Genomic DNA, 141,363 nt, shown 5'->3' with positions numbered 1-141,363 from the left:
GCACCAGCATTTCTGCAGGGCCATATTGTATTTGTGGGGACCCTCGTGGCAGGGAGGAATGATGAATCTGACTCCATGTTCTCAGAAGGCTAATTTGTTATTTTATTATACTATATTGTGTTAAAGAATACTATACTGAACTATACTAAAGAATACAGAAAGGATACTTACTCAATGCTCAAAAGATAATAATGAAACTCGTGACTCTCTCCAGAGCCCTGACACAGCTTGGCACTGATCAGCCAAAGAGCCAAAACAACTCACAGCAGAACCCAATGAAACAATCACCTGTGGGTGAACAATCTCCAAACACATTCCACAGGTGAGCACAACACAGGAGAAGCAAATGAGATAAGAATTGTTTTCCTTTTTCTCTGAGGCTTCTCAGCTTCCCAGGATTAAAATCCTGGGCGAAGGGATTTTTCAGAGAGTGTGAATGTGACAGGGCCAAGCATCACTGCTGGTTTTCCAGCAGCAGAGCAAAATTACTTGAAAGAACATGAAGAGCTAATCCACAAACTGAAATTAGAAACAGAGCCCAGGTGAAACCAAGGCAGTGCAGCAAGTATGAGGAGAAAGCAAAAGCTCAGTGATTCCACACAAAACAAAAGTGCTTTCATAAAAGTGAAGGCATGATTTGGGAGATCCCATCCTGGAGGCAGTTAGTGGAAAGGACATCCTTTTTAAGGTTCTGCTATGGTTTATGTGGCTGTCTGAGATGAATATTACAGTGAGTAATGCTAGAGCTCTAGCCAGAAGAAAACAATTTTTCACTTCTCTAATTAAGGAAAAGGAAAATATACAAAGTAGGCCTTGGCCTTGGTGAGCTGCTAAATCCTGATTATATTTTTGTAAGTATTGCATATTGTGATATTGCATATCAGTGATATTGAGATTATTACATTATATCAATACAGTTTGTGACTGTTACCCAGGGCTGGTACATAGGATGAGATTCTAAAGCTCAGAACTCCAAGAGCAAAATCATTTTTATTGAGAAGAAAGATGCAGATAAATAGCTTAATCTGAGGTTTCTTCAGGCCTTAGAAGGTTTTACCATCTTCTTGTAAGACCAGTTTTGTCCTTCACCAAATTCACTGCAAAATTCAGCCTTTAACTGGGTGGCAGCCTTCCTCCCATGGACTTTTCAAAGTATGCAATAGTTCAGTGTCAGTAATGTAGGAATTAATCTAACAGATTTTGTCTTTCTAAAAGACTGCTTCAAAACCATGGGAATCAGTAAATTCCCCTTTCTGGGCATAAGCACCTATTTGGAAACAGCAAGGAGGTAACAGGCATCTACACTGCTGAATTCTGTTCCGAGGTCTAGGAGAGAAATATTGGTTTACGTGGGGAAGAAACTGTCATGTAACTGGGCGTGATATTGCACTGGGGAAGAATGTTTGCTTTTGGAGGGTTGCTAAATGTTTTGTTACAGCTGAGCCTGGTCTGAGAACTGTGATCATCTCAAAAAACTTCAGTGTTCTTTACAGCCTCTGAATTAAATTATTTCCATTTTCCTTGGGGTGTTCTTGGTCTGTGTATTTCAGTGTGAAACATGATCCTGGAACTTTTGGGTGTGTTATTATTCCAATATTTTCAGGCAGTGAACTGAGGTAACAAGATCATTTACTAGTCTTTTTTTTTTGGTCTTAACACATGCTGCTTATTTGAGTTTCTTGGTCTCTCTGGATGCCACTTCCCCCATCTGAAGAAAAGAAATAATGATAGCTACTTACAGATGAGTCATCAAGAATAGTTATGCTCATGTTGGTAAAATTCTTTACAGATGCTGAGTGTCTTGGCTTATAAAACCCTTTCCTATTATTAGATGTTCTGCTATCCTTTTTTCCAGAAATACACATGAACATTTTAAAACAAAGAGGGCGAGCTGCTACTCATTTTTAAAACATAATGTATGTACATAATGTGCTAGATTCCTCATTTCTCAGCTGATTTATCCACTTTCTTATACTCCTACCAATCCCAAAAATGGCACAGTGAGGGATTTTCAATTGTATCTTTACTCAGGGGGAAATTTTAAATGAGAATATCCCTGGAAACAAGGGGGCACGAAGTAGAGTGGAAAGACAGAAAAATAATTATATTTTTCAGTCCTAACTCACCAGCACTTGTTACCTATCAGGTGTTTTTAAACATGGAATAGCTGGGAGGAGCAGGCTGCTGGGGATTTTGGAAGTGTTATTACTGCTTTTATGCAAAGCTGTGTAAACAGAAGCAATCTAAGATTTCAGATTAAATTATGCATGTTCCTGTGTTTTCCCCCAGAACCTACAGTAGGTGTGTGGTCTCTCACAGCTCACCAGAGAGCAGGAGACTCCTGGCTGGAAGCATGATAGCTGTGGTCCCAGAGGAGACAACAGTTCCTGCTATTTATTGTTACAGACTGCTGCATTGCCACGGGGATTTGAGGACATTTAGCACAACACATGCACTCCATAACTGAGTGAAGAGGCCCTTTGCAAGCACATCCTCCCCTCTCAGCTCTGCCTGCAGCGCTGAAACTCTCAGCATTTCCTCCTCTGCAGCTGTTCCAGGGGAGCAGGACTCCCAGAGACCTGTCATTCCCTTCTCCTGCTGCCATCTCCCCTCCCAGCCTCCTAAGGGCCCTGTCACCCTTAATCACAGCTTTCTCTCTGATGGAAACCACAGGTGAAGAGCCAGACGGGTCCCAGACCTGCCCACAGCAGAATTCTTTCACTTTATTCCCTGGGAAAAGCATGGGGGAAAGTGGGGAGACAAGGGCAAAAATGCAGATGTGCTGCAGTAGACAGCTACAGCAAAAGCAAGTGAGCATGAGTAACTCTCCTGTTGGACTTCGTTCCTCATTAATTCCTTTCTCCACGTGGAGCTCAGGTATTCTCACACTCCAAGCAAGAATCGTGGTGTCATAAGGGTTGGGCTGAATTAAATACTTGACTTTGCAAAGACTGAGAAATGGATTTTCATTCAGGGACCTCCAAACATCCGTATGCCAGTTCCATTCAGGCCAGCAACAGCAAAACTCTGATTTACCTTTGTGGAGCCTGAATTCCCATTTATTCCTCAGGTTTTCAGGTGCTCACCCTACATTAAAACTTTTCTTCCATGTAGGTATCTCCATAGAAACAAAAACAAATCCAGAAGCCAGTGTTAGGACAGTGCTGGCCAGACTCTTCCATATACATCCAATACATTAAATATTTGGCAAATATGGCTGTGCTGATGATATTACAACCTTTAGTGGAATCTAGGCTTCAATAATAATTCATTACTTCTAAATTAGGACAAGCTAATGTACAGATTTTGGGACAGTTACATGCCTCTGAGAAGATAAAATAAGATTTTGTAGAGACAAGGGTCAGTGAGATAAAGAATTCCCTCAAATTTGGCAGAGTGGAGCTTGGACTGGCTAGAAGTTCCATTAATCATTTTTCAGGTTCACAGTTTCGGCATCACAACTCAAATGTTTTACTTTGGTCAGATCCAGCATTCAGTGAAGGACTCTGCAGACACAGCAAACTTCACCCAATTGCTGTGCAAAATGACACTCAGCCCAGGCCTGCTCAGACTCAGAGCTCAGCCCCACGCAATGATTCGTGCTGGGAGATGAATACTGTTTGCAGGGTCCAACCTTACAGCAGGAAAAGCTAAAGCAGAGAGTGATACCCTTCTCTGAATGTCACTCTAAATAATTTTTTCCTGCTGTTACATTAAAAAAAAATTGAAAAAAAAAGGTACATTCTGGAGAATATTTTGCCTAATTTAATAAAAACAGTAAGAGAATGCTCCCGCCCCAGGATTATGTGAGTCTGCTGAAGCTACACCGTGCTTGTGAACGACTTGGTAAAAACTCCTGTTACCTTCAGTGGCCTTTGGATCTGATGCTAAGTGAGGCAGCATAAATAGATCAGTATTTGGAGGAAGGTTTAACTGTGCACCATCAATTTCATAGCACCTTTAAACCAATATTTACAATAGCTAGCATCAAGTGATTCACTACTTAAAAGGCTCCCAACCACACTATTGACAAACTTGCAATTTGCTTTCCATTTCCAAACTCTGGATGGGTATTTTTGGCACCTCTCCCCCCCTTTTCTTTTTAAATATATATTGACACTTAACTTTTTCAGCACAGAATGTATATTGACGGAGCCATCAAGACAGCAAACACATTAAACATAAAACAACAAGAAAATAAATAATACAAAGCTCTAAATAATACAAAGCTGGACCTACAGCATGCATGCTGAAGAGCTTTAGGTAACTGAGTCTGCAAAGAGACCCTCAAGATTCCATTTGGGCTTTTATAGCAAACAAAACAAAAATAAATCTTGCAATTATACAAACAACAATAATTTATGGTGCCAGGTAAAGACCAGACTTGGCTTCTCTGGCTCAGCCACCCAGGAGGTTGGTAGCCACACACAGAACTTGAAGCTGCTCAGAGCTGCTAAAAACTTCACCAGCAAAGCCCTGCAAAGATTCTTGTCCTGTAAAGTCAGGTGTTCCTGGTTTAAATGCTCATTCCCAGCTCAGCCAATGGACAAGGCAAAGCACAGCTCTTCCCTTGCCCAGGGTGGAGCTGCAGTCAGCCAGGCTCAGGAGCCAGAGGCCATCAGGACTTTATGATGCAGCATCTGTGGCTCCCCAAGGCCCCACTTTCTCTGCCAAGAGAGGAGAATCTGGCCCGTGGATTTTGTCTGATTTCTTTCATCTGTTATTTGTGGGGAAGGAAACAGCAGCAGGTCAGGAGCACCTGGGCAGTGCAGCAGCAGGGATCACCCTGGAGATGCTGAGGGGGAAGAGCAGGACAGGACAGGACAGGACAGGACACCTCCCTGGGCAGCCCAGGAGCAGCACACCACAGAGAACAAACCATGCAGGCACGGGTAAAGCTGTTTTCTCACAATGCCTGGAGAAGGAGGGACATTTTCAATCCTCTGCCTTCATTTCTGGCCTTTGATTCACTTCTGTGTCTTTTCAATCCTTCACTCAGCTCGGCAATCTTGAGGCAAGCGTTTTGATTGCCGAGCCGTGTGTGTTTTCTCCTTTACAGATCATCCCTGTCTCAGTAGGATGCAGTGTTACAGCCCAGCCATTTGCTTCAGGAAAGGGCTTCCTTCCCTCTGGCAGTATGATCTCCTCTCATGTTTGTGGATCTGGGCTCATGAAATAAACATTGCTTTTGTAACCTCAGAAACAAAACTCCCTGTTCTTGTGCTGCATGAGCAATTCTGGACTGATTTTAGGCTTCTCAAAGGATTAAGATTATGGCTGGAGGTTGCAGGGTATTTTCTTTTGGGAATTTTCTTCATTTCTGTGACACAGGATCTACAGGTTGAGCGTGCAGAGGCTTGGCTTCTTCATACAGCCAGGGAGGTGCAGGTATTTGTGTCAGTGCAGGCATTCCCAGGATGGGAATTGCCAGGGCTCAACATTACAAAGTTGGCATCTGAGTCCTACTGCCTTTAGTGGGGCCCTAGGGAAGGAGAGCAGAATGATTTTCTCAGATTTTATCTCTTCTGCAGACTGGAGATGCGGGAAAGCATCTGTGAAATAACTGTAATCACCACAAATCAGGGCAGCAATATCAGGGAAAACACAGTGGCCTGGGAGTCATCATGCACCACACAAACCTGGCAGGAACACAGCTGCTCCACACTGGAATGTGTCCCTCAGCTGGGGGCTGGAACTGCAGGTAGATGAGTAAAGCTGGCTTGGGAATGTACACACAGCACCTGGGTGTCGCCTGCAGATGAAGTGTGGCTTCCTCCTCACGACCCCAGGTCCAAGGACTGCCAGCCATGTGATGAATTACCCTTCCAGGAGCACCCAGCCTGTGCAGCAGGAGGGTCTGCTCAGAGCAGCAGGTTCTAGTGGGCTGGAAGCACAGTAGGAAGAGCCATGGATGGGGAACTGTTGTTTTTAGAGTGCTGAGTGCCACAGAAGGTCTGCACTTGATAAGTAATTTTCAGACAATGTGGGAATTGCTGAAAACTTGGGGAAAAGTTGTGAAGAAGTGGAAATGTGTCTGTACTTTTAGTGGCAGGTACTGGGAGGGGGTGCTCTTTGCGACACAGCTTTTGTGACCTGACATAGCTGATGGAGTGTCGTGTTTCTAGAAAAACACCTTTCAACCTTCTGTCTCTACAGTTACACCAAACTTGCAAGGTCTTCATTTCTAAAATCACAACATAACACTCCAAAATCTCCCCTTTTCCTGAAAGGAATAAATGCTCCAAGTCTGAGAAGAACACGATGTTGCTTTTGCAGTTACATCTGAGCATCTCGTGATTTTGGCGTCAGCCCCCACGGCAGCACCATGAGCAGGGCACGGTGCCATTGCTGCAGGACCTGGCCATCAAGTGCCCTGCCACATTTCTCATGGAGAGCTGGCATTCCCACAGGGTCTGTGATCCCTGGCTAATGACCATTCTCTTTTTATACCTTTAAGAAATATAAAAAAAGATGAATGGGGTTTTTTCTGCACAGGCAAAGGAAAAAACAGAAAGAGCAACATGTATGGCTGGCCTCTGGTCTGGGGGACAAAAAACTCCCCCTTGGCTTGCAGCACATTTTCTTCCCTCCACTGAAAAGGCAAAGAGACTCTCCCAGTCCTGCTGCCTCTCCCAGGCTCTTTGGGCTCTCTTGTGTGGAACAACAGTGACGTGCAGTGGCTGCTCGGGCAAAGCACAGCAGAGCAGGGCTGTAATTCATCACTGGGGCTGCTTCTCTGGAAAATTACATTCCCACAGAACAGCTACCAGGAAGCTGGGTTCCCCACGCCGTGATAACAGCTCACAAATGAGTTTGGTGGAATGCCAAGTTATGATTATGTGTGTTGCAAACCCCATTTCGAGCACTAATTTATACTGTGTGCTTCTCTCTCATGTAACAGTGCTATTTAGAGGGTAATCACGTTTTAACCTAATTTCCAAATTAGTAGAAAATATTTGTATTGACTTGCAGTATATGTATGGGTTGTAGCTGACAGTGCAGGCTGAATTCTGAACATAGAATGAAAGAAATCTGATGAAATGAAATCTCTAAATGAGTGAGCCATGGAGGGGTTTAGTAAAGTCAGTTATTGAGCTTGAGGCAGTTGAGTAGGAACACTGCAATTAGAGAGGGTGAAGCACAGAAACGGATTCTGTTAGTCCTGTGTCAAAAAGATAGGAGCTAAGTAAGATTTTGGGGTAGCACTTGTCATTTTGGAGAGACATGCTGCTTTCTAAGAGTCTTTAGTGTTTTAATGCTTGTCGTGTCACCTAGATTCCAAGGAATCTGCTGTTACAAGGGGATTTACTGTGTGAGAGGTTTGCCCTCTGTGGAGTTATTTTCTGGACTCCTTGGGGCACTGCTCCCCCAGGCAAACCCAAGAGGACAGGGTTAATCACAGGCTGAGCTGGGCTTTGAAAAGACTGAGGCTTTCCTGTACCCAATTCAATTCTCTTTCCAAATGGGTGAGTAAATGGTTCATCAGGCTTTGGAGATAAAATGGCAGAGGCAGCTTTAGGAGTGGGTGTGGGAGTTACTAGTCCAATAAAGAATGTAGAATTGCTCAGGGAAGGATTGATGGGCTCTGGATGGTGTGTAGGAAGAGGCCCTTGAAGTTAGAGAGCAGTTTGAATGATAAGACAAAGAGCCCAGTTGTTATGGTGACAGAGGGTCCCCATGCACTGCCATCATTGCCAAGGAGGAGGGAAAGGACTTTCTGGTGAGCAGGAAAGCAGGAAAGGGAGCCCCAGAGATTCTGAAGGACAGATCTGTGTCCAGGAGAGGCTTGTAAGCAGGAGAGTGGTTTTCCTACTGGATAGCTGTATGGGAAGTGGATTTTTTTTCATATTTATGTTGCTAATTTTCCTGCCTACCCACACAGGGAATAAAAAATCCTGTTTTCAGGGAAGCCAGCCCAGCAGGGCTCCCTGCACAGGCTTGCAGTCCTGTGTCTCTGCACACTCATGTGACAAGCAAGTGGTCACTAAAGTAGGGCCCTAAAGACTCTGCACTGTGCCCTTTTTGTTAGTCAGCCCATCCAGCAGAGGTGTGGATCAGCTGGATCAGTGGCAGCACCTTCCACGGACAGGTTCATCCAAGGAAAGGCACAGCAGTCAGGCAGAGCAGCTCTCCTGGGATGGGATCCAGTGATGGAGGTCCCTCCACAGCTGTTTGCAGCTGCTCCTGCAGGGTGCCCAGGACAGCTGCTCCAAACCCTCCCTGCCACGAGCTGCGGGGGGATGTGTGTGGCCAGGGGCTGGATGGCTGAAGGAAAGAGCTGCCACCTGCTCAGCAAAATGAAACTGACTGCTGTGAGTGCTGTCACTTGGGTGTTTGCATAAGTTCTAGTAGGAGCTCAAAGAATAGCTGAGTTTGAATCAAAAAGACAAGATTGGGAATATTGTGATTTCCATTGGCTGAGAAAGCACTCATCTCTTTCTTCATGTTCGTTAAATGTTGCATTATTCTTGAGCTCTGAAAAAAATAAATATTTACACTTTTTCACTGCACACTGTATTAAATAGGTGTCTTATCTCTCTGACACTGAAGTAAACAGACCTGGGCTTCTCAGTAACTTATGTAGAACTTCTCCATTTTGTCAGAAGAGCCTTGGAACTAATAAAGGTCTCGTCATCCATTAATTTTGCCACAGATAAGAAGGAGATACAGCTGCCAAGTGCCATGTTTGGAAGGTAATGTTCGTAAAAACAGAAAGACAGACAACTCAAAAGACTTGTTATTGCAAGTCCTAAAAACTTTGTTCCATCTATGGATGTTCCTTGACAGTTATAAAACTCTTTTTTATGGTGGGTGCTTTTGTTTGGCTTTTTGGTGGGATTTTTTTGCATAATTAAATGTTTCACTGTGTGATACTACTCAAGTGGGAACCGTGGCAATAAAAGGTTTATGACGCCAAAGGATTTTCACAGCACTGATGCAGTCAGTTCCAAAAGGCTGTGAAAACAGAGACTCCTCCACAGTGCAATTCAGTTCAGCCTCTCTGTATGCTACAGGCATTACATAGAACATTAGCTTATAAATATTTGAGAAGGCCAGGCTGGATGGAGAAATATGTTGGCCCCACAGCAGCCAGATGTGTTGTCCAGAAGCACAAGCCATTAGCAAATGCTCTTCAGCTGTTGGCACAGAGATTCCTTTCCACACCTAGGGAGCATTACACTGAGAGGATCCCAGCCTTCCATAACAAGTGTTTGCTTTGTCCTTGGCAAAAATGAAAATGGTAACATTATGAGCCAAAAGCTCTTCAGGGAGCTGCCTCCCATCCCTTCAACCCCAACCAAGGTGTCTTTCAGCTGCCTTTGAAGTGATTTGATTTGATTTGATTACCACCAAAGTGCTACTTTTTAATACTTCACTGCTCATCAGCTCTGGGCTGCTCCAAATGAAATATTAAACCCAATGGCTTAAACCATTGTCTGAACAGGACCAGGCTGGAGAGATGCTATGCTGAAAAAATGCATTTCAACATCCAAGAGTGATGGGAGCATAAATATGTTTGATTGTGACAGCTTGGCTGATGAGCATTAACTCATTAACTGATGGAAACTTGCCTTTCTAAAGCCCCATATCCCTTTCTTTCTGGCAGTTTTACAAGTGCTAATTTCAGTGCCTTGTCCTCAATGTTGATGGAACCTGAAGGGTTCCTGTAAGATCACAAGGATGTGTTTCCTTCACCAGTAGGCTGAGAAACCTGGTCACACAGAACAAGAGATTTCACTCTGTCACTGCCACTGCAGTTACAGTGGGGCATGGCATTGCTTCCCTCCTCCTTTCCCTCTAATACCTGCAGATCCCAAACCAGCTGCTGTTCATCTGCCTGGGGACCACAGTCCAGGGATGAAGGAATTATCCCCAAATACTGCTCATCCAACAAGGAAGCCTAGCAAGTCAATGCTGCACCACAGCTAAGAATATTTTTTTTTTTTTAAGGAGATGCTGTATCCTAGTCATTGGGCTTGGGAGAATTACAGCTGTGTCTGAAAAGCCTGTGCAGAGATATATTCATAGCTCTGGAGTGGATAATGCTGCCACAGTTACTGGGAAAGGAAGACTGAATCTCATAAATGTGAGAGGCTAGATTTGGTCTCCCCTGCTTTGATAGTTTCAAAATTCAGTAGTGCTGGGAGATTATTCAGTCAAAATTCAGTCATACTGGGAGCACAGCTTCCTGACTTTCTTTAAAAAAAATAATTATGGAGAGAGAGTAAAAATTAAGAGCCACAATATAATGTAGCATGTTGTTTCCTCCAGAACTTCTCTTAGATTGTCTGGACCAATCCTCAAGTCAGGTTCAATTGTTCAGTTCTTAGACAGTCTGTCATACCATGGAAATAAGCCATGGGTTTTTGGGGTTTTTTTTAGTTTTTTGGTTGTGTTTTTTGTTTGTTTTTTTAGTTTTTTGGTTTTTTATTGTTTGCATCCTCAGATATCCAGCTAATAATTTCAACATTTATGCCACAAATGTATTAAAAAACCATGCTGGTTGATCTAAATCAAAACATAACCATCATTTGAATGGCTATATCTCCTAAGAACAGCAGCATAAAAACCTTTAAGAATGTTTTGTTTTGTTTTAAAAAGATGATGGCTATCAGCACATTTTCCAACACCTGACATTTTACCTGCAGGTGGCAAGGAGCAACTTTAACTCCAGCAACAAGGCTGTAGTGAGCATGACAGCCTGCCCTGCTCTTCCAACCATATAAAAATTAGTACAGAATTACAGAATAGGTTGGAGAAGACGTTTAAGATCTTGAAGCCCCAGAGCCTTTCACAGCCCACGGGCCCTTCTGGCAGCACAGCAGTGAACGGGTTCTTCCCAAACACAGCCGAGTTCCCAGAGCAGCCATGAGATGTCAGCACAGACCGCTGCTTCTGTGCAAACTTCCCGGAGAGAAAAGCTCTCTCAGCTGAGAGCATCCCCGGTGCTCGGTGCCAGCACAACGTGGGATTGACCCCGCGGGATAAACTGTGAGCATCCCAAACCGGGTATGACAGGGACAGGGCTGCTGCAAATGCTGGCAAAGAGGGAGGGCATGGTTTGAGGGTTTATTTAGGGTTAAAGCTGATGTGTAAAACAGAGGAAGCTACTGCAGTAAAACAGCGCTACAACGCTTTAGTAACAGGAAAAAGAGTAATTTTTGCAATTTAACTAGAACAGCAATCCAGTAATTAAAGACCGGTGACCTAAACCAGGGATAGCTCAAACTCTGGGCAGAACCCAGCCTTCCAAGTAGTTTTAGCTGGCCTTTAAGAACACTTGACCAAATTCCTGTGTGCTCATTGTTTCTGGGCCAACAGCTGTGCCCACTTAGAAGCACCAGGGAATCTCTCATAACCACGGTTATATCAAATTTGGGGGGAGTTTGACTCTCTAACACAAAGCCAGGGCATTTATTCTAACCTTTTCCATCCTGAGATAGGGCAATTAAGTCTGTTAATTTGGGATTGACAGTTAGGAGGCACGGGGATATGGGTTTTTTAATCAATATATCTTGGTTAACTAGGCAGTGCTTCACTGCAAGGAATTTACAAGAGGAACCAGAGAAAAGGACATCTTTATTTAGAAAGCAGGCTCAAATGTCTTCAGGTTTTGTTTTTCCACTTTAATAGCTGAGACCATTGAATTTCATTTGCAAAAATGTTAATTAATTAAACTAATTTCCTCAAGCTGAGTCTGTTCGGCCATGACAGTAATTGGCAAGTGACCTCTCCCTGCCCTTTTCTTGTCCCAAACTGGGCAGGTTTTGTGTCCCCTGTCCAGCTGAGCAGGGTGTGACAGAGTGACTGTGACAGGCACCTGCCATCCCCACAGGAGCCATTGGCTGTGGATGACAAATGCCTGGGGCTCCTCTGCCTGACGCTGTGTCCAAAGCAGTGCTGTCCCCCTGGCCATCAGAGGTGGGGACACAGACTGCTCTGCAGGAGCAGCACAGACACACACCGAATCCTTGTGGTGCCACTCACCGGCATGGCCTCTAAACATCTTGCATATTTCCATGTTTTTCACATTCAAGGATTCTTCTGGCCTCCCTGTCCCTCTGTGGCAGCTCTCAAGTAGTCCTGAAAGGGGTGCCTGTGCTGTGGGCACTCTCGGGCAGGGCTGCTCTGCTCTGTGCACCTGCTTCTCTTCACTTTCGATGTGGCGAATTACCAACGAGTACCAACTCACCAGAAAGCAATGGGAGCTCTCTCTCCTCATCTCAGTAAAGGATTTTGGGGAAAACACAGCAAAGGACATGGTATTAAATAAACATTAATTTCAGTAAGAGGAAGAAGCTGATAAGGTCATTTCTTTCAAATTACATAAAGTCCTTTCTAGAATGTTTCCTCTTCCCCGTATAATTTTTCAAAATGTTCAATGCTAATTTGACTATTCCAAGCCATCTTTTGTTCTTTGTATTCAGAAGGAATTTCAGAGAAATTCAGTGGTTATGCAAACATTCAGGAGCAGAAGATACTCTTTATTACCATTGTGCCAGATATTGCAGGAAGCCAGAATGAGAAATTTAGGAGAGCCATGGAAATGAGAATTGCTCTAATTCAATAAGAGATTCATTGGCTTGCTAATTAGATTTGATCACTTGAGTATTTTATATTGTAGCTGTGTAAATATCTTTTAAATACCTACCACATCTGACACAGGAACTTCAAAAGCATTATAAAAACAGTAGAATAAATCTGCAGAAAAAGTTAAAGAAAAATAAATATCTTAGTTCTTTCTTGTCTTGGCAAATAATTCCCACTCTGAGATGTCATTTTATTTAATTTTACAACACTCAAAGCCACTTTAAAATAACATCTGTAATAAATATTCAAAAAATAACTCAGATGATATTTTATTGTTACAGCTTGCAGTAATGTCTCAGTAACATCATACAAATTGCATTATAAATAGTTTCACCAGCACCAAAACATTTTACATAATTCACTTAAGCACATGGAATTTTTACTACAAAGGACTTTTTTCTTACATTTCTTATAGAGCTGATTTGGTATGCTTTAAGTTGTAAAATGACTCAATTACATGGTCCCAACGTAAGGCAACATGAAAAATACCTGAAACCAATGTGGGAGCAACTAAGAATTACAAAATTATACAAATTATACTAGGTAGTCACAGGATTTCTACTGCTCAGTCTATTCAGGATTTTGAGCCTTATTCAATTCTGGTAACAAGCAAGATCTGACAAGTTAGGTCTTAGTCCAGGATTCAGAAACTCTGGTTTTGTGTGACCTTGGACAAGTTTCCTGGCTCAGTTCTCCATTCACAACAAGGCATTAAAATGCTCCTTTCTATCTCCAAAATTTGTCAGCTCTCAGGAGGTCTCTGCCACTATTTTTTCATAAAACAATTGGTACTTTGGGACTAAGAGCTGAGCTTGGTCAGGGTGAATGTGCAATCTTAAACACAGGACAGACTGATAAAATTGTTCTGGTGTCTAACAGAGGTAGGTGAACGATGCCCTTTGTGCTGTTGGAGAATGTACAAGGGACTTGCCCAGCGACAGAGGGTGCCTGACACAGCTCCTGAGTCACAGTCCTGAACTGCAGAGTGCTGAGGCCTCCAGAAATACATGATCTAACAGATATGGAGTGGAGCTCTCATCACATTCAAGACTCTATTCAGCACAACAGTCAGGGGAAAATTTCTTCAGTAACCTCAGTGGGCACTGAAGAGGAAAAACTAGATTGTTTGGCACCCAAAATGAAATTCATGTGTCCTGCACGTTCAATTTACTCAGCAGTTTCAGCACAAGATAAACATTCTAGCACAAAGCATGTGCACAAACTTCATGAAAAAGAAGCATCATCAAAACTGCAAAGTAAAAACTGAAAAATACATCAGATACATCTCCTGCATTGCAGAACTGGAAAAGCAGCTAGTAGTAAGCTGAAGGAGAGAAGTATGTAGGCTGTCATTAAGAAATTGGGGCTGTCTCCAGCAGTTAGAACATCTGGAAAACAGCTGTGTCTTTCTCTTGCAGTGCACTCACCACTGCACTCCCTGGAGACCTTCAGCATCACACCACTACCATCTGCTGGATTGCAGGACCCTGGGATGGTTTGCCTTGGAAAGGATGTGAAATGTCATTAGTTCCAACCCCCAGGGCCCTGCCCAAAGTCCCTCTCCAGCTCTCCTGGAGCCCCTTTGGGTGCTGGGAGGGGCTTTAAGGTCTCCCCAGAGCCTTTTCTTCTCCAGGCTGAACAGCCCCAGCTCTCTCAGTCCATCTCCAGAGCAGAGGGGCTGAGTCCTCTGAGAATCTCCACAGCCTCCTCTGCACTCACTCCAACAGGTCCACATCCTTCTAAGAGCTCTCAGGAGAAACCAAAATCTGGCCTGCAAGGTACTCTGAGGCACTTTGCTGAGACAGCAGAAAAGAGAAAAGAAAGCAAGAAATCTGCCTTGTTCTAAGCAACAAATGGACATGTCTGATGAGCTGCCAGCTGAAATTATTCTGGAAATACAAACACTGCAATGCACTCTCTTCTAAGGACACAAGGGTTTCCTAATTGACAACACCTGGAATGTTTCACTGATTTACCAGAGTCTTTGTGTTTTACAGCCACCTGTGAGGAAAAAGGCTTACAGCAGCTGACAAGATACTCGGCCTTGCACTCTTATTGCCCCTAGTGACCAGATGGACCAAGTAATGCAAATTGTCAGGCTCTGCAGGGCTCTGTAGCTGCAAAGGCACCTGTTGCTCACAGAGCCTGCTCACGCTGCCGTTTCAGACCCACCACTCTTGCTGCCAGGAGGAACACGGCCCCAGTGAGCACTTCTGCCACAAAGGAGATCCAGACCAGTGCCAGGGACCAGCCAAACCTGATATCGATTTCCACCAGGAGGTCCTTGCTCCTCAGGAGGCAAACAGCTTCTTGGAAGGCAGCAGCTGAATATGCAATATAGACACTGATTCCTGTAAGGGTAACGAGAGCTGAAAAGAGAAACATGTTCAGCTACTTAGCAGCCACTGAAGAAATTACAAACAATCAATTGGATATGTCTTGGGGCCTCTTTCCCACTCCTTCCTATTCTAGCCAGGCCAGATTTACAGATTATCTTTGAAATCTAGCTGAGGTTGGTTTCTTGGGCAATGAGGGTGAGAGGGAAGTAAAGGCAGGGTTATTTGTGTCCGCTGAGAATAATGTGTTCTCACTGTTAAAGACTGAATCACAACATCTGGCAGCAAGCCTCCCTCAATAAACATCCAGTCCTGTATTTTACAGATATCTAATGCATGTGCATCTCTATTTTCAGGGCTGCATTGTAATGTATCCTGATTCCTCACTGCTGAGCACCACGGACAGTTGTCTCCCTGTATGCAAGAAAGCCCACAGAGACCCAGATTCTTGATTTTCAGGTCACTGAATTGAGGCTGTTCCCTGACTATTGTCAGTTCTGAGTGTTTAATGTAAATTTGTTTTGTCACTATCATCTCCCACCAAGTGTTGTGCTGCCATGACTATCCGTCACTTCCAATACCTGAGTCAAAGACATCTTTGGGACAGACTAAAAATAAATTAATAATGGCACTCAAACAAGGAGCCAGATGTTTTCAGAAGGAAAAGACTGTTCAAAAGGTGGCAAGTGCAGGGAATGGTACATCTGGAACAGGTACACACTGCATCCTGAGCCTGGCATCCCTGTCAGTCAAAGAAGGAATGATGGAAATCACCCTTTACTAGATCAGCAGCAGAAAAGAGGCAGTAACAAGGCCCTGGATAAAAAGACTGCAGCCCAGGGAACGTAAATACTGAAACACTTTTAGGACAAAATAGTGGATTTGATTCTGAGAGAGAAAATTTTGGCATAGCTTTCTGTTAAATTACAATAAGTCCTGATGAGCTGCCTTTTTGCCAGAAATATATGTTTGATTAGAGGCAAACCAAGACAGAAGAGCATGGGGTTATCAGTCCAAATGCTTACTCATATTCCTGATTTTAACTATCATCTGATGCCTGTACCTTATTCTAGTCCTCTGCAAGGAGGGGGTAAAAATTGCTTCATACCTTTTGTCAACAGAAATGGAAAAGACTGATTTGTTTACATTTGCAACAAGGTGCACTGAATGCAATCTCCCTTGCCAAAAAAAAAAAAAAAAAAAAGGAAATCTATAGGATGTCCTGACATGTGGAGCATATAAGTCCTGAGGGTTTAAAAAACTCCCACATTTCTGCAATGGCATCTCCAAATATCTCTTTCTGCTGAGAGAGAGTGACCTAACTAACACTCAACTTTGTGCATTTGAGTGTCCTCCAAACTGTTCTGTGCATCTAGCCAGAGCAGGGTGGGGGGCTGGTGTGAGCCAAAGGCACCCCACAGTCTGCTGCTGTTCTCCTGGGTCACTGCACCAGCTGCATGCCCAGACCCTCCTCAGGCACCCCTCTCCTGACTTACAGAAGCCTCTGTGCTTCCTTTCCCTCCTCGCAGCCCCAAAGAGCTGAGAAAGAACCCTGCTCCACTCCCCAGTGGGATAATCATGCTTGGCACTTGACAGCCTTTCATCTTTCACTGACTGTCTGGAGCAGTTTTCCAGCAGCCTTTTCAGTGAACACAGCTTTCTGCTGCTCGGATAACTAGAACTTGCTCTTCTTTTTAGGAGACAATCATAATGGGGGATGGTTGGTCGGTGTTAGAGCATTTCAGACTGAAAAGCTCAGTCAAGGCTTTGAGACAGCAGCATTTGCGTCCAGCAATCTCTTAGCATTTTCTTCTTAAAAATAGGACTTTATGAGCAGTTGATGAGAGGCAATTCTGAGGATCCCCTTTTCTGTTGGGAAAAATTTCTGTTTTAGGTTACATTGTGAAACAGCACTGAAAATCTGTTTGAAACAGAAGATGCAGATTTAAACAAGTTTTTCCTACTTTGACAGAATGTTTTTTAATTCATAAATTACTTTCTAAAACACAGTGGGTTTGGATACAGCAGCAAAGAAAAAAATAAAAAGAAGTGTAAAAGCATTTTACTAGCTTCAAATTGAAATGTCACACTCCAACTAAAATAACTTTTAGGGGTTTCCTTTTGTGACCCACAGTTTGGGGGCACCACTCTAGATCAAAACTAGCAGTGAGGCTAAGCCAGGAATGCCTAAAAAGTCCCTTTTCAGGAACTCAATGCAAATGCCTTTTAAAAACATCAGTTTTCTGAATAGCTGCAAAATCTGTGCAACCCTACGATTTACTAATTCCATGGTCACTTTTCCGTCACCCCGTTAGCCTGTCTGTAAAGAATTTGTGCACCGTGCTGAGAAGTTATTGAATCTGTAGTGTCAATGGGCACAGCACACACAGACTGTTCAAAGGGTGGCTCGCTCCCCAAGAGGGATATTTGCCTTTCCTCAGTAGCTCTGTTCCAGAACCAGGACCCCAGCAGGCACCAGGTGAATGAACACCAGCACTATTCTGAAAGCAAATTCCTGCTTTTAATCCCTGGGAAACAAAGTGATGTTTCCCAGGTACAGCCTCTGGTTGTCTAAAACAGTTAGGCCAGGAGTTTGATTTAGTACCTCCAAAAAGGAAAAGCAGTCCAGTCATTAGGAGCAGTAGGTAGGCCCTGGCAAGGATACTGATGAATCCAGTCATTCCTCCAAAAATCATCAGTATCAGGCTGAGGGGCATCAGGATGACAAATGTTCCATGCATGTCTGAAGAAAAATGAAGAGTGTTAATATTGTAATATTTTATTATGATGTCAGTAGATGTACCAGTAATTATTAAGTGCAGAGCCCCTGATCAGGATCAAAGCCTCATTTTGTGCAGCACCAACAAGAAATTGGACAAGCCCTTGGGTTTTCAGGGTAAATCAGCAGGACAAACATATGGTATGGAGGAAAAGGTGGCAGGCAGAACAAACCCTCACAGGATCCCAGCCTGTGTTTCAAACAGAGACCACAGATATGGAGGATATGAATACACAGATATATATGAGCAATCAAACTGTCCTCAGCTCGTGAGCCAGCTGGATATCAGGTGATGCACTGCACCCCATGTAGGCACTGGCAACCCTAATGAAAGTAGCCCTGTTATGTGAACCACACTGTTCTGCTTGGGAGGTGAGATCCAGCCATGCTTTGATTAAAGGTTTCTCTTCTGTCACGTGTCCTCTGCTGCACTGATGTGGCAAATTGTTGACCTTTTCCTTTGTTGCAGCTGACCATCAACTAGAGGTAAATTTTCCCATCCAGCTCTGATTCTGTCTGTCACTGTTTTCTACAGCAGCTTCACTAAGTGCATTAACTTATCCTGCTTGCTTCCTCCCATGCTAAATGTTTTACATTAGTCTTTCTTGATCCCTATAACATTTTAATAGCTGTGTAAACAGAGGGTTGCTATGTATTTTTTCATATCACCCTGGTTTTTTCCATCATAAACCATTATTGTGCCATTGTTCCCTCTGACGTAATCTATCCACAACATTCAACCCAACCTTATTTTAGAATAATCAAAAAAAAGTAATTCCAGTATCAATTTGTTTAATCCCAGAGTAAAGTGCAGAGTAAGTGAGAAAGAATATGTAAAATCCATATTCTGAAGAGGTCTAGGCTTCATTGTCTCATTTAATTTCACAGAGGAGCAATACACCATTAGCTTAGGAAAAGTAATCATTTAAGAGCTCACAGTTGGTGTGTGATCAAATGCTCAATTTTTGCAAGTCACTGTAACTGCCCATGGAATTGGAGCTGCTGCATCTGCCACTGGCTAAGGATCCAGCTCGTCCTCTACAGCAGCATTACAAAGATCAGACACAATTGTGTGCATGTCTCTGCTCAGTTCCAGAAGCAAACAAAGTTTTGGGAGGTGACAATATTTTGGGGGTTTTTTTCTGCTTCTGGTATTATATTTTCATATTCAGTCCCACATATGCTGACATCAGGAGCAGCTGATGCTCAGAAATCATGAATTCAACATTCTGCAGTGAAGAGAGCACTTCTCTCTTTGATTCTAAAGCTGAGGACACTCCCTGGGCCTTCCTCCAGCAAAACTGGCCACGGCTGCTGTTCCTGGCCAACAAGCACAGACCTAAAGCAATTCCCAGTGCTAACAGCCAGATCAATCTCCAGCTCACTGGGAACAAACCAGCACGTCAAAACTGCCTGCAAATCTCAGCTGAACTCCAAGGTGAGAAATAGCCATGGCACTTAGTTCAGGAGTTTTGTGTGGTTAGAAGTGGTTGGGGTGTGCTGAGACACAGTGCGGCAGAACAGAGACTGGGCACCCATTCAGTGCTCATATTCCAGAGGGGCAGCAGCCACAGGAGTGTGGTATTCAGCCACATTTGAGCTTGCTGAGGGTTATTTGGTGTCATTTTGATGATTCCCCACCATTCTGACATCCGTGTGTCACTTTAGCTTTGGTCTTGCAGTAAAAGGTGAAAAAGGTTGGGAGGATAAAATCTTGGGAGGATGAATTGACATTTGAAAAGTATGAATGTAGGAATGGTGCAACTCTGTCCTCAGAGCTGGCCTTGCTGAGAGAGAACAAACATGACCAAGTTCATGGCTGGCTCTCTGCTTTGTGATTTTCCAGGTGTCCCTCGCCAGTCCAAGTCCCTGCTCACAAACTCCAGCTCAGGACAGCAGCACTAACTCGGCATTTCTTTGACTTTTCTTGTCTTGGTGTGATTTCAGCTACTGCAACCTGAGCCAGGACACGTGGGTGAGCAAAATACACTCTGAATGGAACTTTGTGAAGGAAAAGGAACAGAAAACCACACCAAAGCATCCTTGGGAGTTTCCTAGATTACATTAATCATGTGACAGTTGCAATATCAGAATAACTCTGATTTTTGTGCCCTCTTCAGTGAAAATATAGGGTATAGGGATAGCTCGGACATGTGGGTGAGCAAAATACACTCTGAATGGAACTTTGTGAAGGAAAAGGAACAGAAAACCACACCAAAGCATCCTTGGGAGTTTCCTAGATTACATTAATCATGTGACAGTTGCAATATCAGAATAACTCTGATTTTTGTGCCCTCTTCAGTGAAAATATAGGGATAGCTGAAACCCACAAACCTCACTGTGACAGAGCCTTACTTTTCCTACCTACAGCTGGGATCACACTTCTCATTAATCATTGGCAGCTTTTTAAAAATCAAATATTTAGTGAATTCTATTTGGTTAAATAGTACTTTTATAATCTCCAGTGTTCTAGTTCAATATCTAATACTCATTTGTACAATGAAATCTGAAACTGCCTGGGAAACTTATTCTAAAATGCTACCATGGAAACCACTCAGGAATCTGAATTCATGCCATCTGGCATATGATATTATGCCATTATATTCCTTGATTAGAGGAACAGAATTAGTTTATAGAAGAAAATGACTTAAAATATCTTTAGTGTGTTTCTGTCTTCAATAATCATCTGTGAAAGAAGTTAGAACATTCATTTTGCAGTCATTTTACTGGGTTTTTTAGTTTCTGTTGAAATACACATTTATGAATTATGTATTAAACATATAAAACATATAACTGTCTTCATATTGATGAAATTGCTCTAATATTGGGGAAAGAAAAAAAACACCCTAAGCATTTTGCACAGGAAGAGACATGTGCACTTTCTTGTAAAACAGAATTCAGTTTCCCACTTCTACTTCTCAACACCTGAGTTCCCTGTTAGTCCAGCATGAAAGATCCAATGATTTAATCTTGGAAATACTGAAACAAACTCATAGACTTTTAGAAAACACTCACTTTTTTTTGAAGCAAAAAAGAATCAAATTGCTTAATAGCAGTTACTGAAGTTTTACACTAGCTAGCCAAAGCTCTTTTACTAGAGCTCTGGCCAAATATCTGTAAGAATGACATCTGTGTGTGTCCAGAACTGAGGATTTGGCAGGCATCTCTAAATTACCACCCAACACAGTTGTTGAGGAGTTGTTTGTGAGAGAAATCTGTGGAATTAAATAAAAACACTGAGCAGGTCAGAAATAACCAAGTGCAAGCCCAGCAGCTTTGTTAATCATCTCCTGTTAACATCCTGCAGCTTAATTGCTTCAAACTAACTTTGGATTTGTTTGCACAGCTTATAATAGCAAATAGTGCCTAGAAATCTGTAATATCACCTCATCAGAAATACTCCAAATGGCAGTGGCTCAGAAGAGCTTAATTAAGGGCCTGTTTGTCTTACCCAGCAGTAACTAAAGAGGCAGTCAGAAAGACAAAAGCCTCCAGCTGAAGCAGACTCCTGGCAGTTGTTTAAACCAATGGGGCTGCTCCAGAAGGACTTGGCAAGGCCAGGAAGAAAAAGTGCACAGAGAAAGTCTGACCTGCTTGCTAGGAAAAAAGCAAGGAAACAACTTAGGAAACCAGTGAACAACTGAAAGAACTTGTCTGTGGCTAAATGGGAATATTCTGTGCTTAGGCCACAGGGACGGGAAGGCTGGATTCCCTCCTGTTCAACAGAGAAAAGGTGATGGAGGAGGATTGCTCACAGAGTTAGGGGTCTCCAGGATGATTAGCCAGGCTCTGGTCTGTGTGTTACATGTTTTGGCTTCCTGCTTTTCTCAAAAAATCTCTGAGCTGAACAGGAAGACCAATTGCAGACAGCAGAAATAAAATTATGCTAGACCTGGAGCAGGTGGCACTGACAAAAACTGCAGCAGCTGGAATGGGCAGAATGATGAATGTGAGCAGTGCACCATGGCTCACGTTCTGTTGCTGTGGTACCAATGAATCTGAAAGTAAGAATATTCATCAGAACTTGTCACTGGTTTGGCCTCAGCTGTAGTGGTGCTGAAGTTATCTGGGCTTTCTGTATATATTTACTGTTATATCTACAGTAAGAACTGAAGCAGATGTCCACTGGCACCTCTCTGAAGGAACAGTGCACTGTTGCAGGTACACACCTACCAGACCAATTAAGCCAGAATTTCTGTGAGCATCATTTGGGTCTCATTTCACTTGGCCTCTGAAATGGCTTTTGCTCCAGCCCCAGCTGTTTCCTTCTGGTAGCTTCAAACCAAAAGAAAATCTGCAAAGAACTGTAAATCCCTCAGGAAAAAATGTCACAGTGGCCAAAGAATAGAGCATTCTTTCCAAGTGCAACTGAGTAAATATGGAGCAGGGTAAAGTGTGAAAGCAGCTGGTGCCTGACTGTTACAGGGTCCACATGCTGTGAGGAAATCCAGACAAGTTTATCTCTACTATTAAACCCATTTTGTTGAGGAAGAAACCAAGGCAGCTGTTACATTAAAAAACTGAGGTATCAGAGCTGCCTCTGCTGCAAAGATCATTTCCCTGCAGGAAGCACGAACTTGAGTGCAGCCTCATGGTTCCAGTTACATTCGTGTCTAAAAAAGAAAAAATAAAAATACTCTGGGGAGAATACTTTAAGCAGTTGTGCATGGGCAGCTGCACGCTCCAGTCTTGATTTTAGAACAGGAAAAACAATATGAGTGGAAACCACATCCATTAAACACTCATTTCTAGATGGGTCAGGAATAGAGGAGAGCACTAAAAATGGACCTGTAGAAGGAGACCAATCACTGGCCATATTGTTCAAATCTGACAAAACATCAGGACTGCCAGAGGCTTAATCTTACTTTGCAGGTACCTAATGCAGATGGTTTGTGTGTCACACAGACAGTAAGAAAGAACAGCTGTTCCTCTCACATTATTTTTTATAACTCCAGCCCCAGCTCTGCAGTGCTGGTGGGACCCTGCAGCAGCTCAAGTGCAAAACTGAGATTTAAGAGAAATTGTCTGGTTTTGAATAGAAATATTTACTATATTTTTCATTTTGCAAGGATTACACTGGTACTGCCTTCAGCTAAATGTGTACTGGCATTTATTTATTATTAACAACATAGGCTTTGGTAAATGGAAAATATTTAAATTAAAAAAATAAAAAATGTCTAAATTTCACCAGTGTAACAAGTTTAGGTTTCTTGTTTGGGTTTTTATTTTAAGAAATTCTTTTAGAAAACTTGAATTCTGGGGGAAAAGTTTACAGCTGATTAAGCACTGCCATTCCTTCTACTCAGCAGCTTCCCTCTGTCTCTGTGTGATCCTCAACATCAAGATCTGATTTTGGATATTACATTTCTGCTACTGGAAAATGGCAAAGCTGCTCAGAACTCGATGCAGCTTCCTTTGAAGTCAGTGACGTCCTTATTTTGTCATTTAGAGAGAGATCGATTCAGCTCACCATGAAAAATGCTGTCTTTCTGCTTGTCTGCCATAGCTGGCACAGGAGAACACATGGCAAGGCAAAATATCAGAGGTGTCTTTGCTGACAAATTTTAATTCTAAGGGGAATTTTCAGAGGGCTATCTTTAATCCTAGTAGTCACCAAGACACTCTAATAACTGTCTAAATTACTGAAAGTGATTGTTTCATTCTATTCCTGTTTGGGCCAGAGGAAAGTGTACATCTCCAGCAAAAAATAATTTTATTAATGCAGAACTTTCAGAAAAGTTACTGGTAGGCAGTCGAGTGGTATTTTTCTTTAGACAGTGGCTGATGTTTTAAACAAATAAATAACCAGGCCATAGTGTAATCTGTAAGAGGGAAATATTTTATCCACGGTGGGTTTGAGGGGAGGGAGGGTATACACTGCATGTTCAGCTGGGGGGAGTGGTAAGAGAAGAAAGGGAAGGCTAATGAAGAGGAGGAGTGTGTTTGTGTCCAGTCCATTAGAGGAGCACAAGAGCACTCCTGGGATGTGAAATACATCACAGTCCCAGGCTCAGCAGGCCCTAGGTTGATTGCCTGGGTGATATTCCTGCTAGCACAGGGTTTTAACTCGTGCGCCCAATTATTTTAATTTGCCAGGAGCTTGATTTGAAGTACACAATAAGGTTAAAAGGAATCTGCAGGGATGAATAGGGGAGATATTGGAAATGTGGAGGAAGGGACCATGGAGGATTTCATTCTCTAATGAAGGGTTTGTCTTCTGGCAGTGGCCAGCACTTCTGTTTCCACGTAGGCCCAGCTCTTTGCACTCACACAGAGACTTTCTCCAGTCTCTTTGGCATTTGTGTCTGGTTCAGACATGCCAGGAAGTGCATTCAAACTCTGGAGAATGAGGGATGTGACCAATGTGTGACTTAAGTGCCTACTTTAGGAGACAGTTCTCTAAAATCTTTTTAGGAATAATCAGAAAGAAACAGGTTTGATGTTGCCAGAGCTCATGAAGTTCAGTGCCAATCAAATAGTGAGAAATAGAAGTGTACAGCTAGATGGAATGAGATTAATCCCATGTGACTGTGCCTCCCAGACACCTTCACAGGCACACAGAGAGAAAAATGCCATTTTTGGGAAGTAGCCAATTAAAGCTGTGCAATTAGCTTGTTTGCCACATATAGCAGCAGATGAAGAAACTACATTGCAATCCATGATCACAGAACTTCCCTCCAAAATTCTTGTCAAAATGTGTTGTAGATGAATAGGTTTTGCCATGATCTGCCTAAATATGATTCAGTGGCCACAGTCAGAAACATTTAAGAAAGAAGAGTAAAGCTGATGTAGAAGGTACTATCTTAGGACCTGAAGAATCTAGATGTCACTTAGAAATATCTGTATTTGCTAGAAGGAAGAAGTACTGACATGGTACTTTCTAAGTTCAGCTGCTACTGCTGAGCCACACTGGAGCTGCACTGAAGCTGAGCAAAAAAAATCAAAAGGTTAACTAAGAAGGGCATTCCAATCAAACATAGCAGGTTCTTTCAATTGAAATATCTTTGATTTCTTCTCTCATCATTTTTAGGCAGACTGCCTGTTTATAATAAAATATGCAAGTGTCTTTGCAGACCTGAAGTCTTTTTCCAGGAACATAAAAATAGTACTTGATGTGAAAGTGAGAGAAAAAAACCTCTCCAAGGCCCTGAAGAGTCTGTAAACATAATTATTAATACAATTTTTATTCATATCCACTATTTTCTTACACTTCATGACTCACAAAGAGCCATCCTTTGTTTCCAAGCCAACATCATTTGTATAACAAAAAGAGCACTGCTTTTTGGTTTTGTTTTGTTATTTAACTGAAGAGCTGCAATCTCTCACCTGAGAAAAATAACCTTTTGCAAATGTGCACAGAACTTTTGAAAAGCAAATGGGTTCATCCTGAAATGCTGGACTATCACCAGCATACCAGTGGAGGTGCTGACACTTAAAACATGATCGGGGTGGTTCAGTTAATGCTGACCCCTGAAAGGCTGGAGTGATCCAGCAGACAATCACTGCCACTGATTTCAGAGGCACTGAGCAGCTACAGCCCTCTGCTTTGAGCAAGGAGATCAAAGAAATGGCACTTCCTATTTGAGAGCACAGACAGACATGCTGGGCTGTAGGTCCTGGATGTGTTTACATGCTGGGCTGTAAGTCCTGGATGTGTTTAAATGCTGGGCTGTAAGTCCTGGATGTGTTTACATGCTGGGCTGTAGGTCCTGGATGTGTTTACATGCTGGGCTGTAAGTCCTGGATGTGTTTACATGCTGGGCTGTCAGTCCTGGATGTGTTTACATGCTGGGCTGTCAGTCCTGGACCTGCTGATGTGTTTATTTGGCTGCTTCAGGAGCTCACTGGGATCTGACTCCTCCTGAACCTTCCCAGGACAGCTGTGACACAGCCCCAGCACCTCCCAGGCTTCCTCTGTGTGCTGCGCCTGCAGCTGGACCACCAGGTGCTGCTCCAAGAAAGGATAAAGACCCTTTAAGCCTCTCTGGAGCCCAGGGAATGGCTGGTTTTGAGGGAAATAGTTCCATTTTAAGAAACAGGACAAATGCATGTATTCTGCAGAGTCAGGGAAAAGTGAGTAAATAAAAAATTGTAAATAACAAGCCCAAACAGGAGGGTGTGTGAGGAAAGGATTGGGCCAAATATATGATGCAAAGATGGTAAATCATCATCTTCTAGGAGATGCCTGTAAGTATTTGAAAATGCTCAGTTTGGACTTTTTGAAAACATTCTGGCATTGACAAATGAATCTAAAGAAAAATAAGAAAATATATTAGAAGCCTAATGTTTTTGAACATTATGTTCTTCAAAGACTTTGAACACTGCTTTTGGTCATTGATTTATTTTCTTAAATTCTCCCACACTTAAGTCTTTTATCAGTGCCAGAAGTCCCACTGAAATGCTAGAAAAGTAGCTGTGTTAAAGATTAGTTTAAATGTGTTCTTAAGCATTTTCAGTGATCAGACTCCTTTGAGGTGACTGTGAACACTTTTGCCTTTTATTTTTAGCAATTGTGTACCTTCCTGTGCCATTCCAGTCAGAGATTTAGCTCTTGTGGAAGAAATTAGCTGAACTTGTCACCAAATAGATGGTTATTTCAACAGTAAACACACTTAAAGACCACAGGCAGTGACAGATATTGTACAGAAGCAGAGTCAAAACACTTTCTCAGTGAATTCCCCCCCTGAATCAGAAATGAGTCCTTGTAATTGGCCAGGGAGGGAGGGAAGGCTGGATGGAAATACAAAATAATATAAACGCTACTCACACAAAAGCTGTCTGTGTGAATCGGTGATGTTCGCATTCTCATGCCAGAAGGGGTTTATCAAAGGGTAACATTCACTCCTCACTAGTAGAAAAAGGGGGAAAATTACACTATTATATCTGGTTTTATATATATATTTGGTTTTTGCATGTACATCTAATTCATATAATACTAGCTGCTTCTAAAACAGCCACTCCTAGGTAGGGAAGGAAATGAGAGGATTTTTAGCATGCAGCATCAGCCGCTCCCATGGGGTCTGACCACTGGAGTCAACAGGGAAACATCTGCTCATTGCAGAGGGGCTCAGTGCACAGCAAGGAGAGAATTCCTGCAACCTGCTCCTTCTCCCTGCTCCTCTGGAAACAACATCCTTTCTTGCCTATGGCAAACATTACTTGCTCCTGGCTTTTAAGAGTGCAATCAAAGCTAAAAGTTAAATGCCTAGTATATAAATTAACTACATGGGGAAAATCCTATATATTGATCTATAGGATTATAATAATCCCATATGATGATACATAATAATATTTATATTTAAATTAATTGTATTGTTTATGTAAATAAACTATATCGTGTTTATATTTTTATTTGTTGCATTATTATTTATAATTTTAATGGCTTTAACCCAGAACTTTCGCCCCTTAATTTCCTGAGCCAAATGAAAAGACATCTCCTTCCTTCTAAATGGTTAACGTTTATTAGATTATCTTGAATTAAAAGTTAATGTAAAATCAGGTTACAGTAGCAGAAAATTCGCTCTCCCCATGTCTCCTCCGGCAAGTGACAGGGGAGGTATTGACAGGGCACTGCCCACGGGTCCCGGGCACGGCCGGGGAGCGCCCGTCCTTGAACGGCGTGGAGCCGGAGCTCCGCGGGCAGCGGGCACTGCCCCCGAGCCGGACCCCGCATCCCCATCCCGCATCCCCAACCCGCATCCCCACCGGCGGACCCCCGCAGACGGACCCCGACCCGAGACGCCCGCAGCTGCGCCCCGCAGCCTGATCCGCAGCCGGACTCCCGCACCCCGCAGCCGGCCGGAGCGCGCAGCCCTGCCCGCAGAGCCCGCCGGCGGAGCGCAGCGCTGCGCTGCCCCGGGCCGGCCCCGCGCACTCACCGCGGCAGGTCCGCCAGAGCCCCGAGTGCGAGCTGAGCGCGTCCGTGCCGTTCTGGGACGCCTCCAGCTTGGAGGCATCGATGATGTACCAGAAGTCGGTGGCGATGGCCACCACGAGGAAGATGAAGCTCGAAAGTCCCACCAGGGCCACGAAGAAAGAGAGCGCGCCCAAGTTAACCCTCATGGTGCCGCCGCCGCCGCGCCTCGCCCGGCGCCGCGGCCGCGCAGGTAGCGCGGCCCGAGCCCCGCCCCGGCTGCTCCGCGCCCCGCGGGCGGACCGGGCACCCCGCGGCCGCGCAGAGACCCCGGCCGCCAGCCCGAGCCCGGGAGAGCCCCCGCGGGCGTGTGCGGAGCGAGCGCGGAGCCCCGGGCGTGCCAGCGCTGCTCGCGGAAAGGGACAGGGAATGGGGATCCCCATCGCTCCGGCAGCCTCGGGATGGGCTCGCCTCGGAAGGGAGAAAGCTCCTGCATTCCAAACAGCACTGTCTGTGAGGGGAGGAGGAAGCAGAAGCCCAGGTTTGGGGAGCAGAAACACGGTTTGTGCTCCGGCAGCCCTTCTGGTATAGTTACAAGAGATTCTCTCTTGTTCTGTGCCTTCCAGCTGCCGACCTCAAAAGGCCAGTTCTAACCTAATTTGAAAGGGGGTGTGAGAGAAGGCAGTAGCGTGGCATTTACTGCCTGGTGCAGTGATGTCTGTACCCTGCTCAGGATCATATTCCTGTTAGAATGTCACCGATGGAGGGAAAGACACAAGCTCCCTCTCCAGAAACTACAGTTACTGAGATGTTCATGTGTGAGCCCTAAAGCCATACTTCACCCAGCCTCCTGCTCATCTTCAGCCCGCTGAAATCTGTTGAGTAACAAAGTGTGTTTCAGTAATAGAACCTTGTTTTCAAACCTGCAGAGAATTTACTCTGGTGTTTTACTGCATCTCTTCACTGGCATAAAGATACTATGCAGGTAGGGTCAATGGGGCAACTTGTTTTTTTCCTTGTAATTCACTTCAGGCCTTCCAGGGAATTGCTAAGTAACTCAGAGTAATTAAAAAAGTCATTCTCATTTATTTTCTGGCATGGACACTGGGCAGAATGTGTGACATCATTACCCATCCATGGCAACAAGCTATCGTGAACCAGTAGGGCTTCGGCAGTAGGATCAGTTAAAAGGAACATTTTCCTTGAGAGAGAGTGTTTAAATAAACACAGTAATCATCAGCACTACAGACCACATTTTGCTCTGCAAAACTACTGAAAGGTGTATATGGCTGGGAATATAATTGTCTTTATATTCAGGAATACACTGTTAAGCAGCCACAGCATCATTCTGAGATCTTGCCATCTATTTCCCACATCTCCAAGTTGTATTTGTAATCTGTGAAAATGCCTCTGTAGTTCCACAAACCAGGCAGCTGCTAGCTCCTTGTAATTACAATGTTTGGGTGATACAAAGTTAATGAAGCAAAGTGAAATGTTTTGTTAGACTAACTAATGCAGGGAGACAAAATGAGCAAGCCTTGGGGCACAGTCTTAACTGGGATCCCAAGTTTGTCTCTTTTTTTCCAACTACATTTGCAGTGTTACTTGAAAGTTTAAATTAGCCCCACAAATACCATGTCTTAGAGGTTGTATCAGTTCTCTTCTCATAAATCTGAACCAGAGGCACTCATACTCCTGAATCATCACTCCTCAGCAATGATCTGCCACTGTCATCTCCCAGTTAAATCCAAGGGAAAGCAAAGGGTGTAACACTGTAGGAACATTTAATCCAGTTGGATACAAGCTGTTAATCAGGAATGAGACACTTATCAGTGATACTCTGTCTTGGAGAGGTTTTGTTCTGATCTTGGGGCCCAAAAAGTTTGTACATGTGCTTATTTTTAGAAACTTTATTAAATAATCTGTTTCAGCCATCAAGATGTGTGCAGGTCCTTGTAGACTCTGCCTAGACTAACTTTACAGTAAACCTAAATTAGAGCCTACTAATGCCAGGTCCTTTTCTGACCAGGCTGATGACAAACATTTATATCAAGAGTAAGTCAACTCTACATAAAGGTTTCATTTCCACATCACCATGCCATGCTAGGGAACAAATAATTCCAGAGAAGTCAGAAAACTAAAAACATAGTTAACAAAACAATTTCATGTATTCACTGGGAAATGTTTATAATGAAAGGAAAAAGCCAGTAGTGCAAATCATTTTCTCTTGAGACTCAGTTTCAATTTCCTGAGATCTCTGAATGTTAAACTAGGATCTATAGCATTAAAGATTCAAAATTTTAATCTAGGCTTAGCTTTATGGAGAAGGAACACTTTGCTTTGCATAGACTAGGTGTTGGTTGCATCTGCCAAAGTCAATCTGCTGCTCAGAACAACAAAGATAATTCAGAATATGCTCTCAAAGTTGCAGTCAATTATTAGTCCCCAGAGTGTGATGCAGCAAAAGCATCAGTCTTTTCCAGCCTGAGCATGGCAAAGCTTGTGTAACTTTTACCCTCTCTGTTCTGCTTGCAGGGTTACCTGGGTGCTGGAGGATTCAAAGGGCATTGTGCTCTGGGAATCATCAGCTTTGCTTCCCAGGACTTTTCCTGGGTAAAATTCATCTCTAGGGCAGTTCCTCCTCAACTGTTCTGAACCTGTGCTGTTCAGGTGCAGCAGAACCACACTGAATTCCTCCATTTTCCCCAGTGTTTCTTTATTTCATGACCTCTGCCCTGTCTGTATTTGTGAAGAGGTGCTGCATTAGTAGAAGCAGATTATTTGTAAACTGAAGAAGGCAGGGATTCCCACAAAGTTTCCCCACCTGACTGCAGGAAAGCCAGGCAGTGCAAGTGTGCACCAATGACTGTAATTAACTGCTGCCATGGCAACAAGCAAAATCAACACATCTAATTTAATTCACAATCCTTTTCCAAGAAATATCACATTTTTCTCTCCTGTTTTTGTTGTTGTTGTTGTTCTTTTTGTTGAATGAAGAATTAAATTCAAAGGCAGTTTTACCATTCAGCCTTCCAGTAAAGCTAATGGGATTCTGGAGTTTATTGTTGTTTTAAACTTACCACAACTACTTCCCCTGTGGCTCAAAAGAGAAAAGCAGTTAGACAATATACACTATTACAATTTTCAGATTCACTGCCCTTGGAAATTAGTAACTATTGCTGGTTGATCTGAGGTTTGGCTACTCCTTCTCAGATTTAATATTTTCATCACGTACTTGTACACATCCAGTTTTGAAGAGTCACAACCTACAACGAATTTTAAAAAGCACTGACCAGTCACAATTTATCTCTGACGAGAGACTACAAGACATACAATGTCCTGACTCTTACTCAGTATTACCTGATCTGCCAAAAAGACCCCATGGAGTGTCAGCACATGGCACTGAATTCAAAAGGGGATTGCAGGAGGGACATACCTGAAGCAACCAGCACAGCCAACTCCTTGGTACTTGCTCAGTGGATTAAACTGGCCCAATTCATCATTTCAAACAAGCAGTTAAACCTTGGTAAAGTTGTCTGGCATGTGAGGTAAATTTAAGCAAACTCCTAGGTCACATGGCTGTGAGGAAGACAGGAAACGCAACTTAGGTGCATCCTTAAAAAAGAGGTACATCTCGGGAATTTGCTGCCAAAGCCCTCTTGTGTGTAGTGCAGGACCTGCAGCTCCCTAAACAATTTTCATTATCACCCACGTCATAACATCTGTAGCCACAGATCTTCTGCAGCCACGAGATATTCCTGCTTTGCCCAAATATTATGCATATGTGAAATGAGGTATCAGAATTTCTTAGAAAACCAATTGCAGTAGCTCCATTTCTCACGTAATGTAACTTTGTGTTTTAATGTCCCCATGCAATGGAGATTTTTAGCTACATCTCCAGTTACACAAAACCTGTGCACCAGTAAGTGCCTCTTGCTGCAGACTGGTGAGATTTTGTGACAATCTGCATTGCCTGCTTAGTACTCCATAGCAGTGAGGAGCATGCCAGCAGAGAGAGACACTGCAGTAATAATTTATGTGGCAGTGTATCACCACAGGAAGTAAAATAATGTTCTGCTCTTTCACAGAAGACAGATAAAAGGAGGACAAATCTCCAAAGCATTTTTGTCAGATATTCATCCAATAAAATTCCCCACAGAAACTGCAATGAAATATTTGAATGGCTTCTGTGTTTTCCATTTCATTGCCACTCAATACACTTAACTGTAAAAATAAGGAAAGATTATTTCATTCTTTTAATACTTATTTAATAATTCTTAGCCTTTGTTGAGGGAGGCAGATGATGAGGAGACATCTAGAAATAGATACAGACTATAAATTACATTCCAAGGTTTTTTAATCATTGACTAATACTTCCTACTACTCAAGAAAAATACAAGGATCAGCTATAGCAATTGATATCAGCATCATATGCTAATGAAGTAATTAATATGTAAATGCCCACTTTTGAACAAGATCCTCCTGCTGAAAGATAAAACAACTTCAACAGCCCCTGCAGACTTGCCAAGGAGGTGAACTAGAACACAGATGGGAGTTTGGAGCCCACCTCTGTCTGTGATTTTGCAGAGGGCTGCTCAGTGTCCAGCTGCTGAGCTGCCCTGTGCCCACACTCCATTGCACCTCCGGACTGACCACACAGCCCCAGGGCCAGACCAGCTGCCAGCTCTCACCGCCGACGAGCTTAGCTGGGAAATGACTGCCTAAAACACCATGGTCCAAAACGTAGGTACTAAAATCTGGTGGTCTAACTCTATTAGGCAAATTCCTGTTGTTAAAGCCTCCCAAAGACTCTGGTTATGATGTTTCCACTCAATGATTAACTCAGTCTTGTTTATTTCACCTGGTTCATACATAATTAAAAACTCTTCAGTTAAGTAACTGAACTCCCTAAACAAGTGAACAGCTGTTACTTCAGCTTATCTTACAGTGGTACTTGAATACTGACATCTAGACTAAGGAAGAAACGCCTATTTGCCTCCGCAGAGGTTTTCCCACTTGTTTTCAAGCCGTTTGTAGATTTTGCATGGCATTACAGACGAACCGAGAGAGGGCAAGTGATGCTAGAATAAGTTAATAAGTAAAAACGCGCGTAGCAAAGGCGTGTTCAAACTCCGAGCAAGTCCTGCGGATGCTTCAGCGCAAGCCTGACCTGCGCGGCTGGCGCTGCCTTGGCCGCCTCCCCGGCAGGCTTCCAGCGGGGCTTAGAGCCGGGCAAGTCTCAAACACAGGCGAGCCCCGAGCACAGCGGGCACCCGCGGGGGCCGCCGGGCAGCGGCGTCAGCGGAAGGAGCCGGAAGGAGCGACACCGGGAGGAGCGACACCGGGAGGGGCAGGAGCGGCTGCGAGAGGCGGGACCCGAGCGGAGAGCGCGGAGAGGTGGGATCTGAGCGGGGAAAGGGGGAGAGGTGGGATCTGAGCGGGGAAGGGGGAGAGGTGGGATCTGAGCGGGGAAAGGGGGAGAGGTGGGATCTGAGCGGGGAAAGGTGGAAAGGAGGGATCTGAGAGGCGGAAAGCGGGAGAGCCGCCGGGGGGACGCGGGACCTGAGCGGGGAGAAGCGGGACGGGCAGGTTCGGCCGGGAAGACGCGGATCCTATCGGGGGACGTGGGTCCTGCCGGGGGACGCGGGACAGGTGGGTTCCACCGTGGGGACACGGGACAGGCAGACCTGGCGGAGGGATGCGGGACAGGCGGGTCCCACCATGGGGTCAGACGGGTGCCACCGCGAGGACAGGCGGGTCCCGCCCGCGCTCCCGCGGCCGCACGGTGCCCGCGGAGCCTGGCCCGGCCGCACCGTGCCCGCGGAGGCTCCGGCGGGCCCCGCAGCAGGAGCGGAGCCCCGCGCACATCTCACAGCGCCGGGCACTGCCGGCAGGGCTGCGCTGGCTCCCGCGCCCAGCCCCGCCGGGACAGGGCAGGTTTGGAGCTGGCAGAGTTCACAGGAGTGCGCAGCCTCTGATACAGACTGCTTCTGCAGCCCGGAGTGTTGTGAGTGGATAGGTGTGATGGTCCGGCAGGGAGCTACTAAATTATCACGGGTCTGGAGCATCTGTCTTAGGAGGAAAGGCTGAAGTTGAGAGATTACTGAGGGGGGCCTTTTTAATGTGTGTAAACATCAAAGGGAGGGCTCAGAGCAGGGACCGGGCTCTGCTCCCTGGGGCCCAGGCTGTCTTAGGAGGAAAGGCTGAAGTTGAGAGATTACTGAGGGGGGCCTTTTTAATGTGTGTAAACATCAAAGGGAGGGCTCAGAGCAGGGGCCGGGCTCTGCTCCCTGGGGCCCAGCAATGGGGCAGGAGCAAAGGGCAGGAGCTGGTGCCCAGGAAGCTCCGCCTGAACGTGAGAAAGAACTTCCCTATGCAGGGACCAAGCCCTGGGACAGATGGCCCACAGAGAGTGTGGAGTCTCCTCACTGGAGATACTCCAGCACCATCTGGAGATGATGCTGTGCTCCAGAATGACCCTGCCTGAGCAGGCAGGTGGGACCAGATGAGCCACTGTGGTCCCTTCCAGCCTGAACCATTCGGTGATCTTGTTCAAGCACAACGGGATAATAGCAAATTTAGCATAACCATTCAAGACGTTAATGCCAACGTAAGTGGCCTTATTCCCTTGGAAGACCTTGATTAGGCATTGTAATTCTGTGCAGTCATGGTAAGGTTTGTTTTTTTCAGGGGAGGTTGTTTGTAACGCAAGCAAATTAGTAGCTCTTCCTAAAATACACAGTGGCTGCCACTGAACTGCTAACAGCTATGTATTTGAGGATTCTGTAAAAGAGAGCCTTGGAGCATTGCTACTTTGTTGAACAGTGTTATCTGACTTTTATCTTCTGAAATGCTGCTGAAGCAATGTTCAGACAGTGTCAGGCTACCACCAAAAGCTGCCTGTGTTTGGTTTTAGGTTGAATATCCTGAGGTTGTCTTGGAGCGTGGTGGAGCTTGCACGACCACACCTTCTCAGAAATGATATCCTGAGTTTCCCTTGGTGAGCAAAACTGTTACTGGACGCCTGTAAATGGGAGAGAATGGAATCCCTTTGTGGCAGCACTGCATCAGGGGCTGTTTGAGCACTGCAGGTGTTCCTCTCACCAGCTCCCATGGTAGATGTAGCAGAGAAGGAGATGGATAACCCCACATTCAGAAGTGACACCGTGCTGTCTGATGTGCACTTGCACTGCCCAAGCAAAAGACACCTCATGGTACGACTGAATGCAGTTGGACAGCCAGGTAATGGATGCTGGCTGATGGAGCTGTGTTTTAACTGTGCTCAGATCTTTGGAAGGCTGAATCCTCCTCTAAGTGGTTGATATTAATAGTTACATATTTTATTCCAGTTATAAGCAGAATCACCTCCTACTCAGTCTTTAGAAAGAGGACTAGCTGTGTTCTCCTCATGAAATTAACTCCAGAAATGAAATCTTGTAGACAGCTTGTCCTAAAAATTAAATTTTAAATTACTTTTTGACAAAAAGTAACCAAATTTACTCACTTGCAGGTTTAATTTAAGAGTTCATTGAGCAATACTGTCAATACAGCACTTTGGGAGTCATGATTTAAAATAAGCTTGTGATGTTTCTTACACACAAAAGGTGAGAACTCAGGGGTTTTAAATAGTGTAACTTAAGTTTAAAATATAAACTATCAATAATAAATTAATCAAGTTTAAATAAATGTTTATGTGGTGATTTACCATCCAGGGGAGCATAACAGCTTTCTTTCTTTGGGCTATGTGGTGGGGTTTCTTTTGTTTTGGTTATTTTCTGTTGGTGGGGTTGATTTTTTTTTGGGGGGGAAGGGGTGTTTGCTTCAAAAAAAAAATGTCAACAAGAAAACTCAATACAGCACTGGCTTTAACTGACATAGACTTTGAAGAGTCAAGGCTATAGAGGAAATGAGTTGGCAAATGCCCCTGGCTGATTGCCAGCTTGTAGGTTGCTATAAAGTTGTCAAGGGAACTGACCTTGAAGCTGCTGGCAAAATGTTCTGTACAAAAGTCCTGCTGTGACAGAAGTGTTAATTGTTTTTGCAAACCCAGTTGTGACATCAAAAGAGTAACTTCTGCAGCTGTTCTGGTGTATGACAATGTGAAAAATTATCAAGGTAGGCCTGACAAGGAAATGAATAATAATTTTGACCCTGTTCAGGTCAAAATGCAGGTAGTTAATGCTGTGGTGGGTCTTCATGCTGTTTGATATGTTTGCTGTGATTGTGCTTGGTGCAAAGAACCTTTCAGCAGAAGGAAGTGCAGTGTGTTCTACCTACTTCAGTGAGCTCTGTCTGGGACATTCCTCTGGTGATTGAGACAAGAATTGCATTGTAGTATGACAGCCTTTAATGCCATAACAATCTACCAGGGCCACTTTGCTGTGTTTTGGGGAAGTTTATGGGGATTTTGTCTCTTCCCCTTTGAGTCAGTTTGACTTTCCACCTTTTGAGTGCTGTAGAAGTGCAGAGGATCAGAATGGACTTGGAGAACAAAGCATTTCATTCACTGATGGCATCCTCTATTCCAATTAGTTTCATTTGGTCATTGTGCAAACAGAGGAGACCTTAAAAATTTCTCATGCTAGGACAGGCATTGAAGATTTTATTAGATCTAGCTAAAAATGGTCTCACTAGAGAGGAACCTCTGTCAGATTTCAGTAGACCACCTTGGAACATCTTGCCTGCTAAAGAAACTGGAATAGAACTCCATAAATTGTGAAATTGTTGAAAGCAGTGGTGGCAAGCACTTTATCTCTTCCCTTTTCTTGGGAATGAACCTAGATGGAAGGACTATGGAATGTCTGTTCTTCCTTATGTGTGGTATTCAGGCAGTACAGATTCTTGTAATTAAAATTGCAAGGTCCACATTTTAATAACTTAAAATTTTAATAGATGCTGATGTCACTGAGTGATTGTTGTAAAAATTTTTAATTAAGTGGTCATGAAGAATAGCTTCAGTCATTTAATCTCTTTGAATAATCAGTTTGAACACTTTTAAAAAATTACAGAAGTGTCAGCTTTGCCTCCTGTGCACTTATTTCTGTTCTTATATACTGAGCCAATTTCAAAGCTTGAAGTTGCTTGAATTCCTAAAGACTTTCAAAGCAATAAACAAAAATTCAACTTGCATTTTACTGGAACGTGCTTCTTTCTTACAAGATAGGAATCTTAACCAAATAAACAAATTCTAACTTATATTAATTCTGCTTTCAACTTAGTTTGAACTTCTGTGAACAGAACTTTTGGAGGGTGTAAGAAGGCATCCCTCTGCCAAGAGTTAAAATAAATATGACTAAATCAGACAAACATGCCCGTTGTGGCTGTGCAGATGCTGAGTCAGCCAGGGGACTGTGAAAGTGCTTTGTTAATTTCTGCTGACAGAACTTAATAACAGAAGTATTTCTTCATAGCAAATAAAACTGTGTCTCAAGTTGCTTGTATCATGTTTTACTCTGTAGATTTTTCATGCATATAATGAATACCAAAATCTCATGCATGTGGAAGTTGTGCACAGGTTCTGCCTCATCTGGTGTTTAACCTTTCCCCCCAACACTGTGTTCTTACAGTATTCCTGTCATATTTCAAACTCCTTTGGAGCACAGAAGATTTGGCATCTGGGAAACACGTGAGAGAAGTTACCACAGGAAAAGAACACCAGAGCAGAAGTGGAGATGAACTGTGTGACAAGGACAGGAGTAATGTGAAAGAAGAAGGAGAATTAAGTAGTGAAGGAGTAGAAGCTCTGCTAGATGATGACGGAGACTTGGAAGTGGTCAGAAGGCCTCGAAGTGCCTCTGATTTGCCAGCAGAGGATCTTTTGAGGGATATAGTGTGCCCTGTCATTCTGATGAAAGGGAAAGAAGATGCTTTTGAAGACGAAGAGCAGGAGTGTACTTGCAGTGATGTTGTTAAAATAGGTAAATAATAAGTTTTCAGCCAGGGAGAAATACACGTTTTAGTAAGACAAAAGAAAAATTTTCTTAGAGATGGAGCAGCAGTTTGTTAAGTGAAAGAAAATAATTATCACAATACTGTGATATTGCAAATAAAAATTCACATTTTTTCCCTGGAAGTGATTTGGGCAGTTGTATACCACGGAGAACTCGGTGTTCCTTAGTTAGAGTGGGTGTTTGGCATTATTCAGCATTGAATAGTATGAAGAGTGTTTAGTTCTATATTTGAAAGGGAAGCAAAGCCTTAGTTTCAAACCTGCCACGATGGAACTTGATTTGAACAATTTTGAAATAATTGTTTTCTGTTCTCTCTCATTTCCACAGAACACACCATGGCAACCCCCTTGGAAGACGTTGGTAAACAAGTACGTGTTCTGCCTTGTAGTGTCTTGATTTTCATGGAATGTGCTTCAGAGCTGATTCAGTTTTAAGTGCTTCCCTTGTCCCCAGGTCTGGCGTGCTGCCTTCCTTCTGGCTGATTACATTCTCTTTCAAAGGGACACGTTCAGGGGTTGCTCTGTGCTGGAGCTTGGAGGTGGCACTGGAATTACCAGCATTATCATGGGAACAGCTGCCAAGAGAGTTTATTGCACAGGTAAGGCAGTTTTTTCAGTTAAATATTTTCATGAAACTTGCCAAAGCAGTGCTTTCATCCTGGTATTTTCAGACTCATCTGTTCAGTTATAGTTAATAATTTTTATGAATGCGTATCAATTTGTGTTATTTACTGAAAAATAACAGGAACTTTCTCAAGGGGCTGAGAAAGCTCAAGAGTTTAAAAGCAAGATATGTTGCAGTGAACTCAAGATAGGGTGTTCAGATTAAAATAGGTAGTGTAGGAATCTATCTTCTTTCTTCAAGAATTGCTCAGAGCTTAGGACTGAAAGACAAAAGGAAGAAGGATACTAGGGGAGCAATCATCAGTGGACAGAGTTGCCCTGAATCTTCCTTTATCTCATGGGCTTGAGAGAAAGTTTGAGTATTAGTCTGAGAGGCATACATGGCCCGTACAAAATATTCTTGGTTTTAATATCATTATCTCTTCTTTTCCAGATGTTGGTGAAGATCTCCTGGCCATGTGTGAGCAAAATGTTGCATTAAACAAACATCTGATGAAGCCAGGAGGTATGTGCTGTATGGTCAGATTTTGACTCTCTACTTTAGCCCAGGTGCTGTCTGAAAGGCCATTTGTGACTGATGTGATCTTTGTTCAACCCCAGGAGGGGAAATTAATGTGAAAGAACTGGATTGGCTGAAAGATGAATTCTGCACTGGTAGGTGCTTCTAATGGCTTCTTTTAGATTGGGTTGGTGTTTGGTGTTACATGTTCAAAAGCCTCTCTTGGGCCTCAAAGAAGATTTTGGTTAATGACAATATTTGATACTGCCAGTTGAAAAGGTTTTATGTTTATTAGACTTTCAGATAAAGATTCTTTTAGTGAAGAATAACATTTTTAAAGCACGATAAAAGAGGAAGATTAATCAAAACTTGTATAAGGATATATCTGGGGTTTTGTTTAAAGATGTGCTTGCTTTAATGTATTTAAAGCTGTGATCTTGCCACAGGATTGTAAATTCTGAAGTGGAAGAAAACTTGCTTGCCAGTCAGCCTTGGGAGGGTTGGACATAACACAAAGAAAGCAGAGGACTGGGAGAACTTCAGAAGATGAACAGGGGAACTTTTGATTTCTCTTGAGTGATGTGCTCTGTTTATGGAGCAGCAGCTGCCCACAGGAGCTGGGAAATTCCTTTTCTCCAGTCATTTGAGACATTTAATCATGTACACCCAAGCCACATTCTTTCTTCCAGATCCTGAAGCTCCTTATAGCTGGTCTGAAGAAGAGATTGCTGATTTGCTTGATCACTGTTCTGTGATAATGGCAGCTGATGGTAGGGAAATACAAACAGTAAGCTTTTAAATCAAACACTCGAGCATTGTGAGTAATAATTTAAACATACCTAGTTTGCTTTTAAAATCTAATAGGTGAGATCCTTACCTAATTTGCCAAAGCTCTGTCTTAAGTGTTCCTGCCTGTATTTTTCTTTTCTAAACACTTATATTTACATTCTGAATTAGCAATTATGAGAACAGATGTTGCAAGCTGTAGCTCTTCCTTTTCTTTGGTGTGTCCTGCTTTCAAAGGAGATCTGGTTATAATGGTAAATTAATTATAGCCTAGTGTGGGTTTTTGTAAGGAAAGAGGCTCTCTACTCTCTGATATCCTGGTTTTTTAGCTTTGTAGTAAGATTATTTCCTGGCTGAGAGAATTCTTGTCAAAGCTTGTAAATTGCCTGACAAATGATTCCCATTCTGATGAGAGAAAGCTTAAAAAAAGCCTGGCATAAATAGCAGCAGTGAATACTCTCACAGGGTCAGTTGTTGCCATTAAAAATGTACTTTGCACTTAGGTAAAAGAGTGACTTGTTTGATTTGAGTAATCAAACTAAGGCCTGTTGTTTCATAATGGGCACTTCAGTAATTTATATCCTTAATTATACATATGCTCTTAATCTTGTTTTTAACAGTGTTCTATGATGATGACCTGACAGATGCCTTGTTCAGAACTCTGTATAGAATCACACACAACTTGAGAAACTCTTGCACAGTTTACTTAGCACTGGAAAAGAGGTGAGTATTACCAAGAACTTAATATAAAAAGCACTAAAACTGTGTGTTTTAATTAAAGGTTGGCTTCTGATTTTCATTGTATCAGCTGATCACAGGCTGCTCTATATGCTCAGGATAAGCCTTTTTTTTTTTTACTACATGCTTAATTTTTATCAGTTAGATTTGACTTTAAAAGGAGTTTGCCTTTTGTTGTCCTACCTTTGCCTCACCTGAGATACCCTCTGAGAAAATAAGGATAAATAGGTGGCTAGATTGATATAATGCCTGATAACATTTGCTGTATATTTTTGAGGTCACAAAAAGGACTTAAGTGGTTTAGAATTAGGGTATTTATTTCTTAGCTTGAGCAACTCTGGACCAGTTTCTCTTGTTTGCTCTCAAGGAATCAATGAATGTTTTTAAGTAATTGTGTGTTGGAGTCCATTCATAAGCTGATACACAAACAGGCTTTGCTTAAATCTCTAGAGATATGTAAGCAATAACTCTTCCTGTAGTTTGCTGCCAGATGTTTGTCCAGGAAGCCAAGCCAATGATTCTGTTGTGGCAAAGTGCCCTAAGATCAATGGAAAGGTTCATCCAAGAGTTATTGTGTACTGATGCTGATATAACATCTTTTCTGCTTTTCAGGAATGGGGGGTGTACATTTTTTTGGCTGCTGAAGGGAGTTAATTATGCTGAGAATATTCATTTTTTTCCTTAGCTGAGAGAAGTTACACACCTGTATAAGAGGCCAGTATAGGAGAGATGTTCTAAATGAATTACTCTTTTACCAGGCTGAACTTCACTTTAAGACATATGGATATTACATGTGAAGCTTACAGTCACTTTAGAAATACTCTAAATGATCTGGAGAACCTCCAAGATGGAAAAATGAAATATACAGTGGAGCCCATTAAGCTTGATTTCTGCCAGTTCCTTGTGTATGAACGGATTGAGCAGTTGGTAAGTGGCATTCATGAAAATAAATGTAATGTGTCAGGCTAATCATCTCAAATTAGTTATCAGCTGTTTATGGAACATGAAGGAAGAACAGGAGAATAAACATTATCTTTCATTTCCACTTAGTTTTTTTTATTTAAAATGATCCTTGTTTGTGCTTACATAATCTGTACTAGATTGACATGTCCTGGTTTTGGCTGGGACAGAATTGTTTTTCTACCAGCAGTAGGGTGGCTGAGATTGCCCTCAGTTCCTCAAAGGATAGTACTTTGTAAAATGGCATTTTTTGTGACTGAACTGAAAAATGGGACTAATAGCTCTTCTCATTTATTTTCTTGTAGGAGAACTTTCATTTCACACTTTCAGCAATTCCTTTCCCAGTTCAGAGTTCAGGACATAATGTTCTAATATCTATGAAGAAGTCAATTAGCTGTAAACTTGTGTTATTGAGAAACATGTCAGATATAATATTTCTGGTTACCTAATTACCTCTCAAGCACTTACAGTTCTCTTTCTCCGTTTTTTTCCAAATTATTTGCTCTTAGGAATATTATGCAGGGTGACTAGCAGCTAACAGGCTTCTAGAACAATCCAGTCTAATTAATCTTTTTAGAGGAGATGCAAATCTTGCACTGGATTGCAAATCTGGTACCAAGAAATTGTGTTGTTGTAGTGAACATAACATACTGTGTGTATGCATAGCGAGATGACGGGGCCACAGTAACCTCATGAGATTGATTTATTTTATTACTTAATGCTGATACCTTCAGGCATAAAACGTGTGTAAAACTTGTTTAAAAGTTTTAAAAGTACACAAAAGTAACCTGGATTATAGATAAATGTGTAAACTCATTCCCTGGCTGCTTTGAGGAAAGCTGCTGACCCTTGAAATCTATGCATTTTTAAAGTGCTTATGTTTTTATTTATCATTAGGTCTATTGCCACAGCTCAACAATTACATGGTGAAGAGTATGTGATAGTCTGCTTAATTATCCTCTGTGGAGCAGACAAAGCATATGTTAATATATTCTAAAGAAATGATTAAGAATTTTTAATCCTTGTTGTCTTGTAGGATTGAGAAGGGGGTTTGTGTTTATATAAGCCATGCATTTGTGAGACTTTGATTCCTTAGTAAATTATTCCTTCAGCTGTTTTTTTTTTTTTTTAACCAGCATTATTGAAACCATTTGTCAACACAGGCTAAGAAAAAGAGCAGGATTATCAGTCAAAATACTTAGGATTAGCAGGATTACCAATCATGATCATGCAGATCAGTGAAATGACAGAATCACAGAACATTCTGAGTTGGAAGGGGCCCACAAGGACAATTGAATCCAACTCTTAAATGAATGGCCTGATACAGGAATCCAACCCACAACCTTGGCATTATTGGCACCATGCTCTGACCAACGGAGCTAATTTAAAACTATTTTAAAACAAACTACTTAATACTAAACACACATTATTTTTTTAATCATGCTACAAGAATGAAGCAATCAGCTATAGTGCTCTGTTTCAAATAATTGTTCCAGGAAATTACAGACATGGATTTGGTATTCATCCATAGATGGATACTATCTATAGCTGGAGGTATAGGGCATGGCTTAAGACTTGTCTTACAGTGAGCATGTGGAATTTTTTCATAGTTGCAACCTACTGATGTGATAAAACAGTTGTATGTATTTTTTCTGCTCCTACAGGAATTGTGGAAGATCGTGGCTCAGCACCTAACGTGACAGGCCCACCAGGGAAGAGAAGATCTTTACCTGAGGAGAAGGGCTGTTTTGATGTTCTGTTAAGATAAGGATTTTCATCCCAAGAAAAGCATCTTCCTGGTGGAATTGTGTTCTCAGAAAGTATTGCAAGGCAGTTTTGCTTTACTTTTTTGGGTTTGGCACTTCATTTCTTGGACTTGTGCACTTGGACATGATTTCTTTGATGTTTCCAAGTACCTGCTGGATGCCAGGCAGTGGCAGTGACTTGCTTTTTGGGTTGATGACTTCACTCTTAGAGTCTGGCAAAGAAGAAGAAGAGGTTTGGAAGGTTTGGGAGAACCTTTCCCATGTTGCTGATTTGCAGATGTTGTGCATTTCCCTTTTCAGTTTACACAACATGGACACAGTTCTCAGTCTCATCCCAGTTCCACATGTTATTTGTATTTATGGACATTTGTGAAACAATGTTCTGGACAAGACTTGTTTGACATGAATGAAATTTTCTTTAAGAAATTTGTTTATGAAACTTGGCCCTTAATTCTCAGTTTGGCCTATATAAATCACTCTAGTTTTGGGCCACTGTCTGACCTGAAAGGAAACAAGATGCATTTTGTTTGAGCCTCTAAAAATACTCCACAGACGTTTTGGAGTATAGGAAGTCAACCCTTTATTGTCCTGCAGGAATTTTAAGCTAATCTGTCTTGGGCAGGTTGAGGATGAGAAGGTACCACATGAATGGAGATGTTATAGCTCTTGAAATACTTGGAGTTCTGCCCTCAGCATGTACATGTGAGGCTGGGGGCAGGGAACTGGCCAAGAATGTCTTGCCCAAACAAAAGTGGGCCTCTAATATCTTTTCTTCTGGATTAAAATAAAACATATTTATTAAATCGCTCCTGTGTTATTAATGAATCCAAAAATCTGCTTGCACTTTTATAAATGTTATGTGCACTGTTGTTTTTATATCACTTTGCTATATGTACACTGCCATGGGAATCTTTGTGCCCAGTGCATTCCTCAGCACCAGGAGAGTGTCAGTGATGGAGCTCTTGCAGCCTGGGACTTGTGGGAGTGTGCAAGAGGTTCATTAGAAGCATCTGATGGACTTCTTGAAAGTTGGTGCAGGTCAGTTATTTCATAACCTGCTTATGTGTCTGAAGACCTATTTTGTGTGTTCTTTAATAGGATGAAGGGTTATTAGATGATGATGGCCATTCCCTGTGAGTACAAAGTAAAAATTACATTATGTTAGCCCATATCTGCCTAGATTAATACAAAACTTCTCTCTCAGAACCCTCATTTGAACTTCAAAGATGAAAAACTGTGTTTTAATCCAAAGGTTCCCAAACTGATGTTTGCTGGTTTGTTATGTAATGTTACTAACTTTGGTAGATTCAACTATTTTTGAATGTAGCTGCTTATTTCAGTAGTGATTTTTTTGAAGGCTGTACAAGAATGTACAAGGCTGATGTGAAACAGTGTGAGCAGTTAGGCAATCCTGTGGCTTTTTCTCACACAGGATTTCTCAAAGTCTTTGGAATTATCAAAGAAACTCACCTGCAAGTCCTTCATTTCTGTGAAGGAAGAGAAAGTAGGCACTTAATTTAAAACCTATGAATATTTCTGCTCGGTTGAGGAGATTAAATTTTTGTTTGGAAAATTGACTTTCATTTTTGCTAAATAAAGTCATCAGGCAATTGGAAGCATTTCTGGATCTGGCTGGCAAATCCAGCAGTCATCCAAATGGATCATTTTCTGAAGAGAGGAACATAGAAGAGGTGAAGGGGAACCTGTGGAGCCCTTGCAGTGCACTTAGCTCTGATAAAAAGGAGGAGTGTCCAAATCTTGGGAAGTATGGTAATGGATAGACATATGATCTTCCAGTAGGAATCTGGTTTGAAACAAATGATTTTCACTTTTGTCACTGCCATATGGTGAAACAAATGACTTTTCTCAGTCCCCACGCCTCTCCTGTTTTTATCTCTCTTAAGAGAAGCAAAGGTGACACAATTATAGATATTGTTCAGGAGAAGAACTTGAACTTTATGTGACACCCAAATAAGCATTGCAAACTAATTACATTTATTTCTTTTAAATCTTTGTTGATGTCAGACTTGGAGAGTTGCTTTGTTGTGAATGGCTGTGTGTCATTTTGCAGTAGAAAAAAGTTGAAGACACTCCCTTGATGGGATAGATTCCGTATATTTATCATTGTTGGGTGTTCTCAAGTGTAGGTGGCTATTTGTAGGCCATCCTTGTAGCTCCATCTGCTGTACAACACTTTGAGTCAAAACATTTTACAGTTTGTTCAACACCCTGTTCCTTTCTAGTTTGACAATATTGTATTTTGGAGTAACAGTTTAGGTGGCATGTGTGGTTCTGCACTTCTCACCTAGACTTGCAGATAAAACTACAGTGGAAATAATCCTGAAAAGAAGGTAGTGTTTAATTGCCTACTTTTTGACAGTAGCTTTGCCTTCAGCAGTTTAGGGTTTTCAGGAGACATTCTAGGAAAAAGTAGATGTACTTTGTGTGTATGTGTGGTAGGAACTTCTCATTCCTTAGAAGATGAGGACTTAAATTGGATCTCAAAGTTTTATAGCAGGTAGCTATCATGAGACTGTCTAATCATTAACTCGACCATTTGTGGACTTCTACATCCACCACTAGTTCCAGTCCTTTTCCCTTTTAACAGAGAATTAAGGGCTATGTCCCTGGCAGTTGCATTTCTGGGTTTTGTTTTGTTTGCTTTGTTTTTTCATTCTGATAGACAACATTTTAAAACTTGGAGAAATAATTTTGTCTAAGATTTCTACTTACTGAGCTTATTTTATGTTCCAGTTGTATACTTCCCCCTTTCATAGTGTTGGTTATAGCAATTTTCCAATCTGGATTCTGATGTTTTTGACTCCCAGGAAACCTAATTGTAAGTGTAGTTTTCCATTGGATCAATGAGACCTAATCCAGCTGACTCCTGTGATCCAGTCAGGGCCATCAGTGGGGATCTGCTGCTGGGAGTATAAAGGAAGAGCAGAGCAGCTATTTTGATGGCAATGGATATCTGGCTCCACTTTGGAGTTATGTGTAACTGTGCTCCCAATGTGCAGTGCAGGGTGTGTTAGCAAAGCTGACTTTCCTCAGTCCTGTGCCTGAAACCACATTAACCAGAGTCAGACTGCCACGAGTGTGACAGCCAAATGCTGCTGGTGGTTTTAAAGACAGTTACTGGTGCTGATTGTTGGGTACAGGAAACTGAAGACTGCTTCTGAAAAGTGGGTGCTGCATTTCTGTCTGCTTGTTACGGCATGGCAAGGAAAGCTGCCTGTCTCATAAGCTTGCAGAGATTTTTCAATCTGCAAGTAAATTGAGAATTATTCACTTAATGCTTAGTAACTTGTCTTTAAAATGCAGTTCACCTCTTGAGTGTGATCGTGGCATTTGTAAGCTGAACCCTTTGGAGGTTCAAGTGAAGCAGGATTTGAAAATGAGCTACTTCTTGCTGCCAGGCTATCATGCTGTGGCATAGGTCAAGAGGTTTGTGTTTTTTACAGACTCATCTTGACCCCAACCTTCTGTGTGTCCTTTGCATCTGTGCTGGAAGTTGATGCATTAACAGAATAAAGCTTCCTCTTGAGAAATAACTGCCTCCTCATGCTGCCAGCAGTGCAGTCAGCTGTGTCAGTACAGCACATTGCCTCGGAGAAAGTTTCCCCCAGCAGATGGCACATGGAATGTCTTTAACAATACCAGCACCTAAAAGCAGTAACAAAATATCTACATATATATATGTGTGTGTGTGTTTATTAACACATTGCCCAGGCCAGCCCCACTGGTGTGAGCAAGAGATGCAAAGGAACATCTCTAGCTTGTGAGCAAGCTGAGTGTATTCTCTAAGCTTTTTGAGCAAATATTCAAAAAGAATACTCGTTGGATAGGGAGTAAGATATGAAAGATATTAATAATAATTAGAAGTAACATAATTTCTACCTCAAAGTTAAGTAAAAATACATATAATAAATTGGGCAAGAAAGTTGACGGGGAGTTGGACAGAAGATAGCATGAAAAAAGTAAATTTTACTGCTCTGTTCTTGTTCTGTGGGATATCAGTAGCAGGTTTACATTGTAGGATGATCAGAAGGGGCACCAAGAAATTATCTGAAATTATCTGTTCTGTATTCCTCTCAAAGCAGAATCATATTCATCTGAGAATCTTGACAAGTGTTTATTATCAAAGGCTCTCTTCATAGAGATCCTGCAATCTGTTCTAGTGCTTCCTTGTCCTTTATGATACAAGTAGTTTACTGCCATCTGAATGGCTCGACTGCAGACTCTCTTGTGATTTTGGACCATTAAATCTTTCTTACTGGAATAGACTGGCAGACATAAGGGTTCTGAAAGGGTAAGTGGAATGAGGGGGCGTAGATGGCCTAGCCTCCAGTGGTGTGTGCAGGGACAGAAGGATCCTGTAACACCCTCTGCAAATTGATGGTGTTGCAGCACATAAGAACAGCTCTGGCCTCTCGGAGCCTGCAGCATTCCTGCCTTGCTTGGGTCCTCTCCATCTCTCCTGTCTGGTGGCTTTCAGCTGCTCTGCCAAAATAGCTGCTCCAGGATACTCCCTGGAGCCTCCCACGGCGGTCCTCGAGGGCTGGGCAGGCTCTGACAGCTCCCCTCTCATGTGCATCCCTTATGAGTCCCAGCTCTGAGAAGTCCCTGGGTGGGGAGAGGGTGCCCGTGTGCTGCTCACAGGAGAGGGACGGAGGTGTGCATTTCTCTCATTGGCCTTTTGTAGCCAGGTCTTAGGTTCTGAAGAAAACCAAGGCTGTGAATGAGACATGAGTTCTGTAAGACGAGAGTCCAGACAGGGTTCAACATTCTTGCCATAGGTTCTGTGGATGAGATAGATAATAACATTTATTACTGGGCTGGAGATTCAAGGGCAGCATTGTACCTGCAAATACCACATTGCTGTAGCAGAACCAACAGCAGCTGAGCAGAATGTCTCGTATCAGATTTGAGCTGCTTCAGTCCACTACTGTCCGCAACAAAAATGGGTTTTGTCTAGGTCAGGTTTAAATGCTGGCAAAGATTTGGGTTTTCAATTTGGAATTTGACATCACGCTAGGTTTAATTTGAACTTCTAATCAGAGTTAGAAGACCAAAAGACTTTCTCAATTGCTGCCTTTGCTAAATTAAGTATGTCCCAAGTGGCAGCAGGTAAACACGAGGCAATAAGGAAAGGACAGTGGGTCTTTGTGGAGCTGTAACAGTGCAGGCAGGGATTCGCATCGCGGTTAGGAAAGAGGCTCGGGTGCGCGATGGATGGAGGAAACAGGCTCCGCTGCCCTTGCCGCGGTGGCCCCGGAGCAGGGGGCGCGGGGCAGGCGGAGAGGAGGCGGCGGGGAGGCGGCGGGCAAGCGGAGGGCAGACGGAGGGGAGGCGGCGGGGCGGGCGGGGGCCGCGGGGCCGGTGCCGTCCTGCCCGCTCGGGGACCCTGCCCTGCCCTGCCGGACCCGAGCGCGGGGCGGACCCCGGCGGGGCCCCGCGCCCTCCCCGTGGACGCCGGGGACCGCGGAGCGCGGGAGGGTTCGTCGTTCCCCGCGCGTTGGGAGGCGGGTTTGGGGTGCTCTGTGTGTGCCCGGCAGCGGCACCCGCGGCGGGCGGGTGGGCCCGGCACGGACCCGCGGCGGGGAAAGGGCACAGAGCCCGTGAGGAGAACGGCGCTGCCTTTGCGTGGAGGGCGCCCGGCTGAGGTGCTGCAGGCAGCTGAGTAATGGTGTTGGTGGAGGCCTGGTGCTGCACTTCAGCTGGGCTTCCCAGTCTGCTGCTGGTCATGCAAAACCCAAGCCAGTGGCTCATGCTTTGGTTTGATCCATCCTTAGCATCGCTTCCCTTACAGCGCTTAAAGTAGCGCAGAGCTCTTCCGCCTGAGCTTTGCCTGTGCCTGGCTTGGCTTTTGCCTCTGTGATTCTCCATCTCTGTTTATGAAATAAACAGAGAAGGAGATGATATGCAAAGAAACTGAACTACTGTGGGAGGTTTCCAAGTAACCTTGTAATCAGTAATGAATGTTCAGGCTTACAAATACTGGATTTTGCCCTACAGTTCAAAGGCACAGTTGATGGGTATGGGCTCTTAAAAGGGTCTTTGCTCTTACAGTTTGAAGCAAGGAGTTTGGTAAAGGTTGAAAGCCAACTGGTATAAAAGGAGGGTAATAGTAGGGTTATCTAATGGAAGCTCTGCAGTAAGGAAATTACCAATTGAATCCTGTTATAATCTGGTTATTGTGTTATTAATTGAATTAGCGATTTTGCAGTGCTTGTTGCGCTGGGGTTTTTTTTGTTGTAATTGTCTTTTCTGTAGTGTGAATATTGGGCAAATTCTGTCTGGGGGCAGTTTGTCTTCTCTGACTGGAGTTATAAATGCAGATTTGGAGGTCAGTGATTCAAATGCAGGATCACAGCTCACCATACTGAAGCACAGCATATGCATAGAAGGGTGATATCTGGATTTTGAAGTGTTTCTCATGCATGGTGTATAAAGAACTCATCAAACATCCCTGGTCTGACTGTGTAGATGGGAAAGCTGTTATTGTCAGTTACGTGCTTGTGGACTGGGAATCAGCGTTCAGGTCTTCTGTGTCTGCAGTCCGTGTGTGGCTCCTCCTGGACACCCCGAGTGCAGAGGACAGTGATTCAGAGATCTGCAGATAAATGGAGACCTGAGTCAGTACGTGTGTGGTGCTATTAGACAAGCTGACCTCTTGCAAATTACGTGTGGGAAAATGTGATAAAACTGTTTTATTAGTCTTTCATTAGGCCTTTAGTCTTCTGAGGGATGACAGCCTCGGAGGCATACTGTACAGTGAGGTGTCTTGTGCATCCAAACACAAAGTAAAGTCAGATAAGTAGATAAAATTGGATATTTATGCCCAGAGGCAGTAAGCAAGCACAGCATGCAAATAAACACCAAGCAAATCAGTAGGTGTCCTGCTGGCAGCTGTGCTGTCATTGGGAAAGGAGAACATCCTGATCTGGATTTTTTCAGAAGCAGGGAGGAATTCAGATTCTTGCCTGCCATGTGTATGTTCATTCAAACCAGCTCTTGCTGCCCCTGCCAGCACCTTGGGGGTCTCCAGGTGGCTCCCCTTGCCCTGTCTGCCTGGTGTGCTGTGTAACAGCCACGTCTGAGAGCAGTTTATCCAATGCCTTCCTTGCCCACGGGCACACTGGGCAGCAGCCCAGCTGTGGCTGCCTGTGTGGGCAGGTGCAGCTGCACCCTGGGAGTGCAGAGTCTTCCTCTGGGTTTGTGTTCTGAGCGTTGGGCCTGAATTAAAGCAGCTCAGGTGATGTCGTGATGATGTGCTGCTGCTTAGCCTCATCATTTCAGGAATTATTAGATTTCACAGGATTAGAGTTCACAGCTGCTCTAAGGCCAATTGGATCTGGTTCTTGGCTCACAAGCTTTGTTTCATGAACTCTAGGATTGAGAGTCCATTGCAGAAACACTGCTATAATTTTTTGTCTGTTTCAATTACAAATTAAATTCCCTTCCTTTCTTATCCAAATGAAAACAGCTTGTGGAAGTGTCTCAGGAAAGAAGGCTGTTGTGTGGCAGTATGTGTAGGTGCTGTATGAACAGGGTGGCACTCACTGCTGTTGTAAAGATACAACCCAGTTGTATCTTTAAATCTTGCTGAATTGGCTGTATACCAGAAACTTTAAATCAAATGGGGACTCTGAACTTGGATGAATCTCCTTTGCTTTTGGCTTTGCCTTTGTCAGAGGGAGCAGGGAGAAGAAAGGAATAGATCTTGAGTAATTCTCATATTTCATGTAAGACCTTTCTCCTCATTATTGTTTTCAAATATGTTTTTGTTCCTCCTTGTATGTCGCACCTTGTCCATCTGTGTGCACCACTTTTGTTCAATCAGGCTTTTCCAGTAGTGCCTGTTCTTCTTTTGCAGTTCTTTTTAAGCTCTTAAGAGTTTTTCAGGCATAGTGATAGGTCTGAATCAAATAGTGAGGTGTCTTACCCCATTTGAAAGAGCTGGGTTCCATCAGAAGGAAAGCTGCTGGTGCTGGTGTGTAGGGAGCTGTGAAGGTACAGGTAGCTAATGCAAAAATGACACATCAGGAGCAGTGAAACTTAAAGACCAAGAATCCACCACACAGATAATTATCACTGTGGGCCCATTGCGTGTGGAAGGATGGATATGCTTTAAAAGTTATGTAACAGATTTATCTTTCCAGAGGCTGAAAACACCCTATTCTTTTTACAGATAGATCTGCTTTCAAATTTCTCTTCTTTATGTACAGAAGAGGTTGCCTTAGGGGTCAGAGCTGCTACCAACTAAAAGTAGATAATTCTTCCAGCCACTGTTTTGTGGCTTGAAAACCACCTCTGTCCCCTCTTGTTTTTCTGAACGTTGTGATCAGTTTTATCAGATCATGGTCCTGTTGCCTGAAATGACAGCTATGGTCCAGGAAAACAGAGAAAGTTATATTTTCATAGCCATATGGTGTTTGTGCAAAAATAGCAGTATTCTGGGGGTTTTCCAAAGCAAGCAAAGTGTTTAAAACAGAGAATATTGTTGTAAACTATTTCTTTGGCTTTCAGACTCTCTTCTGTCTGTGGGAGTAAGGTTCTGTAGTGTATCCTTGTATTAGATTGTTTTTTTCTTTCACAAATTATTTTACTCTTCATTTTCCACATTTAGCCCGTACTAGAAATTCAGCAGAAGAATGAGTTAGGGACCTTGCTTATGTGTTGCAGCTCTTGGCTGTGTGGAAGAAGCAGCTTTTCTCTCTTACTGCCCAGTAGAGGTGCATCTGCTTGCAGCAGGGAGAATATTTTTGGAGGGTATGATTTTCTTGTTGAAAAGAAATCCCACTTTTTTGCAGCATGAAGTTTAGTTTCCTTTTCCTAGTTTGTGCATTTGGAGTATTATGAATTTTGTGTGTGACAGCTTCTACAGCCATAAATTCTGTTGTGGAAATGCATGCATGTCCTAGCAAGGGCTGGACAGTCATGGAATGATTTTATGGCACCAGCAAGGAGCTGATCTCATGAAGTGCCTTTGTGAAGGGTTAGGGCACCTGCAGTGTCCAGGACACAGGTCTGCCCTAGTGATGAACTCGACTTTTATAAAATGATAAAGCTGTGCTGTCCTGTTTGATGTGAGAAAGCACTGAAGTCACTCAGCTAAAAGTGCTGCCTTTAGTAAGTGAATGCTGTCAGCTTGAGGAAATGTGAACTTCGTTTTTCACATTTAATTCCCCTTTGTAATGTTTTCTGCCATTATTTCAGTGAACCTCTCTCTCAGTTTTTATGCAGGAGATAAGGCATTTGTGTAGTGAGTGCTTGTGTTGTACCAATCTCCTCCTTGGGGCTCTGGCTGAAAGGCAGTGTACTATAAAACTTCTGTGGCAAGGTGCAAGGCACTTGGAAGGCAATAAAGCTTCAGACTTGGTGACTTTCCCATTTACATTTTGTAATTTTCCTGAAATGCAACTTGGCATTGGCAGGGAGTGTTTACCTTCTTGTGACTCTTGGGAAACCTGGCAGTTCAAACACTAACATCTAGTCCTGCTGGTGTTCCTGGGGGATGTTCTGCAGCTTGCTAAAGAATTCATGTAAAAAGTCAGTATGTCTCAAATACACTCCAGGTGACAGGATGAGGTGCCAATTTACTGGTTTAGCTGTGTAGCTGTAATTCTGAGAGTATAAAAAACTAAACCTATCTCCAGCTTTCCCTTATCTCAAAAATATACCTTATTCCAGCAAGAATTTCCCTTGCTGTCTCCAAACAAAGCTCAGCTTTAATTTTACAAATGAAAATGCATTGCTTTGCAGCTGTTGTGCACATATGTAATTATGTTTTACTAAGGAATGTTTTAGCAATGGCTTCGAAATGCCTGAAGTTTGAAACCTTGCGAGTTCAAGTACCTTGAAAATTGGCTGGATAACAACAAAGAAATTGGGCAATCCTGACCTGGCACCTGCTGGAATACACTAATCAATTTAACCTTGGCTGCCTGGGTTGTGACAATGTGCCTTTCCCAAGGTGTGGGCAGCTGGTGGAAGCCAGACTGTTCTGGGAGTGCGTCCCTGGGGTGTCCTCCCAGGCAGAAAGCTGTTCCTTTGCCTCAGGAGGAGGCTGCTGTTGTGGGAGAAGCCTGTACATGGTTCCTTTGGTTTCTGGAGCCTTTGTGTTCTGTGCTGGCTTCCTCAGGGTGCCCTTTCTGGCTCAGTGGAGAGGTTTGGGTTCAGGTTCCTGTGTCAGTCTGCTCTCTGTTCCCACAGACTGTGTCGCTGTCCCAGCTGCATGGGCCATGTTTGGGACCATGGGTGATCCTGGAATTGGGATCAGAGCTTCTCTCATGCATTTCCTTTCATCTCTTCTGCCATCTGCATGTCAGGAGCACCACATTTCCTCTCCTGAGGCCTTCCAGCCTGTCCAGGGTGTCAGGGTGACGTGCTCTCCATTTCCACTGCTCTTCCCACACTTTCCAGCCCTTGTGTTTATGGTGTCTCAGATCTGTTTTAAGAGCTCTTAGTCCTACCTGTCAGCTCTAAAAACAGATGCTTCTGCCTGGAAGACCATTACAGCTCTGCAGGAGGCACGGCAGAACATCCAGTGTCCTGCTGGGTGTGGAGCTGCTCGTGTGGAGGGGAAGCTGGCAGGGGGACAGGGTGAACTGAGGGAAGCAGTGGGAGAGGTGTCAATGGACAGCCTGGACCACACAGCCTACCTGTGGGTGGAATGTTTACAGGAAACATGGAAAAATGTTACCCAAGAGTGTGGGTTGCCAGCACAAGGTTTCCTTTCTAGTTGTTTGTTGGGGTATTGGGTTTTATTCAGGGCTTTTTTTTTTTTTTTTTTCCCTCCCCTTGTAACCTTGGTTTCATCACTGGTTTCTCAAAGAACAGAACAGTGGGTGTTGGGAAGACACATAAATTAGTGATGATGTTTTTGTGGTGTCCTATTTTTGATGTTTGGCTCAATTTTAAAGCATCCAGATTCCATCAGTAAGCCTTGCACTGGGCAAAGCACAGGGCAGCAAGTTCCTCAGAGAAATTTCTAACCCAGTGCTGGCTGATTTCATGGTGGCTTTGTTGTCTGTACTCTCAATATAAATCACCCCTTCCTCTTCCTCTTTCCTCCCAGCAAATGAACAACCCTACAGATTTTTTTCACAAGAGATACCACCTCTTGCTCTTCCAGGCCTTTTCCTTTCTGAATGAGGTAGTGCAGGAATACAGGCTTCAGATGCCACTGAGGAAAACAGGAAAAGAAGATTAGTGTGCAGGGAAAGGAAAGAATAATATCCCTCAATTGTATTTGTAACTCATCAAGCTCAATTTTGATTAAAGACTTTGAACATCACCACAGCATGCTAATTTTGGCTTCCTCTTTTAGTGAAGGATGAAGTGCGGAGGTTCTTGGCAGCATCTCTTGACAACAAACTCAACTGAAATCAACTCATATGTTTTAATTGGTCTGGCAATACTACAGAAACATGCATAAGTAACATAAATATCATGAAAATTAAGTATTTTAAATAAACTTGGTGTAAACCTAATAGCAGCAATATTTTCTTTTTCTGTTATGTTTCCTCGCAGTTTGTCTGTCAGGTTCCTTCTCAAATAATGGGAACCAGCCATCTTCTTCTCTGTTAAATCTCTTTCCACATCTGTCATGAATTACACATTTTTTTGCAAGGTTCTTGCTTCATATTCGTGTTGTGATGTTCACAAAAAAAATTAGGACACTGGGAGCAAGATGGAGGTATTAAGTTTGTGCTGAAGCATTATTCACAGCTCTCATTTTATATGTCTGATTATATAAATGATTGCCTCAGTGGGAATTAGAGAACATGACAGGTAAAAAAGCTGTTAGAAACAAAACCAAAATGCTCTGGAAAGATTTCAGGCATAAGATGCTTTATGGCAACAGGCCAGAGGGTAATCCTGCCACAGGATGCTGTGGCCAGGCTAAAAGCCATGACTTCTCCATCCTTAACAGCTGCATCACTTCAGGCAAAGCTGAGCACACTGACACTGATGGGCCTCCATGGCAGGTGTGAGGGATAGGATTTACCTGTATGGACCATGCTATGGGTGTGAGGGATAGGATTTACCTGTATGGACCATGCTGTGGGTGTGAGGGATGGGATTGACCTGTATGGGCCATGCTGTGGGTGTGAGGGATGGGATTTACCTGCATGGACTGAGCTGCCATTCCCTATCATGTTCTCCCCTCTCAGCTCCAGTATAAAGCAAGCCTTGTTTTTTGCTCCACAGCTATTGCTGCAATGCAGCTTCCTGGAGAGAGAAATAGGATTACACAATCAGAGTGTGCTGGTGGAGGTAGGAAAGCAGAGGATGAGCTGGGCTCGGATGAACTCCACATTCCTTGTTTGCAGGGTGGTTTTACCAGGTAATGGATCTACAGGGGAGCAGATCTTTGTTTGTTCTGTGGTTTGGGCACTGGGTGTTGGAAGGGGCTGCTGAAACGAGATGCTTCTGCCTTGGCTGTTGTGAAAAGCAGCTGAAGCAAAGCATGGAAAGAGCTGGTTAGTGTCACAAAGGGAGGGAGTAGAGGCAAGTGGAGACAATGACAAGCAGTGCAAGGGGCTGGATTCATGTTATAGGGCCTTTGACTAGGAAGGACTTTACTGATTGCAGCAACAATCTGTGCATTGCAGTAACTATCACTGCAAACCTTGTGCTTTTCTTCTTGTAATAGTGAAATTCAAATGCCATTTCCTTTTAGCAGTAACAGGAGACTGCTTGCCTAATTTCTCATCAGTAATTTTTTCCCCTTGGCCAAGAAGGTGATTGGAAATAACCTCTTGTTTCTGATGCAGGCTGTAGGATTCCTGCTGTTCATTTATTCATAAAAATTGGACCATTACCTGATTGTGTATGAGTTTAGAGTTTGTTGTTTTGCTTCTCTGTAGATTTTGGTGTAGTAGGATTTGGTTCAATCAAAAGGGTAGGACTGACTATGGCCATGGATTCCATGGGTAGGTGATGTTTCAACAGGGAGTCAGCTGTGGTGGCTCCTCAGGGTGGCCTTCTTGTTCCTCACACTGCTTGGTTGTTTCCTTGCACTGGTTTGCTCTGAGCTGAACTTGTGACTCCACTGGACACCAGAAGGGTTTGGTGATTTTTCTTCCTCAAATTAGGAATCTCTCTGGTGTGGATGGGAGACTGAGTGATGGGAGCAGATGGCAGGAAACCTAGCTCAAAGTGGGGTTCTTCAGAAAAGAAGCTCAGAAGGTGCTACTACCCTGCAAACCCAAGGCTAGTTGCATCATTTTGGGATGCAACACTTGCATAAAGTATCTTCTTATTTTTTTTCCCCCAGAAAATATGCAGAGAAAATGAGTTTCCAAAGCGATCTCATAAATGGTAGGAAATGGCTCACAGCTTTTCTTTTGTTGTTCCAAACAGGAAAGAGAGGAGAAAGGAACTGTTTGTTATATCTGGTCAAAATCCACATGCAGCCTTGCATAACTGATCCTCTGCTCTGGCTGGTGGAGCAAGATTAGAAGGCTTGCAGCCACATTCCTCTCATCTCTTGTGAAACTCCACCTCTGAATATAATTTATTTATTGTCACTAGTTAACAGAGAGGGAAAAGGGGAGCTTAAGATGATACTGACACTGACAAAGCACATGATGTATCTTCTGTGAAGAGTTACCTGATTACTGATAAATCCTGCAGTTGCATCCGTAGTGAAACCCTGATGTTATGAAGGCAAAGGGAAATTTGCTGTTGTGCTTTTCCTGAGCTTTTGTGACAGTGCCCTCTTGAGAGAGGTTAAGTACCAGTGAGGGCAGCACTCTGAAGGGAGCCTCGCTGTCCCATTGTGCTAATGCTGCTTACTTTTTAAACATCTTCCATAAAAAGTTTTTGTTAAATAAGCTGTTCAACCTAACTACTAGCTCATTATTCCATACTGATTGTACTCATCCTGGATTTGTTATCCTGGATTTTCCCACTGTTCATGCAGCCTCTCTTGACATCACAGCTATACAAGGCATCCTTCATCAGTTTCTTGATTCTGGGTCCCTCTTCTCTTACCCTAGCAAGTAAACTGGACTTGCTTAACCTGTATTAGAACTCCTATAAAGATTTATCCAAATCTTCATGGAAGTTTTCCCAAAACTAGTCAACACTTTTTAACTACCTGAATGTGGTGCATAAAGTCTGCACTTGGATGTGCCAGACTGAAGAGCAGAGCCCAGTTTCTTGTGGGTGTCAGTGATACCATGACAGCTGAGGGTGCAATAGAGATGTACCTTGATGAGCCTTCACCAGTGAGTTTAGCCATTAGCACACTTAGTAAGCTCCAATTTATCTCCTCAAATTCCTATCCAGGTATTTAGTACCTGTGTGATAATGCAGCAGACTCATTAGTTTGGTTAAACAGGCAATATATAAGGAGTAAATAAACACAGTTCATGCAGCAGCCTTGTGGATTTTTCCCTAGTGGGTAACTTCCAGGTTTTGATCACCAGAGAGTCTTCCAGTTCCCAGTTATTCTACCATGCCTTCAATTCTGCAGAGTTCTTTGGCTCATTCCCAACTCTAGTTTTGTGAATGGACCCAGAAAAGTAAAAGGGACCACTTGAGAAACACGTATCTTGCTGAATCAGATTGGCACTAGTTTCTTTCTCCATCTGGAGCCCAAAAATAATGTTCTAAACATACTAGAGAATTTAGTAACAGAGTCTTTTTAACACTGTGTACAAATCTGTGTTTCCTGAACTGTTTTGAAAACTCCCCAACTGCTGTTCCTTTTTACCTATTGCCTGAATAAACAGAAAATAATAGGACTTCTGAATAGTAGAATTTCATAGTAATTGTGCTTAATTCCTATATCCCTTTCCTTCTGAATGTGAAATTCTCAGGTTTAATGGGAATTAAAGCAGTTGATATCTGAAGAACAGAGGGGGTGATCCCCCAGTGCCTGGGTCAGTGTGAGTTACAGCAGTTACTGATTAGTGAGTAGTGCAGGGGCAGTTCAGGTGTGCCCTGCACACGTGCAACCTCTGACTTTTTCAAGCTCAACATCTGCCCACCAAATGAAATCCCTGCAGTTAGTGGTATTGATTGTGCTGAATTCCACTCTGTTCATGAGCCTTTTAACTTCTTTCACAAAAGAAAAACTGCCTCTGTGCACAGAGTGTAAAGTTACTGGATGTGCTAGGGTAGGAAGCAGCCTTCTGCCCAGCCACAGGCTGGAAAGCTGCAGTGTGCTGGCTTTCCCACAAAGCTAAGCAATCCCAGTTGTCCTTTTTGTTTTGATTTGCCCTTCATGGTAATCCTCTTCAGCCAAATAAGATCCTTATCCTACTATCTGCAAATTGTTTGCTCAGATTTTTGTAATTAACTTGGGGTCACCATTTATACAGTCTTTGTTTCCTTTCAACTGTATTGAAATACCTTTTAATATATTTTAAGGTGAACCTAGTGATTACTGCTCACAGTACCTAAAAGTTGATCTGACATTCCCAGCTTATGCTGTGTTCCTTCTCCAAACACAACAAGCCTTAAGAAAGGCATTTCTTTCCCACTTCATGCAGGTCTGGGGTCCTGAGACCCTGCTGTGCAGCTCTGTTTTTTGAAGGAGGACTAAGACTTGGTGCTGAGTATCCTGCAAGCTTTGCTCTCTGCTTTGTGATACTGATGTGTTTTGTTCCCATTTCTTTCAGATGTGTATGACATTTAGGATTTTGACGTCTTGTCTCTACCCTGGAGCTCCTATTTCTGAATACTGAATTCTCTTCAAGTACTGTAGCTGCGTTGTTTGAAATGCTTTGTTTTTCTTAACAAAGTGTAGAAGATGCTTTCTAGGGTGTGAGGCAGGGGTTAAGGAGGGCTGTAGAGTTGCTTCTGGAGGAATTTGCCATCATTTGCAGTGAAATGCACTGGTAACACAGTAAACATTCCAATATTTTCCATAAAAACAAAACATCTTTGATGCTAATCATGTGCTTCTCTTGGTGTTATGGACCAGCCTGGCCAGAATCTGATCCCTGTTTTGCCTTGTATCATCATTGTGTATTTCAGAAGGATGTTTGTAGCATTGATACAGGGAAATATACTGACAGTTGGTTCTGCTGAAGCTGGACATTACTTTCTAGCAGTGAAGGATTGTGTACTGAGTGAATCTGCCTTTGACAACTGCAAATCAGGGCAGAATGTGACCTTAGTGCAGGTGGTTGGCCACATCCCTTCCAATAACAGAGTGTTTAAACAGATTTCTTTACCAATGTTCTCTTGATTAAATCAAATGCAAATCACTGGGTTTTGGTTACAGCTCCCACTTTCATGAACTGCACATTTTTAATATATCTTAAATGAATTTTTAATAGTTATAGTTGCATCAAACCAAGTTTTTTGCCCTGCAACAGGACTTAAATAGTCATTATCATCCTCTTTGTGCATCCAACCTGCCAGGCAGGGTAATTGTGGGTATGGAGGGATGAAAGCAGCCATACAAAACAACAGGAATTCAGGCTTTACTCAGGAAGTGGCAGTTTGGTGTTAAGCCATTTGATGCAAGGGTTAAAGCAGAAGAAATCTACTACAAATAAAAGTCTACAATGGAGCTGTAATCTCTCTGCAGCTCTGGGTTTCCAAGCAGTTGGACACAACATGACTCAGCATGAAGGGGCACAGTGCTGGCTGGAGTCTGTAGATTATGTTGCTATAGAACTTGTTAGCACTTTGCAGCACCAAGTACTTTTCATCCAGCATTGTTTTGGTTAGTAAGTTTAGCCTCACATCATCCAGGGCAACACTCAGCAGAGGTACAGGAACCTCAGTCTTCCTCAGGAGCTGTAATCCTGATTATTACTGCACTGAATAAGTGTAGTAATAAATCACTGACACAAAGAATTGCTCTTGAATTCAGTGTTTTATACATGGTGAGTCTAAGCCCCTGTACCTTTTCTCAGTCCTTGCCCCTCTGCTTTGTGATGTGTATCTGCATTAACCATCTGTCTGAATAGGATTGTGGCACTTTCTGTGGTAGATTATCTGGCTAACAGGTTCAGTTTAGAACGACCAGTTTGTTCTAATGACTGGTAACCAGTACAGGCCAGTTGAAATGTGTTGTTTACAGTCTGAGTATGTAATTAATAACAGATTTTAAATTATGAAGAAGGTGAGGGGTGAGGTTCAGTTCTTACTTTGGATCAAATCCACTGCTTGTTATGGGATCTGTCTCACAAATAACTGCAGTCAGGGCTCCTTTCTTGGCAGTTGCTCACAGTACTCACATGAGATCCCAGGCTACAGTCTCCAGCAAAGGGGAAGGGAACCAGAACAGGATTAACCACGTTGGATTCTCTTCCTTCTTGGTGTTAGTGGCATTTGGATTGGCAGTTTGTCTGGATGCTGATCAATTGTCCATTTTGTGTAGAAAAGCTCTGGAAAACAACATGGTTACTTTAAAACTTGTACTCCCTCGTTAATGGGTGTAAATGGGTTGTGTGGATGCTGGTGTGACACTGTGCTGCTCCTGTGTTAGCACAGTGACCATCACACCACTGACTGTCCCTCACTGCCCCTGTGTTAGCACAGTGACCACCACACCACCCACCCCAGCTGAGCCAATGCTGCTGCTGTGGCTGCTCTGAGAGAAGAGGGACAGGGAAGGTGGTGCTGCAGGAGCAGCACGACCTGTAGTCATGCAGTTTCCAGGGACCTTATCTGCCTCCTGCAAGCATTGCATCTTCCATCTTTGTCCCTTGCTGCTGTTATCTGTCCTTGCCTCTGCCTGCCTCAGGCCCTTCCTTGCGCCCAGCTCTGCTCGTGCTGAACCAGCAGCACAAGTCTGGGGCTCACTGTGGCTGCTCCCTCATCTCCCCCCTTGCAGACAGGGTGCAACACCTCAGTCAGAAGCCTGTGCTGAGGAAGCATCCTGCCCAAGGGTTGCATCCCACAGCTGGAGCCTAGAGAGGCTAAGGCAGGAGCCCCAGCTCGGGTCTCGTTCCTGGCTCCCTGCTGCACTGCAGCCCTGCGTTTTGGGGGGCACGAGCTTCCCTCCTCTGCTCGAGCGGGTTTAATGCTCTGATTACTGAAGTGGGTAAGTCACCACCTCCCTTGTAATAATTACAGATTTCCTCTGTGATTTTTCACTCGTCGGTTGCCACAGCAACCGTGCAGTGGCTCAGCCGAAATGCTGTCACAGGGATTTAAATCTGAAGCGGCTCAGCCTCTCTCTGCGTTCTGGTGCATCTTCCCTCTTGCCCCCCGGCACCATGGCAACCTGGCCGTGGTGGCCCAGCCTCGGCAATGGCACCCTGTGCTTTTCCCTGCATCCCTGTGCCTGAAGGGAGGCTGCTGGTGTTCTGTGGGTATCCACATCCCCCATTCCCGTCAGGAGCAGTGTGCAGCGGGAGGTGCCGCTGGGATGCGCGCTGCCTGCCGTGCTGCCTGCGCACCACCTGCAGGGAATGAGCCGAACCAAGGTTATTTTGTGACGGTCGTGTGCCTGGGTGTCACCCTCAGGAGATTTGCAAACCAGAGTCAAATTAAGGGGTTTGGGGACAAAACCCGTTCTTCAACTTCCACAATTGTTGGAAACTAAGGAGCCATTTCAAACCTTAACGCAGTCTGGCTCTGCGTCTCGGGATTTGTTTTCAGAAAGCTGCCGAGGAGGCTTTCGGATGAACTCGGACACCCACGTTCCAGAGCCAGATTCTCTCAGATTTGAGACGAGTCGAGTGTTCCTGTCTGCTGGCTTTGGCTGAGCACAGGCTGTAGCTGCCAGGAGCTGGTTCCATTAACCTTCATTAAGTGGGGCATCCCTCCCAGCCGAGCTGCGGGGCTGCAGCGCCCGGCTTCCTCTGGGTGATGCCTGTCCCCGCTGCGCGGCTGCTGGAAGGAGCTGGCAGCAATGGCATTCCTCACCAGCGCGACCAGCAGCAGCCTGCGCTGAAGGGAAGCAGGCAGTGAAGCAGGGAGCAGCACTTCCAAGCCAGGAGCTGGCTGTGGGAGCAGCACTTCCAAGGGGAGAGCTGGAGTTTGCATCCGAGTCCTGTAAGTGCCTGTGCCGTGTGCCCGCGGGCGGTGGGGTGGGCACAGAGCTGCACACTCTGTGCCCAGGGGAGCGTGGGGATTTGGCTTTGGGCAGGTGTGTGTGTGTGTGTGTCTTGTTACGGTGTCCCTGCCATGGATATGCAGGGATAGCTGCTCCTGGTTTGTTTTCTGGACCCCTCGTACGAGAAATCTCCTGCCTGGCTCTGCTGTTCATGTCCTCAGCTGGAATGGGGGTCACCTTGAGAAAGCACAGCTCTCACCCTGGCTTGAGATGTTTCCCTTGGTTTGGTGCAGGCTGGCTCCAAGTGAGCTGTTTTATGCCTTATGGCACAGGAAAATAAATTGTGCTTTTATTTCGTCCTATTTATCTATCTATTTTCCTGATCTCTGAGGATCCAGCAGTAAGATGCTAGGAATAAAATCTTACAAGGAATATAACTGAATTTCCTTGGAAATACCACTTGAGGGTATTTTGCGATACTTTATTTTTTTCAAAACTACAGAATGCTTGTGGAGCAACTAACCTGAAAAACATGGCTGTGCCATAATTTGTTTAATCCATTGTGAGCTGGGCTGTTTTTGTCTGGGAAATGTGTGGAAATGAACATGGTTTGGATATGTTGTTGCCATCTGCATTTAAAATAATGGATTTAACATATGCTTGAAAGGATGTTTAATATAGGCTTGAAGAGACATTTTTATATGTACCTCACTGGTAAAGTTCACTGCAATATCAATGTGCAGGTTTTTTCAGGGGGAACTACAAAGAAATTCCTAAAAAAATTTAGAATCTTTTTAGCTAATGTAAGTTTTGTTGTACTTGGTTTTTATCAGCATTTATGTACCATTAGACCATTTGTGTAGATACTGTTGGCTTTGCATCTGGAACTTGCCCCATTTCTAGCAGATGCTTTTTCAATTCCATTTTTTGTTTCCCTGAGACAATGTACTTTCACTGGGAAGTTATAGACACATCTCATCCCACCTTAGTTGTGCCAATAGTTCTTGGATCAAAAATGAGCTGCTCAGAAGTTTAGTGGGTCACCTGGATCCTAGTGTGCCATAATTACAACACTCCTGCCTCTTCTTATTAATTGGTTTAGGGATCAGAAGAGTTTCCTTGGCCCAATATCTTTTGGAGAGAGGGTAAACAGAGACAAGGGCAGAAATATTTTATTTTAAGAAAAAAGAAAATAATATATACATATCCAGCCACCAAACCCTGCTTAGAGGGTACCTGAGGAGGAGAACCTGGACACGTGAGTGCAGTGAAACTTTAGACTCCAAATGAGTTTTAAAACTTGATGGAGGGGCTGAACCTGTTCTGGCTGCACTGCTGGTTCAGCCCTGACCTGAGTGCAGGTGCCATGCAGCAGGTAGGGATTGTCGTGTCCTGGTGGATACTGGACAGTAATTCCAAGCTGTAGGTGTGGGATTTTCATCTTGTGCAGTGCAGCTTGGTTTGTGCTTTTGCTGCAGTGCTCACAGCAGACTGACTTGAATGCCAGCTGCATGTGGAGGGAGAGAAGAGAGCTGTGCAAAAAACCCCAGTTTATTATGCTTTTATATGCAATATTTACTGTTTTGTCAAGACTTGAAGGACAAAACAAGTCTCTCCATTTCTGTTCTTCTGAGACCTCACGGGACTGTCCAACACTGTTGGTGTCGATAAATAAACAGGCAACCCTGAATAACCAACACTTGAGCTTTACTTGTAGCTATGACAACTGTGTCCTTGACAACTTAAGTACAATCATGGAGTTTTCAATTACATCCTGTTCTATGCAAAGCCATTAAGATTATTTTAAACAGCCTGTCAGCTTGTGAAGTGGGTTTTGGCAAAATCCATGTAGGTGGTGGATGCACGTTTCCATGTGCAGGTCTGTTCCTGGTGCTCCTGGTGGGAATTGTGTGGGTGAACTCTGCAGGCACAGGCTCGCCAGGCCTTGGGGACAGCCACACTTTGCTCTTTTTTGGCTGCTGCCCATGAAATTGGGCCACATAAGTGCTGAGCTTTGAAGTGCTCAGGGCTCTTTTGGCTGGGTCCTGCAGAGCCAGCACACCTCTTTCAGAGTGTCCACCTCTGTCCTGACCCTGCTGTGTGGGCTCCATGTTGTGGGGTGCTTGTAACCACCTTCACTTTTGGAGTATGAGGCTGTGGCCTTTGGTGGATCAAGGTGGGGGATGAGCAGCTTCTTTTACTTTGCTGTGCCCTCTCATGAGGATGCTGCCTCTGTACTGATCTTCTTGAAATTGAGGGTTCCAGCTCTGTTTTGTGCTGGGCTTGTATAGATATTTAATGAAAAAATCTAATGCCGGCCTTTTATGAACAACAGATGTAAATTTTCTTGAAACTCTTCTTAACAGAACTATTCTATTCTATTTCATTTGAGATAACTTTGGCCTAGCTCTGACTGAATTGCTAAATTCTTGGTGTTACTCTTACATACTTCTCTGGCAAATGCTGCTCTAAGCTAATCCAAATTGGTTTCAGAACTGTACTTTGGGATAAGACCCCAGCAGAAGTAAAAGGACCTGTTGTATTTCATTGTGTGTACTCAGGCTTTGATAAATGCATAGTCTATACTGCCTCCCATCCTGCTGGGTCTCAGTTTTGCCTTTACCTGTGCACCTCCCCAGAGGATGCTTTCCAGGGCAGGTTCTGTGAGCTGCAGCCTGGCACTCCATGTCATGCTGCATTAGCTTCTCTGCTAGGGAGTGAGATTGCTGCACAAACTCCTAGTTTGTTTATTTTCTCTCTTGTATCAGGATCAAGCCCCCTCTTTCTAAAACTTCTTCCAGAGTTTCCCCCCCAGGAAACACAAGGTCATTCACTCATGGAAACAATACTTCTTTCTGTGTTCCCAGTAGGCTGCTGCTGCAGAATGACTGCTGTTCTCTCTAGTTACTAGTTTTATCTGTCAGAAATAATCTCTTGGTACAGAAATTTAGCAGCTGCTGTTTAAAAAAAATACATCCAATTTCACAGCATGAATTTAAAAAATCCACATATTCTTATGTTTCATGTGTGTGATAAACTGGACTGAGCTTTGTCATTGAAAATGAAAATAATTTTTCTTACTAGAAAAATGTGGCTGTGACTTAAACACATGCAGTGGCAAACACAGTTTATGTAATGCAGAATTACTGACAAAATTATGCAAATGTATTCGGAAAATTAAGGTACTGAGATTCACTTCAGAATAGCAGTTCTGTGGAGTCATCTGCACCGATGGCCTGCTCCAGCTCAGACAGCTGCCAGTAGGGGAAAAATGTTTAGGGGAGACTTATGAATCTTTTTCTGGAAGGGTGTCACATCTTTGTATTCTGATGGTCCTTCCCATCCCCTTTCTTGTCAGATATCTGAAATTGGTGGCTGTGTTTTGCCTGGGTTTTGGGAATTTGTGTGGCTGCAGTGGCTCCGGAGCAGCAGGGTGATGGAGCGTGGCAGCGCTGCGGCTCTGACACGTGCAGGAGCTGATTCTGCTGGATTGCAAACTCTGCTGCTGCTTGCAGTGCTGGATCAGCCTGGGCCAGTGGGAATCGATCAGGAGATGGGTTATAGAGGCAAAATTCAGTTAGTTATTGTGGTAACCAAATAATGTGTGCTTAGACTAAGATCCCAATCACATCAGCTGATTTCCTGTGAGAGCCTGTGTGTATAATGGAGATGGAAAAGACGCTGGGTTTAGTTATAGTCACATGTGATGTTACGTGATTTATTCTGACTCCGGAGTAGAAAATGATAAAACTTTTTATGTAAGAACTGTCAAGGAAAATTAGGGCTAAGCTACTTTATTTTTAAGCCTCATGCAGTAGGTTTTTTCTACGAGTGGTTCAGAAAGCCAATATCATTCCCAATTATATTTTTCAGCCTCTAATGAATACTGTAGTTTAACTATTAAAGGACCTGAGATAAACAGTAAATATATTTATAAATAAGTCATATTCTGGAGCAGACATAGGTGTGGTTCACCTAGGGAAGGAAGAAGGGAAACCTGGTACAGCTGTGGAAGGTGTGTTTGATTTGTAGGTGACGAGGCATCTCATACTTGTGGAGAAGGAAAGTTGGGCAGCTGGCAGCAAAACCCCCATGGGAGATGACTGAAGGGCATGAGAACAAGGAGTGAACCTTGGTGGGTTGTTAAGTATGTTTGCACTGCTCCTTTTGTGAGTTCCTGCAGAGCTGTGCTCACTTTTTGACAGCTTCCTAAAGACTCTAAAAAAGTAACACTTTGCAGAGGAAACTTATGGAGGGAATTGGAGGTTGGAGTAGTATAGAGCAGATAAACAGCTCTGAGCAGAGGACAGCAATCGAGGTGCTGGGCATTTTCTTACTGACTTAGACTGGCATTTGGTTTTTGTTAGAGGGTGGCCATGAGATAAGAAATCCATGGTGTTGGGATATTTCTTCACACACTGATTATGCAAAAGTTAGCACAAGTAAAGAAAGAAGTTGAGAAAGAAAACATAATGAATTGATTAAACTAATTTTGTCTTATAAGTGAAGTTCCTCTTTATTAAAAACAAAATTAACTAGTTCCCTCTGCAGTTGTGACCCAAAGTCTTAGGAAGGTAATCTTGCTTTTCCAGTGTGTGCACAAGTGTTGTGCAAGTGTTTGCTCATCTTGGCACATTGCAAACTACCTTGAATTTTAACTTGAACTAAGTGAAACCAAGTGCTGTGTCAATTGTCTGGGGAGGCACAGGGAATTGGTTTTGTTCCTGACTCTTAATAGGTCTATGAATTTATAAATCTCTGTAGGCAAGAAGTTTTTTGTTTTCTTTTATATATTTTGAAAAAATGTGAAGGAGAACAAATAGTGGTTCACATAAAGACAATACAGAAACTAAATTTCTGATATTTTAGTTCTGGATACAAGTACTTGCTGTCATGGTAGCAGTAGTTCAGCTACTTCCCTGCATCACGAACATCTGCTGGCATGTTTTATTGATGGCATAGGACTGATGGAAGCTGTAAGCTGTGTTCTCTTTCTGCTGGAAGGTCAGCTCTACTCTGAGTGTATTTGTTAAATAGATTTTTTTCCAGGTTTATGGAGAATAGTGACATTTTGTCACTTGGACTGCAGGCCTCGGTCCACTGCTGCTCCATGGTGTGTATCCAGCAAGGTGCAAATGCCAGGCAAAGGCTCCAGTGTCCTACACAGGGCACAGGGGCCATGCTGATAAGTGTGAAGTTTGAATTTAACCTGTGTCCTGGATAATAATTCAATGACCTCTTTCATCTATTCCTGACTTCCAGCCAGGCTTTCTGCACAAGTGATCCATAGTGAAAAGGGAGGCATGTTATCTTTCATGCTACTTGACTTTCCAAGGTCGTTTATGTGTAACCAGCTGATGTAGAACCACAGAATGGCTGAGCTTGGCAGGGAGCTGAGGGGTCAGGTCCAGCCCTCTGCCCAAGCACTGACACCTAAAGCAGTCTGCTCTGGACCATTTGGGTTGTGGATATCTCCGGGCATGGTGATTCCATGCCCTCTCTGGGCAACCTGCTGGGAGTTTTCCTGTGTTTAGGTGGAGCTCAGAGTATTTTAGTTTGTCCCCATTGCCTCTTATCCCATCACTGGACACCTCTAAGAAGCCCCTGGCTCCTTCTTTACTCCCTCCCACCAAGTATTTATTACACATTGATGGGATGCAACCTGAGCCTTCAGGCTGGACAATCTCAGCTCTCACATTCTCTCTTCACAGAGTTGTCATTAATGGGTAAAAAGCTGGTTTTTTTCAGGGATTTATTTTCTTTTATTTCCTAATGCTTGTCCTGCTGTCTTTTGTTTTAGATGAGGTTTTCCTCGTAAACTTAGATCAAATCAAAAACAACAGCTTTGGCTTGAGAGACTGACTGGAAACATTTTTTTAAAAAGTTCAACATATGCTACACATACAGAGAAAGTAGAGAGGAAGAGCAAAGGCAAATATGTCCTGACCTTTACCCCCTGGCCCTGCTGAAGCTGGGACATACAGCTTTAACCTCGAAGTCATTTGCCTTAGCAAGACCAAGCCAAGAATCAGACGTGTGGCTCAATCCTGAGACTGCTGTGAACATCAGCATTAATCCATCAAACCATGCTCCTGGTGCCTTTGGATGGAAATTAATGAAAGGGGGAGTTGAATAGCGCAGTAATAGTGGCTGCATCTATAGGGACATGAATAAGTGTTTGCTTTTCTTTTTTATTTTTTTTTTTCCAGAACATCAACCAGAAAGAAATCTCTCAAGATTGAGTCTTTTTCAGTAAAGAAAAGATAAAATGGCATCAATGTTGCTTAGTCGACAGCTTACCTGTTGCCTGCAGCAAAACTCCAGACTGCTGGTATTTGGTAAGTGTTTCCTTGCATTTTCCTGCTTGTACTTGGTAAGTGTTTCCTTGCATTTTCCTGCTTTGTACTTGCTAAGTGTTAACTTTACGCTGGTGGACAGAATTCCAATTTGAACATTGCTGGTGTTTGTCCTGTGGTGTTGATTCTTTCAAAACTTGAGGAATATGATGTTCTGCATCTTAGATAATGGTGCAGTTGTAGTCCAGAGTGGACCACAATTGTAACCCAAAGTATATCTGATTTTTTTCATTTTTCAAACAAGAATGTATCAAGTTAATAATTTGCCCTGTAAATATGCTAACTGAAGTAAAGCTCTTCAGCCTTGGAACTCTGCTTTTACTCTCTGGTACTACGTAGTGCAGAGATGAGACAATCATCCATCAAAATGAGCTGGGTTTTCTCTTTGTGCTGTGTAGCACAAGCTTGCCCATCTTCCCTTGTGAAGAGTTTTGTGTGACTGGCATGAAGATGTGACCCTCACTGGGGTTGTGTGTTTCTGCCTCAAGTGAGCTCTAGTGTGAAATGAAAACTTGCCACACAGCTCAACCTACTTCCTCCTAAGTGAGTGGCAAGTTTTGGCTTGGCCCTGACTTGAAATTTAGCATGTGTATATTAAATCTGCAGTCTCTGTGAAATAGATATAGAAACTAAATTCCTGTTGGCTGTGTTGGACAAAGTGGTGTGGAGTCTTAAGAACATCCATTCTATGTACTGTCACACTGAGTACAGTATGGCTGAATATGAATATGGCTTTTTTTGTGACTGAATAAATCTTAGTGTTTCTCCTGTCCTTCCACCCTCCTTCTGCAATGCCACTGTGCTCCTTCTGCCACTCCCAGGATAAACCAAGCACACCCTTCCACTTGATCAGAAACTTAAACATCATTGATTTCCTTTTAAATAATACACTTCAGGGAGCAACTGACCTTTGACTAAAGAGCACCAAGTTGGGTGTTATAACTATTAGAAGATATTAGTGTTTCAGTGCAGGATGTGTGTCTGTTTCTGGGAGTGACACACTGATTATCCACCCTGGGCAGGAGCAGGGAGCCTTGGGTCCATCATGGGCAGTGGGAAGTGCTTGCAGCAAGCAGGCCTCATTAGCTGGCAGTCCTTTGAGCTAATCTGTCACCTCAGCATCACTTCATGCTCCCTGTCCCTCCCAGTGTCCTGTACAATTCCTGCTGCTTCCCAAGCGCAGAGGTGCAGGTGGGCAGTGGAGGGCAGGTGCCCAAACTCCTCTTCCTTTCTCACCATCAGTGAGGGAGTGTAGACCCCCATAAGAAAGGAAGGCAGCTCTGGGCTACATTAATCCATCCTTGCTTCCAGGAAACTTCCAAGCCTGCTAAAATACTGAATCAAATAACAGAGGGCCTTGGCTGCAGGCTGTGTAAGGGACCTGTGGCCTTTGGGTCTGAACACTTGTGTGAGTGAGCAGAGATCAGGAATGGTGGAGCAAGAGGAGAGCCCCTGGCAGGAGGAGCTGTGTCCTGTGACCCTGCTGCCTCACAGAACAGGCAGGAGACTCTGGTGGCTGTAGCCAGAGCTGGAGCTGCAGGCCATTTCCCTGAGCCCCAGCTCAGGCTGCAGTGCTGCTGGGCTCTGTGGCTTTTAGGGAAGTGCTCAGGGTGACGTCCAGGAGCTCTCTGCTCCAGAGTGCTCGCCTCCAAGGTATTTTTGAGCACTTGAGTTCAGAGCTTTACAGGCTAAAAAAGAGACTTACTTGTACATTACTCCCACAGAAATCCTGCAGTGCCATTTGGGCTGATACTTTTTTTTTTGTGGATAATGAAATGACAGGGTAGCCACGGGGCGATGGAGGTGGAGAGGAGGGAATAGATTGCCTCTTGGTGGGTCTTTGTGTCTGTAGGCTGTCATTTTTCACTTGTATGTGTGCATTAAGCAAATCTTCCTGTTCATCTTGAATCTACAATAAATTTATTTACACAAAGAGATTTTTTTCATCCTTGACTATTTCTCTAGTTAGAAAGTCTTTGTTACTTAACCACTGCACACTGTTCTCCTTACACAATGTTAAACCCTGGCAAGCAAACTGGAAATGGAAAATGGAAATCATTTAAGTTGATCAAAATGCAAAAGCTAAGCAAAACACATGACAATAAGTAATGAATGATAAGCAATATCCGATTTAAACCTTACCCAAAAATGTGAAGCCTGTAAGTATCACGCAATTCTTGAAAATAAGCCCTTAATCAGGTATGCTTTTGTTTTCCTTCTCTGTTTGATCTGCTTGATAGTTTCCCCTCAAAGATAAAGTTCACTAGAATGTGAAGGGTGGCAGAATGACAATAGAGTGAGTAACTAACCTAATCTTCCTTTTACAAAGCCTCCTGCATTGTGCTCTCTGTGGGAATCAGCCAGGCAGGGCCAGGAGAGGCAGCTGCTGGTGGGGAATGAAGGTTTATCTTGGTGTTACATCTTACCTGAATTGAATTCTGTTGTTCCTGTCAGCCTGGTGTGCTGCAAGTTGATCACAACCGGTAGTGTGCATATCAACGTTTATTCCCTTTGTGCCAGCTCTGCTTTTATCAGCTGGGCACTGCAGCAGGAAAGCTGTTCTGGCTCCATGCTTTGGGGGCAGTTGGTTGTTGGCTGGTAGGGCAGTCCCATAGCTATTAGGACAGGCTGGCACTCCAGAGATGTAGTTCAGTTTCCTGCTGATTACCCAAAGGGGTTGAATTTGTCTTTGAATCCTGCACTGAAAGCATGGCAGAAGGTCAGGCTGCTGCCTGAAGGTAGCATTAGTGCATACCCATGCCCTTCTAGGATGCTGATCTGTTCTGCAGCTTCTGCAGCCCCCCCAGGCAATTTCCTTATTGTTGGACTGACCTTACCTTTAAAACATTTTTCCTAATATTTAGCCTAAGTTTCACAACAGGGAAAAAATCAAATCCTTACTATTTGTCCTGTCCTCAAAGGACCTGGAGGCTGGAATTTTTATTTTTTCTTTGCAGGAGCCTTTTACATGTTTGATAACTGTTACCTCCCACAAGACTTCATACTTTTCTCTCTGCTGAATACTGTTTGAATCTCTCCTCATAGGTCCAGTTTTTCTCCTCCAGAGTCTGTGCCCTTCCAGTGCAGTGCACTAAGTAGACTAGCACTTGTTGAGGCTGTACCTCACCTAACTCAGCCTGTTTGCTGTCTCTCTGGAGAGGATAATAATGTTTAGCACCTGGGTGCACTGCAGTAAAGTCTGAGAGATGTTCATACTAGTTATTGACTTGTCCCCATCACAGTTACCACAAACAGGCTGGAAAGCCATGAGAATGATTTATTCTCAGTCACACTTTTGTCTCCAGTATTGATCCTTGCAAAGACATTTTACTTTTTTTATTTGGTTTGTACATTAAAAGCCTCCCTAAGGAAATCAGAGAGAACAGCCTGGATTTGTGTGAGGGATGTATGGCAGAAGCAGAGAACAATCCCCTTCTGGGGATTGTAGAGGTCAGCTTGAGGTCAGTTTCAGCTGAAGCCCTGGAAACTGGAGTGCAACCTCTCCTGCTGGACTGAGGAACCTTTACTTTTCTGTCTGATCACACACTTTCACAAAAAGCTGAGCTATATAAAAACAATCACATAAATAAAACCTGTTGTTGTAAGCAAGCTCTGCTACAAGGCAGAGTCTGAGCTGGGACTGCTGTTCTCGGTTCCTTGAGTAAATGTGATACTCCTATCCAGTTTTCTTGTTCCTTCTGTGCCACAAAGGCTGGCTGTAGCAGTGCTGGCTGTTTTCCCACCTGGGTGTTCCTTGTGGTTGGTTGCTCACCTCCAGAGGTGCCCTGATGAGCTCTGGAGCTGTTGAGCTGTTGGAAGAGAGAGGATGTTACAACTGGTTCAGATCACAAGAACTACAAGAGCAGTGGTTGGATGGACCTGTAACTCTCCTGAGGAGCTGATTTGGGATTGTGCTGGGATGGTGAAGGGGAACTTCTCTTGTTCTTTCTTCTAGGAGTTTCCACTTCTTTATGGCCTGTGTGGTATTAGTTTTTTCTTTCATCTTTGGAGAATCCAAAGCGTGTATGTGGGAGTGCTGAAACACAGACAATCTCATGTGGAAGAGCTTCTGATCTTGCAGCATAAGCACTCTGTAAATAGCAATCTCACTTTTCACAATGTTATGCAATAGTGATGTTCATTTCCCAAACATCTCTAGCTAGCCTGGCCTTTTGCCATTCCCTTTCAAGATCTGTTAGTAACAGATTCTACTTGTAACACATAAAGAGGACTCAGAGGAAATCACAGTCCTCCTACTTCTGGCTGTCAGAGCCTCCATGCTCTAAAAATTCTGTCTGGAAGGTGGTTTGATCGACGCTGTGGAGGGGAAGTTCAGGGCATGCAAGGGGGGTTGCCTGTCTGCACGTGCACAGGGCAGCAGTGGTGTGGCACGTGGCATGTGCCCCCCTGGGCACTGCAGAGCTGCCCCTCTGCAGCCCTTCACAGCCAGACACTTGTGTGTGAGAGCTCTGCTTATGCCAGCATGGGCTTTCATTCCTCTTCTTTTCCTTTTCCTTGGAGTTGTTCCTTCTCTTCATTACACCCATGTCCTTTCAGTGCCTCCACTGGAGTTTCTCCCAGCTAATATCCAGGAACTGTGTTAATGTGAGTGTTGTTTTTGGTCAGACACATGAGAGGTTCAAGCTCTTTCTAGCCCTGCCTTGATTGCAGCTCTGTTATCAGAGATCAGCACTCAGCACAGACCTGCCAGCAGTGGTGCTCTTTGTGACTACCAGCATCCCCAAATTAGCAGGGTGCACTTATATTAATTATGTTGCTATAGCAATGTGGCACTTTGTTAAAATTGCTGACTGGTCCCCTGGAGAGCAAGGGGGGCAGCGTGGGGAAGCAAAGTTGGGAAATGAGCTTTTCTGCCTGCTAGCATGTGATGACATCCTGCTGGATGAAAAGGAAGGATGTGATAATTTGGTGATGTTATTCAAGTGTTCAGAAAGATTATGTGTGATGAGAGGTTTGAGAAGTCTGCAAGAAAAGTAGAATTTAACTTATTATGCCCACCTTCTTTAAATGGGATGGGTAGAAAATTCTGTGCAAATTGTTCAGCCTATGTGCTCTCTGAATGAGGTTCAAAACATAATGCTTGTGTTTTGACTTTTGCCATGATAAAAAAGAGAGCTTTATCAGGAAAAACGGGTGCTGTTCTTGGTCATGTCAGCTAAATGTAATTTAAGAGCTTTGGAAATGCTTCTTTAGAGAAGGACACTTGGTCAGAGCTCATTAGCTCTACACATTAGGAACATGAGAACTGAGGTTATGTCATTTGCTCCTGTTCTTAAGATAATATAACACAAAATCCCCTTTTTCTAAGGTAATTTGTTCAGATGCCAACAGAAAATCAAGGGATTACCTTTTATTGCAAAGTTAATGCTGTTAGTTAGGAACCAGCCACCAGGGATTCTCAATTCTTGAAAATACCTTGCTTGGTCATTGTGACAATCTCAGTTTTTACCTGTCCCTTCTCTACTGTCTTTTTGGGAGGCAAAAACCCAGTCCTGGCCTGTAAATGTCTAAAACTCCCAAATATCCAGTTGGAGTAGCCTGAATTACATTGTGTCTTGTATCTTCAGGGTTTCTATTGCAAGGTAAATTGATATTAAAAAGTCAAACAGTAAAGATTTGGGCTGAGTTGCAAAGCTCATTGAGTACCTTCAAGATAGAAATGCCAGCTGAGCAGAGCCTGCTTCAGTTTCCCAGGGGATGGAGCACTACAGTGAGTGACCTGATTGATTTGCATTTTCTTGCACCATTAGGAGACTGGTGCTGATGCTGGGGCTGGGGGGAAGCAAGGGAGACAGAGCATGGCCTGAAATCGTCCTCCAGGCTAAACAAAGCAGGTATTGATGCAGCCATCCATCACCCTGTCCAAGTGCCTGGAAAAGCCTTTACAGGAGAGCAGCCACGTCCCAGAGCTGTGCTGTGAGCAGGGCCACAGGCCCTGGAGAGCAGGAGGCAGCACCCGTGTCCTGCTGTTCTCGGAGACTGCAGAACAAAGCATTGCAGGGGGTGTGGAGAGAGGGGCGCCAGAAAGCCGTGAGTGCCCAGGCAGGGGTGCCCAGGCTGCCTTTGGCAGGGCTCTGACCCCCTCTGTGCCTTTGGAGAATGGCCTGAGCTCCTGTTTGGCCTGCAGAGCAAGGGCAGTGGTGAGGCTGGGAATGAGGAAATGGGCTGTAAAGGGAGCAGGGCTGGGGCCATGCTCAGAAAACTGCTGCCCTCAGCTGAGCTGCAGTTCTCAGCTACTCCAAACTGCTGGGCTGCTTTGCCTTTGTCACCACAAGGCTTTGGACACATCCCTGAGCACCAAGGGAGCATTGTGCTGCAAAAGTCTTGGGCCATATGGCAGTAAGAGAGGCTGTGTCTGTGCTGTGCAGGTGCCCTCAGCCAGGAGAGCTCCTTGTGTGTCAGTGCTGCGGCTGGCCCAGCCTGGCTGTGCCCCCAACATCCCCTGGCTGTGCCAATAGTCACCTTTTGATCTTTTACAAGCAGTAGCTTTTCCCCCCTCAGTGGAGCAGTTGCCCTGCAGTCTCCAATTTACATGAATGTTAAACAGAATGACACAAAAATGGTGTTGCTGTAACAAAACCTATTAATAGCTTTGCAGAGAGGCACTGACGCATCTGAATTAAAGCTGGGGAGAATAATCATCTTTGCAGACTAAGTTTTCCCAGGATGAGCAGTGACTTTAAGTACTCAAAGATGCTTTCAAAGGGCGGTGATTTTCCAAATAGTTTCTTGAAATCAAGCTTGCTTGAGCTATCCCAGCTTGGGCTGACACAAGCTGAGGCAAATATCTCGAGTCACTGTTGGAAATTTTGGCTGAATGGCTGTGCTCGAAGCACTGCCGAGCAGTATCACAGGATACCTTCTGCTTTCCTTGATAAATATTTGGTTTATTTAACAACTGTTACTTCCAAACACAAGACATTTTCAGTACAATCCTGGAAGAGAGCTCTGGCAGTGAGAGGTGGGTATGGATGGAAGTGGTGCTGTCAGGGTTTCTGGTGGCAGTGCTGCACCCCAGGGATTTCCCTGTGTTTGACTGCTGGCCTGGCTGCCCAGGCATCTCCTTCCCTGCACCTCTGCCAAACTGGGGTGCAGTTTATTGGTTTAGCACCTGGCAGCATGGCCCTGGCACAGCAGGATATGGTGAGTGGTACCTTCAGACCCCGCTACTCCAAGTGCCCAGGCAAGAGCTGGTGCTGCCTGACTTGCCGTGCTGAGCCTGGATCTGAGCTGCAGCTGGTGACAAGGAGAGCTAAGGATCTTAATTTTGGGCCATCCAGATTACACCAGTTTAAAAATGTCTATCACAGATATTAAAAAAGTTATGCCCTCTTCTTTCAGGTCTGAGTGTGGTTCCCCCAAGTTAAGAGTATTAAGATCAGTTTGTTGTTGATACCGTGCTGGGTAGAGGTTTGCAGATGCTCCATGACAAAAATGTAATTGCCAAGAATGTTGGTTTAGTTCAATATGTAACCAGAGGAAGCTCATAGTCTCTGCTGATCATCTTGGTAGAGCTTTGGTGTCTGTATTTCCTTTTTTTGCAAATGTACAATCCCCATATTATCCCATGATACCCTTAATGGAATGTGTACATATTTGGAATACATGCTTACCAGAACTGTCTCTGTCATATGAAGTTTGCCTGAATTCTGTGTTTTGAAACAGTTATTTCAGAAAGGGAAGCAGAGCCTGTTACAGGTAGAGCACAGGAGATTTTTGCCTTTTGTTTTCATTAAGGTGTCACGTTTATTATGATTCCCTACACATGTGGATAAAAACCAGCAAGATCAGAAGGAAAACTGGCAATGACTGGGACTCAGATTTCAGAGCTGCACTGCAGGATGTTGGTTTATGTGAGACAAGGCCATTTACTTTCCTGAGACAAATCTTTCCCAAAGAGTGTTCTTTGGGCTATTGAAAAGCATCATACTGGATTTTTCCTGTGGACTCCATCAGGCTTTTTGGTTATTACTGGTAGTTGTCCATCTCTGTGTAGGAGTGGGGAATTTATGGCAAAAGCTTGCCCAGGGCATAATGGACAGACTCAACAAAAGAGATAGAAAGAGATGTGCTCTCAATCCTCCTGTGCTTTACAGGAAGATTTGCCTCTTTCTCTGGGGTTGCCTTGTGATTTCCCTTGGGATTTTTTGTTTGTTGGGTTTTTTTAATGCCACCTCACTGGTATGAGTTTTATTTTAAGACTGGTCAAAGATGAGGTACATAGTTCACTTCAGACAGCTTAATGTAATTGGTCTCATCTGTCAAGTGTTTTCAGTCAGGCAAGGTATGGATGTATCTTCTAAAAGGAGAGCACAGAAAATATGGTCTGTACTCAGGTTTTTATTATTTCTTACAGGACACAGGTATATCAGTCAAGCTGCAGCTAAAATTGACGTGGATTTTGATTATGATGGACCTCTGATGAAAACAGAAGTTCCTGGACCACGATCTAGAGTAAGTTCCCAAAGTATAGTAACTTGTTTTTTTTTATATTTAGCTGTGTTTAACTTGCTGGAAAACAGATTATTTTTAAACCTTAAATCTGATATGAATAAATATAATTCCATAAGTCCATGCCCACTTTTATCAGGAAGTTGAGAATGAGAAGCTCATTAATAAAATGCCCCTCTCTGAGAGGCAGATCTGAATCTCAACTACCGAGTTCCCATATAATAATAATAATTATTCCCACAGAATAATTCAAAGCAAAAGAGCATAATTTTAATAAAACATCTGATCAGGCTTGATCACTTGTCCTCCTGCTGAAATAGAAACTTTTCATTATATGAAATAATGCTTAGGTTTTGAAATGAAGCAAGAGTTTGAATTTGCTGGATATTGGCAGAGTCAGCATTTGTGCACATGGTGGGTTTTGGTTTTTGTGAGGTTTTTTTGTTGTTTTTAGCAAAACTGAGCTGTCTTTCTAGAACCAATGTACCAGTATCCCTTCTGTGTGACTCTGGCTTCTCTTATTTTCTGATTTCTCTCTTGTTTTCTCAGTTCAGTTGGTCAATATAGAAGAGGCAGCTTTCCCTTTTTGGAGATTTACAGTTAAACTGTGTTTGCAGCCCGTTTAGCTCTGCATGCCACAGGTCATAGTTTTGACTGTAATATTTGCAAGATGCACCATGAAAGTTCCTGTGGCAGGTAGAGTTGCCTGGTAAGCACACAGGACTACAAAGTTTGCGTATGATTTATGGGATCATATAAAAGAAGTAAACATTCTCCATCAGTATTTGCCAATTACACACCTGAGACTGTGACATTTGTTTTTCTGCAGGAATTAATGAAGAAGCTGAATGGCATTCAGGTAATTTGTCACGTTTTCTATGTTTTGGAGGGTGTTAACACTTTGATTTCAGAGCTTGTTTTAAAATCCTGGTTTGTATGTTAGTGCCAAAGAGAAAGGTGAAACACTGACTCAGGGTTTCCACTCTGAGTACATTATGTGTGGTTTATATATGCATTCGAATAAAATCTTTTGTAGTATATTTTGAATACTTCAGGATCATTTTGCTAGCATCAGGGATTTTTCTTTCAACATATGTGTTTAAACTGTGTGTGTCTAAAGAAAAGCTTCAGAGTGGTTACAGAGTGGCCAGTGAAAAAGAGGTATATAATGGCTTGAGTTTAAAAGTATGTCAGCCTAAGTACATATTGCCTTCCTAAGATGAGCAATTTCTCCACGTCTGTGCTTCATTTCTGTAGAAAAGGTAAAGACTTACCCTTTTAACAGTTATTATAAAAATAGCTGTACAGATATTCCTATGCAGTGAATATAATGTGCTTTTTATCCTAGCACTAGATATTTTTATCAGATTTGGCTGTATAACCATTAGTTGCACCTTCCTACATACTGCCACTTGTGAAAGCACTAATTGTTTTTTTCCTTGAAGAATGCAGAAGCTGTGCACTTCTTTTGCAATTATGAAGAGAGCCGAGGGAATTACCTCGTAGATGTAGATGGCAATCGTATGTTGGATCTCTACTCTCAGATTTCTTCCATCCCAATAGGTAGGAGACAGTTGTACCAAAATGCTTTGTTTTGTCCTCAACCTGTCATTTTCTTTCTCAGGCACTACCAGGGAAGTTGGTTGATTAATTTTAAAAAACAGAAGTGTCATAATGAACACCTTGTTGTGGTCAGGGACAGCTCACTGCTGTGTACTGTGTAGTGGTGGGTTTGGATAGCTGGAGGGACTACAAATTCTAAACCTCAAGCTCTCTCAAAGTGCATAGTGGTGCCAGGAAGAGCTCCAGTATTAATCTCAATTTGAATGTGCAAGTTTCACAATTCATGTTGTATTTTTTGGCTTGGATCTGTGACTTTGTGATTCTGTAACAGTCTGTTACTATTTTAAACATTAATAAGCATAATATGGACATTTTAACATGAAATTATATGCTTTAGTTAATATTTCTATTTCAAAATAAGTGGGGGAAAAAAAAAATGAGTGAGCCATGTGGACTGCAGCAGGATGAAAGAAGCCCAGCACTGAGCTGTGGTGCTGACTGAAAGCAAAGGTGGCAGCTCATTTGTCTGGGGGAGCAGGCACGGGGCCTGGCAAGTGCCTGGGAGAGTCAGCTGATTGCTTTGAGAAGCCTTGCAAGCAGAAGCAAGGCAGAAATGTGAGCCCCAACTGCAAGGCATACAGGTTTCAGTGGAGTTCAGTTCAGTCCAGTTCGTGTGCTCCTCATCCATGGTTCCTCTCAGCTGCTCAAAAATACACTACTGCAGAAGCAAAAAGAGCAGAAGTGCTGGGGTAATTTAAAAGGTAGATCTTGTGCTATGTATAGAAATTGTGATGACTCAGAATCATCCCTACAGGCCTCCTTTCCTGGGAAACAGAATTTGATGATGTTCAGGTTGTTACCAAACTTCTGGAATCTAAGACCTTGTGATTGCTATGGGTGTTCACTTACCCCAGCCTTCTTTGCAGCCAATGCTGTTGCTGCCCTGTAGCACTCAGTCAGTGAAATCATTCCTGAACCCTGCAATGTCTGTAGCTTCTTTCCTGCAACACAAGCTCTCACTGCTTTGTATCTTTCAGGCTGCACTGAGATAATTTGGCTTCTGCTCATGTGGAAATAGGGGTGAGACCCAGGAGCACAATGCTTGGATACCAGTGAGCTTGGATTTTAGGTTCTAGGACAGGAGATGCATTTACATGGCTTCCCATTCTTCACACAAGAAATTGATTTGGAGAAACAAGTCTCAGTCATGTAGTCAAATGCACACTCCAAAGTATGAAAGTCAGTGCATACTCCAAAAGAATGAAACGGTAGAGACAGTGCACTGAGGCTTTCTGACCTTCTGGTACTGGATGGTGCAAGCATACCTCTTTTAATACAGTTTTGTGTATAAAATATTGAAGTATTATGGAGCAAATATTTTCTTAATGGGCAGGGGCTCTGCAATTTACTTTCTCTGGTTGGTTAAAACTGGTGACATAGGACAAGATTCCACTGCTGTGACTGATCTAAGCCATGTAGTTCCTCCTTCTCATGAGGCAATGCCCTCCCAAGAACAAGCTGGGTTTTATCCTAGGGAACACATTCCTCAGTCCCAAAGGAGCTACAGTACAGTGTTTCTTGAACATTCTCAAATAATGGCTCTAAGATGTGCAGCAACAAAGAGTAAATGGAAATTTCATACTTACAGGCTGACCTAAGCCCAACACAAAACATTCATTTAAGTGTTTCAGTTGTACTGAATGACAAGATTATCTGAAGCTGCCCAGGTTACTAATAATGTCCCTCTTGGTGAAGAGGTAGGGCCTGGACTGGGAGAGCAAAACAAGATCACAAGGTGCTTGTTAGTCATCTGTTCTTATCTCTCTGCAAGTAAATCCAATAAAACCTTTCATGAATCTGTCAGGACTCCCCAAGATTTAATAATGATCTGTTACACTAGAATATATTTATCAGCAGAGGTTGAGAAGTAATAAGTGCCTGTGTGGAGAGATAAGAAATAAAGTATAAAAAACGTCTAGGCAAAGATGCTCTAGGCTGTCTCTTGCTGCAAAACAAAAATTAAAATAGTTTTTTACCACACTTTTAAGGGCAGTTGTAGCACAGCTGTCCTTTCATCCTGCATCTATTCTGTCTAAAAGAGTTAGAAACCCCATGGAGCCAATTGCAAGAAGGATGTTATTGACATGTTTGCCAGCAAACATCCTGGAATAGCAAATGAAACAATGTGTTTTTCAGTGCTGGAAAGGTCTGTTTTGTTTGGGGAGATGCAGAGAGGTGTAGTTTGACATTATTGACAGCAGCCTGCTGCTCAGTTCAAAGGATTCTTTGGGCTTTCTCCATCTCATTATTTTAGCAGGCGCTAGTTGTTTTTCCTTTTGCAGACAGGCACATTCATGAGCCTGGAGGACATGTACGTTCCTGTCACGCTGATCCAGACACCCAGCAAGAGAGATGGAGCAGGTGCTCTTCCTTAGAGCCAGCTCTGGGAGCAGATTTGTAACGCTGCAAACCCTTGTGCTGGTCATGGCACCAAAATGAGTTAGTGCCTGTTTGCCATGCCAGCCTGGAGCTGTTTGACTTGTCTACCACATTATATAATGGTTATTCAAGCATTTACTTCTTCCTGGTGTTAGTTCCTGCCTGTGAACCCACATGCCAGCTCAGCTCCTGTCACACAGCCCGACCTGTCACAGCAGCTGGGCTTTCAGGATCCCCTCCTGTGGCATTCACATTCTCTGGAAAAATCCCTTCGCCCAGGATTTTTCTCCTGGGAAGCTGAGAAGCCTCAGAAAAAAGGAAAACAATTCTTATCTCACTTGCTTCTCCTGTGTTTTACTCCTCTGGAAGATGTTTGGAGATTGTTCACCCACAGGTGATTGTTTCATTGGGTTCTGCTGTGAGTTGTTTTCACTCTTTGGCCAATCAGTGCCAAGCTGTGTTGAGACTCTGGAAAGAGTCACGAGTTTTCATTATTATCTTTTTAGCCTTCTGTAAGTATCTTTTCTGTATTCTTTAGTTTAGTATAGTATTCTTTAATATACTATAGTATAATAAAGTAATAAATTGGCCTTCTGAGAACATGGAGTCAGATGCATCATTCCTCCCTGCCACAGAGTGCCCTGAAAATACAATAGTCTCCTCCTTCACTGGGGCCCCTCTGAGGAGGCACAAGGATGAGGACGTGCTAGGAGGAAGACCAGACCCTTTGGCCTGAAGTAAAGAGAACAGGAGAGGAATTCTGTGTGGGTGCAAAAGGGTAAATCAGGGGTGACAGAGGTTTGTGTTACGTAGGAGAATGGTATCTCTGATACAATGGCATCCACGTGTGGGAACACCAGCGACAGGATTGCAAGTTCCTACAGGCAGCACCAGAGCTGATCCTTGAGCTTCCTGAGCAACAGTAGCTGTGCTTTGGAGATTTCTAAAACACTTGATTTACTCTCAAAGGGGCTCTCAGTGGCAGCCACAGGTGCAGTTCTCAAGGACACGGCTCTCAATGTGTCATTCCCTCTAGCTGAACAGCTCTTCCCATCACAGCAGACGCCATGCAGATTTAGTTGTTCTGTGTCCCAAATAGCCACCATTATTATCTTCATAATAATTTTAACAGATTTATCAGCGTGACGTGCTGCTAAAACAATATGGATATTCATTTGTTTTCAGCTAAAATATTCAAAACTGAATTTATAATTGTTTTGTTAACACAGTCTCCTAATGCTCCATTGCTCAAACAGGATAATCAGGGCTGTTGTCATTCCACTGGAATGGGGATTCAGAAGCACAATAAGCTTTTGTAACAAAATTACCAAGTCATGTCTGACTTCTTGAGCAGTAGGGAAGATGAGGTTTCCAACTGTTTCTAAAAGGAAATTTAAAAGATGATGTTAATCTCTGGCATTGGTATTTCATACATTAGAGATCAGGCTTAAAATGAAATTTCTGGCCTCCTTTGAAGATTATTTTTCTTAACACCAGATAAATTGGTTTTGCCTGTAAGCAAGCAAGTTATCCTTGAGACTATCAATGGGTATAAATTAAGCGCCTCCAATGTGTTCAAACTGAAGCTTAGTTTCTTGGTGAGAAGGATAAACTGTTGCATCTTTTTCCAAGCAAAACTTGGTCAAAGTAAGGAAATGGGTGTGCCACAGCTCCCAACAGCAGTGCTGTGCCGTGCCCTGCACCCAGACAGGCTGCTGAGGGACAAAGAGCCCAGAGGTTTCTCCTTCTTCAAAAGAAGTCCCATTATTAGTAGTTACACATAAACAGTCAAGCATGAAGTTATGGTTATTCTCTAGATTATGCTTTGCATTACTTCATTGAAACCAGATAAAAAGAACTGCTTGCTTTCTTTCTTTGTTCTTTTTAATTAGGTTACAGCCATCCCTCTCTGATAAAGCTTTTACAGCAGCCACAGAACCTGGTAAGTGAATTAGAACATGAAGGACGTGAAGGAGTTCTCTCTCTCCTTGTTGTGGGCTTTCTCTTTTTAACTCAGACTGATAGTGAATGCTAATGATTCAATTTAATGTATGATAGGATCTGCTTGCTTTACTTCTCACTAGATGAAAAGAGCTTAGTAGTGTTTTAAGAAAACACCAAAACCTCTGGGAAGTTTTACAAAAAATAAACATTTGGGTGTTGCAAGCACCTGATATATTTGCAGCCACATTTAAGTCCTAGTTCAAACTTACTGTCTCAAATTAATATTTTTAATAATGTTTTCTGAAGATTTTTTGAGCCTGAAAGCAAGCCCAAAACCTTGAGAGATAATATAATATTTTGGACATGGTGCCCTACATTTGGAATGCTGTGGGAAGTTTAGGGGGTTTTTTGCAGTTGGGAATAATGGCTGATTCCCATCTCCTAAGTGCACTCCAGCAGGGCAAAGAAATGCAGACATTTGAGTTCCCTGAGCTGATTTCATTTATGGAGTACTCATGTCTTCAGGTGAGAAATTCTGCCTTTCCCAGGACTAAAATACCTCAAGTTGTTAAAAAAAAGCAAACAAAAAAACCCAAACAAACAAAAAAACCCAAACCACAACCCACCAAAAAACAAACAAACAAACAAACAAAAAAAACCCAATAAAAAACAGGACTAGAAATGCTGGAGTTATCAAAGGCACATCTGAATATTTTTTAAAGACCAATATTTATGAATACTTACATTAACTCATAAAGATGATTTCTGAGAATAATATCTTCACTGTAATGCGGCAGTAGGCAAGGCCAAATTTAAAAAACAAACAAACAAAAATCCCCAAACCAATTTAAAACATCAAAAAGCCCAGTTGCTGGTGGCAGTTGCTGATTTGCCCACTGGGGAAGGGCAGGTGACACCCCTGGGAGCCTGCAGTGGAGGAACTCCTCCAAAGTCCCACGAGTGGCACAACTTCCATTGGTGTTGGCAAAGGGGTTGGTGTTTTCCTGGAGGGACTTTTCACTTGGTTTGTCTGTAATGCTCCACACACCCTCTCTACCAGCTATAAACACAGAATGTGCATCTGTTTATTTGAGTCCACAGCAGCTTGATGTCAATGGTCTGTTTTTCTCAGTTCTGGGTATCTCATTAACTACAAAAGAAAAATACTCTTTTCTGCTTAATGGCAAATGTTGTCAATTGACTGTGACAACCCATAATCAAATTCACCACAAATTTGTGCTCTTCCCTTTTGAACGTGATATGAAAATTTACTTCTGAACTGAGATAAAAAGTCAAGTGCCATTTCTCGTAGCTACTGAACAAACACTTTGTGTTAACCTGTCATTAACATCCTTGCTTAGCTTTTCTTTTAAGCTTGAGTCTGTTGTAACAGTGTTGTGGAAGTGAGACACTTAAACAATTTACAAAGTCCTAGCACATCCAGTGTTCTGTCTTGTGTGATACTTGGTTTTCCCTAGGAATCCTGATGAAATGTCCTTACAGGTGCAGTGTGACCACTTACAGCCCTTGCTGTGCCTCACACCTCTTGGAATGAATATTTGTCTTGAGGAGAAGGACTGAAGGATGCTGATAAATGTGCAAGCCTGAGTTGCACTGAAAATATGAGTGTTTGGGGAGAGGCTGTGTGTCCCCTCTGGAGACCCATTGAGACTTAACTTATCAAAGCTCAGCCTTTAATTTCAGCCATTACTTGTTCAACAAGAAAAGCAACAAACAAAAGAAAAGGGCAAATAAAGCTGCTTGGCAGTTGGCAAATTTATTGAGCTTGTCCTTCTTTGAGAAAATTTAATTTAAAATAAAGAGTAGCACAGTATGAATCAAATAAGATTACCCACAAAGACCAAGAGCAGCAATGAATCAATTTTAATCCATGACACAATTTAAATTAATTGCATAAATGTGACATTCATCTCCATTAGTGCACCAGGGAGGCTGAGGGGCTTTTTCCACAGCTGCTCCTTGGAAACCCCTGTGTGGGCTGCAGGCTGCTGTTCCCTGACACCAAAATGGCCTTTCCCAAAGGTGGGAATCCTGATGTGGCCAGTTCACAGCCCCACTGACACTGGAAGGGACCTCACGTGGTGTCTTGGCCAACCTCCTGCTCCAAGATGGGTGGCTGTGAGATAAGGCCAGGGTACTCAGGGTTTTATCTGGGACCTTGAAGACCTCCAAAAAACCAGCCTGTTTCACTGCTTCACTGTTCTCTTCCTGCAAAACCTTTTCCCTGTACCCACATCAGTACTTCTCATGCTTTGATCCATGCCCGTGGCTTCTCATCCTCCATTGAAGAGCCTGGAGCCTGGCTCCACCTTCCAGTGTTCCAAAGTGGTCTGTCTTGAAGCTCACTAAAGATGAAAATGCTGCTGTCCTAACTAAATTTAGCTTCTCAAACTGAAAGCAAGTCATAAAGATTTTAAAGCATATTTCCTGTGTGTAAGGAAAATGGAGATTGAGCAGCTAAAATGGCAATACTGAAGAGGAAATGTCAGTGTGAGTTAGCATGCATCTTTCCTAAGGTGTCCTGCAAGAATAAAGTAGTAAGGATTAGACAGAAAAACATATGTAAGGCAGGAATAGTAATCTCTACCTTAAAACTATTTGTGCCATGATACAGATTTCTGCCTGGTATTTATAATTAGAATAAAATGGAACTGCTTTGATATAAACACATTTTCCATGTGATAGTAAGACCTAACAATTCCTCTTCCTTTGTCTTTTTAGAGCACTTTTATCAACAGACCTGCCCTAGGGATTTTACCTCCAGAGAACTTTACAGAAAAACTGGAGGAGTCTTTGCTATCAGTAAGTTTGAGATACCTGTGGACTGATCATCATTATTATCATCACTGTATTATCATTTTGCACTATACTTGCGTTCAGTGTTTCAAGAACAATTTTCTGTCTTTGCTGACAGGTAGCTCCTAAGGGTTTGTCACAGGTGGTGACCATGTCTTGTGGATCCTGCTCTAATGAAAATGCCTTTAAAGCAATATTCATGTGGTACAGAGTAAGTAAAACATTAAGGTATGTTTGTAGGTTTACATGTAGAAATGAGTACTTACTCATAATCAGAATTGTTATTGCAAAACAAGTTGAGGCTTGGAGGTTGTCTTGCTCATTATGTTGTTTATATTCTATAATTAGTATAAAATCTTTATTAAAACCTCTTTGTCTAAGCTTTTACTTTATATTGACACAACTTTAGAAGTTATAAAGTAAAGGAAATAAAGAAAATGCAAATGGTAGTCAGCATGTAAAAGCTACAGACTCCAGACTCCAGTCCTGAATACCAGCATTCCTGGTTTGTGGTTCAGCCATAAATGCCTTGGTTACAGCTACAGACACTCATGTTGGGTTGTTTGTGTTTTTTTGCAGAACAAGGAGAGGGGCCATAATAATGTCACAAAAGAAGAACTGGAATCTTGCATGATTAACCAGGTAACATTTGTTTTTTTACCACATCTACAGATGTACCAATGGTTTGGGCTTGGAAGGGAAAATTGGGAGGAAAAGCTTGGTTTGCTACATGTGAAGTGGAATCTGGGCTTTGTACATTTAGGAAATGGTGAAATAGAGACTGCTCCCCACAAAGATCAGGGAGTCATCAGGAATGCAGGGGGTGCAGCACAGGGGAGCCCAGCACAGCCTCTCCTCACTGAGCCCCCGCAGCCCCAGCCACCCCATAAGCGTGTGCTCCTAATTTGTGCACAGAGGGGGTCTGTGCTGAAGGCTCAGCCCTGCCTGAGCTCCGCTGTGCAGTGATGTCAGGCCACAGCAGCCACACCACGGGTTCATCCCTGTTAACTCGGGGCTCTGGGAGCTGGGGCAGGGCTGGCGTGACCAGCGTACTTGCTGAAGGGGAGGCTGTAACAATTGGTGGTGCCTGATGGAAGAGGAGCTCAGGGGGCAGTGGGGGGGATGTTTTCCCCTGGCTGACCCCACTGTGTGCTCTGCTTGCAGCCCCCTGGCTGCCCTGACTACGCCATGCTCTCCTTCATGGGTGGCTTCCACGGCAGGACCCTGGGTAAGCTGTCCCTTGTCCCCCCTCGCCCCTCAGCTCGGTGTGCTTGTCCTTACAAACGCAGTACCAGTGGAGAAGCTGTAGGTTCATTAAGGTTTGCCTCGGAAGCCCCACCAGCACTGGAATGGTTGAGCGACAGTAGGAATTGATTTTATGGTTTTTGAAAATTTCTTTTCAGACAGGCTCTTGTCTTCATTCTGAATATGCAGTTTCCTGTCTGTACTCATGAAAATCTAACTCCTGGGGTAAAATCACCACAAACATGCTGTCACTCACTTTTACTGGTTTATATCAGCTCCATCCCTGTTCTAAGCATGTTACCTGAGAGTGCTGTAACTGTGAGCTTTGTGTCTTTGGAGGGATGAGACCCACCTTGTCTGAGCAACCTGTTCAGACTGACAGAGGTTCTCCTGCTCTTCTGGAACAGAGCATGTGGAATCTGATGCTTAAGATCTACAGCAATCCATTTAGGCCTGACTAAATCCAATTACCCAGTATTTCAGAGGACAGTAAAAACACAGAGCAGTTAAGAGAATTCTACAGTCAGGCCATTTTTCACCTCTTGGTGGCTTTTTTTCTTGTATTGGTCCTAGATGGGTATTATTTTAATTTTTCCCTCTCTGGGCTTAGGTTGCTTAGCTACAACTCACTCTAAAGCAATTCACAAACTGGACATTCCCTCACTGGACTGGCCTATTGCTCCATTTCCAAGGCTAAAGTATCCCCTGGAAGACTTTGTGAAAGAGAATCAACAGGAAGAAGCCCGTTGTTTAGAGGAGGTAAAAAATTCCCTGGCAGCTTTCTGTTGTTTTTGATTTGAAATAATGAATAGTGTTGGTAGGATTAGTGCTGTTCACTAAAAGAATGTTTTCAGGGATTGGAACAGCCTGTGATTGGAGCAGCATTCACTGTTGTTTACAGTCAGACCTTTCTCCCTGCCAGCTCACTGGGAATTCAGGGCTGCATGAGTGACCCCAAAGTGAAATTTCACCCTCAGAACTTGGTTGTATCACAGTGAACTCACCTGCCAGCTCTTGCCAAAGGGCCATGGGCTGAGAGAGAGCACAGTGTGGATAACCCTCTGCAGAGAGGACCTCTAAGAGTATTTCAGCCTTTCCAGCTTCTCCATGGCAGCTTGTGGTGTAAAGCTCTGATTGTGCAGAGATGGACCTGCCAGACCACTTAGCCAAACCAGCCTCACTTCAGAGAGCACAGCACAGCAAGTGGCCTCCCTGGGGCTGCCCCAGGGTGGCTTTGGTGGGAGGAGTGCAATGCTAGCCAAACCAGCCTCACTTCAGAGAGCACAGCACAGCAAGTGGCTTTGGTGGGATGCCATTATTTTAGAAACAAACAAATAAACCAAAAAGGCAAGCGTTTTCTTAGCAAGTCTGTGCTGGGCTTACTGGCCCCCTTTGGAAACCATTGCTTTGCACAGCCTGCAGGGGCTGTGGCCATGAGGGCTGTGAGAGGGATTTCAAGCACAAACACACCATTAATTGCAGCAACTGGCACTAGGAGGTTAATGAGAATTATCTGTCAGCCCCTTACAACAGTATTTTTGCACTATTTAAACTGATTAATTTTAATATATCTGAAGTGGGTGACTTGAAAAAGTGAATTTTCCAGATTACCTTTTCTAACGCATTAGCAGAGTTTTGGTTTCTGACACAAAATCTATCCCCTTCCATATCACTGGAATGACAGCAGTGGCCCAGTGAGCTGCAGTGGTGCTCAGCACACTGCCAGCTGAACCTGACTAGAGCTTTCACAACACTGTAGATAAGTGTGCAGCTAGTTACAGTGTGATTAGGACATGGTTTAAACCCATTCAGGAACAAGAAGGCAGCAGTAAATGCTGGAGGAACCACTTGTTAATCTTTTGTCCCTCCTGGTACCTTTATAGCCAGGAATGTCCATGCAAAGTTGAAGTTCTGATGAGATTTCATCTAGCTGGGAGGAAATGTACAAATATTCTGGAAGAAGGATGTGCCATAAGTGTTTGATTTGCAGGTGGAAGACCTGATTGTAAAGTACAGGAAAAAGAAGAAGATTGTGGCTGGAATCATTGTGGAACCAATCCAGTCAGAGGGTGGGGACAATCATGCTTCAGATGACTTCTTCAGAAAGCTGCGAGATATTGCCAGAAAGGTAAGAAAACATTTCTCTGGGCACTCAGGGGTAGCTAAAAGATGCACCCACACACTGTGGGTGTCTCCAGAGGCTTTGCCCTGCCCTAGGCTCTTGGAGGGTTTCACAGGCCTCCGTAGCAGCAGTCAGGGTAGGTATGTACACATAGCAGCAATCCCTGCTCTCTTCCATTTGATTCACACTAATGCTTTCCTCAGTCCAATAAATAATCTTCCAATTTTAAAGTTAGAGAGAAATTACTCGGATTCATTAGCTATGAATTCTGCAGGTGTGTTCTTTAAATGATTATGCTTGTTAGTTGAGGAGGTTCTGCTTCTGAACAAGCAGGCTGTGAAAAGTATAAATGTTTAATGACATGTTTTTAATTGAAAAAAAAAAGCTGAAACACAGCTTGGGTCCAGCCACAGTGCTGATGTTCCAATAAAGCAATGAAAAGGACAGATGTCTTGATATTTGGAATGTAAAGTTACCTATTTAGAAGCTATGACCCCCAGTAATATTTACTCCATGCTTTTTTTCACCCTCAAAATATCTGTGTGCTGAAGAGATGCTGCCAAAAGTACTTACCCATTGTTTTTAAATACAGAATTATGATACAGCTTGCTCTCCCTGTCACAAAGTTTGGACAAAATAGTCCTTCACATAAAAACCCCACATTGCCAGCTCACAAGTAGCTCTTTCAGCAGAGCTGTCTGAAAAGGCAGCTTTTCATGCCCCCTAAAACGACCAGCTCATGCTGCTGGTACTGCCTCTGTGGCACATAATGCCCAACTCTGACTGGGGGCAGAGACTTCGTATTTCTAACAAACAAAGCCCCTAGAAATGACACTCTGCTTCCCTCAGGGGCTTTGAAAATGCCACTTCTGCTCCTCTCAGAAGTTTTCAGGTATCCTCTAGAAATGCTCAAGACTATATAAAAACATGTACCTGATGAGTATGGGTAGAAAACAAGTTTCTAGTGCCTTCCTGAAAAAAGAGCTGAAATTTTAATTATGAAATCTGACACGAGTGGCATTAGTGGAGGGGTTGAGGAGGGGAGTGAAGGGAGAGGAAGGAGGGGTTGATGCCTTGTGTTGATGTGTTCACTAAGGGAGGTGTTTCTGCTTTGGGAAGGAGGGCTCACACTCCCTGCTCCTCACGTGTCTCTGCAGCATGGCTGTGCTTTCCTGGTGGACGAGGTGCAGACGGGAGGCGGCTGCACAGGAAAGTTCTGGGCACACGAGCACTGGGGCCTGGATGACCCAGCTGATGTGGTAACATTCAGTAAGAAGATGATGACAGGAGGATTTTTCCACAAAGAGGAGTTCAGGCCAAACGCGGTAAGATTTTTAATGAAACTTGGACTCTGTGCTGGTTGGTGACCCCCTGAGGAGTGACTGTGACACCCAAGGAAGGGACAAGGTTTCCTCCAGCAGTGCAGCTTCAGCTGGACGGGGCTGCTGTTTCACAGAAACTTGCTGTGTGCTCACACAACAGTTGTCATCACCTCTTCACTTTTATTCCAGTTGTTGTCAGTCACCAAGGTCATAAAGCTGGTGGGGGGGAGAGGAGAACTGGGTTAAGCCTAATGGAATAATCCTTCAGTACAAAATCCAGCCACAAACTGACACCTTCTCCTGTAGGGCAACTTGGGAATTTCAGAGCTTGTATGTCAGCATTACAAATTCTGTCAGCAAAATTTCTTCTTTGCACTAATGACATTTTAGATGTAATAAATGAAAAGTCAAATTAAGGGGAAGAACATAAAGCTTGCTGTAAAGCCTGTATAGATGATGCTGATTTCCTGTTATCAGTAGCTGTGTTTCAATGAGACATCAGAGTAGCAAGGCAGAGTGCACTAAATGAGAAGCATGAAGTGATCACCCTGTGTTTCAGCTCAGCAATGGGATTTTGCTTTACAAATGAATAAGGGTGGTTGGTGAGATTAGTGTATGCTTTTTCATACACCATGTTTGCACTGCCAGTGTGATGACTTGCTTTTCTTAATTTATAGTGATTTGCGTGTTAACATGTTCCACAACTCTTTTTCCACTCTTTCCCAAGCCCTACCGGATTTTTAACACCTGGCTTGGAGATCCATCCAAGAACCTTATGCTTGCTGAAGTCATTAAGGTTATTAAAACAGAGGACCTTCTAAACAATGCAACCCATGCTGGGAAAGCACTGCTGACTGGGCTGCTGGATTTGCAGGTAAACATCTGGAAGGATGTGGATAAGAAGCAGAAGCTGAAGCAGGTGCTGAAGCAGGATCTGACCTGATCCAGTTTAAACACTTGGGCTGAGGAGATGGAACTGGGGTCTAGACCATTCTAGTAACTTCAACACAGGCCTGAATAACTGTCCCATTTGGAAATATTGAAGTAAACTTTCTTTCACTGACTTAAAAATGCTGGGTTTATATAGCTTTATCCAATATAAAGGGTGATCCCCAAAATATCTGTAGGTATGTACTGCAGCTAAATTACTTTGCTAGAAGGTTTTGTTACTGTAAGCAGCTGGTATTTCTTTGTCCTAAAGTTCTTTTCAAAGGAAGGTCCTTGCATAATTTGTTCCAATTCTGCTGGGCTGTTGAAATAAGTAAATTGTATCTTTCCCTCCCTTGTTTAAGGGAAATTCCTTACAGCTTCTACTGTGGAGCCCTACAGACAGGCATTTAAAGATAGGCTTGCAGGTGCTCACCTCCCAAAGGCATTTTGTATAGAATAATCCCAAACACAGTCTCTGCTCTCTCCACACCTTTAAGGCATAGCAGGCAGGAGAACAGAGAATACTATATTCTCATACTTTGAAGGGCCAGAATACAACTAGTCCTATCCAAAAGATTGCTCTTCCAAAAGATGAGGACTGTGATTGAGAATAAGTGATGCAGATACTACTGGCAAGTGTCTCAGTGCAGGGGAAGAATGAGCTGGTTTCCAGCCCCAGTGCAGATGGTTTATGCTCAGGTTTTCCTGGAGTCCACTGTAGATGCAAATAAGGTGTGTTATGCTCGTTCCAAAGAATATTTTACTTGACCCAGCTCATGGGTCAGACTCATTCTCCCTCCCTGCTGTGTGTGGGGCTCTGCAGGCTGAGCAGAGCACCATGTGAGTGTCGCTGCACTCCAGCGGAGCGAGGAGGCAGCAGGGTTCCCTCCCACCTGGCAGAGCCAGCCTTGCCACCAGGTGCCCTCTGCTGCAGCACCTGCCATGTGCCTGTCTCTCCTTCTCTGCAGGCTCGTTACCCCCATCTCATCAGCCGAGTGAGAGGAAGAGGAACATTCTGTTCGTTTGACACTCCAAACGATGCAACTAGAAACAAGTTAATTACAATAGCCAGAAACAAAGGTAAGAAACTCTGTGTGTGTGGATGAGCTTCATGAGTAGGTAATACATGTGAAGGTAACGCTTCACATTTTCCTTTTCATATCATGCATGAATATTTCAGTATTAGAGGATAGTAGTGAAATGACAAAGTTGGATTTAGACTGTTGTCAGAGACCTCTGAGCAGTCTGTTGCACAGTGTGTACATTTACCAGCCTCTGAAGGTCTGAGGTTACTGGAAGAGATCTGTGTAGGGGATGAGTTTTTGTGACATCAGGTTCAGAGTCCTCTGCAGTGACTTTAGGTGCCCATGGACATGGCTTACTTCTAGAAACAGGAAAGTTAGAAGAAAGTCAGTGTCACTCAGGAAAACACAGAGAGAACGATGAGTTTTATAAATACATAATTCCTATACCTAGGAACACCTAATGATTAAATACAAGTGCCTAAAATGAGCACAGATCTACAGTGACATCCCTCTTTTCCCACAGAACTGTTAACTGCAGACAGGCCCAGTTATCCAGAGGGGAACTTTGGGATCCACATGTAAAATTCTCTTTGGATTTAACTGTGTGGGTCCTGTGTTTGCTGCTGTCTGTTTTTGCTGTTACTCCTATCTTTTGAAAGAAGCAGGCAGGATGCATCTAAACTGTGGTGAAACCGAACTTTTATAGTGTAAAAGACTCATTTTTTGTTCTTGGAAACTAAGCCAGCAAGGAAAGAAGGCAAGTGGTTTGTTTCGTGGTAGACCAAGGTTCTGCTTTGGGGCATGGTAAGCTCAACTTAGTAATATGGGTTTTCATTCAAACATTTAAAAGAATTTATTTTGGGCTAAAAAGTGCATTTAAAACACTGCAGGGAGAGGTTTGCAGGCACTGAGACATTTTAAGTTCTTGTCATTAAAAACAAATTAGTTTAAAAACCAATGCAAAGAAACCTCCTGTGTCTTGTTGTGGCACCAGGACACTTGACCAGGAGAGTACTGCAGCTCTGAAATCTCAGATGCTGTTTGAGCTCTGTGCTGGATGGATTCTTTCCATTGCTGTCAGGATGAGTCCCAGTGCTCCAAGTGTTTTCTAGAACAGCTCCAGGCAACCACAGTGTCCTTCTAAGCTGCTGTGAAGCTTGAGGCCATTCACACCACAATGTGCTGTATCATGGTGTGGCTAGCAGGATTTGGGGAGCTTCTGTTGGCCCTCTACAGTGAGGGTATCCCCATTCAGAGACCTGAATCTTCCTGGAAATTTGGCAAAGATGGAAATGACTAGAGGACCTATTCTGTTCTTGTTTCAGGTGTTGTCCTGGGAGGCTGTGGAGACAGATCCATCCGTTTTCGTCCCACGCTGATCTTCAAGGACCACCACGCGCACCTCTTCCTGAACATTTTCAGTGACATCTTAGCAAACTTCAAGTAAAAAGCAGTTCCCTTGCACTGAACAGCTGATTATGAAATTAGTTTGCATTAATTCATGTCTTCTCTACTTACAAGATAAGTGTAAAGTCATAAACTGAGGTTTGTGTTCTGTCTGTAATCCTGCCCAAGGCAAGCTGCTCCATGCGCACGCGCCCCAGGCAGAGCATTGGCACTGGTCACCAGCAGGTACATGCAGCTGTCCCTCACTGTGCATCCCTAGAGCCTCCCTCTTCTGGCCTGGGCCATGGTAACTGCAGAGTCCTCCCTACAGCCACGTCCCTGACTCTGCACTGTCTGAGCATCCAGAAGCTCAGCAACGAGCGTGGCCAAACACTCGGAGCCACACGGCTGCCACACAGAGTGCCGTCCTCCAACGGCAGCTGGAATCCAATCAGTGTTCCAAGGAAAGCTCTGCTTTCCACCACTGCCAAGCACAGTATTTTACAGAGTAATTTCCAGCTTTATTCCCTCGAGTACAGGCATCTGCCACACCAACTGCATTGGGGCAGCTCTGCCCAGCCTGCACTCACTGCTTCGCGGGGCACTGGTGCCCTCAGCCACACCTGCAGCGCTGCAAGTGGCACTGAAGCCCTTGTCCTTTTGTCCTCATCATGGATGGGTTTTAAAACTTTTGACTTCTCTTACAAGCAGACTTGTACAGAGAAAACTCTACCCTGAAGTATGTAATCTGCAAAGCTTAGAGAACCATGCAAAGCACATTCTTCCACTTCTGCCAGCAGTCTAGAACAATTCCAGATTATTTTACCATTTGCCCAGAACACACAATAGCCATTAATTTATTTATAACTTCTACACGAATACTTGAGGTATTTTGTAAAACTAAAGCAGAAATGCCATTATCTGGTATCAGAGCCACTACAGTGAAGGCCTAGTCCTGACTGCACATTTATAATGCAAAGTTAATTCTATTTTTGTTCTAATAGTATATTCTAAGTCATTGATATTTCAGAGATCTTCTAGAAAGCCACAGGATCAAAAAATGTGTCAACAGTTCATTAATTTGTTTTTCTTCAGAGAATTGTTTTGGATGTCTCTTTACTGTTTGCTGAAGGCTGACTTGAACTAGATCTGGTGCCTTTCTTTTTCTTTTTTTTTGGTGAGCATCTGGATTTTGTTTACTAAGTTTAACTTTTTGTTGTGCACCAAAAAACAGGGACCACAATGGACTTTTACAGTTGCCCTTTCAGGACCTGACCACAATTTTTAAGTGCATAATAAGAAACAGAGAAGTTAAAAGATTTACATGTTTAATACAGCTACCAAAATGTGAAAAGGTTCCTTACCTGCTTTGAGAAGTGTTAATCATGGTTTTCCCATTTTAAAGTACTGCTATTGGGAAACTAAAGCACAGTCACTTCTGCCAGCTTAAACCCAGTGGGATTTCTGTAAACATCTGCAGAAAGCAGAATTCTGGTGCCAGCTGGGCAGAACCTGAGCAGGTTTTTGAACAGAGGTTGTAGAAATCTGGGGAAAGGACTGGTAAAAATTGGTGTTCAACAAAACTTCATTGTCATCGCTGTCCTCGTAAGCGTGTTATCAGCAAAAGGAAAGTCAAACCAAGAACTGGATTTGACAGCATTTTGGGAATTAGTTTGTTCAACATATCAGTGCAGTAGTTTTAGTGAATGTCTCTAGCAAGTCTTGTACTTTTACAGAAGCAAAGGTCCAGTAATTTGAAGTCTTACCACATCTTCACTTTTATTATGACTACTCTAGGTGTTTTTATAATTTTTACTGACACTCAGTAACTGTATAATTGTGTACAACATGTTGATGAAATCGTTAGAGAATACATAGAAAGCACTGCAGCTGAAGCATATAAAGTTAATATTGTTTACAGCATACTGTAGACAGTGCCAAATAAATGTTTAAACAAATACTTAAGTACACTTCATGGTGTAACTAGTAACTGTACACAGATTCATAACAAATGACATCAATCATGTGTAATCAATATTCTTAAATAAAATATTTATAATTGAGCTTCTCCAGGACTTTTCATTTTACACACAGTACATGCCTGAACTGAACCACTAGTGCATTATTAAATACATTCTGATGAAGATAAACCTCCAAGAAATGCAGTATACCTGTACAACCCACTGTATTTTGCTGCTATGATATTTACACCAAGGAACATTTGCATTTCTTCTGATATTGCTGTGCTACACAGTGTCAGCCAAAATTTAAACTCACAGAACCCCATTAGGAAAAGTTAAACATGAGAAATAGTAATTCAGGGTTATCCTGTGCACTTATATGACAATTTACTTAACTGATCCTTTGCTGATCCACCAAGAAAGAGGTTTCACTTCACATGAGGAAGAAATAAGGAAAGAACACTCCAGATTATTCGTGAGAGTCAGTTTATTTGCCAGTTTCAAATGAAGCTAGAACTAGAAGAGGGGTATAAGGATTTATCTTGCTTCTGACAATTCAAAAAATGTATTATATGTTATAGATGATATGTTTGGTTCTTTCTCGGGTTTAAATTCCTCATTTCTACCAAGGTTTTGGAAAAGGAGAAATCATACCAGTACCATGGAATAAGACCACAGTCCTTCATGGAGACAGGTGCTGGTTTTCCCATTCCAATGAAGAATGGCAATTTCTGTAAGAGACTCCTGAAATATTGTCCCAGCCTTTAACTTAACAGCTGAGCTGCCAGTGTCTCTTTTGCCCAGTTTCACTCCCATCCTGGAGGACCCTCCTGAGGCCAGGACAGCCCACACACCTTCCCAGTTCCCTCAATTGCACTGATATGTGAGCAGTACCCATCATATGGATGTACCAGACCAGCTTTAATTTCCAGAGGCTCCCAGCCAACCTGAAATTAGCTGAAAGAAACACTGAGTTTGAACTGAGGATGCTCTGGCAGTTCCTGCATTTCATTTCAAGAGATTTTTCATGTTTCATAAAAACCAAAGAGGCCAACAGAAACAAACAGCCAGGGTCAGCCCCAGTAATTTGGCCTCCTATGGCACATTCCAAGGACAGTTCAGACTTGGAATGCTGTGACATTACTGAATCCCACATGGAACAGGCACTCCTCACACCACACACAAGCTGCAAGACCTTTAATCCAGTGGCTGTGCCTTACCACTGTGACTCTCTACACTGGGTGCACTTACAGCAGGCTTTGCACAGGAAAAGGACAGGGATGTCTAGTTTGGTAAACTACTTAAACCTCATGGAACAATAAGCACAAAGAACACGGAAAGTCATTGGAAATGCTGCTGTGTCACACAAATTCTCCAAATATTTGAGTAAATTTCTGTCTGTCTACAATCTGGCCATACTTAATTGTAAAATACAAAGTATCTGTACTGTTATACCGCTTGAACTGGTGGAGTAGCTCATCCTTGCTATCTCCAACTTCATCCAAAGTCACCACTGTCTCTATGGGACAGTAAATATCATTACGTCTTCCCCAAAATGTCAAGTGGGCCACTCTGACAGTTTGTCCAGTTTCACTTAAGTAGATGAATCCAATAATCCTTCTGAAAAAGTAGCTCATACCATACAACATTGCCCCAGCAAAGACAGCGATGCCAGTTGTATAGAGGAGGATATTCTGGGACACCTGGCCCTGCAGGTAGAGGTAGCAGATGGGAGGCAGCATGACCATGGAGGTGGCAGTCTGCAGCAGCTTCAGCCTCGACAGGACCCTGCAGTACTTTATCCCTGGGAACCTGTAGACCAGTTTGAACTCTTCTGTCCTCCCATCCACAGCTTTCTGCTGGACCACTGCAGCAGGGGCCAAGTGGGACAGACACACAGACGGCTCTCGTGGTCTCCTGAGATAATTCCTGACACCATGAACTCGCTGGGTTTGTGACTGCAAACATTCCCACGAACCAAAAATGCAGGGCAGGCGAGCAGCTTCCCTTCTCCACGACCTCGTCCAGAGCTCCTTCTGTAGAGATCTCCCGAAAGCTGCTGCTGTGCAGACTGCAGTCCTAACAGTGCAGAGCCGAGCCTGCAAGGTAACATTGCCACGGGTCATCTTTGAGTCTCTAAAACCCAACCAGCGAGCTCAGAGTTGGTCCCTCGGGCTCCTACAAACAGTAAAGCCTAAGTAAAGTGACACTAAAGTCACTGTAACCTTAAACCAGTGTTCTGGTAGGAAACTGGTGTTTGTGCTCGCATCCCTCCCTGCAGACAGAGGGAAAACCTTGCTATCAGTGACTCAGTGACCGACCCCTGCCCACCCCCGCCTCTCGCTGGCTGCGCGATATCCCAGCAAAGCTGCTGAAACCGCCGACTCGTAAACAACCACTTCAACAGCAGTTTTAGGGAAACAGAAAAGTGGACTAAGCACGGCAAAGGGGAGGAGAGCACGATCAGGCCGAAGGAGGGAGCAGACGCTGGGAATTGCAGAACTGCGGAGCAAAGGCGGGAGGGAAGCTCCGCGCTGCCCCCGCCCTGCTGCAACACGCGCGGCCATGTGGCTGTGCAAGGACCCGACACCGAGCGGCCCGCGACGGGATGGCGACAGCGATGGAGACAGGGATGGAGACAGGGAAAGGCAAGGAGACAGGGAAAGGCAAGGAGACAGGGAAAGGACAGAAGGAGGACAAGAGGGAACAGCCCGCGCCGGCAGCCCCGGCCCTCACCGCCGCCATGGCCGCGCCGCCCCGCCCCGCCCCGCGCGCGGCCCGCCGGGAGGGCGGCCCCGCCGGCCGCAGCCATGGCGCCGCCGCCCGCAGCGCTCTGCCTGTTCGACGTGGATGGCACCCTCACGGCGCCGCGCCAGGCGAGTGCGGGACGGGCTGCGAGCCCGGGGGAGCGGGGCGGATGGCGCAGCGCGTCCCGCCCGCGGGGCCCGCCGTGTGCCCCGTGCCGCGGGCTCCGTGGGCACGCTTAACTCGTTTAACGCTGCTTAAAGCCCCGCGCGGCGCTGCGCCTTTGGGCTGCTGCTTGCGGAATGGAGGCGCTGGCCTCTGGCAAATCTGACGGCTCTGTTTTGGACCGCAGAAAATCTCGGCGGAGATGGCGGCGTTCCTGCAGCGGCTGCGGCAGAAGCTGAAGGTGGGGGTGGTGGGCGGCTCGGACTTGGCCAAGATCCGCGAGCAGCTGGGCGAGGACGGTAAGGGCCGCGCTGGTGCAGCCGGGCCCGGGCAGCCGTGAGGGGCACGTGGAGCTCGCACCCCGCTCGTCCCCCTCTTCCCTTTCCGTTAATCGTCCCTGCTTTTAATTGTCTTCCGGCTGGTGTTGTGGTGTACCCAGGCTGTGGGGAGCTAGTGCCCGGCATTCGGAAATCGCAGCCTGTTTGCACTGTGCAGGTCTCTCGGTATCAAATTTAGAGGTTGTTACTGATGGTGAAACCCTGCCTTGGTGGCAGAGCCTCGAGAGGGATTTTTCACACTGCTGGGTACAGGCAGCCGTGTGTGTGCCATAGGTGTGTGTGTGCCATAGGTGTGTGTGCCATAGGTGTGTGTGTGTGTGTGCCATACCGTGTGTGTGTGTGCCATACCGTGTGTGTGTGTGCCATACCGTGTGTGTGTGTGCCATACCCCTCCGTGTGTGTGTGTGTGCCATACCCGTGTGTGTGTGTGTGCCATACCGTGTGTGTGTGTGCCATACCTCTGTGTGTGGGTGCCATACTATGTGTGGGTGCCATACCGTGTGTGTGTGCCATACCGTGTGTGCCACACCTGTGGGCTGCTCAGCTGTCCAGCACATCCCTGAGGACCTGGTTGTGTTCGCTGTGGGGCTCTGTGTCTGTGGACTCTTGCCTCAGTCCTTTATTCTTAATGGTCTTCCCTTAACTGATGCCACTGATAGGCCCCTGTAGTGCCCAGACAGCTCAGTTGGTTTGCGTTCCAAGTGCTCTCCAGTAAACCACATCATCTTGTGTGGTGCTGAGACTCACAGCTCCCAGGCATCTGCTGAAGATCAGTGACACTGAGGAAACAAACCTAAAAGGGCAGTACTGGACTTGCTCTCAAGCCAGGCCGTGTGCCAGTTGTTCGGTCATTCCTTTACATTTAATGCAGAGAGCTGTATCCCTCTAAGTAAAACCACAGGTAAGTCAAACAAATGACTTCACGTGATTTGAGGTGTGTGTTAATCACAGTGAGAAGTGGGACTAGCATTAATCTTGTGCTTCATGCTGTGCTGCTGAAACTTTTATGCTGTAGGAGCTAATGTTTGCTGTATTTTAAGCTAATTAACATTTAAGACAATTCTGCCTTAAGCATTGAGGGGAAATGATGACTTACTGTCTTTTTGCTTTTTTGCAGTGATTGAAAAATATGACTATGTGTTCTCAGAAAATGGCCTGGTAGCATACAAAGATGGGAAATTCCTGAGCAAGCAGGTAAGTGTGAAGTTTCCAATAGTGAGAAAAAGACATTTTCTAAACAAGATTTTGATTTATTTGTACAGTGTAGTCCTCTGTAATCACCCTTTCAAAGACCAAAGTTGCTGCTGCTTTCATGTGTTAGTGCTGTTAATGGATCATTCATCTGGCATGTAATGTTTAACATAAATAATGGAGAGCAAACACTTAGAGATCCTGGCTGAATTTGCTGCCTTGACCAGTGGTTCCAGTTTACTGCAGGAACAAGCTCCATTTCTTCATGCTTGGCTGTAGCAGACATTAAATGCAGCTTTTTGTTTAGGGCTGCTCCTGTGGCACAGCTTCCTTCTGAAGCAGGTACAACTAGGAATCATATTAAAGGACAGTTTGGTGTTACAAAATGAACAAAAAGAAAAATGAGAGCCTTTAGTTAGTACCACATGAGCATCAGCTGATGTTACTGATTGAAGGCATGTTTGTTTCTCTGTGGTATTAACCATGCCTGATTACCCAATGTCTGTGTTCTCCATGTGACTTGCTTTTAGAATCTCAGATTCTGGACCCTTGGTTGAATGGTGTTTGTTTTGTTAGAGCATTCAGGGCCACCTGGGCGAGGACATCCTTCAAGATGTCATCAACTACTGCCTGAGTTACATTGCAAAGATTAAACTGCCAAAGAAGAGGTATGTGCACACAGACATCTCAGGGTGGTCCTGTTCTCCATGGGGGATATAAAGCTCAGCTCAGGGTGTCAGCAAAAAAAATGAGTAATTTCTGCTTAGGGAACAGCACTGTGTGTGTGACACAGAGCTCTGTTCCCAGCTGGAGCACAGGGCTTGAAATACTGATTCAGCACTTTCATGTCAGAGGGAAGGAAATTCACTTTTGAAGTAGGAGTGTTCCCTTGCCATGTTTGGAATTCAGGGGCACAGTGCTTTCCAGAGGTGAGAAGTGCAGCCAGAGCAGCTCTGTGTGATGTGTGAGGTGCAGCTGTGCAGAGACTGAAATGTGCTCTGTGAGGCAGGGCAGGACACTGCCCCCATTGCTGGGAATTCAGCAGCTTCACCCCAAACTGACAGCCTGGCCTGTCAGGCTCTGAGCTTGATGGGATGCTCCAGGCACACTTGTTAAACCAAATGGTACTTTCAAAAGCCAGTAAGGATGATGATGAGGTTGCCAGATTCAAAGTCCAAAAGACTTACTGGTGCCAGAGGTACCTGCATGTAGTGAGGCAACTGATTCCCACTGCCTTTAGAGTTAAATGGAAATTTACTGTGATATTTAGTGTTTTGAGCAGTTTTCTCATCTATTTTCTGTCTTGTTGATCAATTCCCTTGCAGAGGCACTTTCATTGAGTTCAGAAATGGGATGTTAAATGTGTCCCCCATTGGAAGAAGCTGCAGCCAGGAAGAACGACTTGAGTTCTATGAACTTGATAAAGTGAGTTACAACTCTTGAAAAATACCCAGCTCTCCTGGAGGAGGCAGTTTTAAAAACTTCTATAATTTGTGCAAATTTTTTTTTCATTTTAATCCTTTTCATTCCTTTTTAACTAATTTCCTCATTCAAACCTCAGGAAGTAAATAGTGTTTTGGTTTTTTTTTTTGTTGGAATAGCAAGGATTACTTGCAGAAGGGTGGGTTTGGCTCATGTTTTTAATCCAATATCCAGAGTACTGAACATCCTGCTTCTATACATGGAGTGTCTAAAAAACCCTCTCCTAGGTAAAACCATTCTTTCTCAGTGTCTTCTGTAGTGTAACCAGCCTGGGTCATTCAAATCAATAAAACCATTCTTTTTTAGAGGTGTTTTTAGGTTATCTTTTCATTGGTAAATCAGCACAGTTACAGCATGTAACTGTTGTTGGGTTTTGGGTTTTTTTTTCCTTAACAGAAGGAGCATATAAGAGAGAAATTTGTAGCTGATCTACAAAGAGAATTTGCAGGCAAAGGCCTCACGTTTTCAATAGGTAAGACTTTTGCCATTTAAAACATCAATTAATTTAAATTTCATTTAAATCATACTCTCTTATGGCTGTGACATCCCATCTCATTTGTGTGACAGGTTTCTCTGGGGGTGCTTGCAGGCAAGACTGAGCCTTTTTTTCCTCTCAGGCTTTTATTGGGACATTTTAATTGAAAATCCATCAACAAAGAGAACTTCATTTCTTGTCATCGGTTCATTGTTTTTTGATGTCAGTTGTGTGACTGATTCTGCTCGTTTTGGAGCATATTAGATGCTTCAGATTAGTCAGAGTTGTTTCTGTGAATCAGTTTTGATCAGAGCTACTCCCTCAGTGCTGTTCCAGTTGCCCTTGGTTCTTCAGCTATACCTGCTTTGTGTGGGAGGAAGGAAAGAATCCAAAAGCAAGTGCAAGCTTAAGGAAAAAAAAATTATCATAAGAGAGAATTAATTTTTGATGCATTTTTATTTTACCTTCTCTCCTAATGCATTACCACACTCCTGCCTTTTATTATTTTTCAGAATTGCAAAGTATGGTTGGCATTAGTGCTGAAGCACTAAGGCAGAAGTGATCTGCAGTGCAGCTCTCCTCTCTCCTTTATGTTGTAAATACCTTTTATAAGGTATTTATATTTATGTTGTAAATACATCTACTTCATCTGGGAATCATGCTCTTAGTATTGGTGAAGGCCAAGGGTTCAGAACTGGAACAGCTGCTGAAAGGGCTGATTTCTCCCCTTTCCTACTCTGAAAGCCTTGGAAAGTATTTTGCCTACGATTTTATGGCTGTGAATATATCAGTGTCTGTGTTCATGTGTCCTTCCTTTCTAAAAGTAAAGAGGTCAAATGTAATTCTTTTAAAAGGTTCATTTGGATAGCAGTGAGTATTTGGGAACATGCTCAGACATGGATGAGCATGAATGGATAAATAATCTCTGAATCATGTTTCTAATAACTGATACCCTATAAAACACTTTCTGTACTTGCAGGACTTAACTCCAGTATCTCACAATATTTCTGTGTCTTCTGCAAAGCTCCCTCTACCTAAAATCTTACCCAGTTTAGGTTTTTCTTTCACTTCCTCTCCCTTCAGAAATACATTGTTAAAATGAAACAAGTCTTGGTTCCTCTCTCTCCTAGGAGGGCAGATAAGCATCGATGTGTTCCCAGATGGCTGGGATAAAAGGTACTGCTTAGGAATTGTTGCCAAGGATGGATACAAGACTATTTATTTCTTTGGAGACAAGACCATGCCAGTGAGTACATTAGTTTGATATACTAATTTGAGAGCTGCTGTAATTAAACCTCAAGGAGTGCAGGTTCTAACCTTGTAACCTTAATGCTGACAAGAGCTGAAGTCAGGGCATAAACATGTCCATGTTTACCTGGCTGCAGATGGGAGGTTTTCCTTGTTTCCTGAATTGAACACAGGGTTCTTGCCTTAACAGAGGATGATTTAAAATTGAACTTGTGTAATTCTGTTAAACACCTAGGTGACATGGCTGTGTGAAACTGATTGTCCTGCTTGGTCAGTGTAGATTGATTTTTGTTGGCTGGTGTTTATTAAACATATTTATTTCCTGTTTTACTTATCACTGTGCCTCTGCTCACTACTCTGTCTGTCACCACCCTGGGGAACTGAACAGAGTCCCTTGTCCCTCATCATGGGGCAGAGCTCTGCAGGGCAATTCAGAGGCTTTTAAAAATCCTCAACAGAGACCTGACAAGAGCCTGTGAGGGCACTAGCAAGCACAAGGACTTGCTTGAAATTAAAGCTGTCTGAATATGGCAAAAAGACAGTGTCAGGCTAAGTTTTATAAGGAAAGGCTTGGTTTGATAAGAAGTCACAGTTATAAAACTCTTAAATTCCACAGGACTTTATAAATTTTAAAAGATAAAGTTTTCTAAGAAAAAAGACAAGCTTGAAATTAAAGGTTTTTTCCCCTGACATGAGCTGCAAAAGTAATCACCTGTCCCTCTGGCACAGAGCTCACAGACAGTTCATTTTAAATCCTCTAAGTGGCAGTGCAGCATTTCCAGAGAGTTGAAGTATGGCGAGCTGATGCTGACCCCGTGGAAGCAGTGTGGCAAACAGAAATTAGGGAATGAAGCTATGGATGGATTTTGGGCACCTGTGCTCATACAGGGGCAGTGCTGTTGTTCACTGAGCCTGATCACTGCAGGCCCTTGGAAAAAGTCCATTCTTTCCCTGTATCCTTTTATTTGTCCCTTTTTGTGACTGTTTTATGCTAAATAAAATTAAATCCTCTTCTGCTTCCAGGGAGGGAATGACTATGAAATTTTCACAGACTCCAGAACAGAAGGCTACAGTGTCACATCCCCACAGGATACAAGAAGAATCTGTGAAGAGCTATTTTTTAAATAAAAGACTTCCAGAATTCACACTTCCAGGACGGTTAGAACAGCAAAATAACTTGAAACATCATCTTCATTCTGTATTGGCTTTTTGTAATTGGTCATGAATAGCAGGTGCTTTGCAGGTCAGTCATTACTAAAGGGAAATGTTTTAATTGAAGACCCCTTGCTGAGTGGGGGAACACAGCAGAGCTCATTTAGCAGAGCTCATTTAGCACCATCCTTTCAGTTTCCAGTCACATAAATTGTTTTCTTTTTGCTTGGTTGTGGGGTTTGGGTTGGGTTAAATTTTGGGTTGGTTTTTAAGATACCTGTAAACTTCCTTAACTAATTAATTGAAATTTAGGGAGAGAAGGGGAGGCATAATCTGCCTCTAGTTGATTCATGGTCTCAAAATTGGCCTGCAAGGCTTAATCCCTAGTTTTTTATGTTGAGGCAGCTTTTTAAAAGATGCAGTTGGGGTTTTTTTAAAATACTTACCTTGTGCTATATGAATTAACATGAATTGTAAGACAGTTTCTTGTCTAAAACTGAAAGATGAGTAAAAGGGAAAGGTTTTATTTCTTCCTGGGATTGGGAAGATGGCACTGAACCAGAAGTCCCTGACTGCCATCCCTGGGAATGCTGGACCGGCTGGTGGCAAGGCACAAGTCAGGTCATGGTACCTACACTCAGTGCAGACCAAATCTAAACAATCATTAGATTTTTTTAATCTAAAAATTAATTAAAATAACTTCAGCACATAAGCAAAATATATTTCTGTCACTTTCTGATCATTTTCTGAGATTCCTGGTTAAGGCATTAAGGGTAGGTGAGATTTTTTCATACTACAAAAATGACCTAAATTATGTTTCTATTAAAATTCAAGTCAATGCCTGACACTGTCTAACTGTTAGTATTACTTTTCTCATCTGGCATTAGGAAAGTAATCTTGAGTATAAACGGTTTGATTTAGTAAAGGAGAATAAAATCTGATTTTATAATGAAAAAATACTGGTTGGATTTGTCATTATGGAAAATAAAATACTTGAAGCAGACCTGTTGCATGCTGCCTGTCTGTACAAAGAAATTAGTAATGTGAATTTTTCCAGTTGCAGGTTCATGGGATACTTGCACAGTAAAATGCAGAAAATAGAATGTTTGTGTACCACCTGAAATCCCCAAAAGGGCTTACAAAAACAGAGGGGGAGTGCAATGCATCAAAACTGTTTTGTCTCCCAGCACACTTCTTCCCCAGCTAATTCCTGTTTTAGTGGGAGCTGACCTGGGACCAGGACCATCCCTAGTGTAGGAATGCTCTTTAAGGACAGACAATTTAAGAGCTGCTGCATTTGTTGTTTTCAGCCCCAAACACAACATTTCTGGCTGCTGTGTCCTGGGAGCCTCCTCTGACGTGTGCTGGCCTTGTTATTTCCTAATTGTTTCTGTGAAAACATTTCCTTAAATAAAACAAGTCACCACACAGGGGTGCATGTGCAGGCACCTGCCTTGTCCTCTTCTTTAAAGCTGATCCTCTTCAGCACCAGCCACCCAGGGAGCAGACTGGAAACACATTAAAGCACTGAAATAGTTGCATTTATTGTAAAGAAAGCAGGGGGTGATATTCCAACAAGCTGCACAGTGAGAAACCCACCACTACCAAGGCTTATGGGTCATAAAAAACAAAACCAAACCAAACCCAAACCCCCACTACACCATGGTGTAACACAGGCACAGCTAAGGGAAAACAAGCCAGCACAGCAGTTCCTGACCCCACATCACACCTGGGAACAGATCAGCTGCTGTGAAAGGCTCAGGACAGCCAGCACCTCTTGGTGAAGCTCCAAATACACAACTGAAGCTACACTGTTTTATACAACTAACAAGAGTTGTGCCTTTTTTTTGTCTCTTTTTTATTTGCAAAGTCAATATAAATCCACTGTTAGGAAAATAACAGAGAAAAATGCTTAATTTGAAAAAAAATGTGGAAGGCAAATAGGAACAAAACCAATTTAGTAGCACAACTACATGAAGAGTCTGGGGAAGGTTGGCCCTGTCACATCCTACCAAGCGAGTTTGCCAGGGAAACGGACACAGAATTTACTCCACCAGGACAGCTGAGCCTGCAGAGGAACTCACACAGTGTTTAACACACAGGCACAGGGGCAGCACACACCTGCTGTGCAGCAGTGCAGGTGTCCTGCCTGCCCCTGGCACACCATGGCAGTCAGCTGGATGCAGTCCTGAAGGCAAATCTTCAGCCTGGTCAAAATTCAGACACACTCAGAGGCTATGAAGTATCCACTACTCTATGGTTTTCTACCACTTACCTAGAAGCAAATTTAAATTTGGGATGGATTTTTTTTTTTTTTTTTTTTAATACTGGCCTATAAAATCTGTTGCTAATCAACCATCAAGGCACCTAAGTAAATTCACAAACAACCCCAGCTTTACCAGTACAAGTTTCCACACCATGCAGCCACACCATTTGCAGTGGTGCAGCTGATGGGCACTGGAGCATAACCACCTGTTGGAAATTTTCCACCCTGTGGCAGCTGCTCTGTTTGTGAACTTCCTTCCATGAGGAAAACAAATGAGCAATGAACACCTCTGTCAGTCAGGCCAAGGCATTCAGGCACTGTTATCAGCAATAAAGGTACTGCAGCCCTGGGAGAGCAGCCCAGCAGCACAGGGCTCACCCAGCACCCAGGGCTCAGGGTTGTGCTGGACCATCTGCACCAGAAGAGCTCTCCTTGGAACCTCTCCCCCTTCCCCTGGGCATTTCCTGGAATCAATTCACAAGACAAAAGAAAACCCAAACCTCCCCTCCTCCACCGAGCACACAAACTAGGTCTCTTTAAATACATTTCTTGTAAACACATTACGCTAGATATTTTTTCATTAGCATTTGAATTGCCTTTTTTTTTTTTTTTTTTTTTTTAAATCAGGCCAGCTGTAAAAAATGGTAATTTGGGCCTGCTTCTGCTTTATTGACAATGCAGTATTTCCTCACACACAGTATTCTTCAGCCAGGTCCTGCAGCCAGTGGTTGAGCAGAGCCCAGCCACGCTCCAGGGGACACCTCAGGAGCTGATGACGTGCCCTGACCACGTCTCGTGCTTGGTGCCAGGGGCCAGGTGAGTGATCACCACCTCCACTGCCTGCAGCTTCTCGTTCTTGGGAGGGATGGTGCACATCTTGTAGGTGACCTCGTCGCCCGCCACGGGAACGTACTCGCCCTCAATGCTGTGGAGGGAAACTCCAGTTAGTCACGAATCTCAGAAACACTCGTTCTCTTTTGCAGCCGACTGAATTTTTTGTCATAATTGTTATCTTAGATGCTCAAAATACTTCAGGGATTTTATAGAGCCTGTCATCTGTCAAAGTCTGAGGCTGATTTTGGTTGTCTTGCAGTGAAATCCTACGAAAATACTATAAACGCCACCATTGCCCTAAAAAATCAACCAACCACAAGTAGTACAAAATAAAACCCAATAAAACTCACAAAAATCCCCACTCTAATCTGCCTTAAAGAATAATCAGGTGAGCCCAGGTTTGGACTGAGAAATGTGCACCAACACCTCACTTGCAACAGCACTAGAGGGCAGGGCTGCCACTGGCTGCCACTTTCTTCAGGGATATGGTTTTTAAACTAAAGAAAATTGATCTCTTTTTGGTTGTTTTTTTCTCCCACTTAAGCTTTTGAAGATTGGGGGTTTTTTTCATTTTTTCTTAAAAAGAATTGTACCACGTAATGGCAAAATTTTCCCTTTAGATTATTCCACCATAACACGCTTTGTGGTACAATATAAAAGAGGAGCCCAAGTGAGATATGGTATCAAATATTTCAAAATTACTTGCTGTGAGAAAAGAGAGCTCTGCTCTCCTGATGTGTTAGCCTGCAGAAACACCCACCCAGCACTCAGGGAGATTTCCAGGAGGCTCCTAGTTGGCCTCACCTCCCCCAGAGTGATGCCAGGGGATGCTGCAGGACCTGCACTGTGCATTTGCTACTGCACGTGAGCCCGTGTTTGGAATCACTGGGAGATGCCAAAAGGGCTTCACCTGCTGTTCAGAACAAGGTGCTGATGACACAGAGAGCTGCAAACAGCCCTCCTCACCTCCACCCTGTGTTTGAGATGAGAGCTTTGAAATGAAAGTCCCAGCATGTGCCACTGAACACTGGCAGAGATTCCTCCCCCCTGCATTGCCACGAGGCTCTGACAGAACAGAAGATGCCACTTCACCTTTCTTTAAATGTACCTACACCTACAAGCTCAGCTTCCCTGCCCTGACAGCCCAGTCTCTACACTTCTCAGGGAAGGCTTTCAGCATTTCTCAGCAGTATCTGTATTTGGGAACAGATCAACACTAATAACAAATTCTACTGGATGCCTAATTGGTGTGACTTGCTTGGGAACTCCTGTCACACTGGAGTCCAGATTTGGGTCCAGGAAAGAAAAAAAAAAAAAGTGGTCTAGGTCAGAAGTTTGTAGTGCACCACTGAATTTGGTATTTGCCTTCTCTGAGAGCACACTGGGAGCATGCTCACCCCACCCAGGAATTTGACCCCATGTTTTGTTAACAGCAGGGATCTCAGATTTTAGCAGTGCCCTTTATATCCACTTTCATTTTGTGACCCATTGATCTTAGGGCTTTTCTATTGCAGGAAAAGCTGGCAGGACTGATAGGAGGTAAACACACTGGCCCCTACTGCCAGTTCTAACCTCACATCAGAGTTTGCTTCTCCTCTGAGCTCTGCAAAACTTCTCCATCTTCATCCCCAGCACTGCCTCTCCCCAGCCCCTGGCCTCTGAGGGCTCCTGGGTGAGCCCTGCACTGCAGGTGCTGCTCAGGGAGCTGTGCCAGCCTGTGCTGAAGCAGCAGCAGCCCAAGCCAGACAGGACAGGGTAACCAGGCATGCACAAGGGAAGATAAAAATGACCCCTAAATCAAGATTTCTCCCATGGGAAATTCAAAAGAAAAGTCATTGTTTGCTAGCTGATTGTATCAACATGATATTGAAAATGCTCCTGTATCTAAATATTAATCTAAAACCTGCTAGGAGGAGCTAAAGACATTCCCAAGGCTGGGTGAAATGTTTGAGGGATTAAAGTCCTTCAAACTTTATTTCCCTGGAAATACCTCTACTCCAGAGCTGCCCCTGACTGTGGCAGACTCAGGAGGGCATGTCTGAAGCTGAACCCTTCAGAGCAGTGCCTGGGAAAATGGGACTGAATTGAAGGCAGAAGAAATATTTACAGAAAAATCAAGATAAAGCCTCCTTCATCAGACCTGACAGCCCTTTCCAGCCCATGCAGGCTGATCCAGCTGACCTTTATTTACCTCCAAAGTCTCCAGGCCACCCTGTCAGCCCAGCCCAGGATCACACTGGGCAGGCTCCCACGTCTGACCTTTGCTGTGGCTGTCCTCTCCAGTCACTGCCTCCGTTTATGCCCCACTTCCCCCAGTTCCAACAGGTTTAAGGTCCTTTCAGGTGTGAAGGGATTGCACACCCAGCCCTTACTGTCCTTCCAGGAGCAGAAACTATTTTACCTTTCTAGTGCCAAAGGAATTTGCCAGCAAAGACCCAGAAGTTTACCCTGACTTTGAAACAGCAGTTTTGCAGCAAAGATGTACTGGAACCTGATGAGGGGACATAAAACCCCAAGAAGAGACACAGAAAAGGGTTGAAAGAGCCAAACCAAAAGTGAAAATAAAAGTGGTGTATAAAAAAAAAAAATTACATCACCTTTCCTACTTAAACCTCTTGAATCTCAAGGAACCTTGATCCTTTGTTGCAAAAAAAAAAAAAAAAAAAATTAAAAAAAAAAAAAAAAAAGAAAGAGAGAAAAAAATCTTGCTATAAAGCTAAAACCACTAAAACTAAAGCAGCATCTCCCCTTGGTGCTCCAGCCACCCACTGCAGAGCCCCAGGCCCTGCAGGGAGCAGGAACTCCTCACCCCTGCACAGCCTCCCAACCAAACGGATGCCCTGCCCAGGAAGGGATCTCAGGTTTTTTTTTAACAAACAGGAACCTTACATGTTTTTTAAAAGCTCCTGTAAAACAGGATAAGCCACGGTTAGTAAAATAAACGTTTGAAATCTGCAGAAGTAGGTAAATATGGTTAATGCAAAAGGAAAGTGGATTCACAGTTTCCTGAAGCACTAATATAAAAAAGCTTTAAGCTCCTGAAAAATGGAGGTAAATTAGGTATCTCTTGAATATTCAAAATCAAGTGAGGAAGAAGTACAGCTTGAGCATTAGAAAGGGTGGGTGTTTTGTTAGGATATATGAATATGTACCTGGAAGGTTCTGGTAAGATGTGTGTTGCAGGTACACTGGTAACAAAGTGATTCTGCTTTTCCAAGAAATAAGCCCAAGTGAATCAGTACACACACACAGAACATGGCTAATACACCCCACGCTGCAGCCAGGGAGAGCAGAAGCCAAGGCCCAGACTGCAGGACACACTCAGCTGTCACTGAAAGCCACCATGTCCCTCAGGCCTTGGGAGGTGACTCTTTGGGGCACTGCCTATGCCAGCCCCTGGTCTGCCAAGGAAAAAGAAAAAAAAAACCCAAAATATTAACTGACTCACATTTCTTATGCTGAATCATGAGGTTAAATACTCATGTTCCTTCTACTGAAGGGATCAGATTATGCCCAGAGTCTGCAGAGCCCCAGGCATCACCCAGACCAGGCAGGTGCACTTTTCTCTGCTAGAGAGCATTTCTTGCAGGGCTGAGCATTATGCTGACAGCATCAGATCCTTTCTTGGTTTCACTGCTTATCCAAGCTGACACTACAGGTGACTGGAGCTAGTGATAAAACCTCATTCAACCCCAGGACAGCTTCATCTGATCCCTACTTTGCTGTCTTTCCTCACTTGTTGAGGTGACCCTACCCCACCAAGGCCAGGCCTGTCCTTTGCACAGCTGTGTGTAAAGGTTGTGGCCACACAAACATCTCCAATTTCATTTTCTGCTTTTGGCCTTTAAACTTTCCTCCCACAGATCAGACATTCTTTTGTGTCCTGCAGGTTTGTGATCCCTAGTTATTTTTGGTGCCTAACAAATGTGAGATCATCAGCTCATTGCCCCCGGCGCACACGGAAAGCAAGAGGACAAAGGTCTGCAGCCTGAGCAGAGCTGAGAGTGAACAGTGTCCCCTGGGCAGTGTTTGCCACCAAAAGCTGCTTCTGGGACAGCCACAGACCTACTCCAGCCCTGCTATCACCACTTGTGAGGCTTGGAAGGAGAAACAAACACATCCAGGTTCTGCAGTGCTTGTGGTGGCACGCAGAAAGGACAAGATGTGAGATGGTGGCAGTGCAGGCAGAGCCCCACACAGAGCTGGGGGAAGATCCTCCAGCAGGAAGCAAGCCTCAAGCACTGGGCAGGAAACAAACTGGAAAAGATCAGAGAGAGTAAACAGAGCTCTTGGAACAGACTCAGCCTGCAACAGACATCCTGTAAATAATATAAGTTACCTGGAAAATTTGGTAAAGGAAGTTAAACATGGACTTTTTTGATGTTACATATTGATTAAATAATTTTAGATCTGTGGTTTTTTACTTTCACCCTCCATACATATTAAATGTTGATCTAGAGGAATGTGGAGGTTTCCACTGCTGTTTGAGGTATTGGAGTGCACCTTCAATTCAAAATAATGAATATCTACATGCCCAGGAATCTTAAGACACTTCAACAACATCAAATTCAAGCTAAAAATAGGAAATGCTTCCCTGATGTTAGAGTCAGAGAGAGACACAATAGAGTGAGTTTTAGATTATCCAGCACCTCCCATTTCCCAGCTCAGTGCCAGTCTGGTATGGTGGAGCGTTTTATCCTGCACTATTTTTAGGGAACTGGGAGGTCATTAGGAAATTACCTAAATAAGGAATGTTCTAGTTCTTCCTTCTCACAGCTGCTATTCATATTCCAGGACTCTAGTTAAACCTCTTGGGACAAAGCCAAAGTCACGTGGAACCATTTTGGAACAAGAGTTTTCAGTGAATTCCGAGCTTTGCTGATCACCAAGCCTGCCATGGAGAAGGTGCCATGGATGACACCACGGAGCACTTCCAAGGGCTCTGTTACCTCCTGGGCTTCTTGAAGTTCATTTAACACCTCAACACCTGTCTCAAGGAACCTGAGGTGTCTTTAACAGCAAGATGCAACAGAATAATGAACCATTGTGAGTTACTAATCCCAAGTGCCCTCCCGTGCGTTCCCTGTGCAAGCCAAGGGCCCCAGCAGCCACCACACAGCCAGCAGTGACCTCAGGGAGCTGGCTGGCAGGAGCAGGGCTGCCTGTCCCCACCAGTCACACCAGTGACTGGGACAGACAAGAGTGAAGAGGCTCAGACACTGAAGAATCCCAGCAGTTAATATCCAAGGTCGCTGCTCCAGGATCCCCTGAGCTGTTGCAGAGAAATTTCCCAGGAGCTGCACTTCTCTCCCAGTGCAGTGGATGGAGCATCCTCTTGGTGCTTGAATCCCCATTCAGGGATAGTTATGGCTCCAAAGCTACTTCCAGCAGCTAATTCAAGCCCAGGCAGCACAGACACCCCGTGAGGAAGGAACAGGAGAGCTTTCCAGGAATGCCTCTGTGGCAAAGACAAAGACACCTGCTCCTGCAGACAGCCAGCCTGGATCCTGTCACAATCCCACCTGCTGTGTGCATCTGGGAACCACAGCAGGGGCAGCCACACCCTGTGCTCACTGAGCACAGAGCCCCCATCCTCCAGCAGTGCCACCGTGGCTCTCACCTATTACAGTCTGGATCATTGAGGGGAAGATTCTGGGAAGACTTTGCTGCAATAATGACCACAGCAACCTGACTCTCCTGCATGCACCACTGCAAAATGAGTTTTCTGACCCAACTGGGGGTCTTAGGAAAAAGATAATCCATGTTCTATTCATTTCCAAACCCCTCTCAAGAAAGATCTAGAATTCTGCTGCCTCTCCTTCCTACCCCAGATAATTTACCTGTTTCAGACAGCACCACAGAGAAGCCAGGAGATGTGGCACCAATGCTTTGCACCAAACAGTGATGTGGCAGGAAATGAGAGGAAAGGAAGGAGCATGAAAAGATGATCTCTCCATGGACACAAGGAGCTCAGAGCCAGCTCCTCGGTGCAGCAGGGACACAGCTGGGCTCTCCCTGCAGGGAAATGCATCTCCAGCACAGCCAGCAGCTGGAATGCAACAGCAGAAAGGGACCATCCCCACCTGGGAGCCCAGCCAGAGCCCTCGAGTGCTCAGCCCTGCTGAGTCACAGACACTGGAGGCAAAACCTGAGATCACACCATGGAGAAGTAAAGCACAGCAAGCACAGGACGTCCCTGGGGCCGCGGGGTGCTGTGTGCCAATGTCCCTGGGGAAGCACAGCATCAATCCTCCAGAGCCATCACTACCCACGGGTCAGGAATCCAGCCTGAAGGACAGCCTGAAGGCCTCTCTGCAATGCAGCATTTTCTCCTTTAGAGCCAAGTGCTGGCAAACTGCAGAAAACCCACAAGCACTGCATGTTTTTTTTCTTTTTCATTAAATATGCTGCTTTTGCAAAATAAAATCTTTTTAAAAACCAAGAGTGTGGTCATTCATCCATCAGTGCTCTCTGGTGAGCCACCTCCTTGCCTTGCCCTTGCAGGTACACAGGCTTCAGGCCAAGTCCCAGATATATGCAAAAGCCTGGAGCACAAACCATCTCCATCATGTGCCCACTCCCAGATGCTCTGGAAGCAGAAGAGTGGGTGCAGTGCTCTAATGCACAACACTTGATCTGCTCCCCCATGCTCCCCAGGCCCCCCATCCCTCAGCAGCCCAGCTGGGAAGGGAAGCTGATGTGAACCTGCCTGCACAGGCAGCACCTGGCAGGGGACATCACCACAGGGAGTCCTGTCTGCCCTCTGGGAGCACGCCACAGCTGCAGGTGCAACAGCAAGAGGGTGAGAGGGAGGCCACCAGAGCCACTGCGTGTGGTGACAACACACCAGGGAGTGTGATGTACTCCTAGGAGGGAACAGGAGCCAAGGAGGTGACACACAGGAGGATAAAGCTCTCACACTGGTGCTGTAACAACACCATCAGTTTGGTGACAGTGGATCATCTACAGGCTGGTGGAAATGGAAGCAGTGACAGTATATGTCGCTATTAAAAATGCAATTAAGGGCTTTTTAAAAATTTCACTCCAGGCAAATGAATTTGCCTTTGCTTCCTGCTTTCCAGAGATGTTATCTGAATTACTATCGCAGCAACTCCTCTGCCTCCATGCTTGCCAGCTAGGGGTTTATATTCACTACAGCAAGCATGTTTTGTGTTTGTTCTAGAGAGGGGTGAAGCATGAATCTGAGAAAAACAAGACCTCATCACACCAAAGAGCCATGACATTTCCCTAGCACAGCTATTTATACCAAGTTGAGAACTGTCTCCAGCAAGCACAAGGGAGCAGGACTCACTTGTACCCAATCAGTTAAAAAAGAGAAGTGGCTCCACACAAGTGTCATCAAACACCAAAACAAATCATCTCTGCAGCCTTCAGAGCCACTCACTGAAACAAAGCCAGGCAGACAAAAAGCACCTTTCAAAGCCAGCACAGGCTGGGGCTGACCCACTGGAGAGCAGCTCTGCAGAGGGACTCAGGTGCTGGTGGGTGACAAGCTGACCGCGAGCCAGCAGCAAGTCCTGGGGCCAGGAGAGCCACTGGGACCCTGGGATGCACTGGGAGGAGTGTGGCCAGCAGGACAGGGAGGTGAGCCTGCAGTCATTCTCCTCAGGAGAATGACAAGGAGCTGCCAGAGAGGGCCCAGCAGAGGCCACAAGATGGTGAAGGGTCTGCAGCATCTCCCGTGAGGAGAGACTGCAGGAGCTGGGCCTGTTCAGTCTGGAGGAGACAGGACTGAGAGGGGATCTCACTGGATTTAATTCTCTCCAAGGCAGTTGCCAAGAGGATGGTGCCAGGCTCTTTCCAGTGGTGCCCAGCAACAGGACAAGGAGCAATGGCCATAAACTAAACACAAGAAGTTCCACCTCATCATGAGGAAGGAATTCTTTATGTCGAAGGCGACTGGATCTGCCCAGGGAGAACTCTCCCTGTTTGGGGACATCCAAACCCACCTGGATGCATTCCTGTGTAGCCTGCTCTAGCTGACCCTGCCTTGGCAGGGGCATTGGACTAGATGTTCTCCACAGGTTCCTTCCAACCCTAACAATTCTGTGACCCCATATTTCTACCCACCTCTCACAAGTCCAACACAATAAAGCAGCTATAGTGCAAGTTCCACTCATAAAACATGTCTGCATGTCCACATTCATGCACAGATACACAGAAAATTTTGCAGACATCAAGTGAAGCTTTTGAATGCCACATACACTTGACTTTATTTTTGGGCTAATGCCCACTTATAGAAAGGAAATGCCAAGCCAAGTGTTGTTATTATCTTACAAAAAATAAAGAAACTTACAGGAAACAGACATTCCATCCTATGGAAGACATTTTCACTAAAGTATAACCTCACAGCTTAGCAAAGAAAATAATTTAATTCCTCAAATTAAAAGTTTATGTCAAAAATCATAATAATCTACAAGATAGGCGGCTGGTCCCTATGCTTAAAACTTTCACTAATCATCACAGCTTAGTGATGAGCACAGAGGATCAGTCTATCTTACTGAATCCAAACTGACATAACCATTTCATCCAAGCTCCTGAAATCCCAGCTTTTGGGAAGAATTCGGGAGAAACAATCTGCTTTCATTTCAGGAGAAGATGCCTGTACCACACTGAGACAGTGAACAGACTAACACCTCTCTCACACTCAGATTTAACTGAATAAATAGAAGGAAAAGAATCACTTGATAAACATGAGGAGGATCTCAAAACTCTGTGCAAACCAGAGTCACTGGAGTCCCCTGAGCCACAGGCCTGCTTACAGAATGCTGCCACAAAAAGCAATTCCAGTTAATAAAGAGCAATCTATCAAATTCACTGTGAAATAAACTGAAATGAAAGGCATTACTAATTCGTCCTTCCAGTGTTGCCTTGCATCAGAATTAAGACAGTGACACCATCACCCTCCAGCACTAAAAGCTGCTTCCAGCAACTGAAATATACTCTGAGTAATTAAAGAACACAATGTGCTGAAACCTTCAGTACTTCAATAATAGCACTTTTCACTAACAGGTTGAGGCAGAAACATCAGCTATTTTTGAAGTGAAGCTCTGAGACAGTACCTAATGTGAAACATTTAAAACAGTGGCCCATTCCTGGCACAACAGAAAAGCTGCTGTTGACTTCAAGAGAGCAGAATTGACTAGAGAAGCTGTAAAAACACAAAACACTTCAGTCCTACAAAATCTATATGAACTAACCTTGCTTAGATGTTTCTGAAAGAGCAAGGAAAATAGTCCTTAAACACAGTTTCTACCAGAAGAAGGGCATAGTTTGCCTGCTGTGGGATGGGAGGAGAAGTGGAGGTCCATGTTGAAAGCCAAGTCAGTAAACACCAGAAAGGCTCAGAGCCTGTTCGTGGCAGGAGGAGATGGCCCAGGGAGGGAGAGGGCCCTCAGCATGGAACTGCCAACCATGGCTGGGCAAAGCCTCTGCCAGAAAGGCACCTCCCAGCAGTGGATGGGGTACAGGAGGTGCCCTGCAGCCTGCTCCTGCTGCACTGCAGGGACACCACAGCACACGGAGCCTGATCCTGGTGTGAGAGCTGGACTGAAATGACAAGCTGAGAACACACAGCCAGGCTGGTGCCGTGGCTGGGCTGTGTCTGCGGGGCCAGAGCCTCTCACCCTGCCCACAGAGCAGCTCTGCCCCTGCCTCCCCAGACAAGGGTGGTGCGAGGGCACGGCTGGGCGAGGCTGGAGGAGCAGAGAACCTCCTGTGTCAGCCAAACAAAAACACACTGAAAACACCTCCAGAAGTGAGGCTGGCCATAAACTTTTACAACCTTTTGGCTCCTTGAGTGGCGCTTTAGGATGGAGGGAGTGGGTGGCAGGAAGGGGAGGGTGGCACAGCACACTGAGGGCACGGTTACCCCAATGCAGTTTATTGATGGCTCCCAGGCAAAGCAGTCTGAGAGCAGATGGGAGCAATGCACCAACAGCACAGCCCACCAGAGGGGACTCCTGTCACAGGGGCCTCGCACAGAGCACCACACATCACAGCACACAAAGCTATTTTTGTAATGTCACTTGGGACCTCAGCATAGGAGACATATGGGAGTCTTAAACAGGGAAACAGAAAAAACATCTCTGGAGTTTCTACTGAGTGGAGGGGAATTGAGGGTAGGAGCACCTCGTGCACCCAGAATCAAGTCCAAGACTGAAAGATGTGTTGGGTTGTAGGATAAGAACCTGAAAGTGCAGTTCACATTTTGTACAGACAGAACAGCAATCCCAATCAAAAAGTAATCTCCAAGGTTTTGAAAGGAAAAATTTCACATAACTGAAGAAAATTTTACTGAACTAGTTGGAAGAGAAAATGTACAGGGAAAAAAAAAAAACACAGGACTGAAAATAGACAGTTCTTTAAAAGGAATTCATTAGAAGGCTGAAAATTCATATTTCTGTGAGAAGGCTGTTGTAGCTAAACTCCTGCTGATCAGTAACTGTATAGGTCAGGCTAGATGTTCACAGTTAAATTTTTTTAATTGTGACATAGGAAATGCTATTTTTAAGTTATTCTGGAAATGAGGAGAAATAGTGCATTTGCATTAGACAAAAGAGAAAAGAGATATTAAATGTCACTTCCTTGGGCTGAACACAAGTCAGAGCCTATTTGCACCCATATGCCCTATAAAGCTTTGGGTTGTCAACACCCATGGTACAGTAACATTCCAGAAACCTGGAGGAAAGCCACGTGCTCCTTCTCCAAGGACACATGCTGCACACACAACTAGGAAAGACAGCTGGGGCAATGGGAGTGGGTTTGGGAAGGCTTTTGTTGACTTACCACTGGATAACCACTCTGAACAACAAATAAGGATTATACAGCCTCAGTACTGTGAATACAGTACTGAATAATGCAATAGGTAAAATAAAACTGGTGGTAGATCTAGAAGAAGTTACAGGAGAATAAACATCATTCTTAACACACACACCCTCAGAGACCAACAGCCCCAACTCTGGTCAACATCTCAGCCTAGGAACAAATATTAAAATTGCTCATTAAACCCTGCAGATTAGCCAGGCCATAAACACCAAGGGCAGTGCAGGCATGGGGTGTGCTGGGGAGCCCTGGGCAGGCAGGGCCTGTCCCAGGAGGATGTGCTGCTCTGCAGCCAAACCAGGAGCTGCACATCCAGGAATCAGGAATGCAGCCAGCCTGGGAATGCCAGGCTGGATTTGGGACTGCACCAAACTTTGACACTGCAGAGGATGCTGAGGTCACAGCAGGTATGCAAAGACTGGGGATAAAGGGCTAATGTGATTATGGGATATACAGAAAGAGAAACAGAGCAGAACTGGAGGAGATTTTATCTCCTTACACTGAAAGTGTGTACAGTGTATAGTCTTAAAATTATACTTAAATTCTTCAGTCTCTTTTCTAAGTGTGCAAAGACTGGCTTAGACTGGAGAAAAATTCTCAGCAAGGGACTTAAAAGGCTTTATCTGCTTATTTTATCAAAAGGTAAATTCAGAGGGGGTGGTTCTCAGTGTGCTCAGGACAAAAAGGGTTCAAGTACTAATGAACCCTTTAACAGAGAAAGCTTTAACTATAAATTGCTCACAACCTAAGCTAGATAAATTCAAGGAAGTAATAAAGTGTGACTCTTCTCAACAGTTCAGGCAATTAACCTTTAGTTTAATAATGCTACAAGCAGTGCAAAGTAAAAGTCATGAATTTTCAGTGTTATAAATCTTTACATTAAAACTAGACACTGCATGGAATATTTGCTTCAGGTAAATGCAAGTTTCTGGGTCTGGGCAAAACTCATAGCTTATTCTAAGAGATTTAAGGATCATCTTCTAGTTTTTAACTCAACAGATTTATAATAATAACAGGAAAAGAACTGCATAATCTATTGCTGCCAGTAAGATCTGCATAACCCCTCTTTTCTGGAGTAAGGATGACAGATTATAAACCAGACTGTGTCTGAAATGTCGAAAGCAGTTGGTAGAGAAGGCACAGCAGAGCTGCAGCCCCCCTTGGGCACAGACAGACACGGAACTCACTCGGAGATGTGCACGAAGATGTCGGACCCTCCGTCCGCGGGGGTGATGAAGCCGTGGCCCTTGGAGCGGCAGAAGCACTTGCAGACCCCTTTGTAGATGGGCCCCTCCGAGGCTCTCACCGTGCTGCAGGAGGAAGCACAAAGAGCAGCTCAGGGCTGGGCACATCCCACTGGCACCAGGGCACACCGAGCAGCAGGCACAGCAGCCAAGCCCTCCCTCCCTGCCTGGGAGCACCGAGCTCTGCAGCAGCTGCTCGGCGCTCACTGCCACACACTGCACTGCCCGGGGCCCCTGGAAGGGACACTCAGATGAAGAGGATGTTTGCTAGCACCATAATGCATCAATTGCCATCTTGAATTCAACTGCTCCATCACTGGAACATGTTTTACTCCAGACACCACACTAAATGTGAGAATCTTCCACCTCCAGACACCACACTAAATGTAAGACTCTTCTACCTTTGATGAGTTTGGGAGTACCAGTGTCCACTTAAGTGTTGTGCTTTCACAGATTTCACAGGAAGTGTGAAGCCCAGCTGCAGTGCATAACAGCAAGACTCCTGCCTGAACTCCTCCTCCACTGCCAAGGGACCTGTATTTTAAAATGAGACACATTTGCAGAGCCTGCAATCTGCAATATTGCCATCAAAAAATGGCTTGTCTAGAAAATTGTGTGGTTAAATCCTTTTCTGCATCAATACACTGATCCAGGGTTTGGCTCCAGGGATCCAAACTCACTCAAACACTTCCATTAATGAAAACCAACTGGTTCAGACATATTATGGGGTTTACTCTGAGCATTGCTGTGTCAGAACCTTCTTCATGCCAGGAGTATCCAGTGGGTTCCATGTTAGAAGAGGATTTTGGTGCAATTCTTCAAACACAATGACTGTGCAGCCATCTGGTTATGTGCATCATGGCAACTTGGACATCATTGGCCCAAATGTTTAAATTTTACTGAAGTCTAAATAAAATTGTTTTTTAAAAATGGTAACAGCTTTGTTCCTTAAATCAAACTAACAATAAAGAAATGCAGTTGAAAGTGCTAAAGAAAGAAATCTCCATTAAATCAATTAAATTAAATCTCCATTAAATTAATTTCCAGCTCTATAAAGCTGTCAACACACCTGACCCCACAAGTGCTTGTTACACAGAAAAGCACTCACTGTCCTAAACAAGCTATTAAAGTTCAATTGCATCTTTCAAAGAGATAAGGCACTGTAGGGGATGAGGCCCCCCATTCCCAGTGAACCAAAATTAAATAATCCCAGTGAATAATAAGCCACTGCCTGTCACATCCATCTCTTTATACAACTGCTCACCTAGAGCTCTTGTTTAAAGAGGAGACACACACACAAAATTCAGAGCTATTTTGGTTTTCAGGGCAAACAAATACAGCAAGATTCCTACACTAATTAATGATTAAAGAACTGTGGAAGCCAAATAACAAATTCTTTCTTTTTGTAAGAACCAAACTAAGATTAACAGCTGAGAAGATTTACAAAGAGTTCATTATTAACACAGCACTGAAGCAAGCTAGCTTGGACTTGCTTTTCAAGGGCAACCCCAATTATTAAGCCAATTATGTTCCTTTTAGCAGTCTACTTCCATCAGAAAGTTCAGGGCATTTGAAAGTTTTTGGAACTGACAAAATATAAACTTTTCTTCTGCTTCTCTTCTTTTTTGTCTCATTTAGAATTCAGAAGTAATAACATGAAGCATCAGTGAGACCGTTATTATTTAAATCCTCATGGATAACTCTGGAAGAAAAGAGCTGGAACACTGCAGGAAGTAAAAGGGGAAAAGCACACAAACCAGAGTGAGTGGCCCAAAACAGGTTGGCTGTGGGTCTGAGATCTTACTGCCACAGCATTCATTCAGCACTGCCACACCTTCCCCATACAGAAATAAAGGGCTGTGGCAGAAGCTTCACATTGCACCCTGATTCAAAGGCTCTGAGATTAACAAAGCCCACATTGCCTTCTTCAGGTCAGCCCCTCACTGGGAGGCCCCTGGCAGGCACTGGGAATTCTTTGCAATGGCCAAACCTGGCCCCACCATCCTCTGCTGCTGCACTGGGGAAGGGTTCCCTCTGCACAGCACCACAGGGCCCCAGAAACGCTCAGGGAAAGCCAGCTCTGCTGAAAGATCACTACAAAAAGCAACAAATATGACCTCGTTTCATGGAAAACCTCATACAAAAAACCTTAGAGAAAGAGACCAGGGGTGACACCCTGATAACCAGCATATTCTTTAACAGGTATATTTCATCTTAAGATGAAGGTATTACTAAAACAGAGCATTGAAAAACTATGGGACATTTGGACTGAAAGTCTAAAGGCATCAGAACTTCTTGGAGAATAGTATCACCCCAAAGCCTCTTCAGACACAAGCCCCCCTCCAGCCCAGAGCTCCCTGTGCCCGTGCAGGGGCTGCTGGCTGTGCCCTATTACTGTTGAGTAAGAAAAGATACAGCTTTATTAGAAGGCTGGTTTATAGAACAGTAGCTTTAATATGAAAATTCTCTTCTTTTATAGATAGATTTGACATATTCTACTTGACTGGTTAATTAATAAAAACATTTTTCTTACAGACAGTTTTTGAGAAGAGCAGAAAAGCAGAGTAGGAAAACACCACTTGTAGGTTGTTTATACTAATAAGTTATCACTGTTTCTCTAGAACTCTCTAAAAAGTCTCACAAATCCACTGTGAGAAAACGATTTTTTCTGGCTGTCTGCCCAGGCTGTCACACGCCCAGAGGCAGGCAGGGCAGTACTCACGCCGAGAAGGTCCTGGTGCGGCGGGTGGGCAGCGGGCTGGGGATCAGGTACCCCCGCAGCGGCGACGGGGAGCGCTCCCGCGGCCGCCGGCTCTCCGGCAGGTGCAGCGAGCTGGGCGACGGGGGAGAGCCGGGGGACTGCTGCGACGAGGATGAGGTGGGCTCAGAAGACATTCCTGAGGCCTGAGGAGAGCCTGGAAGAGGAAGAGATCTGATTTAGCGCGAAACGGGAATTGTCACAAATGCCACAAATGCTTGCGGATGCTGATTTTGTAAGAACGTGACTCACTTCCTGCAGACGTACACACGGACACAGCTCCACCACCAGCTCTGCTCTGGATCAGTGAGTTGATGTTTTGTAAAGTTTATTTCTTTTGAAATGTCACAGTTTTGTCAGCTGTACTAGGAAGCTCCTCTGCGAACAGATTACTCCACAACTAATGTATTTGCTCACTCCTGCCTCACTCACAGGCTCTTGGGGCACAACTGAGCCCCAGCTCTTGGTCTTGGTGTGCCCCACACACCTCCCAGACTGATGGGCTTTGACCACAGGCAGCACAGAGGAGTTGCACACAACTGCACACAAACACACATCACAAGAAAGAAGCCCTTGAAGAAGAAATGCTGAGACCAAGCTGCACCTCCAGTGCTGCAGGTTTGTTTTGCTGCGTGATCATCATGGTAACTTCATTGCTGCTGCTGCTCACTTATTAACACAGCTCTGTCAGCTCGTAACACCTCCAGCTTGACTGTGAGAAGAGAATCAGAGGAGTGCTCCTTAACCCCTTCAGACAGATGATTTACTCCGTGGGACAGGAGCACAGGCAAAGGTGGAGGCAGTGCCAGCCCTGAGGAGGTGACCCCTCCCGCCTGGGGAGATCTGGCAGACCCAGCAATGCCCTTTGGGAGGTCTGGGTCTGCCACAATCTCCCAGCAGCTAGGAAGCCAATAGTCCACACCTTCATTCAGACCCCCAGCAGGCTCAGGTTTGCTCTTGCTCAGGTTCTACAGCAGAGGAGGGAGAAGATCTCCTTCTCAGCACACCTTCTCATCGCCAACAGCAATACATCTCATAACATGACAGGCAGAACTCCCAGAATCCATGCAAAGAGCAGGATCAGGAACAGCAGCACTTCTACACGCACAAATGCATGGCTTACAGCAGCAGTGGCAGAAATAAGAGGAAATAACCAGCACTGCTCTGATATTACTATGCAAGTCCCCATCCACACTGAAAGGGGAAGGTGATTTGCAAAAATAACCAATAACCAACTACAGTCTTACTTAAGAAGACTAAAAATATCTGGTTATCTGGATGAGTTAGCAAAAAATGTGGCGATCTGAGTCAAGAAAACATCACAAAGGCAAGAAAAACTGCCTTTAAGACCAATAGTTTAATTGAACTGAAATCTCTCATATCCATTATGCACCCTCCTCTTGACACCCACACTCCCCAGCCCATGAATTATGGAGTGGATCCTTGACATGACATTTGAGAGATGCAGCCTTCTTGTCAATGACAAATCCATATTATTTCTTCCTGAAAATAAAGACTAAAATTAAAAAGGCTTCTTAAGAATGAAGTCACCAGGGAACAAAAGCTTTTGTCTTTAATTGCTCAGGGTGCTCAGAAGATAGAAGTGACTAGTCAGTCATACTCCCTCCTCTACCAGCTTGAGCTTTCCTCACTGTTCTCAAGAACAACTCAGCTGAGAACAAAACCCCAACTTTAGGGATGGAATTTCAAATATGGATGGTATCTGTCACCCATGCCCAGTGTCACAGCACAGCTCAGACCAAGATGATAACACCAAAGGGTCAGGATTTTCCAAACTTCCTCCTCCTCAAAATAGACCTGCTGTGCTGGCTGGTACAGAGGAAGTCTCAATTTCCTAAAGCCCTCTCCTCTGGACACCTTGCTTTCAAGGAATATGTTTGACATGGCAGGACCATAGCCCTAGTAAGTCACAGGAAAAATAAGAGCAAACAATTAAAACCTGGTTCTGATAACTCAGCACACACGGGCTGGCACAAGTGAAAACACAGCTTTTAGAATCACATGCTTTCTCTCCTCTTCTAAATATAAACCAGCTTGTCAGGTGACAAGCAAAATGCAGAGTATTCACCCAGCCACAGAGTGCTGCCCGTCCCCTTCCTCGAACAAGGCTAGAGAGGCAGAATTTTCCCTCCTTTCTTTAAACCACAGACAAACCACAAAAACATTTACAAATGGAGTTAGAAGTGTGCTACCAGAAGTGTGCTACTGTATGTTATTGTTCCCATTTATATTATTTTGGTGCCCTCTGCTCCGTACACATAAAATAAAACAGCGATGTAGAACATTCAGTACCTTGTCACTGTACAAATGTCCTCTTTGTTCTCTGCACACGGCAAAGGTGGGTGAATAGCCTCGACTCTCATCACTTCTATTACATGAGCCCTGCATTGTGCCCAGAGCTGGGTGAGACCTGACCCAAAACCACAGAGCTGAAGGCAGAGAGCAGCAGCCACACCACACTTGGCTTCACCACCACCACAACCAGCGGGACACGGGGAGATGCTGAGCCCGTGCTGCAGCTCAGTCTCTACAGGCAGTATGGTGCATCTGTGCCCAGGAGAGTTCACTGACATCCCTCTGCCTCTTGGGCTTCTCTGACAGCTGTGCAAACCAGGCATAATGGGAGGGATGGGAGCCTGACCGACCGAGCTGAACCGTGTGTGTTCAGCAGGATGGCAGCAGCTCCCGCCTCCCGTGACCCTCGGCAGAAGCTCAGCTCATCTGGACCTTTACAAAGACAAAGGTGCAGCTGGGCTGTTTCAGTTCATGCTGGTGTGGCCATTTGTTGACGTTGTTCATGCAGGGATTAGCTCATTTCCCTTGGCAGCCCTCCTGCAGGAGCAGAGACACTCTCCCCACTTGCAGGCGCAGCTGGAGGCCGGGCAGTGTTGACACAGGAAGCTTACAGCAAAAACTCAACAAAACAAAACCCACACCCCAGCCCTCCCAGCCGCCTCCTCACAAATGCTTTGCCTTCCTAAGGCAGTCACCAGCAGTCTGCAGAGATGTTTTCCAGATGTTATCCTGGGTTCTAAACTGACTCCTGTAAATCAAGGATCACCCCTGGAACTTGTGGATGGCTGCCTACCAGCCCTTCCTCTGCGCCCACAAATTCCTTCCTCTCTTTTTGACTCTGTGACTAGCTGAACAAACCCACTTACCTGCATCTCTCAGAATCCCCCTGCATCTCCCAACCCACATCTGTCATGTTTTCCCCTAATTTTCCCCTAAAACCAAGGAAAACCCCTGGTTTTCCTCCAGCCCAGCCAGCACTCTCCCCTTGGCCATGGCAAGGACATCGTCCCACAAAGCCCAAGAGCACCAGCAGTGCATCCACCCCGAGCTGCCAGGAGCACCCATCCCCCTGTGCCAGCACTGCAGAAAGCCCAGCAGTGAGATCCCAGCCCGGCCAGGGAGCAGGGACAGCACAGCCAGCAGCTCTCTTCTGCTTGAGCCAGCAAAACATGTGCCTGTGGGGATTTACAGAGTGAATGCAACATGACGTAGGGTGGTGATGTTTTCAGGCTCTTTAGGAAACTCCAGCCACGTGCCACGTTACCCTGAAATCGCCCCATATTTCAACACGCATCATTTGTCTTTCTCCAGTGTGATTTTTTTTTTTATATTTATGTTTAGGAATGTACCAAACTGGAATATAAATAAAATAAATTACAGTAACGTCATGGCAAAAATAGACTAATTTAACATTTCAAAGCAAAAATATTTTTTTACCATACCTTTTTTTAGAAAAATTGGCCAATGTGTGTAGAAAGAGACCCCAAAATGTCATCTGCAACAAGTGACCTACAAAGCACCTGTAGCAAGTGAATTACAAAGAGCACAATACATGCAGGAGAAATTTCTGAAATTCTCCATGAAAAATAACTTTAAAAAGCTATTGAAGTGATAAGATTGGGATTATATAAATGTCACCATAATTTCTCTATATATCTATTTATCCTATTTCTCTTAAAGTCTGCACTATACCTGCAGGAATACCCTAAAAATAGCAGGTTTGGAGAAGTTATCCATTCTGACCAGCACGACACTATCACAGAAATCTTATCTCACTTTTAATTCATGTAAATGCCTGGAAATAGTCCAAATTGATGTGGCAGGATGACAGGCTCCATGAAATCTCTCCATCTATGAGTGGTTTCCTTCTCTCATCACAGGCTGCAACACCTCCAGTGAACGGGCACAGGGAACATCCCCAGGGAACGCTGCTCTGCATCCTTCAGTGCTCCAGCATGGAGAAAATGCTCTTTCTGGCCTCCTCAGTCTGGAAATGATCCTGCCTGGAGGAGCTGCTTTCAGATGGTACCACAATGGTCCAAGAACAGGACAGCACTGGCTACGTTTGCCTGGAAAATGAGGGTTTTTCTCAAACACAGAACAAAGCTGCTGCTTTCAGATGCAGGTTCTGCAAGATCTCTTTCATTTCAATCTCTAAAAGGAATCTGAAAAATATGTCTAAAAGACATCTGAAAATCTGATTGTTTTCTGGACTTTTCCTGGACTTAGAAACAACACCAGAAACTCTTCTTGCTTTTTTTTTAATTTTCACTTTCAAACATCCTGGTTTCCAAATTTATTCTGTGCAGCTGCATTTCTTTCCTTCTCCAAGGAAGCTGTGCAGATAAACCCCTCAGCTCCACCTGCTCTTCTGCTGACACCTAGAAAACCTCTTCTCAGCAAGAACATCCACAGCCCTTTGCTCCCATCTCTGAGAGAGTGAAGGCATCAGGACTCCCTGCTCTGTGCCCTGATAGAGGGGAGGGACTGAGGGCGTCCCCAATCCTACAGCAGCTCCCAGCTCCCTCTCCGAGGTGCCTGAGCACCAGCCACAGCACTGCTCCTCCCTGGAGCTCCTTCCAAAGCCCTTTGTGGCACTGGGACCCCATGCACACAAGGATCCCAGCACTCTGAGCCTCCAGCACTGCCCCTGCACCACAGGGTGAAGCACTTACAAAACACTAACTGTTACGAAACAGCTTCCGAGGGCTTCCCCTTCCAGCTTAGTCTGCATGACTAACTTTCCACAATTAATACTGGTATTTCAATTAGCACTGAAACTCAGAGGAGTTGCAACATGCATGTGACATGTCACAGAGGATTATGGTATAAGCATGATGCTCTTGGAGGCTGCAGAGTGCCCACACACTGGAGTGATTTGTCAGTTAATGGAGACCAGGACATGTCCAGTAAAAGCCTAATTATAAGGTAAGCAAAATACAACAAGGACAATTTCTATAGCTTGTTTGAGTGTGCAAATTCATTTGGATTAAAACAGGGTTTAGTTTACAAACAGTAGCAGCTATTTCCAAGCAATCTCAGCACTGAACACTGTCTCCAGATGTGGGGGGTGCCCTTCTGCTCCTGCAGTGAGCAGTGTCTGTGTCTGAAGGAAACACTGCTCAGGCAGCACAAATCCACACTGCACAGCAGTGATCACAAAGAGGGGTGGGGAGGAACTCAGTCATCAGCAGCCTATACAGCACATTGGGAGAGATGAGGACTGCATGCAGTCCCATGTTTTCCACTGCTCATGAAAGCTGATAGGTACACTCAAATTAAAAAAAAAAAAAAAGTTTAGGTGAAGGAACTGAGTGGTTAGTCAGATGAAGTACATGTTTCAACTGATGTAGGATACTAAGGATATATGGTGATACTCTATGGTTCATTTTATCAAAAATACAGAGGAATCAGGATCCTCTCTCGCTGGAAATCCAGTATTTGCCATGATTGATGATGCACAAACTTGTTGCTCCAAGCTGAGCAGAGCTAGCCAGGGTCCTCCACTGGTAAGTGAGCACAGGAGGCTGTTACAGATGTACTGTCAGCTGCCATGGGGACAGTGTGCACAATCACAGAGGACCAGCTTCCATCCTGCCCCTTGCAAAAAGGTACTTCAGAGGGAGCAGAGCACACCAGCAGCCAGTGGTAAGGCAGGTTACTCAGGACAGTGCTGGGAATGGCATGGAGCTGTCCCAAGACCAGCACACCTTTCCTTACACGCTTTCACAGGAGAAGCCCAAGCCTTCAGTTTGCTTATAAAATCTCATTTATCCAGCTCCTTTTGTTTAAAGAACAGATTGCAAGAGGTGAAAACTCTCCCCAGCTCATGGCAAGCCTGGACAAGCAGTGACAGGTTCCAGACAAGCATCCTCCTCTGGGAGCTCTTCCAACCAAGGATGAAGATGGTAGTTGAAGATGATGGTGGTAATTAGGTACAAGTGTTGCCCAGTGACTTAATTTGCTGTGCACCTATAGTATTGGCTAATGTAATCAAGTATTTAAATGACAGCAGGAAAAGGGGGTTCTCACCTGGGCAGGACACCACAGCCTGTCACCAACCAGGCATGTGGCAGTGCCCTGTGGGATGGGCTGTCACACCCATCCCTGTGCCCACAGGACACCCAGAGGCACTGAGCCAGCACCAGCCTGGGGTGAGATGCCCAGCATCTTGCCTTGCTCTTGGTCTGCCAGCTGCTTGCTGTGTGAGCTGCCAGGCTCCAGCCCTGGCTATTTCAGTGGCAGCAGGGACACCATGTCACAGCAGTGCCCAGCTGCTCCCAAAGCCAGTACTAGCTGGGACACCATGCCACAGCAGTGCCCAGTTGCTCCCAAAACCACTACCAGCTGGGACACCATGTCACAGTAGTGCCCAGCTGCTCCCAAAGCCACTGCCAGCCTCCCCCACAGTGCCAGAACCCAGAGCAGAAACATAGACACCAACTCCCAATGCCCAGCCCCAACCCAGGTGCTCCTTCCCTGAAGCCAAGGACACAACAGGTCACCCCCAGGTCACCAGTGTTGGTGCCCCCAACCTCCACAGAACTGTGATAAGGGCAGTGTGAAGGGAGATCACAAAGGAGCCTTGCAGTAAAGCTGGGGAACATCAGGATGACTTTACTTGATCCAACACTGGTAGCCAGGTGTGGCTGCCCAGGTCAGAGTTACATACAAGGTGAGTGCAGTGTGGTGCTTACTCTCAACACCATCCCTGCATCCTCATTTAAAGAAATGGCAAACTAAAGGTTGCATAGTGGTATTTAATAACCTTCTATGAGATTTTTCAGGCCCTTCCTGAGCTCATATAATCTTTTTCTTTAACCTCTGCAGTATCCTGTGGCAAGGAATCCCACAGCTTAACTGTCTATGAAAAAGAGCCTCCACTCCTTTTAGTGCACTGTGAGGAGAGGCCCTTTTTACAGGGAAATTAAGAAAGGACAGTGACACCAAAAGGCAAGAGCAAATTAGAAAAGAAACAAAGAAACAAATGGGAAAAAACCATTAGCTTAGAGGAACACACAAGAAAGGGTGTACAGACTTATTCCTAAATCAAACCTTAAATTTTCTAGCAGAAGTGACATAAAGAGGGTAGAGAGCAAGAATAGCTACAAGCTGTTTCTGGTGATCTTGCCCCCCTCCCCTTTAAATATCCAAGCACAAATGAAAAACCTTGTGCCTTTTTAAAACAAAACACTCCCCACTTTGTCACTTGAATGGCTGCCATGACTCTTTCTTAGACAATAAACCCCACTAGTATCAAATATTTCTGAAGATTTCGCTTTGTCAACAAGTTAGCTGGTTTGGGCCAGAAAGCAGATATTATCTATTCAATGTTTTATGGTCCCCAGCACAGAACCATTGTGCTGGTCACTCCAAGTTCCTGCTGCCTTCATCACTCCTCCATTAGCCAGGGCTGGGAACTCTGCTCTGGGGTAGCAGAGCCAACACTTCACATATCTCATCCTAAACTTGTTAACATGCCCAGTCACAGTGAGCTGATGTATTTCCCAGACAAAATACAATATATGGCTGAAAAGGGAACTTTCTGTCCTTTCCAGTGCTTGCTCTCCAGCTTTGGAACCCAGCTCCTCCTTCAGTGTTTTTGCAAGACTGAAGATTTGCCTCTGCCATTGCTTCCATGATGGAGCATTCTCTGTGAATTTATTCTAGGATTTATTTCATATTGGTAGAAAATATTTATACCAGAACATGAAAATCTCTCATGTGTCTTGTGTCTAAGCATCTTAAAGCTCATCTACAAGGCAAATGTCATACTATTATAAAGAAGTTATACATATGTAAATCCCTAGACACTTTTGAAAAGTTCTCCCCTTTTCAGTCTCCTCTCACATCACAAAACTTCAGGCACAATTGTGGTTAAGTTTGTTCATGTGCAACTTTGAGCCTTTTAAGGCTACTGAAATCCCCTGAAATATTTATGTGGCTCAAGTGTTACTCAGAACAACTAGCTCACTGTGTTTCCTCCCTAATCAACATTTTCAACAGGGGAAAACAGTTCACATTACAGAGGTCTATAACCATGGAAATTTATGAGGCATATGTGTATTGGCAAAGAAAAAAATAAATCCTCTGAGGGTATTTCATCTGCCAGCATTCCAGCAAGATGCAGTTGGCAGGGTACAGAGTCAGAAACCACTCAAAACCAGCCTGATCCTCACACCAGCTCTGCGAGGCACCCAGAGACCCCAAATGCCTTTTGGACAGGTCAGGCTCTAATTTCTGGTTATCTCAATGCACAGGCCACGTCCCAGTCTCACTACCTGACCCTTTCTATGCATATTTTTAAGCATCTCAGGCTAATAACTGGTGTCTATTTCAAATAGATCACTCAGAAATCAATTAAACAGAATATTTGTGATGGAGACAGAATTATGAACCTATATCAAGTAATGACCAAAAGATAAAAAATTGACTGAAATACTTTAAGAAACAGAAAATGCTCTGCATCTGATGGGATGATAAACAATGGAGAAACTGATAGATAGCTAAATAGATAGACAGAGATTTAAAGATCACAGGCCCACTTAACAATCGCATTTCTGTTTTTTCTTCCCTCCATTGCATCCCTCAACACAATTTCCAGTATATCTCACCATGCTGTACACAAGTTTGTGCTTGTGACCCCGAGAACCCCTCTCAGTGTCCTCATGCTCCAGCACGAGGCAAGTGCTCCATCAACACTGTAAAACTAATGGTTACCTCTTAACTCTCAGCTGAAACTGCCTTAATATGTTTAACTGAAGTCTGTAGGATAAGAACTACATAAATACACATGATGCACAGGTCTGGGTTTTCTTACATAACCAAACAACTTATGGAACAGAGAATATGTAACCAAACACAGATAACCAAACTCCTTGGCTGAACAGAAAATATTGCATTTTACCTCACATAACTGCTCAGTCCTGGCAGCACAACTATCCCCAGTGCCAGCTGCTGCTTTACAGAGCTCTGTGTGATCTGCTGCACTGACAGGCAGCTCTACACGTGCAATCAGACCTGTGATGCACCCAGAGCACACCCCACAGCTCACAGCCTCCAGAGCTGTTCCAGGGACACCAGCCACCCCAATAAACACCCCAAATCCTCTGGCAGCTACACACCCTCCATTACATCCTCTCATGTGGCAGCCTGGAAAACACTACTGATGATGCACTTTAGGGTTCCAGGGAAAAAAATTATTTTTTAAGTCTCAAAAATGCTTACAGTACCCCTAGTCCAGCCAGCCTACTGCAGGCAATGGACCTGTGGGGAGTGTGACTGCCCTCCCTGGTTATCCTGCGTGCACAAACCAGTCTTTCTGGCTCAGCACATCCACCCTGTGCTCTCAGCAATGGCAGAAGGAGTCACACTGTGCTGTGGTGGCTGCAAAACCGCAGAGCCAGCACGGGCTCGTGTGCTGGCCTGCATTTCGTGCCTACTTACACATCAACAGAACTATTTACTGTGCTGTGATTTCCAGAGCCACAGCCCCAGAGCTGTGCTGAGCAGGACAGAGCTGTCCAGAACCACAGGCACTGCTGTGTTATTTGTGGCTGCTGTGTTAGTGCTCAAAAGCCAACACAGACCACAGCAAGGGAACAGGCAACTCAAGCTTTTCAGGCAAGGTAAAAATCAAGTGTTATAGTCGAAAAAAAGCAGGCAAATCTTGAGGCATGTACATTCTTCAGGTATAAAACTAAACCTCCAGATAGAAGTACATGTTTAATAGAAAATTGCACTAAAGTTTTGTGTTAGAGCAAAAAACTGCATTCACTTCAACTGCAATCACAGAGGGAATGGGACACACAAGCAGAGCAAACATGCACACAGGAACAGCAGTGAATGCCTTTATGAAGGATTGTTTTGATTCAATTTACCTGTTTAGCCACATGCTAATAGCTACATGACCTTATGAAACTGGGCCAGAGCCACTAACAACAGATGTGAGATCAGTAAAGAAACAAAGACAGGGATATGTTTAACAGTGCCTTTGTTGTTTTTATCTAGAGCAATGTTTTGTGTGAAACCTGGTGCTACACAGCTAAGAATCCTCAGGGTCTGCCTGCCTCAGGAACAAGCCCCGAGTCCAGAACAAGCCATGTCATGGTACTGAATGCACATCTTGTGGGTTCACCCTGGTCCTGGTGGCCAGGAGAGCCCAGACTGCACAGCTCCACATCACAGAGTACCAGAGAGAGCTCCTCCTCAGGATCCATGCCACGGCAGAGGCAATGCAGCCACACTGCAATGTTCAAGAACAAATTTGATTAGAATCCCAGACCCCAGCTGTACCAGTCTAGTGAGTGTCCAGCAAAAACACTTTTGTCCCAATGGGGCTGTGGTAAGTGCTGAGACAGCTCTGCACTACCTTTGTTTCTTATTTTATTCCACTGGGATGCTTTTCAGGTGAGGTTTGTCTACCTGAAAAGCCTGAGGGATGGAAGGGAAGGTGAGCATGTGAAAAAGGGGTAGTGCAGACAGCAGCATGGTGACATCATGATATGGGATGCTGCTGGCAGTGCCTGGGCAGCAGCTCTGCCAGATCCAGACTGGACTGGGGTCCAGCAGTGAGTTCCTGTCCTCAGATCCCTGCTGCCATGGGTAAAAGACACTGCAGTGGATCACACATCCCCAGGGACAGAGACCATTTTTGTCTAAGCCTGGCACAGGGAGAAAAGAAAAAAACAATGTATAAAAGTATCAGAAAACAGTGGAACTGCACAAATATTTAAGTACATCAAGATACTCCTTCTGCTCCTGGTGTCCTAAACATTGGTGAGAATAATTTCTAGGACTGACACAGTTACTAGGAGGGAAAAACCACCCTTCTGCATAGAAGAAAAAAAAAAAAAGAGAACATGTTTATTCAGAAACTGAGACCTGTGTAAGATTCAAACACACTTTCTGGAACACTGTATAGGAGAAAACTGACATTCACTCTATTTACTGTCTCGCCTACCTGTAAAATGAAAAATCCACTACTTTAAATAGTTTGAAATAACTTTAAGAACTCCTCCTACCAGTCTCCATCACAAAGAGACTCCATGAAAAGGTTATCACCACGTTTCATAATTCTCATTGCTAGATTTTCTTCAAATATTGGAGAAAATAAAGTCACAGTCTTCACTGTTGAGTAAATTTTGCCTCTCCTGGCTGAGATCAACAGAGGCAGGTCCTGTTCTGGACCTGCCACTGCACAGAAAGGCACTCCCTTGATGAGCTGGGTGAGAAGATCCAAATCACGCATTTAATGTATATTTACATTCCAGCAACAAGCATAAATTTTGTAAACAGGAAATTCTTTGACGTTGCTTTCTGGCAGTTTCATTTACCCTTTCAAGAAATTGTCAAGAAGTTGAAATCACGACCAAGACTTACTTTTATCAAATGACTGATGTAACTGAAAAGAAGCAAATGCCTTTGACCAGCTTTCTGAAATCATATCATGAAGAGAAAGCAGGAGACAAGAAGCACTGAGAAGGCAGGAGCTCATAAAACAATATAGTCCATTTTGCCAGAGGGCCTCCATCAGCGTGACTGGCTGTGCAACGTAAACAAACCAAACATTAAACCAGGACTGACATAAAAAGAAAATTCCTCCCCCACTGGACAGACAAGATTAAATATTTATTTCCTGGACACAGTCTAGTCTTTGTTTGGGCATTCTCTTAAATAGCAAATGGCAAAGAATTTGAAACCTTGGGAAAAGCAGTTCTCCTGGAAAAGAGTTGTGCCTGGAGGAACACCCCATGGCAGAGAACTCACCATGCCTCCTACCCTGCTCAAAACCAGCTCTGGGAAGACAAAGTGAACACCAGATGCTGAATGGGCTGCAAACCTCCTACAAACAGCCAAGTGATAAACAGTCTTTGGAAGCAGAGGTTCCCTCTCCAATTCTCAGCAATTTTATGTTTTGGTTTTGCTGTTAGTCACCAAGATCTGCAGTTGCAGCAGGCAGCTGCAGCCTGTCCTCCACCATGGGACAAGTACACCATGGTTGATGTGACAAGGGGCTGAGAGGACAGACCCTTTGTTGAGGCTCTGTCAGTGTGCTGTGGGAGCTCTCCCCACGCTGGCCATGCTCCTCTGGAACCTCCTGGCTGCAGCACCATCAGTGCCCCATCCAGCCTGGCTTCCAGCTCCCAGGCAGTCCCCAGCATTTTGGCACACAAGCTGCCCCTTGGATAATACCAGCACGACTTTGCTTCCCTCTTCGGGACCAGCCTTAACTCTTAATGCTCTGTCACTTCTCCAGTCATGTGCTGCTCATGAGGCATGGCAAAGGACCAGCAAGGTTTAATATCCCAGAGAAACCACCAGGTCAAGGCTCTCTGTTTTCCTTGGTCCTGCACAAAGCGCTCTGTGATCAGATCAGGCATGGAGCCACCGGGGTAAGGAACACATGGTGCACACAGGCCTGCTTCCTTTTTCCAGAGAAAGGTAACAGAGCCCTCCCTTGCAGTTCACAACCCCCGGGGATTTAACTGCAGGTTGTTTTGTTCTCTCTGTGCCTTCATCCCTCTGCTGTCTGATCACTGGGAGGCTGCAGCTCAAGCCCAGGTTTACTTTCCCAGATCCCAGTGCTGGGCAAGAAGTGTGGTCACAGGCCACCAGTTATTGCCCAAACAGCTGGGCAAGCACCCAAAAGCCAAATTCATAATTGCTGTCCTTGAAACAGCCCTATTTAAACATCTGTTGAGACCTTGACCCTATCACCAACTCCTCCCTGCAGAAATACACAATTCAAGGTGAGCAGAGCCTAACACACCATGGGTCAAAAATTTAATGTTCATTTTCTTTAGACTTCTATTCAGTTTCCAAATTGCATTAATAATGCAAGAACCTCAACGTGAGTGTCATTATGCCCAAGACAATCGTTATTTTTTAAAGATTGGATAGGTTACTTTGTTATACATGTATTTATCTATCTATATTTTAAATCGACCCAAAGAAAAAAAAAGCTGATGTTCAAACCAATGGCAAATAAAGAACCAGCAAAGCTCTGGAATCCATCAGTAGGATTGTAGTATTGGAGGAACCACACGGATGAAGCTGATTTCAGGAAGCAGGAGGGGTTTCCAGGCTGCTGAAGCCCTGTCCATTAGAGTGAGCTCGGGCTCCCGGGCAGCACCCACGCCCACCTACCCCAAGGCACCACAGCCAAGCCTGGGCAGATGCGATCTGACTCACATGGTGTTTCACAGCTTCCCTCAGGGGGGCAAACACACCACTTTAGTGTGCTCCACGTGCCCCAAAAATGACAGAAACGAAAGCCGAGTGTCTTCCTGCACAATGCAGAGACAAAGAAAGCGTCAGTTTGGTTCCTTTCCCAGCTGCCATCGAGGCGCTGACGATGCTCCGAGGTGTCACCTCCTGTCAGAGGGGATCCCATCTCTGCATCTTCTGTACCTTTTTCTCAGCCACTAGCTGAGGGGATCTCGGCAGAAAATGATCCCGCTCTGCTTGTTTACAAAAGCCAGGAGGCTGTTTGTTCTGTTTATTCTCGGGAAGGGGAGGCTGCGGGGAGCGCTCGGGAGCTGTGGCACAGCGCCGGCTGCTCGCCCCGCTCGCCGGGCTCTGCCTGCCAACGTGGGCTCCAGCACGCCAGCCACGGCCACACACGGCGAGAGAAGGAGAGCGGGCACGCAGACAGACCCCGGGAGCGCGGCCTGGCAGCTGAGGGTGGCACGGACAGACCCTGGGAGCTCACACAGACCCCGGGAGCTCACACAGACCCCGGGAGCTCACACAGGCCCCGGGAGCACGGCCTGGCAGCTGAGGGGGTTCACACAGACCCCGGGAGCTCACACAGGCCCCGGGAGCACGGCCTGGCAGCTGAGGGGGTTCACACAGACCCCGGGAGCTCACACAGGCCCCGGGAGCACGGCCTGGCAGCTGAGGGGGTTCACACAGACCCCGGGAGCTCACACAGACCCCGGGAGCACGGCCTGGCAGCTGAGGGGGCTCACACAGACCCCGGGAGCTCACACAGACCCTGGGAGCTCACACAGACCCCGGTGGCTCACACAGACCCCGGGAGCTCACACAGACCCCGGGAGCTCACACAGACCCCGGGAGCGGCCTGGCAGCCGAGGGTGGCTCGGAGCAGCAGCGGCGGTGCCGGGAGCAGGGGCGCGGCCGCTCCAGCCGCGCTCAGGAGCCCCCGCAGCCCCCGCAGCGGAAAGGAGCCGCAATCAGTGCGGGAGAAGAGGAAATAAAGATCACTGATCCCGCATGGGAGTTGCCTCAGAAACGAGGAAAAGCCACAGTGAGAGAAGGAAGCAAAACAATTGTCTCTGCCCTGCTTGGAGAGAACAGGCAAAAGCAGTTAGTCAGATGAACGCTTTCTAGTTTTCATTTTGTCTGGACAGTGCTGGGGACTGATGCATCATGCAAACCCAAATCACCTCTCTGCATCTCTCCTTTCTTTACAGTGTTTCAGCTGGGGTTTTTGTTTGGTTTTCCATATCAACCTGTTGCAAAAAGCAGGATTTGAGTTTTTAAAACTGTTGTGCAGAAAGAAAAACAAACATTTCATTCCTTTTTCTTTTTTTTTTTTTCCTCTTCAAAGACTGCCACCTCTCTGCTGTGCACAGTGATGTTCCCAGCCTACTAGCCCACAGGAGATGGCAGCTGCCACCCCAGAGAAGGGATGTGATCCCCACTCATCCTTCTCCTTGATGTTGATGGGGCTTACACTTTGCAAGCTGAATTCTTCTCCTTAGTCTCTGCCAGAAACCTTCCAGATGAGGAGCAGATTAACCAACAACTCTCACCATCAACATCCAGAATATTTATCAACCTAGACTTGAACAGTTACAGTATCAATAAATTTTGCTAATGCTGATCCCCATCAGTCTTTTCCCAAGTTTCAAGCAGTTACTATCAATCCCTGCCAACTCTACTCCATGCCAAGTGATTAAAAAATGGTTCCTTACAGAAATTTGAGACAAAAAGATGCAATAAACAACTTCAGCTTTCACCCTGAAGACACCCCACCCACAATAAAAGAGACCCCAAGTCCTTCTGCACCCCACAGCCCACTTAGGGTGAAATGGAAGCAGGGAAAGGATTCATTTACTTCTGTCACTGTCAGGCTTGACACCAAGAACAAAGTTGGCACAGCCTGCTGGTCCTATCACCTAGAAAGAACCCTACACACCACATTTCCTCCCAGGAACCGCATTTGGTGTGGTGCATGAACAGGGTTTGGCAGTTTGTTGCAAGAGAGCTCTACTGAAGTAGATACCTTCATGTTCATGGTGGGTTTCATACTACAGCTGAATATAAAACCTGGATTCACCCTAAAGACAGCACTACCCAGAAAGCCACAGTGGTAAGAGAAGACAGAAGGCAGCTTCACCTGGCCTTATCTGGCTAATTTCAAATTACTTGCAGATAAGCATTTCTGCGCTTACATGCACGTAAGTAAAGGAAAGGATGGTACTGGTCAAAATATTTACAACCCTGGGCACAGCAGAGAGGCAGAAGCTCAGGGCATTGCAGGGTAGCTGCAGCCACCAACACGTGCCCAGGACAGGGGGGTCGGGGCAGCAGCACAGCCACGCACCGGGTCACAGCACACGTGGGGGTCACAGCACACACGGGTGTCACAGCACACACGGGTGTCACAGCACACGTGAGGGTCACAGCACACACGGGTGTCACAGCACACACGGGTGTCACAGCACACACAGGTGTCACAGCACACGTGGGGGTCACAGCACACACGGGTGTCACAGCACACGTGGGGGTCACAGCACACACAGGTGTCACAGCACACACGGGGCCGTGGGACAAGCTCCTGCCTCAGCTCTGCCCCTGCAAAGGGCCACTTGGAAAAAACGTGTTGTCTCTCCTTTACACCCCCACGTAGGGTGTGAAAATAAACCCATTGTCAGAGAACAGGCTCATCTTTCGTACGGTTTCTTTGGCACACACAACTTTTTTTCCTGTAAACACCCAAAGCCTTCATATGAGTTGGGGCTTTTTTTAACTTTTTTGCTGTATGTTAGTTAAACCTCTAGATTTAATGACATACTAAGATGTATTTGTGAAAGCCCAAGCCTTCTGGAGCTACATTAACAGGCCTTGCTATTGTCCACTATTAATAATCAACAGAAGGAAAGAAATTATGTTTGCCAAACATAAGATAATAGTCAGAAAGTAAAGGTTAAGAACAGCAGTCAAAAAAACCCTTTCAACCTCACAGAAATTACGACTAGGAGAGACACGTCAAAGCAGCCTGAAAGTTTTCTGAGACTCTCTAAGAAATCAAATCTAGCAGTACAAAAGGTTTTGCAAACATTTCTCAGAAGTAGCTCGACAGGGCCAGCAAAAACAGCATCAGAAAAGAGCTCCAAATCCCCTCCTTGAAAGCCAAAATCAGAGGCACAGATCCAAAGTCAGCCTCGCAGGCTTCTTTACAAGAGCAAGAAGTGACACGCACACACATCCAGCATGCCAAGGGAGCACGACAAAAGGGTTGCTTCCCCGATTTTTTTGATTTCCCCGTTCTCCTGAACAGAAGCGCTGACTGTAAGAGCGGGCAGTTCACGCTACAGCAACAGTCTTTAACGAGGCTCCGAGTTCTGCAGTGCCCCTCTGAGCAGCCAGCGCCGAGTCCTTTCTCTTCCTATGGCTCGAAATCTCTTGTTTAGCGCTCTTTGTCTCGCTCGTCGTTTCTAAAACGAGCCATTCTCCGAGTAACAATGTTACACCTCCGGTTCCAAAGCGCAACAAGAAGATGAAAGCGTTAAAAAACGCAAAAAACAAACAAACCAAAACAAAGGAAACTGGCCCTGATCTCTGAGGCGAAATCAATCCACCGCCCCGGAGGAGGAGAAGGCGGCACCGACACCTCCCGGGGGCTCTCCGAGCCCGCTCCCCCGGCCCGGCCCCCCAACCCCCCAAGGGATGCTCCCTCCTCGCCCCTCGGAGAGACCCCGCTCACCTGGGCAGGGCAGGGCAGGGCAGGGCAGGACGGGCTGGCGGCGGCCCCGCTGCCCGGGCTGCTGTCGGGCTGGCCCCGTCGCTGTGCCGGGAAGGGAGGGCCGGGCCGGGAGCCCCGCTCCGCCCCGCTCCGCCCCGCTCCGCCCGGCGGCACCTGGCCCGGACAACAGCGCCGCAACTTGTCCGGGATGCTGCGGGCCCAGAACGCCGGCCCGACAATAAAACTACTGCAGCCGAGGGGAAACGGTGTTGTGGGAAGGATGGCATGGCCGGAGAGCTCAATGGAACCAGCGGAGTTCCAGATGGATAATCCTGGTGAATCCTCCCGAACGGTGCGGTGGGGACGAGGAACGGGGCTGCGGTGTGCGCTGCCGAGACAGCGCACGGTGTGCTCTGAACTACCGTCGTTTGGGTGTGCTGGGCATCTCCTGCATGAGCACAGCTGTCACACAGGGCCTGCAGCAGGACAGCTGATGGCACAGTCCAGGGCAGCAGTGACAACAGGCTCCCAGTTAATGGTCACAGACTTTACTGGGAGCACAAAAATCCCTGAGAGACCTTGGGACAAAGTGTGCTGTCTTCATCCAGCATCCAGTTTCAGCAATGCTTTCATTTGTGCATTATTTCCCTGGCTGATAATAACCCACAGTACTTTAAAAGATGGTTTTACAAAGAGAGCTTAGAAAGTGCATCCATTCTAGTTCTTTTCCACTTGTAGATACCAAACAAAGCATGCCCTAATATCGTTACAAAGGTAAGACTCAGGAGACAGAAATATACACTCTTTTAGCTGGCCATAATCACACAAGAAACAGCACTGGGTAATTTGTGGTAAAACTGCCACACACAAATCTTATCAGGGTATTTAATTTTTTTTTTTCCATGAGGAAAAGCAAACAGAAGACCCATAACAGAGTGTGTTTGATCTAGACAGATCTAGATAGATCTAGATAGACAAACTAGATAGTTTGATCTAGAAGAGGCCTCACCATATGCAGCAACCAGCTTCCTATGTCAACCACATGGTTATCTTCCAGAGTACTTTACCTCCCCATCCCATTCTGTGCCACACAAGATCTCACCTCTTTCTAAGATACAGTTACAGGACTGATGACTTCTTTTGCTTAAAATATTAATTAAAGCTACAATTAAATATTTATTCCTGGAAATCTTTTCTCCTTTGTTTTGTGTGCCAAAACTGTTTTTTCCAAGGTGGAGGAGGATGAATGCACTGCATGAGCAAGCACTGTTCAGAGCAGTCCCCCCAGCCACACAATCTGGGATTACAGCTGTGCTTTCCTCGAAGGTTCAGCACTCCTGAGTCATCCCTCTTTCTTCCATCTCTCCCTCTGCTTCCCAGGCAGAGACGCAGAGCCCCTGGGAGTTCCATGGCAATGGATGCCCACAGCTTCAGGCTGGTTTCCAACAATACAGGGGGGTTTGAGGGACCCTCCTGTGGGTGTCAGTGTGTTTGTATCCCCAGCTACCACAGCTAGGAAATGGGATTTTGCCTGCCTCTTTTTTTCAACGACTGCTGGAGACAGGAGAGGTTCCATCTTCCCCCAAACTCCAGCTTGTTTCCCTCCCCTTCTCCTTTCTCTCAGCACAATTACTGACCATCAGTTAATAATTTCCAGCCCACGTGCCTACCTTGCTCCTTCTGTCCCTGGTGTGGGGGGGCCGACAGCAGGGCAGCTCCTTCCCAGGATGCAGGTGGGGCAGGGAATCTTCCCTAAAGCCAGTGCTGCTGGGCTGGGCCAGCAAGGAGCACCTCACACTGGGAGGAGGGCAGGAGGAGGAGGTCCAGAGCTGCAGGACTCACCTGCCTCTCTCTTTCCTGCTGGATGATCCCCTGCTTACTCAGACACAGCTCTGGGCTGTTGCAGGGACTAAGCACGTCCCTCAAC

General features: G+C 44.5%; 6 protein-coding genes across 13 annotated transcripts; 3 read left to right on the top strand and 3 right to left on the bottom strand.

Annotated features, from left to right (window-relative positions):
• Positions 1-14,299: 14,299 nt before the first annotated feature.
• Positions 14,300-31,130, bottom strand: TMEM114 (transmembrane protein 114). 5 transcript variants are annotated; one of them, XM_041462639.1, is made up of 4 exons: positions 27,585-27,768; positions 26,474-26,554; positions 17,533-17,670; positions 14,300-14,960 (listed from the first exon to the last, which is right to left on the bottom strand). In XM_041462639.1, exons 1-4 carry the CDS (start codon positions 27,766-27,768, stop codon positions 14,728-14,730), a joined length of 636 nt encoding a protein of 211 aa, XP_041318573.1. In that variant the 3' UTR covers positions 14,300-14,727. The 5 variants fall into 5 exon arrangements, 3 of the variants coding, with proteins under 3 accessions (XP_041318573.1, XP_041318574.1, XP_041318575.1); XM_041462640.1 differs by having other exon boundaries at positions 14,300-14,942; XM_041462641.1 differs by lacking the exon at positions 17,533-17,670.
• Positions 31,131-32,150: 1,020 nt separating this feature from the next.
• Positions 32,151-43,684, top strand: METTL22 (methyltransferase like 22). 3 transcript variants are annotated; one of them, XM_041462636.1, is made up of 12 exons: positions 32,152-32,956; positions 34,476-34,559; positions 34,667-34,801; positions 37,126-37,476; positions 37,837-37,877; positions 37,963-38,107; positions 38,566-38,637; positions 38,733-38,786; positions 39,321-39,401; positions 40,038-40,140; positions 40,914-41,082; positions 42,780-43,684. In XM_041462636.1, exons 3-12 carry the CDS (start codon positions 34,672-34,674, stop codon positions 42,813-42,815), a joined length of 1,182 nt encoding a protein of 393 aa, XP_041318570.1. In that variant the 5' UTR covers positions 32,152-32,956; positions 34,476-34,559; positions 34,667-34,671; the 3' UTR covers positions 42,816-43,684. The 3 variants fall into 3 exon arrangements, with proteins under 3 accessions (XP_041318572.1, XP_041318570.1, XP_041318571.1); XM_041462638.1 differs by lacking the exon at positions 39,321-39,401 and having other exon boundaries at positions 32,151-32,956; positions 34,476-34,801; XM_041462637.1 differs by lacking the exon at positions 38,733-38,786 and having other exon boundaries at positions 34,476-34,801.
• A 24,384-nt stretch (positions 43,685-68,068) lies between these two features.
• Positions 68,069-95,544, top strand: ABAT (4-aminobutyrate aminotransferase). Its single transcript, XM_041462830.1, has 15 exons — positions 68,069-68,198; positions 76,594-76,691; positions 77,518-77,547; positions 78,134-78,251; positions 82,583-82,632; positions 85,377-85,457; positions 85,570-85,662; positions 86,031-86,093; positions 86,616-86,679; positions 87,307-87,455; positions 88,687-88,824; positions 89,976-90,143; positions 90,868-91,014; positions 92,039-92,150; positions 93,421-95,544. The coding sequence occupies exons 1-15, from the start codon at positions 68,129-68,131 to the stop codon at positions 93,540-93,542; spliced, it is 1,503 nt and encodes a 500-aa protein (XP_041318764.1). The 5' UTR covers positions 68,069-68,128; the 3' UTR covers positions 93,543-95,544.
• A 373-nt stretch (positions 95,545-95,917) lies between these two features.
• On the bottom strand, positions 95,918-98,203 carry TMEM186 (transmembrane protein 186). The gene is made up of 2 exons (XM_041462831.1): positions 98,179-98,203; positions 95,918-97,541 (listed from the first exon to the last, which is right to left on the bottom strand). Exons 1-2 carry the CDS (start codon positions 98,185-98,187, stop codon positions 96,804-96,806), a joined length of 747 nt encoding a protein of 248 aa, XP_041318765.1. The 5' UTR covers positions 98,188-98,203; the 3' UTR covers positions 95,918-96,803.
• Positions 98,204-98,230: 27 nt separating this feature from the next.
• Positions 98,231-105,241, top strand: PMM2 (phosphomannomutase 2). The gene is made up of 8 exons (XM_041462825.1): positions 98,231-98,318; positions 98,540-98,651; positions 99,808-99,884; positions 100,458-100,549; positions 101,207-101,306; positions 101,760-101,835; positions 102,969-103,084; positions 104,110-105,241. Exons 1-8 carry the CDS (start codon positions 98,253-98,255, stop codon positions 104,212-104,214), a joined length of 744 nt encoding a protein of 247 aa, XP_041318759.1. The 5' UTR covers positions 98,231-98,252; the 3' UTR covers positions 104,215-105,241.
• A 519-nt stretch (positions 105,242-105,760) lies between these two features.
• Positions 105,761-139,568, bottom strand: CARHSP1 (calcium regulated heat stable protein 1). Of its 2 annotated transcripts, none has more exons than XM_041462827.1 (4): positions 139,458-139,568; positions 122,150-122,347; positions 119,371-119,493; positions 105,761-107,429 (listed from the first exon to the last, which is right to left on the bottom strand). In XM_041462827.1, exons 2-4 carry the CDS (start codon positions 122,320-122,322, stop codon positions 107,267-107,269), a joined length of 459 nt encoding a protein of 152 aa, XP_041318761.1. In that variant the 5' UTR covers positions 122,323-122,347; positions 139,458-139,568; the 3' UTR covers positions 105,761-107,266. The 2 variants fall into 2 exon arrangements, with proteins under 2 accessions (XP_041318761.1, XP_041318760.1); XM_041462826.1 differs by having other exon boundaries at positions 122,150-122,342.
• Positions 139,569-141,363: the final 1,795 nt, after the last annotated feature.

This window comes from Pyrgilauda ruficollis, unplaced genomic scaffold (genome assembly GCF_017590135.1).
Source record: "Pyrgilauda ruficollis isolate IOZ18807 unplaced genomic scaffold, ASM1759013v1 scaffold16, whole genome shotgun sequence".
Lineage (NCBI taxonomy): Eukaryota > Metazoa > Chordata > Aves > Passeriformes > Passeridae > Pyrgilauda > Pyrgilauda ruficollis.
This window is presented reverse-complemented; position numbering and strand designations above follow the sequence as displayed.

Bases quoted from the DNA above. Each gene is read 5' to 3' on its own strand.
- TMEM114 (XM_041462639.1), bottom strand. From the start codon at position 27,768: ATGAGGGTTAACTTGGGCGCGCTCTCTTTCTTCGTGGCCCTGGTGGGA. The intron at 26,555-27,584 runs GTGAGTGCGCGG...TTTTTCTACTAG, and splicing joins GCTCTGGCGGACCTGCCGCG to TGAGGAGTGAATGTTACCCT. The intron at 14,961-17,532 runs GTACTAAATCAA...TTCTCTTTTCAG, and splicing joins ACTGCTTTTCCTTTTTGGAG to CTCTCGTTACCCTTACAGGA.
- METTL22 (XM_041462636.1), top strand. From the start codon at position 34,672: ATGGTAGATGTAGCAGAGAAGGAGATGGATAACCCCACATTCAGAAGT. The intron at 38,638-38,732 runs GTATGTGCTGTA...GTTCAACCCCAG, and splicing joins ACATCTGATGAAGCCAGGAG to GAGGGGAAATTAATGTGAAA. The intron at 40,141-40,913 runs GTGAGTATTACC...CTCTTTTACCAG, and splicing joins TACTTAGCACTGGAAAAGAG to GCTGAACTTCACTTTAAGAC.
- ABAT (XM_041462830.1), top strand. From the start codon at position 68,129: ATGGCATCAATGTTGCTTAGTCGACAGCTTACCTGTTGCCTGCAGCAA. The intron at 88,825-89,975 runs GTAAGAAAACAT...GTGTCTCTGCAG, and splicing joins TGCGAGATATTGCCAGAAAG to CATGGCTGTGCTTTCCTGGT. The intron at 91,015-92,038 runs GTAAACATCTGG...CCTTCTCTGCAG, and splicing joins CTGGGCTGCTGGATTTGCAG to GCTCGTTACCCCCATCTCAT.
- PMM2 (XM_041462825.1), top strand. From the start codon at position 98,253: ATGGCGCCGCCGCCCGCAGCGCTCTGCCTGTTCGACGTGGATGGCACC. The intron at 101,836-102,968 runs GTAAGACTTTTG...TCTCTCTCCTAG, and splicing joins AGGCCTCACGTTTTCAATAG to GAGGGCAGATAAGCATCGAT. The intron at 103,085-104,109 runs GTGAGTACATTA...TTCTGCTTCCAG, and splicing joins TTGGAGACAAGACCATGCCA to GGAGGGAATGACTATGAAAT.
- CARHSP1 (XM_041462827.1), bottom strand. From the start codon at position 122,322: ATGTCTTCTGAGCCCACCTCATCCTCGTCGCAGCAGTCCCCCGGCTCT. The intron at 119,494-122,149 runs GTGAGTACTGCC...TTCCTCCTGCAG, and splicing joins CGCACCAGGACCTTCTCGGC to CACGGTGAGAGCCTCGGAGG. The intron at 107,430-119,370 runs GTGAGTTCCGTG...TTCCCTCCACAG, and splicing joins ATCTTCGTGCACATCTCCGA to CATTGAGGGCGAGTACGTTC.